This window comes from Lygodium microphyllum, chromosome 26 (genome assembly GCF_053477565.2).
Source record: "Lygodium microphyllum isolate KBCC chromosome 26, Lygodium_microphyllum_v1.1.10, whole genome shotgun sequence".
NCBI classification, from domain to species: domain Eukaryota; kingdom Viridiplantae; phylum Streptophyta; class Polypodiopsida; order Schizaeales; family Lygodiaceae; genus Lygodium; species Lygodium microphyllum.
In genome coordinates, this window is record NC_141160.1 from 75,803,899 (window position 1) to 75,948,077 (window position 144,179).

A 144,179-nucleotide genomic window follows, 5' to 3' on the forward strand; every position below is an offset into this window, starting at 1 on the left:
CAAAGAGCACGGACGAGATCTGCTCCTGCTGTCCGAGAAGAAACCCTAGTAAAAGCGAGAAGGGATCTTTAGGTGCAAACAATGTAGAATCAGCTTGCCTTACTGCTAAAGAAAAACGAGATCAATCATGGTTAAAATGGGGCTCTGTAGAGAGCTTATAAGCTATAGATTCAAGCGCAAGGTACCATGGAAACCATTAGAGTCAAGTGAGGAGCCAAGGTAGTGAAATGGAAGAAGATTTCTTGCACAAGAGCTTCAATGGAAGCTTGAAAAGAGAGAAAGAAACATGTATGTTCCAAAAAGTAGTGAAGGTTTTACCCTTTTCCAAATGCTTGTAGCCTTCTTTTTGCTAAAAGACCTCTAAAAAGGCCTCAAAATGGACCACGACCTGCTGACAAAGTTAGCTAGAGTCCACCATTATCCATTGGATCATGCCGAGAACCTCCATCTTGACCAAGATCATGCCAAGAACCGCCTTCTTGACCAAGATTAATGATAGTTACTTCAATTCTAACCACAGTTTATTGTGCAAGTCACCCCTAGTCAACTAGACATAGAAATCCATGGTTATAACCAAGCCAAACCGTACTGTAATCAAATTGTACATGTTGTAGCCAAATTGTACATGGACAATGACCTCCCTAGCAAGGTCATAATCATGAAAATGATGGAATTAGAGCCTGCCTTGGATCAAAGCAAGGCTTTGATACCAATGTAATAAAGCTAACCTAACTAGCCTAAACTAGCCTAGCTCCATGTCCAACCATGGATAAAGAAATAGGAAATCAACAAGATAAACTGAAAATGGAAAGAGACTAACCTTCATTAACATGGCAAGCTGCCATAGCTAAAAATGGAATACAAGAAAGAAAGTTACCTAGAACAAGATGTCTTCAAATGATCAAGAGATAATGCTACATTTGGCTAGCTGCCATTTTATAGGTAAACCCTAGCTAATCCCTAGTTAATCTTAATTAAGGTTTCTTTACACATGTATGCCCTAATTCATAAAAGTATTTATAAAGGCCAAATAGGAGGGCAAATTTTCCTACATGACAAATTGCAAATTGTACATCACCAAAAGCTACTTGGGACTTGTTGATGAAGAATTATGGCCATGTCACTCATGCAAGAAAGACATAATTGAAGCAAAAATTCAGCCACATATCTAGGAATGGAAGGTCTATTGAAGACTATGTGAGTGAGATTAAAACCATTGCAAAGCAACTAGGCTCAATTGGAGCTGAAGTTGAGGAGGATGATTTGGTGGCCACTACCCTCCATGGTCTTGGAGAGGAATACATGCAGTTTGACACTTCCACATCAGTGCATCAGGAGTAGCCTGACTTTGGGGAACTTGTGGCACTTCTTTTGCATGAAGAAGTGAAGCTTGGACTCAATACAAGTTCTAGTGGGTCTAAGAACAACAAGGACAATGTCTTCTACTCAAATCAAAGGAGTAGAGGTGGAAGAGGAAAGTCAAACTTTAGAGGAAGAGGAGCTAGAAATGCATATGCAACTCATGGATAGCAAGGTGGTGGATGGCAAAATAGGCAACCTTAAGAAAATAGAAGTGCCTCTAATGCTCATGGAAGAGGGGGTTACTCATCTAAAGGAAGAGGTACTTGGCAGCAACCCCAAATGAGCCATGGACAACAATCGAATGCAAATAAGGATTGCCATTATTGTGGCAAATATGGGCATGTAGCTAAAGATTGCTACAAGAAGCAGAATGATCAAAGAGCAAGAGGAAGGAAACATGGTAATTATGCTACTTCTAGTGGTATGGTAGGAGGATGATAGGTTGTTTGCTATGCAACATGTGAAGAAGGGGTTGCCTACACAAGGCAAAGCAGGATGTATGGTATGTAGACTCATGTGCATCTAACCACATGATTCCTCATGGAGAGTGATTTGACACATTGGTAGAAGGTGCTCATGGATATGTTTGCACAGGGGATAATACGCAGCATGACATTAAGCATATAGGTATCGTTCCCTTGATGATGCACCGTGACAAGACAAAGAGTCTATATGATGTGTTACATGTACCTCCATTATCAAAAACTTTCTATCTAAACGACAAATGGCTGAACAGAATCTACAAGTTAGATTCAATAGAGATGAATGCTACATTGGAGAATATAGTCAAGGATGCAAACTCATTGCTAAAGGCAAAAGAAATGGCATGATGTTTACATTGGATACAAAAATTCTAGCCTTAAATACTGCTACATATTCACATGACAATGTTATAATAAGGGACATTGAGATATGGCATAAAAAGATTGGTCACGTAAATGTTCAAAAGCTGAAAAATATGCAGCATAAGCAAGTTGTACTTGGACTTCCTAAGTTCAAGCATGTGGAATTGGGACATGTATGTCAATCATGTCAATTTGGGAAGCAATCAAGGCTTCCATTTATGAAGCATGTAAGCACCACTACTAGACCATTACAAATTGTACATTTTGATGTATGGGGACCCTCACAGAATGCATCTCTTGGGGGATCATGCTACTATGTGTCATTCATAGATAACTATAGTAGGTACACATGGTTGTATGTACTGAAGCACAAGAGTGGTGTCATGGATGCTTTTCAGGACTTCAAGAGACATGTGGAGAAAGAATTGGCTTGTTACATCTCATGCTTAAGATCTGATAGTGGTGGAGAATATGTCTCCAAAGACTTTGATCACTTCTTGGCAGCCCATGGGATAAAGAGGCAATTGACATGCAAGTACACACCACAACAAAATGGTGTGGCAGAAATGAAAGACATGGTGATCATGAAATCAGCTAGAGCCATGTTGAATGAGAAGAGCCTACCAAATGCATATTGGGAAAAGGTTGTAATGACTATTGTGTATATCATGAATCGTACACCAATAGCAAGGATACATGAGGTGCCTCCTCATGAGAGGCTTTATGCAATAAAGCCTAACATTAGCCATCTTAAGGTCTTTGGATGTTTGGCATATGTACATGTTCCAGATGAGAAGAGGAAGAAGCTTGATCCAAAGGTAGAAAAGGCCATATCTATTGGGTATGTACAAGATATGAAGGCTTACAAATGCTATAATCCTTCTACTCGTGAGATATTGGTCTCAAGAGATGTAGTATTTGATGAACTAAACTCATGGCATGAGAAGAAGACCATATTAATGGATGATAATGATGTTTTTCAGGAGACTTATGTACATGCAGGTACAAATGAGAGTGCAGAAATTGTTGGGCCTTCTAAAGATGCTACTACATTAGTTAGTCCTTGGACATGTAGATTCAGGACTTCAGCATCTTTATCCATTGACATAGATATGTCAATGAGGGGAGAAATGTGGATAAAGGCAAAGGTAAACTTGATGATATTACATGGACACTCACTTCTGGTTATGATTCACTTGGCAGCACTGATAGCTTGGATAGTGAGTTTGGCATTCCATCAGTTGTGACTCCTAGTGTGAGACATAGGTATGTACCACCTCATGAGAGAGGAGAATCTCATACTACACCTCAATTGAGGAGATAAAAAAGACTCAAAAAGCCTTTGGATAGGCTTACATACAGTTGCTACATAATGAGACACTATGCATACATGGCAAAAGTCACTACCTTCAAGGAACCCACAAAGTTTTCTGAAGCTATTTCGGGCAATCATTGGTGTAAGGAAATGGATGAGAAATATTCAACATTAGCTAAAAATGACACTTGGGATTTGGTTGATTTACATGAAGGGAAAATACTTATTGGTTGCAAATGGGTATACAAGGTGAAGTGCAAATCATATGGCACATTGGAAAGATACAAGGCAAGACTTGTGGCAAAAGGGTATGCACAACAATATGGTCTTGATTATGAGGAGACATTCAACCTCGTTGCAAAAATGGCAACCATGAGAACAGTGATTGCATTGGCAGCATCTAGAGGATGGAGTATGTATCAGATGGATGTGAAGAATGCTTTCCTCAATGTTGATTTGGTTGAGGAAGTATATACATGGATCATCCCAAGAGCTATGTACACCCTGATTTTCCTACATGTGTGTGTAGATTGAAGAAAGCATTGTATGGATTGAAGCAAGCACCTAGAGCTTGGAATGCTAAGATAAGTGCATGCTTACAAAATCTTGGTTTTACTATGGGCAAGGTTGATCACAGCCTATTCACAAAGAAGACAAGGGCTAATTATGTGATATTAGTCATCTATGTGGATGACTTGATCATTAGAGATGATGATGCCATGTGAATTGGAGAGATCAAGGAAATGTTACATGCTGAATTTCAATTCAAATATTTGGGTGAACTGAAGTATTTCCTTGGGATTGAGGTTGTTTCTACACCTCATAGTACTTGGTTGTTGCAAAAGCAATATGAACAAGACATGTTAACCAAGTATGGTATGTTGGATTGCAAGTTTTTGAGCACTCCATTGGAGCAAAATGTTAAGCTACTTGCAGATGTTGGGCATGCGATTGAAAAGGTCACTATGTAGAGACAGATGGTGGGTAGCGCGATTTACCTTACCATTACTAGACTAGACCTTAGCTATTCAATTGGACTGATTAGCCAATTCATGTAGAAGCCTCAGAAGCCTTACTTGGATGCAGTGAGGAGGATCTTGAGATATCTGAAGGCTACATCAGATTATGGTCTATTCTATGAGCATGGTAAGCCTTTGGAGCTTACAAGATATACAGATGCTGATTGGGCAAGAACTGCCTATGATAGGAGATCTATTAGTGGATATGCATTTTCCCTTGGTAGTAGTATGGTCAGCTAGAGCAATAAGAAGCAACCTATAGTTGCACTCTCTAGTACTGAGGCAGAGTATAGAGGTGCTGCACTTGCTACATGTGAGACAGCATGGCTCATGAATCTTCTTGATGATTTGGGCATACAGGAAGTTAAGCTTGTCACACTATTGTGACAACATGAGTAATGTGCTCCTAGCCAGTAATCATGTTTATCATTCTAGGACTAAGCGCATTGAGGTACATTATCACTTTATCGGAGAAAAAGTGATTACAGGTGACATTGATCTGGTCTATGTGAGGATAGAAGACCAAGTTGCAGATATCTTTACCGAGTCATTGGGTAAAGATAAGTTTGTGCATTTCAAAGAGCTACTTGGAGTGAAGTACCACACTTGAGCTTGAGAGGGAGTGCTGAGATTCAAGCTCATGTACCTTTGGTGTGGGTTGTTTACATTAATTGAATAAGGTTTGGGTCACACACTGACTCAACCACGGTTACATCTAGTTGAATAAGGTTTGGGTCACACACTGACTCAACCACAGTTACATCTAGGTTACCTTACTTCTATATGTTTGGTTGTATGTACACACTATGTGAGTGTGTGGAAGATAATGGAATTGGATAGGGAGCATGGCTACTCCCCTTCTTGCTGACCTTTGTCCCTCTCTCTCTCTGATTTCTCTCAGCCTTCATATTTGCTTATTTTGAATGATAGTCCTTTCCTATGTGTCTGTATCTACCACAATAATGACTGTCTTTATCCCTGTCAGATTGATCATGTGACTATCAGAGCCACCGCTGCCTCTAGGTGATCTCCCCCTACCTCGAAAGGCTCCAAATCCACGTTGACCTTGTGCATTTGAACTTTGCCATGCATTTTTCTATTGTTGTCCATGCACATTCCAAGTGTCCCCTCAACCTCGAAAAGATCAACGGCCTCTGTCGCCTCATGCTGACTAGAGTAAAGTGCAATATCTCTTCCTTGAGAGGTACAGGAACTAGTGTTCAATCCAAGCTTAACTTCCTCATGCAATAATAGAGGAAGCAACTCATCCCAGTTACGAGGTTTTGCTCTCATAGATATCGATGTGTCAAATGCCTTATACTCCTTGCCTAATCCATTCAATGTAGCTGCAATCATGTCATCCTCTGACACTTTAGAACCAATAGTAACAAGCTGGTCTACTATGGTTTTTATCTCTATTGTATAAGCTTGGATGCTCCTACCATTTCTAGATATGTTATTAAACTACTACTTCAGTCGTATCTTCCTTACATGAGTGTGGGAGCTTTCGCTCAACCGCCAAGACCCACAGACCGCTTATTGTTTCAAGCATTCCAAGTCGAGTACTAATGGCTACCTCTCACATAGCCGACGCGCCATCCATATCTACGGGTGTAATGAGCTTACCTTCATGCCGTTCGAGTTACCTCCTCTCCCGCGCACTCCAGTAGCTCCACGATCCAAGTGCAAGCTTCAAGCAAGCTCCATCCTCAAGCTCCACGCTCCAAGCTCCATCACCGCGAGCAAGAGAAGAGAAGATAAGAGAAGAGAAGAAGAGAGGAGAAGATGGAGAGCTTCTCCTCCTTGGTCCCTCACCCTCACACACTCACTCCCTCACACTCTCACACTCCCTCTCTCAAGCACAAGCTCAAACAAGCAAGAACAAGAAGAAGAAGAAGAAGAGGAGAGCCACTTTTTGCCACACACAAGAATGAGCTTCTCATTCACTTTTCAACTTTATATACAAAACCCTAAATCCCTTTTGGGCGATCATCCCCTTTTTTACATGGCCGGCCGTAGCCTAGGCCCTTTTTCCCATTGTCCTTCTATCTTCCTAGCTTCCTTTCCACCGCCCGTCTACATTTACAAATTGCACGAGTGAGAGCCCGACGCTCTTTAAATTAAACCATGATGCGCTTGTGCTCTTTTACAAAAGTATTGATTCACGCTTTTTCTTGTGCGTCCTTTTCCTTTATTTAGGACTTTTCTACATTTCTTGTGCTTCCATATTTTTCTTGGCATGCCTTCGTCTTCCGTTTCTCTTTGCCTTGGCCTTTGTCTTTGTCTTTTGTTTTAGCTTTCCGTATTTTCCACCGCCTGGCACTCTTTTACAAGATTTCAAGGCGTGCCTTTGTATTTTAAAATGCACCTTTCCCCTTTTGCGTTTGCCTTGGACTTTTTAAGGTTGCCCCTGCGCTTTTGGTCTTTTCTCCTCTTCTTCCTTCAGTCGGGCTACCTTTTTTCCGCCTTTGCCCTACATCTTTTTTATTTCATTTTGCTTTCTTCGTGTTGGGGTTAACAATGAGTAACATTGCCATAATTCTTCATAAGAATATCCCAAGCATCCTTTGGGGACTGACAGCTTGTAATTTGCATAGCCATCACATCAGAAATGCATAAAGAGAACCAATGTAACACTTTGATTGCTCGTTCCAACCATATCAGTGAGCTCTTCGTTGATCATGAGTCAAATTCCATTTAGATAATTTAGGTTCTTCTTCAGCTCTCGTGCATAAATCCCAATAACCTCTGTCAATCAAGAAATTCTGCATCCTAAACTTCCACAAAGAAAAGTTTTTATTATCAAGCTTCTCTCCCACAATTTGAGTGATATTGACAGTGCCTTGAGCATTTGCCATATATGCAATTATAGTATTCAGTGCCATATACCATTTGTAAGTGCCTAACTCCATACAAACCACTCCATTTTTTATGACAGTTTCAATCCAAGAATGTGTAACAGTAATTCATAATCTCTGGGGTTAGATGCATGTACCTACAAGCTTGAGCAATAGTTCAGAATTAGGCAATAACAATGCCAAACAAACTCTTGATAGGATGTAGACAGTCAGCCCACTCCATAACCAGCAGTGAAATCAATTCAAATTTAGAGTATTTATAGCCCACAACAACCCCCATAGAGATTTCCATATACATACATGACATCATCGAGTCAATACATCCAGTTAGAGTACTCAAACAGTAGCAAACCTCTTTATGGGAACCCTGTCAAGATGTTTGCTAGTTGTATACTATATTACAATAGTAAAAACACAGCCATATTGAGGTCTATGTAGCCCCAAAATGTTGGGATTTGCAATCACATCCATGCTGCCTCTTTGTATGAAGCAAATGGGTAGAGGATATGTAGGCTACTTAAATCCCATAGGCATAGAGGGGAAAACTGCCACCTACTTTGTTCCATATAACATTGTACTTGGATGTCACTTTCATATATGATGAATGCAATGTCATTGTCTTTTTGTTCTTCAACTTAGTGTACTTGATTTGCTTGTGTTTATACTTCTAGTCAAGTCTTGATTCATGTAATGTCTAAGTACTCATGAATCTAATGTTGCTATATGACCCACCATAGTTGCCATGCTCTAGATCTATGTTTTTCACATGGTATCAGAGCACAGCTTACACCTCCATCTTTACTTTGCCCTCTTGTCTGCCATAGCAAACAATACCTAGCTCACTTGGAGCTTCTTGATCTACTCCTAGAGCCCATATTTCTTCATGCTTTCTTTTGGAGAAAAATTCCCTAACTCTGGGCGCTTCTCTATGCCACATAAAACCCCGACATTGGTGCCTTCCCAACCCAGCATTGCAAAAATTGGAGGTCCCTGCCCATTCTATTCCATATTCTAATCGTACATTTTGCACTGCCTCTGCATGCTATGATTTACTCGGTGTCCATAGGGTAACTGAAGCTCTACCCCCAAGCTTCCTTCCAATCAAGTCTTGCGCAAAATGATTACGTCCACGAGCTGCACGAGCAAAAAAACCAATCGTCACCAAAAACCTAACTCTCAATCCAACATAGCTTTTTGAGCTCAAGCTCATCTCTCACTTCAGTTTCTCTCTCCTACCACTAAAATTAACCTATTGCTACTCTGATTCACTGATCTACTCAGTGACACACATCAAGGAAGGAAAGATTGTTGAAGATTTTTGGGAGATCTTGGTGATTTTTTTTACAAGATTGAAGCACAATCAAGCATAGTGTCTCTTAACACTAATCTAGTGACTCTTGTCACTTGTGTCATCTGACACAATCAGCTTTGCCTCTGATGAAATTTGAGTTTTTGTGCTACTCTAGTATCAAATCAAGGAGGGGAAGACTCAGACTTGCAAGACCTTGAAGACCTCAAATATCTTTGAAGATTTCAAGTTCAAAGGGTATACTAGTCACCTAGTATCCCTTGATACTAATCACTTAGTGCTTCTTGGCACTTGTGCTTAACTCTTCTACTGCTAAAATCTAAAATTTTTGGAGCTGATTTGCTACTGATCTTGCAGCCTCAACATGGGCAAGGACTCACCGATAATTTTATTCAAAGGGGTCGGGTTTCACACCTAGCAAACCCACATCAAGCTCATCCTAATGAAGAAGAGTCTCTAGGGCCCATCACAAATGGCAAAGAGAAGAAGCCTCGAGATGCGGACCTTTCAATCACACGGCAAAAGAATGATGATAAGGCATAGGCCATTATCAAACTGGAATTGGATGACAACTACATCCACCATGTGGATACCTATGAAACCTCTAATGATACATGGAAGAGATTAGATACTTTGTTTGGTGCATAATCAAAGTCATCTAAGTATGGATTACTAATTGAATTTTTCAGGCTAGATATGAAATCAAACACACCTCTTGCAACTCACTTAAACTATATGGAAAGTATCTTAACTTAGCTTTTAGGAATTGATATCAAGATGGATGAATATATTTGTATTAGTGTGTTATTTAAAAGCCTGCCTCTTAACTATAATAATGTGTCAACTACATTGATACACTAGTATGTGACTTCTGCAAAAGGATCGAGCACACTGAGAAATTTTGTCATGCTAGGAATAGGTCCCAAAAGTCCTATCTAGTTGGTGTTAAAGAAGAACAAGACCATGGAGCAAAGAAAGAAGAAGAAGAAGACCACCAGGAGAAGGACAAGCCTCATCAATCCTTCTACTCCTATTCTGATAGACTTTTTTAGCCTTGTATTGCCTAGACCTAATGCTTTTGACATAATCTTGTAAACTCCTCATGTAACCTTGTACTATAGCCTCTGTACACTTTGTGAGGCCCCTGTTACAGCCTTTGGATGTCCACCGTGTTTATGGTACCCACACTTAGCCTTTTCTGCGAGCCTTTGGTGTTTACCATGTTTGTGGTATGCCCACACTTTACAGGCGGTGCTCACTAAAGCCTCTACACACTTTGTACTTTCTGGTTGTGATTGAGGAGGGGTGTTGAGATTTGCAATCACATCCATGCTACCTCTTTGTATGAAGCAGATGGGCAAAGGATATGCAGACTACTTGAATCCCATAGGCATAGAGGGGAATACTACCATCTACCCTATTCTATATAACATTGTACTTGGATGTCACTTTCATATATGATGAATGCAATGTCATTGTCTTTTTTTTATTCAGCTTAGTGTACTTGATTTTCTTGTGTTTGTACTTCCAGTCAAGTCTTGATTCTTGTAGTGTCTAAATACTCACAAATCTAGTGTTGCTCTATGAGCCACCATAGCTGCCATGCTCTAGATCCGTGTTTTTCACACAAAATAGCCCAAACTTATCCCAGAGCACTACCATAGCATCTTGGTATTAAAACAAGTCCAAATAGGCATCAATAGATGCATAAAAACCATGCCAACATGAAAACAAATCCTCCTACTATGAATGACAAATAGTAGCATGTTATAACCAATAGATATGCTTCAGTAACCAGCATTACATTAACTCAAAATAGAGAAATCATTGCTCAAACCATTTCAGATATCATCCCCGAGCAATCAAGCATCAATACTACATTATAGAGGCTTTACTGAAGCATAGACACATCAAATGCTTGCTGAATACAAAGTTTCCAACATTCTATCTGATGTACATAGCCCCCAATGGCTCAACTTAGGAAGCTCAACCCGATGCCAAGATGAAATCCATCAATGCCAAAGAGTGACCAATGCCTTTGCCAAGATTGTCAATGTGTATAAATGTCAAGAAGCCTAAAAACACCTATTGTTCTTGTAGTAAACATCCAGTTTGCACAATTCTGTGCTAAATATCTCAAAATCTGTGAACATTTTGAAAAAGTTATCTTCTGTAAAGTTGTAGACCACATCAAAATGGTTAGGGACGGGGCGATGTTTCTTCAAAATCCATTTCTATTGTAAGATATGGCTTCTACAAAAAACGGGCTGCTATAGGAACACACTGATTTGATGATTTGCTCCAAATATTGGCCTTAATGCACAAAATCCAGGGCTCCAATACAAGCAAATGATCCCCCTTTGCAAGCCTCAATAGACTCTATCAAGTTTCAACTCTAGAAACAGTGATACATACCACATCAAGTGCAAGCTATGGCTGTCAATGAACCTCCACAAGGTTCCTTCTCAAGTTGCAAGTCACAATCACCTTCTAGCTTCCAGATCCTTCAAGTATAAACTCCTATATACTACGAATTTGAGCTAACCTTGCTCTAATACCATCTCAAAGTTTTTAGAGGGTGAGAGAACAACATAGACATTGGAAACCCACACAGAGAGTAGAGTACTCTCATGTTCTTCTCTTCATTATTCATAACTCATAGACTAAAGTCTAGTCACACACACTTAATAGTCTAGTCTACTAGCTGACTATGTCACTAACTATGGTTGAGTCTTTGACTTATTTATTGAACACACATGATAGATGATGATAGCTAAGACTACAGCTATCAAGGTAGAGTCTATGTCAATGATCACGAGCTTGATTTGGGATTGAACTACCTTACTATGCAATGTGAAGTGTATGCTTATGCAAGTGCAACTAGGAGATGGATTGAACTCCGAGAAAGTTTGGGATGTTGTCCCAGACTTGAGGACCCATTTGGTGTAATTTTATTGTGCCATGAAATTCCTAGGGTGGCAATTTATTCAAGCAATCATATAATGTCCTATCCTTGATGTGCCTTGAGACTATGGGGGCAAAGTGGGCTAGGGGATTAGAAACAAAGCTAGTTAACTGAAGCCATTGAGCTTTTATTCTCTTTTATATTTGCATGTACCTTCTAAGTTGAGAACCCATAAATGTAGTGAATATATGCATGCACCTAAGCTTTTACTCTCTTTTATATTTCTTTTTTTCTCATTTACTTTTTCTTTTCTTCGCTTCTCCTTGAGTGGCGAAGGTTCTAATATAGGGTGTAGCAACTTCTAAAGGCTTCTAATGAGATATTCCTTGTTGACAGACTCATAGAGCCCAAGGGAGGGCTCTAAAACGAAGCGGCCAATACACATGACAAACTTTCTATCTATGCAATATCTTCTAATATAACTACACAATAGAAAAGTAGTAGCAATGCCTTAAGGTGCAATGGTACCATTCCCATAGATTCCATCCATGCATTGGCATCATAGAATAAGGGTGAAAGCTCCTCTTCATAGGGAATAATCAATTGTTGGAGGAACTTTGCCAATAAGTTGTAGATAATTGCAAATATTGATGAATCAGGAGTTTGAGTAGTTGTCAAATCTTCTTACAAAGTGGTTGAATGAGTGCATAAGGTCCATGATTTTGAACAAGTAGATCTTGTTAGCTTTAAGGACCAATGCATTTGGAACCTTGGGGAAGTTATATCTTCCATGCTCCTTTTCATTATAGTCATTGTCATACCTTTGATGATAGGGACAATTCAAGAGATCAACTTGCTCATTAGGGTGTAGTAAGCACACCAACATTGGTCACCTAGTTCTAGGGTGGGATAGCACCACCTTGGTTGCCCCAATCACATGTCTTTGGTTGCTTCTTGAGGCAATGGCTTCTATTGCCTTGGAGATAGCAAGCATTGTGGAAGGCTTCTAGATCCTATTAGTTGAGCCACTTTTGTGCTATAATCTCCCCCATCTTATTGAGTGACTACACTATTTGTAGGGGAAGAGGCCTCCTAAATCTTAGATTTGTTGAGACTTCAAGCTCAACTCATGTACACCAACATGACAACTAGTGTCCAATCGTCTCTAGCATTTGAGTTGTAGTCAATAAGTCTTAACTCTGGTAGAGTTAGTCAGCGTGAGTAATCATCAGGTCACTTAGACCTCGTTCTTTCTAGTCATTCAGTATATGTGTGAAATACATGGAATAATGAAGAATATGGGAGTTCAATGCTCCATGTTGCCTCATCTCTCTCTCCCTATCTTTTGACATGGTATCAAAGCCATGGAGCTATGGATCCCTAGAGTGTGAGAGCCTGTGGTGAGGTTGCCGGAGAAGCTGGAACTCGAAGATTGAAGTAAGCCTTCAGTGTTGGCAACCATAACTCTCATCTGGAAGGTATGTACCTTAGCTAAAGTCTCTACAACTAACAAAGCTTGTGGAAGGTGGTTCAAAGCATTAATTGCATGTAATGGAGCCTATCATTGAGCCTCCTAATGCTTAGCATTAGCAAATCTGAAAACAAATGAGCTGCCAACAAAAACGTGGACCTACTAGTTGTGCCTATTGCTCCAGGGTGGTTGGACTGTCAATGAACAGTAATGCTTAATTGAATGCCAAGACCATGTGAAGCATGCATAAGGGATTGATGATAGGTATGAGAGCTTATTCATAAGCTCATTGCTAATCAAAATAGTAGTAGATCTGAAAAAAAACACATGGCGTGGATGCAAAAATGTGACTGCTAAAATGTGCCTGGTTTATGGAGGCTTGAGCACCAAGTATGGCAAAATACCATCACAGATGTGATGCTTGAAGTATTGGGGAATATAATCAAGCATTAGAACTTGCATTAGCAAGCACTCATATTTAGCATAAGCAATAGATATAAAAACGTGATATGTCCGTTTGTGCCTACTTTCTTGAAGCACAGAAGTTAGCAAGGGCATACCATCAATTTTTTGACGCCTGCTGCAAGGCAAAGCATGTATGTGGTGCTGCCTCACGAGAGGCAAAGCCCAAAGTGCACCGCAGTTGAGGAGGTCTGAAAGGGTTAGAAAACCATTTGATAGGCTAACATATAGTTGGGTATTCATCCAAACATTATGCATATATGACCAAAGTGTCAGGCTACACAGAGCCTATGAAGTTGAGTGAGGTAGTTACAGATGAGAATCAGTGTGCTGCCATGAATGAGGAATACATAGCATTGGCTCAAAATGAGACATGAGAATTGGTCTATCTGCTTGAAGGCAAAGAACTTATTGGGGCTACAAATGGGTTTATAAAGTGAAATGCAAGTCACATGGTTTGTTGGAAAGGTATAAAGCCCTCAACTAGATGCAAAGGGATATGCACAGCAGTACGGCCTAGATTATGAGGAGACTTTCAGCCTGGTTGCCAAGATGGCAAACGAATAGTCATTGCCTTATTGGCTTCTAAGGGCTGGAAATTATGGTAGATGGATGTCAAAAATGCATTCTTGAATGGTGACTTGCTTAAAGAGGTGTATATGGAGTAGCCTAAGGGTTATGTATACCCTGACTATCCGACATATGTGCGTAAGCTGAAAAAGGCATTGTATGGGCTGAAACATGCACTGAGAGCATGGAATGCTCATATAAGCACTTATTTGCAGCAGCTTGGTTTTCAGATAGGTCATACAGATCACAGCCTATTTACAAAGAAGATAGAGCATGGTTATGTTTTTCTAGTAGTTTATGTCGATGATTTGATCATCATTAGGGATGATGATCATGGGATTGCTAAAATTAAAGCAATGTTATAGGCTGAATTCAGAGTCAAGGATCTTGGTGAGTTGAAGTACTTTCTCAGGATTGAGATTGTGTTTACACCTCAAGGTATGTGACTATTGCAAAAACAGTATGCTCATGATATGTTGCTGAAATATGGCATGATGGAGTGTAAAGCCATGGAAACACCATTGGATCAGAATGTCAATCTTGTAGTTGATGTTGGGACTGAGATCGAGAATGTCACTATGTATGGTGGGCAGCCTGATTTACCTTATTATTACCCATCTTGACTTGAGTTATATAGTGGGGCTGATTAGATAGTTTATGCTGAAACCTCGTAAGCCACACTTAGATTCAATCATGAAGATTATGTGGTATGTGAAGGGTATTATTAATTATGGGTTGTTTTATAAGAATTGGAAAATCATTTGACTTGACAAGTTATACGAATGCTGATTGGGCTAGTTGTGTCTATGACAGGGGGTCAACTAGTGGTTATGCTTCAGTTTGGGCAACAATATGATTAGCTGGAGTAGTAAGAAGCAACCCACCATTTCTTTATCTAGTATAGAGGCAGAATACAAGGGTGCAGCCTTAGCAGCATGCAAAGCAGTTTGGCTTGTGAAATTGCTACATGATTTGGGTATCCAGTTGGACAGCAAAGTCACATTGCATTGTGACAATCTTAGTAGTGTGATGCTAGCTAGCAACCCCGCCAAGTATAGCAGATATCTTTACCAAATCACTTGGTAAAGAGAAATGTGTTTGTTTCAAGGAGCTACTTGGAGTGCAAAAACTAGTTTGATCTTGAGGGGGAGTGTTGAGACTTCAAGCTCAACTCATGTACACTAACATGGCAGCTAGTGTCCAATTGCCTCTAGCATGTGAGTCGTAGTTAATAAGTCAAGTACACTTAACTATGGTAGAGTTAGTCAGTGTGAGTAGTCATCGGGTAACTTAGACCTAGTCCTTTCTAGTCATTCAGTATGTGTGTGAAGTACATGGAATAATAAAGAATATGGGAGTTCACTGCTCCATATTGCCTCATCTCTCTCTCCCTATCTTTTGACAAGATTTTGTCGTAAACCTTGAAATCAAAGGTCATTGCAATATTTTGGGCATTTCCTTTCTAGCAAAGATACATCACTTTTTGGTTTTGTGCCTTTAAGATCCTGATTATATTTTCATAAGCCTCCTCTTGCTAGGTGTCTTGTTGTTCTATTGCTCCATCCACATGATAGTAGTTTGAGGGATTTGGCATTTTTCTAAAGGGTGTCATGATGGATGGTGGCTCCATAGCCATTTCAAGTTGGGGCTAAAGCTCTTCACTTGATTATGGGAAGGGGCCAATCCATAGACCCATGGCTTTGTGGTTGTGGTCACCACATTTTGCCTACTGAATGTGAACTTTGAGTCTCCCTTAGCAGGTTCATAGGTTATTGACTTAAATTTTCTTTTGAAATATACTTTCTCTATAGGAATGATGGCTAGACCTAATTGTGCTTTCATATCTTCCACATAATCAACAACATGGACTTTTGTAGTTGTGCCTACAACCTCATGAAAAAAAAAATGTTGTAATGTAATGATATGTTTGCATACAAACACCTACTCTCTACAACAGCTTTCTCAAAAGAGGGTATTGGCAACAAGGTTTGAGGCCATATAGTGGAGCATGTTGACGTTAGCCCAATCTACCTCTTTCTCTATTCTAGCTACAACCCCTATGAGGCTCGTAGCTTGTAGCCACATGAGTGCCAAGTTGAGTTGTGCTTGGGTTTGTTGGTTATCTATGAGTTTGTTATGTAAGGGATGTTACTCTTGCTTTTTCTTGTTCCACTTGTACTTTGAACACTATTGGCTAGACTTTGGTCTCTTGTTCCTATTTTGTTGTTCCAAGATTATGCAAGCAAGAATTCACCTCTTCCAATATGTCATTCTTCTTTTTCAATTCCTTAGTTTTCTCCTCTGATTCTTTCCCCAATCAAGTTAATACTTAGATAGGTCAAAGTTTGAGACTCAAATAGATAGGTAGACAACCCCTCTATCTCTCAATGATGTGCTAGCTTAGTTAGATAGGTAGATAGGTAGATAGACCAAGACTCTACCACTCAATGGTGGCCTTGAGTAGTCATAGTATCCACTGCCAACCACTAATTTATCTTCATTTGAAGATCTTAAAGAAATTAAACATGAAGCACATCCAATCTCATGCGAGTAATTAATGTATCTGAATGCATAACAATACTCACATAGATCACAAAGTTGATTTTTCTAAAAACTCTTCCACAATTTAAATATTTGACATGCTAGAGAAAACATTGTGAGACTTTTACATAAGTCAAGGGAATTAACTATTCATCCTAGCACAAAAATGTATCAATGGTATGAATTTGTATTAAGATCTTATTGGAATACACATATAATTGATCCACATGTACATTAGGCTTGGGACCTCTTCTTTGGCTTAGTTAGCAATCATGTACCTTCAAATGTAGTTTACCAATCATATGCATATATTACAGAATAAAGGCGGCCAAGATATGATGCTCCATTACTTTTATTTTAAAAATCCCACAATGGGATGGTACCACCAATGAGTTCTTCATTGAAAATAATGACTAATTAATGTGGCTTTTGTTGAGAGTGAAGAGAAAAGGACCTTCAAATTTTTGGAAAAGGAAATGGCTTTGTAAAATTTATTCTATCACTCTATTGAGAGTCAGGTTCCCTCTTGGCAAATTATAATAGTCACATGGCACTTTGAGGTTATAATTTGTGTTAGTCAAATTTTTGGTTGAAACCAAGGTCTAGAAGCCTAGAGTAGGAGCCATTTACCAGTTAAAAGGCAACAAAAAGGAGAAGATGCCCAAGGGGGATGGGGAAACCCAAACCCTAAATTTTATTTGTAAATTGGATCAAAAGTAATGGAAGAAGCTAGTAATGTGTGTGCAAACTTTTCTCTCTTAATTTCTTACAACCTATTTGCCTTGAGAGTGAGAGTGAAGGAGAGGGAGTGCGAGAGCTTGTGAAAGTGTGAGTAACATAAGTGTGAAGCTCTTTGCATGCTATCTTCATCTTCTTCAACCCATTTCATGGGGTAAGTGCCTTCATTAGTGAGAGCATGTGAGTTAAGAGTGCAAGGGAGTAAGGGGTGTGAAATGAAAATCCATCTTCTTCTCTTCACCTCCTTGAGCTCATTGCGGGTACCTCATCTCCAAAGTCATGATGACAAGGAAGCAAGGATGAAGGTGAAGGATTATGCACTTGGATTGAGGTAATACAATAACTACAATGAGGTAAGTATAGGCAAGTGCGTTCTCCCATCGTTGGTATGGATCCGTTGTGTGAGTAGATTGGGTGAGAAATTTTTATGGATTTCGTGTTTCTTGAACCTCTTGAAAAATTAAAGCATGTCCAAGGGTCCCAACATCAAGCTCATAGAGCATGAAATTTTGATTCCATTGTTGGGACTAAGGACACTTCGAGGACCAAGTCATTCATACATAACAAACCATGGAATAGGATATGGTACTTGCATGCGATGTTTGAAACATGGGAAGTATATAGGTCATAGTGTTAGGTTCTATGTTTTAAAAATGTTATTCATGCTATTTGATATAAATAATGAGTGAGGTAGAAAAATAGTTAAACATGATTATGGAGGATATGAATGTGCTTAGAAAAGGACATAACAGAGAAAATTGGACACCAAAAAAATCAATAGATAGAGATGGAATTATATCTAGTTCATCATCTCAAGAATCACCACACCCTATTGTTCAACTTGATATATATGCTTCTCATCACTACCATCATTATCAATAGTAGTAGTAGCGCAATCATCATCGTCAGTAGCAAAACAATTACGCCCTTCTCGTGGTTGCCTATCATGGCTATCTTGTTGATCATGCATGTGCATCATGCCACCTTGCCCTGTTGGTCATGCCATCAAGTATTCCACATGATCATCAACAATACAATCATCATCATATTCTTCTTCACTTGCAATGCTAGGACTATCAAAATCTCCATAATCTCCATCATCATCTTCATCATCAACAAGATCATCGGCATCATGCTACCCAATTATATCATGCCACTCTACATCACACCCCCTTGTTGTAGTGCTTGCATGCTACTTGGGAAATCGTCATTGTAATCATCATCATAATTAGCATCAACACCCTCTTAGAGCCTACAAAATTGTAGCAACACATGCAGTATCATCTTCAACATTGTAGCAACATATGCATTATCATCTTCATCGTTTGTAGATGCAACAATAACATAACCCTCATTATCAAGGATAGCAATATCATTATGACTTGTTTGTTTTTTTCTACATATATTGACCTGGAATTCTCTTCATCATACTCAACATCGAAATTAGAGTTATCTTCTATAGCACTTGCAGCATGATTATCATCATCATCATCATCATAACCAAGAGCAGAAAAAGCATAAACATTTTTTGCATAAACATCGTGATTGTTTGCAATATCTCCCTCACCATCAACATCATCATATGTTGCTTCTCCACCTTTCCCACTACAACCAACATCTTCCTTATTATCCCTTATTCCCTCTTCTTTCCCTTTTTTCTCTCTAAATCCTTCTTGCTTCATCCACCATACTTGCAACACCATTGGACAAGAGAGAGAATGGCCAATAGAAGCCATTAAAAAGGAAGGAAAATGCCAATAGAAGGAGTTGAGCTACCACAAGCAAAGGCTAAGACAAAGCTTCAATTAGCCATCAGTGATCAAGGGGTAAGAATCTATTAAAGAGCTTATGTAGAGCAATTAATCTATTGGTTATATTTTCTTAACAAGGGGATAACTCTACATTAAAGAAATAAAGGGTGGGGGGAGGTTGCCTAACACCCTAGCTTTCTAACACCCACCCTATTTCATAAGGAGGGGTGGAGAGAGAAGTTTGTTGGGTTATGCATTAAATTTGTTGGCTATCTGTGGATCCACATCCGTACATAGTGCATAATGCATAGTGCATTGATGCACATGCACATGCATAGATGCACACATCACCCACTACATGCACAAGGATACATTACATCTTCTTTCCTCTTTCCTTTGTTTGCTTAACACCTGCCCTGTTCTCACAAGGTGTGAAAAAGGGGAAGAAGGAGAAAGGAAAGTAGCATCTACAAGTGTTTAACCTTGTGCATAGTGCATAATGCACATGTACTCATGCACAACATAGAATATGCATATGTACTGCACCTCTACATACACCATGCACATTAACACCTTGCAATTAGTGTAGCATCTCTCATGTACTTGTTAGGTTTCTCCTATATTTTTCTCTCTTTTTCATGGGGTCGCCATTTTTGCAAGGGGGAATAAGGGAAAGAAGAAGGAAGGAATGAGGTGCCTCACAATGCACCCATATCAATGCGCAATGCATAATGCATAATGCACATAGATTAGTGCATAATGCACATGTGCATAGCACACCCACACTAGAATATATCACCAATCTTACTAAGCACACAAAGTATTGTATCATATTAATTCACACAGGTGCACATGCACAACCCAACATCTACACATTAGTGTGCTCATCATGTCTCCTCTTTTCTCTTTTCTTTTGACCAACACCCGCCCTATTTGCAAGGGGGGATTGGATGAGTAGGAGAAAGAGAGAATGAGGCACCCTTAGTGCTTTGTGTACCATCCTATAATCTTGCACTTAGCCACTTGCACAAGGATTCCATCCCAATGCACACACCCATTCACCAAACCCACCATAGTGTACTTCATCCCAACATAGTACAATTGCACACATCCATCTACACATAATTCACTACAAATAGATCACTGCATACCCTATACCCAATGCACAAGCCCACTATTGCATTCACTACCACATCATTCATTGGTGCACTAGTGCACCCATTGGCACATAGTGCACATTGCTTACACTAGTGCATATGTACCAGTGTATATGTGCACTAGTACACCCATACACAAGTGACTACTAGTGCATGTTCTTACTTCCACCTAGGTCACTTGTAGTACAATACACCCATACTCTACCCTGTTAGGACATTATCTTGCTTGCATAGCACCCCTATGCATAAGCCCCTACTCAGTGCATAGTGCACAATGGAGAGTGCATGTGCTTTAACGCACACCACCCTAGTGCACGAAAAATGAATGCATGCTTACATACCTATTAGTTGCACCTTTTTCTCTCTCACTTTGACTATCACAATGGCCTCTTCATCTACCTCGTGTGTGAATAGGAGGTGGACATTGAGGACAAATGTGACAAATTGACTAATGATAAAGAAGACAATGTCACAGACATCAGCTTAATCAGCTATGACACTAATGGCCAAACGATGGAGTAGATCTCAACTGACCTAAGGCCTTCACAAATAGAAAATTTTCTCACTAATGTCAGTGTACTCAGACTTATATTAGAACTCGAATGGCTAAAGCACCTAGAGGTGTTAGATTATTGAGCAAATGGGAAATTTAGAACTAGTTCCCACTTCTAAAAAACTCTTGGTTAATAAGAAAAAATTCATAGTCTTTAATGCTTCACAAATAGAGAATACCAACTCAAAAATAGATAGGAGCAATGATTCAGATCCTAAAATACTACCATTATTTGGTCCCCCGATACCAAAATAAAACTTATGATTCATCTCAAGCATAAACACTTTAAAAATGTTGTTGTGAAAACGAGTCAAAAACTAAGAGCTAGACAAAGCCACACGATCTTTCAAAATGATTTATGCAATGCAAAAAATAAGATCAAGTCATTGTGTTGCTTGGTGCAAAGAGGGAATGGAAAACCAACAAACCCATTTGAGGGCTTGATGAAGGTTAAAAATGTCAACCTTGTTGAGCCAAGGGAAACCCTAAACCAGTCTACATAGTTGAGGACCTCAACGTAGAAGACAAACAATGACTAGTTGATCTACTCAAGGAATATCGTGATGTGTTTGTTTGGAATTACTCTAACCTCAAGGGTATACCACCTTAGGTATTGACATATACTATTCCATTGAGACTGAAAACCAAGCCCATTAAACAATGACCCTACCCCATGACTCCTTGCTATGGATACCACATGCAAGAAAAGTTTGACAAACTACAAAAAGCGAGATTCATTTACGAGATCAAGCAAACAAACTAGGTATCTCCCATTGTCGTGGTGCTCAAGAAGAACAAAAAAAACCTAATAGGCATTAATTACAAGAAATTAAATGCTTTAACCAAATGAGACAATTATCCATTGCTATACATGGACCACATGATTGAATGTGTGGTAAGAAAGGAAGCTTATACTTTTGGATGGTTTTTTGAGCTATAAATAAGTGCAAATGCATTTGGATGATTGGCCGAAGACTGCAATCACCATCAAATAGGGGGCATTTGCCTACATTCTCATGCCTTTTGGCTTTATGAATGCACCCACCAATTTGTAAAGACTTATATGAATTATTTTCTAGGATATCTTAAGATATTGGCTTGGAGTATTTGTGAACAACCTCTATGTCCACTCTAGCTAAGGAAGAACACCTCGAAAAGCTTTGACTAGTCTTTGAGCAATGGTACCAAAAGACACAAAATGTACCGAAGTCTACCAAATGCTTCAAATACCAGAGAGCTCAAAATGTAGCAAAGAGGACTAGAACTACAAAACATACCAAAAAGAGCCCTTTAGTACCAAAAATATCCCAAGAGAGTACCAAGAAGCACCAAATGTACCAAAAACCACCAAACATACCAAAGAGCTCCAAATGTACCAAAGAGGACTAGAACTATGAAAATATACCAACAAAATTTTTCAAAAAGCACCTTAGCACCAAAAATATTTAGAGATAGTATAAAAAAAGCATCAAATGCACTAGAGACTCAAAAAGGACCTTAGCATCATAGAGTACCATAAAAAGCATTAAATGTACCCTATAGTTTCAAATATACTAAATGTACTAGATTTACCTAATGTACTAAAGAGAACCAAATGTATCAAAGAGGACTAGAACAACCCAAAACTTTGAGAATCTCTACTGGCAGTGGTTTGTTAGAGAGCTCTACTAAGGGTTTTCATGTAGCAACAATCCTACACTAAGAGGACAAACTAAGACAAAGTGCATTGAGTGTACTTGTTTAAACTTAAGCTCTTTTTTGAGCTATTGTATGTTTTCACTGACCTTGAGGCATTGCATCGTTTATTGGCTCACTCCAAAATCATCTTCCACCTCCTTTACCTCTATATCATCACACAAAATTTGCTACCAGAGCTCTTGGAGCATGCTTTGTACACTTCAATGTCATCCTTTATGTGCTTTGCCATTCAATCCCTTGTACCTTAGTAATGCCTCCTTCTTTGGATCAAAGGCTTCAGCTCTAATGGCCTATTATATGTACCCTTGGTCTTGCAAGGCATCCTCTCCACCAATGATCCCATATTAGCAATGTAATCACAAACTAGCCTTGCATACCCAATCCCCATCTTTGTACAAATGTTACTAGTAGACTATGTAAAGTGAGGCTTCCTCTCAAGAGAGATACCAACTTGGGAGGTACCATTCAACCTTCTCCATGTCTCAATCTTTCGTTCCAATCCCCTTGACATGCTCCTGCAATCTAAATTACACGTTCCCCAAACTTCACTCATGCCACTTTTTTGTCTTTGGGTGCTTCTCTAAAATCTCCCTTTCTTGGGGTAGTCCTCATAGCAACAAGCAAACTAGGTGCAAAGCATCAAGAATAGATCTTCTGGACATAGCAATAGGGCCTAGAGTCACATTGAGAAGTTAATGGCTACTAGAGGACATGTATTGTATCTAGTGCAGGGAGCTACACATGTCTACTATGCACTCTCAATCGATCTCCCTCAAAGGGACACAATTCATATGCAGGAGAGGACACTTCACAGCAATTCAACTCCACTCAACTCCACACCCCATCATAATTATACCATACATACACATCTTGTTTCACATAACTTGGGTCATAATATTTTATGATCACATTAATATCTTTAGAATTTTAACTTTTCTCATCAAAGGAATTCCCTCCAAAATCCAAATCAAGAAATAATGAAAGCACCAACCAAGCAGAAAACAAAATTTGTCCATTTTTTGTACCACCAAACTATGCTTTGAGCCTCATGTGGGTCAACAAGCATGGGAAGTTAAAGTGCAAAAAGTAGTGTGGGAGCTTTGGAATGGTGGTGTGAGGAGATTAGAAGAGACAAGGCTTAATCCATAGTAGTGAAACAAGATCTACATAAAAGATTAGATAAAACATGATAAGCTTATAGGAAGTTTTTGGTTGCATCTGAAGATCAAGTGCAAGACCTCCAAACTTAGTTTAAATAAAATTACTCAAGCCTACAAGAGAAATAATTTGGGCTTTGATAGAAAGATGAAGCACTAAAAGTCAAGGAGGAAGACATAGAAAATTTGAGCAAGCAAATACTTGACATGAACCAATAATGGATAGAGAATTCCCTTGAGTTAAACTAAGAAAGAGCTAAAATAAAATTACATTAAAAGTAGACAATAAAGCATTAGTAGGGCGCAAGGCCAGTGGAAATTCGCATGTGCAAGATTACATGAAGTAATCATTGCTAGCTTGATAGGAGGTATTGTCCAAGTGGAGAGTGAAACACAAAGATTATATGAAACAATCCTAATGAAGCTATCCAATGATGTAGGTGCATCACTATTCAATGAAAGTTAGTAAAGAGTGCAATTGGAAGCTTACAAGTTTATGATGGCTAAGTAGTAGGAGCTATTTAGAGAAGTAGCATTAATGGCAAGTACACCACATACGAAGATGACCCTAAAGGATTCAAGGCTCAACTAGAATTGATCTCAAATGCCTTGGGGAGTATGGAGAAGATGAAGAAGATCGCTTACCTTTCCCATCACTCTAGAGTCACCCATAGTCATGACAGCCCCTATTGACATGCAAGAACTACCTGTATTTGACACAAGGTAGTCAAAAGAGTACTCTATAGAAGAAGAGGAATACTCGAAGTAGAAGGATGCCTATACAACTATGATACAAATATGGAGAGCTTAGTCGTAAAAGTAAGTTAACATAACACCCCATTCTTCCCAAGCTTCTACCACAAGAAGAGGAAGAGAACCGAGAAGAGACTATACAAAGATACGAAGAGAAGCAAGAATTCAGCACTTTTACGGTGTTTGATTTCAAAGTTAATGAAGAAAAAAACTTCAAAAGGCCACTTTCCTTGCACATAATACTGCTACTTGTACACACAACTGAAGACATTACAATAAAGTGGCTAGATCCCTTGGACATCACAATCTATAAAAAATCCTACAAAGCACAAAGGAGTAGGGGAGTATACCAAAAATTGAAGCCCAAAGAATTCTAACCGAGTCTGTTAGAATGGCGCTATCCTATATTGGAAAATAACAAGAGGGCTTGGGAAGCCTTTTGATATTCACAAGAAGAAGAATGAACAAATCCACTCTATTTTTCCTACCCATGGCATCAAAGCTAGGAATACCAAAAGAGCAAACATGGTAGGTACAACTTCCTAAATATTCCCAAAATTTTTGTGAAATAATTTACCAAATGCTCTGACCTCTTCTTCAACTACCTTAGACTCCTCATCTTATTTTTGCAACAACCAATGACAACCTATGAAGATAGGTGATCATCTCTATTTTTTGATATAAATGTGAACACTGATTGAGTGGCGACGGTCTATCTTCACCTTCAAGCCCTCCTACTACCAAAATTTTGTACTCGGTTATTGGAAGACATGGTGTGGACAATAGATTTTCCATATACACACATCCCTACTACCTAGAGTCATCATGACAAGGTTGAGAGAATTAGTTAAGGAATATCTTCTCAACAAGGGATGTCTTTAGTGTATACTCAAGCTACTCCTTGAATGACATGTCCTCTCTCATTTAGTCACTTGTATTTGGTTCACGTATTGTATTTTTTAAAAGAGTAAGAAAACGAAACAACACATTGCACTCTCACTGCATCAATGGCAACACCCTAGACCACTCTTGCACATCACAACCTCAAGGCACATCAAGGATAGGATAATCCAAGCATGCTTGGATGACTTGTCACCCTGATAATAACACAACATTGCAACCTCTTACCAATTGGTTTCTCAAGCATGGGACAAACATTCCAAGTTTTACTTGGAATTCAACCCAACTCCCAATTGCACTTGCATGCACAAAAACCAATGTTGCACAAGTAAGGTAGACACAACATGTAGGTAGAGCACAAGTGACTGGTAGGTATGATGGATCCCTCAAGACCCATCAATGTTAGTGTCCCATTACCATCATGATCCCTCAAACATTTGCCAACCATGGAGCCCTTGGACCCATAAATATTGGAAGCACTTATCTAGGAGAGGGGTTAATGTTAATGATAAAGAGAAAATAACCTACAAATTTTTGGAAAAAGAAATGGATTTGAAATTTTATATTTTTTTGTTGAGATTTTGGCTTCCTCTTGTGTACATTTTAATAATTACATGGCATTTTGAGGTTGTAGTTTGTATTAGTCAATTATTTTTTACTAAGATTAACATCTAAAATCATGGAATAGAAGCCATGATAGGTCAAAATGCCATAAAAGGATATCTAAGGGACATGGGGAAACCCTAACCCAAAAATTTCTCTATATATAGGAGGAAAACTAATGGAAGAAGCTATTCATGTGTGTGCAAACTTTTCTCTCTTGATTTCTTGCGACCTGTTTGCCTTGAGAGTGAGAGTGAAGGAGAGGGAGTGTAAGAGATTGTGAGAGAGTGAGGAACATGGAGTGTAAAGCCCTTTGCATGTTTTCTTCTTCTTCTTCATCCCATTTCATGGTGAGAACTTTTGTGAGTGAGAGTTTGTGAGTTGAGAGTGCACGAGGGTGAGGGGCAAAAAATGAGAAGCCATCTTCTTCTCTTCATGTTCTTGAGCTCATTATGGGTACCTCCTCTTCATCATGGTGACAATGAAGTAAGGTTGAAGGTGAAGGAGTGTGCAGTTGGATTAGGAATAAGGCGAGCCAATACAATGACTACAAAATGAGGTAAGTCTAGGTAAGCACATTCTCCCATCATTGGTATGGATCTATCATGTGAGTAGGCTATGTGAGACTAGTCGTGGATTTCGTGTACATCAAACCTATTGAGACAATAAAATTGTGTCAAAATGTCCCAACATCAAGATCATAGAGCGTGTTAGTTTTTTATTACCATAGGTTAAGAAGTTCAGGAATAGAAAGTCTATTCGAGTCATCGAAAGTGGGGTTAATCATTGTTACCTAAGGTTCTCTCAAGGTATCTCTAAACATTGGAGACTAATACCCTTGATGAATGGAATGTATAAATCTTCCAAATGACTCAATCAATAGGCATCAAAATAAGGTGTATTTGGATAATGGTTATGCTAAAGCATCCACACAAGAAGTGGCTATCATTTATCTTAACCTTGAGAAAGATTTTGATTTTACCACAAGTAGCCTTACATGCATACTATGGGATTTTGACCTTGAATGGTGTAATTAGCATGCATCATTAGTTGTGGTTTAGAGTCATGTATTGGGAGGGAAGAATAAGCAATCCATACTTACTCATTCAATTAGGCATGGTTGTTCTTGAGTCCACTAACCTTTGCAATTGCCAAGCATCCAATGTTGACTATGTAGTCTCACATGGCTCTAAATGGAGAATCTTGGGTCTTGAATTGCCATTAGGACAATAGTTCATGGGCCGATGATTTGTTTATAGTCTCAAAGGCTAATCAACATAATTTAGAAAGGAAAAATGGATACATGATCTTTATTTTCTATTGCCTCAGATTTACATGTTAACATGCTAAGACTTTCTTTGATCCATTGAACTAAGCAATATCTCCATTCCTTAGTTCGGCAAGGGGTTTCTTCCAAGCGGTCACCATATTCTCTCCACTAGAAATCGATGTCAATACCCATCAATTGCATCTTGCTTTGGGTCACAAACAAACCTATCTATTGGACATGAGGTCTTTTCATATTCGTCTTAAGGTTGCTTGGTCCATTATGCTTTTGATGTTGTCATGTCTTGTATAGTTACTCCCAAGGACTTGCAAAGCACTAACAAAGGTCACACAACCCATGTGTTTCATGCTTTGGAAAAAGAACAACCAACAAGAGAAGTTTGACTTGGATAGCTTGGATTCACATGTGTGCTCTAATTTAAAAAATAAATAATTTGGGGGGGGGGGGGGCATTCTTAACATAATATTCATTATACATTTTCTACATGATACCAAGTCGAATGTAAAGGTGAGGAACCTTAAGTGGATATTGCGAAGATATTCTTCATAGGAAGAAATGGATTCAAGATTTTTGGTGGCATATTGCAATGTTGATTAGAAACTTCAACTCTCACGGTCTATGTCATTCATTAAGTTTATTAAGTTGTGGCAATAAGTTCTGCAAATGGCTTCTTAGAAATCACCAAAAAAACATCAAGATGCCACCTCATTATAGTTGGAAATCCTAGGATCCTACAAAGTGATTGGATAGCAATATATTCATCTCATGTAGAGGCAATTCAATAGCATGGCAAGACTTGGCATTATTAACCTCTCCAATTTGTTGCTTTCCAGAAGAAACAAGCTCCTATCTTTTTGTTCACAGTGTCACATTTTCCAAATTTCACGAATGTATAGAGCTATTTAGGAGCAACTCCAAGGTAGTTTGATGTGGTTTTTGGTTATCCCACACTTGGATCCCATGGATTGGGTACTTACAAGTCACTTTGATGCTAACACAACTTCACCCAATAACATGCATCATAAGGTGATATAACAAATAAAAGGGTAGACAAAAAGGCCAACAAAGCATGGCATTTACATAGGTCAATCTATATGGTGGAAGGCATTAATCTTTCATAGCTACCATGCTCTATTACCATAGGTCAACCTTATGGTGGTAGGCAATAATCTTTTGTGGCTAGCACTCTCTTTTACCATTCAAAACTTTATCAAGATGCACCCATTCAAGATAGAATATAGATGGAACATGCTTCTTATGCACTTTCTATTGACTAGATTCCCATCATCATAGATTTATTAGATGCTCAATAGTGTGTTGCATTTGGTCCTTTCTTTTAGTCGTTTGGGTCTAGGTAGCTAGTAGGGGAATTATCACATGGAATTTGGACTAGGTAGCTAGTGCATGCGTTATCACATGGAGTTCGGTCTAGACAGCTAGTGGGTGCATTATCACATGGAGTTTGGCCTTTGTATGACGTTTGTTGCTAGTCATTCATCACATTTCAAGTTGGACTATGTGAAATACCTTTGTTTTCCATGCTAGTAGAGGAGTGAAAGGATACATTCAATGCTTGCGAGGCATTCTACTTTGGCAAGTGTACCTATATGATACTATTAGCATTTTAACCAAGGAGCATGCTAATCCTTGGATTATGAATTTTTCCTTAAGTCCCTTTTGGTTCTAAGCCCTTGATCCTTATAGTGACGGGAACCCTTCATCTTCACATGTTCACTAGTAAAAATGTTAATGTTGGTTCAAAAAACCTCTAGTTATCTTCTTTTTTGTAATTAGTTAATCACCCTATATATATATATATATAAGGATACATAAGTTTATCAAGTCCCATGTACCTCCATGATATTACTAGTCTTTATCCATGTACATTAGGCTTTATCACTCATGATTGTATCATCTAGGACTCTCTTTTAGCTTTTAGCTCTATATCTCTTAGCTCTCACTTATTGTTTATTTACACTTATATTTTCTTGTATAGTTGTATCATCACCTAGATGGTTGTAACTCATAGTCTCATAGGTCGCTTTGGCCTCTTGTAGATGTTAATAATCTCTCTCTCTCTCTCTCTCTCTCTCTCTCTCTCTCTCTCTCTCTCTCTCTCTCTCTCTCTCTCTCTCTCTCTATGTATGAGTGGTTTGTTATGGGAATCACTATGTAAATAAGATGATATTATACTTATTTATTTGTGTATTCTCGTTGTCTACTTCTCATATAATCAAGACTTATTTACAAGTAACCATTGTGTGTGACATTGGCAAGAAACTATATTGTGTTAAGTAGATTATTAGGTAAAATTAGGCGAGCCAATATTTTTCAAGAATTATTGAGTATAAATAATATTTAAGTGAATCTATATAGTAAGGATAATATATAATAATATGTATTTACACATGATATTAAATATAAATATAAATATAAGTATATATAATATTGTGTGTTGTTACAATGATTACTTTATTTGTGAATTATAAGTTAATTAAGCTTCTTTTGTGGTAAATTGAACTAGATTTCTTTAGTATTATCAATTTATTTGACTCAATCTCTTTAATATAAATAACAGTAGAGTATTGGATTTAAGATATCTTTATGGAATGCTTTGCTATTCTCTTTATGTGGTCTATTTTTTGAAAGCTTTCCTAGTTTTCTTTATAAACACAATAGGATTGCATGCAAAATAGAAGAACAGGGAAAAAATTCGATTTAATTGTTTCTTCCGCATCTAGACTGAAAATTGAGAGCTCTCATGTCATCTTGGGGCTACAACAAGCTACATAAACCTCTTAATAGACAAAACTTTGTATTTTGATTTATATTTGTATTTTCTTTGCAATTAGATATATGATATGGATGTAAAAAACTATGTTGATGATCAATATTCCACAATGGAGGATAAAAAACCATGGATTTTTTTTTGTAGGGGAGGTTGGGCCCTATTGTGTATTTTCTCTTGTTCTTTTTGAATTTATTCAATTTCTTTTATAATTAATAAAGTTATCTATATCTAAGATTTAAGATGCTAGATTAGCCACGTAGTCCACTTTGCAACATTGTCAACACATGGATTGAGGTCAATGACATTTGGATGGACTAAGTTGAATAGCTTGATCAATCAATGTCCCTCGCATAGGTGTAGACTATAGTTGTGTTGGGGATTCCTTAATGCTTCTCCCAGATTTGATTGAGACTCATACTAGTATCTTGAAGCTCCCTCAGTCTCCTCATAAAGAAATCCATAAGTTGCTCCTAGATAGGTCCTCGATGCACTAGAGCTCTAATCCTGAGAAAAGTCTCTCTAAGTTGTCGTATCTCAAGTAGAACAAGGCCAAGACATCATCGATCAATGTAATCCATGACTCTCAATAGCCCAAATCCATCTCTAAAGAGACAAGGAAAGCAATCTTTAATCTCATAGTAGAATGGGTAGTAGCAAATATAGTGCTCCTCTATTTTTGGCTCCAATTGACATATTTGGCATACATGTTCCTTCAATGGGGACATGGATCTATATTTGATAGTCTTAATCTCCAACTGGTGTGAAAAGTTGTGCAATTCACTACAAGATATAGGTCTTATATCGACGTTAAAAGTGATGGAAATGTTCATAAAGAAATTTGCCCCCTTCGTCCGCAAAAAACGTCGTTATTGGCAACGCCATAGAACTGTCGGTATTAGCGTCATTATCAACGACGCTGATACCGACACTGATAATGACGTTTTGCGATGCTAATAGTGACTCATGCAATAAATTTGCAACGCTAATAGTGATGATAATAGGAAAAAAATAATTGTGGCAAGGCAGCAAGTTGCCCTGCCACATATAGCACTATGTGCTTTATTTGGGCCATACAAAATAGTTTCAATAATATGTATAATGCTCGTGTAAATAAAGGCAAAGTGTACTTAAATCATAACATTGATACATGAAATAAATACATGATCGCGTAATGAAAGCGACCGGTATAATCATGGCAAGATACTACTTCTACATAGAAAATGTCTACACAGATTACGTGACCAAAAAAGAAAAGTATGTGAGCCCCAGGGATCCAAGGGCGAGCTATAGATCCTCGCCATCCAAAACCTCGTTCCGCCGCAAAGGAGCATCTAACAGACTATGCAAAAAAGGAAATAACTACACAGCAGTCCACCATACAATAATGCATTTTAATTAAACTTAGTAACTACAAATAAGAAAGATGAGTGACTTATAGGGCTACTGCGTCCATACAATCAGTCAATTAATGCAGTAAGACCGTGCCTCTCTGCATATTGAGTCTGAAGGCCGATGGGATCACGGTTTGTAATGGAGTGCTGCAAAGAAAACAAAATATAACTGTTAAAAACACGATTGTCAGTACAAAGGATATTGCAAAAAAATAAGCAAGCAGAACAAAAGAAAAACTTACAAAGTCCTCTCTCTCTCGTTCCTTCTTTCCTTTTCTCTCTTCCTCTCCCTCTCTCATTTTCTCTCCCTCTCTCATTTCCTCTCTTTCTCTCTCAATACACATGATTTTTAACAAAAACAAGTAAAAGAAAAGGAGAAAAAACAAAAACAAAGCAAGAGGGAACAATGCACTCACTGCAAAGGCTCGAGGATGGATTCGGCGGCTCCTCTTCGTGATGGCAGCTCCTCTTCACCCTTCATACACTTCCTCCTCTTCTTCGCAAATGGCGGTAGCGGCGGTGAGAAGCTTTCCTTCTCCCTCTTTCTCTCTTTCTCTCCCTCTCCCTCTCAAATACAAGATGGAGTTCGCTCTCCCTTTCGCTCTCTCTTTCGTTCGTTCGCGCAAAATAACGTGCTTGGGTCTCGGTCCATGTTTTTTTGTCTGAGTACCGTCTCTATTTGCGCTGCTACGCACATAGCGACGCCACTAATTTGCGTCGGAAAGTGCCGTCGCTATGCCTTCGTATCCTTGTAGTGATTGGTCAATAGCACGTCTAATCCCATGAGAAATGTGGGTATCAATGTATCTTGGGTGAACAATAAAGGCATCATTAATGCCAGGAGGCATATTTCACAGTGGATTCCGTGAGGTTTTACGGTGGATTCCGTAAACTTTGTTGACCGGGGCTCATACACAAAGTGGATTCTTTGTGCGAGAAGTCGATTGGGACGCTTATCCTTTTTGGGCGTTTCATTAATTTAGTGTGTACATGGGTGATTCCGCAAAATACATATTAAATTAATAAACGTTTATGAGTTTAGAGTGCACACTCGTGATAAATTAAGGTTAGGATTGATTTCTAACTAGTTGATTTATTTATGTAGCTGAAGACTGCTAGGTATTCACTTTTGTCGGTTTAATTGTATTATTTTACTAACGATTGTGAATGCTTCAGTTGATGTGTAGAGACAGCAGTAGTGGCGGAGGAAAGCATTGGAGGATAGCATGTATTCAAGTTATCACTTATATTTTGATGGGCGCATACCTTAGGCATGGCGCCTATATTTTGTCGTGCCTATTTATTAAGGCGTTGGATATTTATTATTTTGTATGTGCATGGGCGCACGATTATGATATTTGTATTTGGACATTGTATTGGGTATGCCTGACTATTTGGGCGCCCGTCCATTAGCTTTATTTCTATTTTGTGCTAAAGCAAACTCAAAAGCCAAAAGCGTGCTATTTTGTAATTTGGGCTATTATTTGAGCTTGAAGATGATTAATACAAAAAAATACATGCTTTGTGGAGCGCTCACACAAGGCATAGGGGGAGATTGCACCCAATTGGTCTCTGGTTCATGTCGTGCATGCTTTCTACCTTGAGTTTTGTGCAAAAAGTAGAGTTCTTTTATTCTTGGGGACCTTTCAGCGTTCACTATGCGAGCATACATCATCCGATCTGTGCACCAATCATCTCTGGTATGGAGATGCTCTTAGTAGAAAATCATGCTTTGTTCCCAACTCATGTATTAGTGCTAACCATGCCCTCCTCATATTCAATTGAGTGAGGTCCACTCTCATGATGCTGCAGATCTCTACATGGCTTAGAGTTAAAGATGATGCATTAAGGGAGTATTGAAAGGAGGATAGTTTATCCATGCTAAAGCAATATAGCTCAAATTAGGCTGACATTCATGCATACCAACATGAGGTATCCCATTCTCTAACAAGCTATCAAAGCCAAATGTGTATATTTGGATTTGGGTAGATTCCATAGGTTGTGTATGAATGAGAGTGATTTGGTGAGGGCCTCTACTACAAACAATGTAGTCTTGAACTTATTTATGATGATCTCATGTGGGACAGAGGCTTTGCACCTAATCATCCTCGATATCATGGATATTGGGGGCCTCTCCATTGATATTTGTCCATCATAAGTGTGACTTGATCAGTTGTAGTGATTGAGATTTGACTCCTTTGGCCTCTCTCACCCTACACAATCATTGACTTCTTCACCTCTTTCCACTACCACCCTGTCTCTTCTCCTTTCAAATATTTAATTGTTGTGCTTTGGCCTCATCCGAAGTTCCAATCCCTGCACACACATCCTAAGATTGTAAGAAATAAACATGAATAATTCAAACTTTCAATTAAAAAAAGAAGAGAAGATATAAATGTTGGAATATGCCACAAGGAATGTATCTAAGGTTTGGACTCACACACCCATTACTCTTATTATTTTGAAAATGTTGCATGGACTCCTAACTATGATATAGGGCAATTTCGTCATTCAAGGTGTTTGAACATGTGTGGATATAAATGTGAGAAGAAAGAAGGAAAACAACGTTTTTTACCTGGTAGGAAGGATCCCAAGATGCGCTTTAACGCATTAAACCCTTGTGAATTCAAACTTCAAAATATTGAGAGAGAGAGAGAGAGAGAGAGAGAGAGAGAGAGATTTAGATTTTGCATGCTTTCGTGTCATGTCACCTTATTTCACATGCAGTTCTTGAACTAATCGACTATGGCGTCTTCCTCAACTCCGGATCAAAGTGTGCGGGTAGCGCTTGCCCTAGCCATTGTGAAGGCCCGCCACAAGCAGACAGCAGCTCTCCAACACTGGAAGAAGAAGGTACCATCTGCACTTCCTTTTCTGCATATTAATGACTTTATGAAAATGTAAAAGAATGCAGCAGGGAGCTTTGGTAAGCTAATACACCCTGAGAAATGCCATGATTCGCAAAAGGACGGCTGCATTAAGATATGTTAACAAAAGGAGCGCTCCATTAAGATATGGTTGAATGTTGAACATCACAAATGGTGAATCTGCGTCTGTTAGGCCGGCTTGTTACTGACCGTCCCGTCACTGTAAGCGAGCCTTGCCCTTTGAATGCATTTTCTGAGTCTGGTTTGCTAAAATGCACTGCAAAGTAACGATCTCAATATGCATTCGTAGTGTATACTTTAAGGAGGCAATACTGGACATGGTTTGCTTAAGTTCAGTCTAAAGTGAAACCCTCAATTTACACGTTTATGGTATATTCTATGGAGATAATGCCGCACAGCTAACACTTCGCAATCACACACCCTGATCAAGCAGCCCTTTACGCACCTGCGTTTTACCTTCTTTCTATGTCTTGTGGAAGTGTGCCGTATCGTATTGAAAAAGGTGTCTCATGAAAGGATGTTCTTCATGTTTTAATTATCAAACTGCACGCAAACTATAAGCTTTTGGCACACCATTTCTTAAATATCATCCGAGTATTATTCAAATTGCTGCAGATCACAAGTGGTAAATTTCAAAGGCTAAGCTTCTTTGAGTTTAACTACCATGCTGTTTGGATTATTCTTGAATATCCCATAACTCTTCAAAATTCAACAGGGCCAGTACATTCCCCTAGCATTTTCTTCTACAATTCAGGCGATAATACCGATTGATATAAGATTTATAACTTTTCAGTGTGCATAGAATTTGTGTGTGCAGAACTAAGGTATGGCATTGGCTTTCAAGAGGGCCAGATCAAAGCCATTTGAGCTCCCAGGAGTGCAAGGGTTTTTGAAGTGGCATAGGGATGGGAAAGTTGTTTACCATTTTCAGTTGCATCATGAAGCTTTGGATTGTCCATTTCAGAATTGTTACTTCGCTAGTGGCTACATGTAACTCTGCTAGTAATAAGAAACTATCTTCAGTCTAGAGAGGCTACTATTTTTCAGCCATCTTCTTAAGATGCCTTCTCATTGAAGACCAAGTTAGAACAAGGTATTTGAGCCTAATCAAGGAAAGAGTGTTCGGTGGCATTGTAGGTGTCATTGCAGGGGGACATAGTGGCATTTCAAGATTAGACCAAGTTTTTTGGACATGAATGGGTAAAGTTGGAAGGATGGCATCATGTGGGTTAACCTAAATATTTAGAAGATACATTTTTGGATGTGAATGGTAAAGATTAGAAGCATTGCATGAGTGGGCCTTACCTAATTAATCAGTTTGCTGGGATGCTTATGTGATTAAAATGTCACTCTGGCACTCTGCCTTCCAAATGGAAGGTCAGAGTGCTCTCTTTTCCAGTGCTTGCAAGCCACAAGGCCTTCGGGCAGTAGCAAGGTGACTAATTCAGCAGTATATTTTCCTGTATGGTGTTTCACGGCATTCTTCAATGATTTTGATAAAGCTTTTGACTCTGTAAAACCGGTTGTGCCATATTAAAGTCCTTCAGATATCTATCTGTGGTGAGAGTTGGTGACTCTGTGGGGAGTTTGCAGTCATGTATGTGGTGAGGCCTGGTGACTTTAATGGGTAATTGTCCTCCCTTTCTCCAAGAAAATATTATTCTATTTGTTAAAAGGCACTGATAGGATATGAAGGTCCTTATAGACTCTAGAGTACTAAAAAGAAGCTAGTCAAGTCTGCCAAAGAGCACCCCCTAGGTCGGCTGCTCTGAGGGAAGCATCCTTGTACCAAACGTATGAGAATTTGTTTTTAGTAAAGGAGGGAAGTTGCACATTATTGAATCTGTCCTTTATCATGGAAAGAAGAGTTTGGATTTCTAACTAGTAGAAAAACTGTCTCTACCTCATCCTCTCCATGTCACTTCGAGTTTCCGTCAATAATCTTGCAAGGAATGATTGATGTCATGTTGTTGATGATCTTTCATGTTTGGCTTGGTGTGGCTGTACCAATCATCAGATCTCTAGCAACTCTTTGCATGGCTAATTTTCATTCCTAGAGCTTGTTCAGTAGTGGATGACCTGGGAAATACTATTCAAGTTGGATAATCTTTCCCTTGACATCTAAAAGTACCATCTTTACAGCTCTCTGCCAACTCTTCTTTTATCACGTGATGGAATTGTTTATCCTAAGTGTTGACATAGCTCTTCCTCTGATTGATACAGGAAAAGGTGGGCTTTGATAAAGAGACCCTTTTCACAAGTTTGCTTCTGACTACTTAAAAAGTCAAAATGCTGTCAGCAGATACATAGTATACTCATCCTCATTCCTAATGGGAAAAGTAGTGCCATTAAAGAACTTCACTAACTCCAGATGTTTATATCAGGCCTAAAAAGTTCTCCATCATTCACTTCACAAGCCCTAATTTGTTGATGATTGCTAAACCTTTCTTAAGAGCTCCTTTACTCAAAAAATAGGAACTCATTTTGTGATTAATTTTGTTGATGATTCTTCTTGTTGATAAGCATTCACCATGCATGGGGTTTGTTTGATGCAAACAATCTTGGAACTAATTTTTGAAGTTGTTTATGAAAGAGCTATCTTGCATCAATAATGTTATCTTGGGGCATGGAAAAGGAGCTGCAACCCTTAGAGAGTCATTCATTTCATGGCTAGACTGAATGCCATGATTTATTATTCTCTGACAGGCAAAAGTACGGAAGGCAGAGATCCATGAGCTTCAGAAAGAACTGCAGATAGCACAATGTGGAAAGTGGAGTTTCAAATGCAATGGAAATTCTTTAGTAGACTGATACTTCACAGTTTTCTATTGGACCAAGCGGTCTTCTCATCCATCAGTGACTTGCTGCAGAATTTGGCATTTCAGAGATATTACCCCCTTTTGCAACATGCAAATGCAGCTTTTTCCAGAATTGTGAAACAGCGATTGAAGCTAACATAACTGATGTCGAAATGGATGACATCAATGGAATGCTCTTTCGCCAATTTCTTAGGAATGGTAGTAGTGCTTAGCAAAATAATAAGTGGTTGCCAAATTTTAGAAGTTTTTGGAACTCTAGACCAGCAAAACTTGTTGGTGTTCTTTTACTACTTGTTGATTGTTTTGTGCAGTCAAGAGATGGAAGAGTGCAAAGGAAAATCAGAAAAAAAGTGTGGTAAGCCTTTTGTGATATCATCATTTAGTATGGCCTGAGTTGATAAAGCAAAAGAAAATAGTTATACTGCAGTGGATGCAGTTGATAAATACAGTTTTCTTTACCTTGTATGTATTTAATCATCTTTCTAGCTGCAACATAAACTTTCGTGTTCATAATTCTACTTTTATAGGCAGGTTCTTACTTGTTGGAAGAAACTAGGGTCATAAACTTCTAAAGGAAGGACTTGAAGAGAGACACAATAGCTGGTAGAGTGTTTAACTGTTAGAGAAGAATAAAATTACCCAATGGATTTCAGCCAGAAGTCTAATTTTTGCAAAAGCCATGGTGATTAGTGATTTTATGTTTATGGTTTACTTTTCCTCTTAGCAGCTGGAATGGCAGGCTGCCAAGTCTTCAAACGAGCAAACCCAACCTTGCTATATTAGATATCTCTTCAGGATGATGACGTTCTTTGAGAGTCAAATTTTAAACAAGATTGCATATTACTCTTTCTATCACCAGTTTTCACAATACCAAACAAGGCCACATGTACTATCACAAGTTTTTACAAAATGTTATTGTCAAGTTGCTCCAAAACGCAGCCTGCATGTGCCTATGATCCCAAGAGAAATGGATACTCTCCTAGATTTTTTGTAAAAGCCTGGTTGTGCCAAGTGCTTGCAACATGAAAGGATATCAAGGGATTCAACATGACCTGCTCATGTTTGTGAAGCCCTTAAAGGACCAGACTTTACCTGTCATCAGCCATCTCTATGTTATTAAAGCAGGCTCTGACAATTTAGTTCACATTTAGTCAGGACTGAAGTGAGCTCCTTCAAAAGTCACCATGCCCTTGGCCATGGGAGGGGAGATATTCACGAGACTCAACTTTAAGTGCCAACAGAAACACACACCCATCAGCTGTCCTTGGCACAATGGTACCATGATCAAAAACATGTTGAATAATGGCAGCCTACATATCAGTGAGCATCTTTGAAATGACATGAATGTGAGTAAGCTGAGTCTTGCAAGGTAGGATTGAGAAATGGGCCCTTGTATTTTCTTGAGAACATAGTCCAGAAGAGGGGGCCCATGAGACCCCAAGCACAATGTGTGTAGATACTGATAATATGGTTACAGATCTTGATATGATAAAAGGGTGGCTGCTGACAGCCTATTTCTCCAGGTCTGTTTTGGAATAAGGATCACCAATAGTGCTTCCACATGCTGAACAGCTGAAATGAACCTGTCCTTTTGCTGCTGCTATGAGGAAAGTCCATTGGCATGAGATTAGGAAAAAACCATTGTATCAAAGGCTGCTAGGGACCATTAAATGCTTGAATTCATTGTTGCCATTTGAAAAATGTTACAACTTTCTTTCTGACCTCGTCTGTAATGTAGAGCTTCAACTTGGCAAGTTTTCTGGCTTAAGCATCCCAATCATCTTATGCAACCCCCCTAAAGCCACCTCTACATTGTTGAAGTCACATTCATCAATCCACAAAACCATGTATTGAGACAATGGAGCTATGCATTGCCAAAAGTCAAAATGATTGTCGTAACACAGATCAGTGTTCTGACATATGTAGCTCTGCACTGCACAAGGTTTCCATGAATGATTATGTAACACACTATGTAACCTACTCCCCACATGTCATAGGTCATGAATATGCTAAAGGGACTTCATAGAACACATTGTGTCAATGAACACTAAGGAACAAGGCTGAGAACCAAGAAAAGAGGACTGAGAAGTTGCAGGTCATGAATCTGCTCAAGGGACTTGATGGAACACATGCTAACATGTGAAAACCAAGAAAAGAGGACTGAGAAGTTGCAGCATGCACGACATATGGAATACCTCTTGGGAGTGCATGTCTCATCCAAGAAGTTGCTTGATTGTATATCAGATTGCATTGCTGATAAATTTGTCTGTTGGAAATAATAGGCATGACCATTTCATGGGCATCTCAAGGTTGCTCAAATGATCATACTGCCCATGATTTCCTATTACTTGCCCTTGTTGCCATGGTTAAAAAAGAGCTTGCATGTGATCATGCAGACCATCCACCTCATCTTATGGAAAAAGGACTCTACACATCTAATTATCACTTGGATTTCATGGAATCATATCTGTACTTTATAAGAATAGGAGAAGCAGCTTTAGATGTGGAAGCCAACATGAAAACTCTGTGATGGTCTTTATTCAAAGACACATGCGTTGGCCAGCAGCCTTGGTTTCTAATATCTGTAGGACAAAGTGAGCATTTTGCATGGTAATTGAATCTGGCCTTCCTTATTGTAGAAGGGTGGCGGAACCCTAAAATGCATTGATTTACAACAAATTTACAATAAACGATAATTTCATAAACCAAATCATAAATAGAAAAATTGAACACTTTACCACTTTGGGCTAGATTGCCCCCAAGAAATAGAGCTAACACTCGATTGACCCCAAAATGTTGGCACCCCTTATAGTATTTCTTTTCACATTAATTCCAAAACACTTGTTGTACAACTAAGAATTGAATTCCCCTTGATTTAAAGCACATTGCAGAACCTTCAAGATTCTTATAATGTTCCATATTCTTACATAACATAACATAAGACTCACAAAGAATCTCAAAAACATTGCCAGATTATCATGTGACATGTCCATTTCTCATGAGCTCAACTCATCTGGCAAAACCAAACCATAGCTTAGCGTAACCAAGTATGAACCATGGCTAAAACATCAGTGGCATAATAACATATGCTGTTGTCCATGGAACTAGATGTAAACCATTGAAAATTGAGCATAATCTGATCATAAACTGATCACTTGCTGTTTTGAGAACTGATCACAAGCTGCTGCAAATGTGACCCCCAAATTGATCACAAACTCATTGCAAAAACTGACTAGTAATCAGTGCAAAAACTGATGTACAACTGATCCAAAAAGTGACCATAAACGGCTCTCAAGCTGATCAAAAACTAAGCTGAATACCATTGAATATTAATGATCATATGCTGAAAACCAACATTCGATAATCAGCCCCTGATGATCATTAACTGGTGCTACACCAAGCATAACCGATGCCATTCCAAGCGTAATTGATTACACCCCGAGCATAACGGATGCAAATGTACAGTTTCAGAGCTGTAGTGTAAACCATACCGATCTGCATACCAAACATAGTCACTAGTACACTGAATAGTGATAACCTGGCAAACATACTGTTTAGCTACAGTACCCTGAATGTATGCTGAATACATCCGAGATCCACTACATATGAGAGCTGTCCATAACTGGAGGAGTGGAAGTGCTACCTCCCCCTTGAGCATCAGGCAATACTCTGGGCTCTGCTGAACCTGACGGAGCCCGAACTAAAGTCAGCTCTAACTGAAAGGCATCTAGGTCAAGTTGCAATAATTGAGAATGGTCTACCAAGTCATCCTCTTCCATCCATTTGGCATCCATTGGTGAATAATTCTGAAAATTCACCAAGTACCTCTTGGAAATTTTACCTTTGACCTTTTTTCCCTTGTGTGCCAAAATTTGCTTAGGTACCAAAATCTCATCTAGCTCCTCAACCTCAAGCTGAATTTCAGGAGAGATATCCTTTGGCACATCTCCATGAAAAGGTCTAAGCAAGCTCACATGAAAGGCATTGTGTATCCGTCAATGTGGAGGTAATTTTAGCCGATATGCCACATCGCTGATCTTCTCCAACACCTGGAAGGGCCCATAGTATCTCATAATCAACTTCGAATACAGTCTTTCTCTTCCTTTCATCTTTTTTATCCTTGCCTTCTCAAAACGCAGCAATACAAAATCACCCTCTGCAAATTGCAAAGCACGTCTGTAGTGATCAGCTGCCCTCTTTTGCTTATCCTATGATCTTTGAAGTGCATACTTAACCTTTTGATAAGCTATATCCATGCTTTCCACAGAGCGATCAAACTCAAAGATTGTATCTGTTGTGTGTAAAATAGGGGGTACTTTCTTACCACCTTCTACCACCTCAAATGGAGCTTTGCCCGTAGAACTATGTATAGTTAACCCTAGGTCTACCCCGCAAGGGAAGCATCCTGCCATTACCCACGGAGGACCGACCTGAAGGTTCCTAATTGACCTAACAGTCACCTGTTCAACAACTAACTCACATTTGGAGGTGTCCTTCGAGAGGCTTCTTATTCGGAAGGAGCAACTGCCATTACCCTTGGTTCATGGAGTACAATACTTTTTTCCAGTAGCAAGCTAAGGATTTATAAAATCCCTTGCAGTGCTCTGGCACAACCACCATACCTTTCCCCTAAGATAATTTACAGTTTTGGTTTTGAGACCAAACCCTAAGTAAGTCAGCGAATCGCCCCTTTCTAGAGTTTCTTCCTAGTGTTTGTTTTTGGGGAAACCTCTTGGCTAAACGAGACCACCTTGCCATAGGACTGGATTTGTCGGGAATCCATCCACCCGCTTCCCTCTATGGAAGTTCTTAGTTACCTAATTACCTACCACATTACGTGAAATATATACAAATTAGCTTCATTAATTAAAATCCTTTTATACATAGTTGTTCGTTTACGTAAACACTATGGAATTTGCTTCCTCATACTGACTATCTATCTATAGATTGAAGGATGATGAGAATTTCAGCGTGGTATCCATATTCTCAAACAAGTCCTTCCAAAATAAACTGGTCATCCGGGGGTCTCGATCACTAATGATCAACTCTGGCATACCATGATACTTAAAGATGTGATGTAAAAACAATTATGCCATATGATCCGCCTTTATTTTCTTCCTCACCGGAATGAAATGGGCTTGTTTGCTAAACCTGCAAATGATAGCCCATATCCCATCATTCCTTGTAGGTGTCTTAGGAAGCTCAAAAATAAAGTCCATTGCAATGCTCTACCAAGGCCTATTTGGAATAGGCAACGGCTGCAACAAACCCGACATCTTTTGCCTATCATGCTTTACCTTCTGGCATACGATGCATGTCTTAAGAAATTGTTCTACATCATACCTCAAAGCTGGCCAACAAAAGAAATGCTCCATTGCCTTGACCGTGGCATCAATACCTCTATGTCCTGCATATGAAGGAGCATGACTTTTAGTGATAATTCTAAGCCTTAACTGCTTTGTGACACACAGTCGTCCATGCATCATCAGAAATCTATCTCTTATACAAAGTGTCCATGCCTTTGGCCATTGCAAAGCGGATTATAACATTAGCAAAGTTCGAATCAGCAACATATTGTTCTTTTATGGCATCCAACTCAGTGTGATAAACCATATTGACAGTCGACAACTGAGGTTTACGTGACAGTGCATCATTTTTCCCACTCTTTCTCTGCGATATGTTCCTCTTTCCAGCCCTATTTTTCAGATCTTCCCCGATTTTCAGCTTTATTTTCAGATTTACCATTTTTCTCAACCTTTACCTCTGTGACATGTGACTTGGCATCATCATCATGGAATCCTGCATCCTTCCACGCAGCAATGTGTCGGCTATAGTAGCATTTTCTATAAGCTGAGACATGTTGGAAACAGTGGACTTAATGCAAAAATCCTTGATTCCTTTGGCAAACCACAAATATACTTCTCCACCTGCTCATGGAGGGGTACTGTGCGATAAGAAGTAACGGGCAACAATGCATCCCAAAACTTCTTATTATACTAATCCAAGTTTTTGCAATCTTTGGAATTCAACTAATTCCAAGCTGTCATAATGTCTACTTCAAAGGTACTTTTCAACCAATTTGAAGCAAACATTTACTTGAACTGGACCCAAGTGGCAGGTGACTTCCCTTGAATAAGGAGTGTAGACCACCATTGCAATGCATTTCCCGTTAAAAATGTGGCTACCTTGTGTATCCTAGATGCCTTTGTGAAGTTGCCTCCAGAATAGGCTGCATCAAACTGCTGAATAAAAACAAGTGCTTTCAGCCTATCTTGTGCACCACTGAAAGGCTCAAACTTCACGCTTTTGCCACCTTCATCATAGTCCTTCAACGGACCTATGAGAGTCAAGTTATCATAAATGGGCTGCTGCAAAAAGGGTGCATTGGCTGTATTTGCATGAAAACCAACACTATCTGAAGCACCTACATGACCAACACCAAATCCTTGTGCTCCAACGGTCCCTTGGGGTGCCGATACATATCCATATGGTCCGCTTTGTTCCCCAAGCATCATACTTATGCTGCCATACATGGGATTAAGCATTCCAGTTGCATTACCCGGATACATTGGGTGTTGTAAGCCATGCATTGGCTGCTGCATACCATAGGGATTTATGCCATACATTCCCGTATGCGGTGCCTGTCCAAGCATAGCATGAAAAATGGTAACACTACCAAAGTATCCTTGCTGTCCCATGTTTGCATGTGCTTGATTGCCTTGCTGCCCATGTTCCCATGGATTGGCACTACCAAGTTGGCCATGCATTTGCACTTGCTCATCAAGCATTTTGGGCTCTTCTAAAGAAGACTTAGGCATTTGCTTCGGTTCTTGTGGTTGTCTCGAAGTTGTAGAAGGTGTCTTTTTCTCTTTGCCTTTGCTGTCCTTCTTTGGGGCATTCAAGAATCGAGTAAGTTGGGGATCCCTTGCCAATTCAGCAAAAAGGTTTGCTACTGTACGCGTTCGATCCTTGAAGCTATCACCAAATTCTTCAACCCCTTGTTGGTCATCAACCTCTTTATGCATTGAAGTGCCAACATTTGGGTCATTTCCCACATTTTGAGCATGCTGTCCATGTTGAGAACCATGTCCAACATCAGTCATTGCATTTCCCCCTTTACTACATGATTGACCAAGGAGTGATGCATCCTCTCCACTTGATCCCATATCACCATGTGAAGACATGCTTGCTGTAATTCACTGCTGAGAACAATTTCAGCAATAATGCAATAGTCCCAAGTTGCAATCAAGTACCATGGGCCCACCAATTCAAAGGATTTGATGGCATCCCGGCAATGGAACCTTGTATCCATCCTCCCTTCCGTGGATGGGTAGTAAACCCTTGATTACAACTTAAGTACAACAGCAAACAATAAATGCAAATCTGAAAATACAAATTTACCTACTGATCTTGGACAATGCACACCCGATTGGCCCCAAAATTGGCGCTCCTTTTGGTATTTCTTTAGCTTTATTGAAGAAAAAGTTGACTTACAATGGGATTCTCCCAATCTCTTTCGGTATTTCAACTCCCCTTGATGTCCAAACTAACCAGCAAGTCTTCAATCTATTTTGCCCCTTGATTCGGACACTCAATTGGCCTTCATCCACTTCATAGACGATGGAAATGCCCCCAATTCAATGGCTGGCTAGTCCTCCACCTGAATTCAGCTGAAATTCACCTTCAGCCTTGTTGGATCCAAGTCTTGGAGCTTCCAATTTTTGGCATGCTTCCCAAGGCTGTTGCTAAGCCCTAATTTCTGCTGTAAATTAGGGTTTACAGTAGAGAAATTTGCAATTTCTCAGCCTTTAAGGGTCCAAATGCTGAGATCTTTGGAGCAAGGCTGTGAATGGTTGGGAGATGAGAGAGAAAGATGTAGAGAGAAAATTCAGAGTTTTGTCGCGAAGAATGACTGAAAATCAGTCAAGTGTAGCTGCTGCCCTACCAGGACAGTATGTAGATGCAAAGGACTGAAGAAAATCAGCCATTTACTGCTGTTGCCCTGTCTCAACAGCCTATAGATGCTTTCTCGTGTTGTTGATTGGTCTTATTTTTCCCTTGGTTGCCTGAGAAGATCCTCCAATGGCTGCAAATTAGACCAGCAGCCTCCCCTACCTTTCTCTTGCAGGCTGAATTTATAGAAATGTCTCTCTCCAGCCTCTAAAGACGTTTTTTAGTCTTGCATGGGCATTTTTCACAAGTGGCAGCCTTCTCAAATAGTTTTTCTAGCATTTTTCATAATTAAATATTAATTTTCAGCCTTAAAATACTGAAAATTAATCTAATAATTATTTCGGTGCCCTGAAAAATAATATGACTGGCCAATAATTAAATTGGCTAGGCAAATTCCATTTCCGAGTGTTTTTGCGCCATCTTTGACCATCAAATTGGGTTAGGTACCATTAAACGCCAGTTCTTTAGTATCACCAACTGACATTTATGGCCAAATGGATGACCTAGGCCAACAATTGGCACCATATACCACCAAGTACTGGTGCAGCATAACTTATAACAAACTTTTACCTTTGATATCCCATGATTTCCTTGAGTCTCGGGCTTGTAAATTTACTCTAACCCAAGTTACACCTCACGTGTGCAACGTTTACTTAACCATGTGGTTAAAAATTAATCCACATGTTAAGTGAGGTTTCAAAAATACATGTCCTCATGACAACACCACTCATTGGAAAGCTTCGGTTGCATATATAAGTATATATGAACAACGAAGAGTTTTTAATTGCTCCACTTGAGGGTTGAGATGTATTGCTTGGTATGCCATGGTGTCATCGTATGCATGTAATGATTGATTCTCGTGCAAAAGAGATCACTATTCAACATAAGGAAAAGATACTCACACTTGATGTAAAGTTGAACAGTAAATTTGTCTCTATTGTATTTGCAACTGCCATTTCTAAAGTAATGAAAAATCATCTTTCAACGTATTTGGCTTTTACTAAGGATAAAGATGATACTGAGAATGTTGGAAACATGTCTAAGTTAGAGAAGGATCGCATGTCATTTCTGAAAATGTATGTTGATTGCTTCTCTTAGTCACTTCCAGGGCAGCTACTGCTTGAAAGGCTAGAAGATCATGGCATAGATCTTATCCCTGGAGGTAGCCACCATACAAAGTCAATGCATCCCAATAGGAGGAGATTATGAGTTAGGTGAATAAGCTATTAGAAAAAGGGGTTGATTCAGCCCAGCTCATCTTCTTTTTGTTCTCTAGTGCTTTTGGTGTAGAAAAAGGATGGTTCATGGCATATGTGCATTGATTATTGTGCTTTGAACAAGATCATGATAAATAATCTTTTCGATTCCTCGGATCGATGATGTTATGGATAGATTGGAAGGGCAACCATATTCAGCCGTATAGATTTGAAAAGTGGGTATCATCAGATATGCATTAGATCGAAAGATGTACCTAAGACAACTTTTAGGACATCTTTTGGATCGTATGAGTTTTTTGTTATACCTTTTGGACGTACGAATGCTCTTGCCAGTTTTTATCGGATGATGCATCGCATCTTCAAGCCACATGAGGATTTATGGGCACTTTTTTTTATGACATGATTGTCTATTCAAAGAATGAGACAGAGCATAGAAGATATTTGGACATTGTGTTCAATGAATTGTGTGAGCATAGGTTGGTTATCAATGACAAGAAAAGTGAATTCTTCTTGCATGAAATCCACTTTTTGGGACATATTGTATCGGCTGAGGGTATTCACATGGACCCTGCAAAGGTTGAGGTAATACGATTATGACCACCTTTGAGAAATATACATGAGATCCACAGCTTCTTGGATTTATGTTCTTACTATAGGAAGTATGTATGTGGATTTGCTGAAATTGCATCTCCATTGCATGCTTTGCAAAAGAAGGATGTGCCATTTAGATGGACAGCAATGGAAATTTCAGCATTTGAAAAGTTGAAGGAAAAAATGACTTCAGATCCTGAGCTTGTGTTGCCCGCCGATCTAAGAAAGTCATTCGTAGTTCAATGTGATGCATGTGGTGATAGCATTGCTATTGTTATTATGCAGGACGACTGAGTTGTGGCTTACGAGAGCCGAATTCTCCATGGTGTAGAAAAGAATTTGCAGGTCTATGAGAAAGATCTTTTGGTTGTAATTCATGCACTGTCTATATGGAAACATTATTTGTTAGAGACTGATTTTACAATGCATACAGACCATCAAACTTTGAGGTACTTTCTAACGTAGACAAAGTTGTCAGAGAAGCATATGAGATGGGCAAATTTTCTCTCTATATTTCACTTTCAGATTGTACATATTGATGGTAAAAAGAATATTGTGGTTGATATACTATCACGTAAGCCAAAAATTTCAGCCGTCAGTATAGTTTATCACACTGAGTTGGATGCCACGAAAGAGCAATATATTGTTGATTTGGACTTTGTTAAATGCTTATGATCATCTTTGCAAATGCGAAAGGCATGAACACTTTGTACTAAGAGATGGGTTTCTGATGATGTATGGATGACTGTGTGTCACAAATCAGTTAAGACCCACAGTTATCACTGAAAGTCATGCTTCTTCATATGCAAGACACAGAGGTATTGATGCTATGGTGAAGGTAGTGGAGCATTTTTTTTATTGGCCAGCTTTGAGGCATGATGTAGAACAATTTGTTAAGACATGCATCATATGTCAAAAGGTAAAGCATAATAGGCAAAAGATGTTGGGTTTGTTGCAGCCCTTGGCTATTCTAGATAGGCCTTGGTAGAGCATTGCAATAGACTTTATTTTTGAGCTTCCTAAGATACCTATAGGGAATGATGGGATAATGCAGGTTTAGCAAACAAGTCCATTTTATTCCGGTGAGGAAGAAAATAAAGACTGATCATATGGTACGATTGTTTTTGCAGCACATCTTTGAGTATCATGGTATGCCAGAGTCAATCATTAGTGATCGAAACCGTTGGATGACTAGTTTATTTTGGAAGGGGTTGTTTGAGAATATGGGTACCACATTGAAATTCTCATTTTCCTTCCATCCGCAGACAGATGGTCAGTCTGATGAAGCAAATTCCGCGGTGTTAGATCTTTTGAGGTGCTATGTTTCAAGCCGCAAGACATAGTGGGAGCAGTATTTGCCCTTGGTTGAGTTTGCTTACAACAACACAGTGCATAGTACCTCGGACAAAGCTCCATTTGAGGTGGTTGAGGGTAGTAAGAAGGTACTACCTATTGTGAAAACTAAGAATAAGATCGTTGAGGCTGATCGTTATGTGGAAAACTTTGGATATAGCCTATGCAAATATAAAATATGCACTTCAGAGAAAGGTTGCCATGAGGATATGTATTTTTGAAACCTCACTTAATATGTGGATTAATTTTTAATCACATGGTTAAGTAAATGTTGCACATGTCAGGTATAACTGGGGTTAGAGTAAATTTATGAGCCTAAGACCCGAGAAAATCATGGGATATCAAAGGAAAAAGTTGTTATAAGTTATGTGCACAGGTATTTAGTGGTATTTGGTGTTAGTTGTTGGCCTAGGTCATTCATTTGGCCATAAGTGTTAGTTGGTGACACTAGAGAAGCGGTGTCTAATGGTACCTAATGCCAATCTGATTGTCAAAGATGGTGCAAAGACACTTGAGAATGAAAGTTGCCTTTCCAATTTAATTATTGGCCCGTCAGATTATTTTTTTGGACACCAAAATAATTATTAGATTAAATTTTTGTATTTAAAGATTGAAAATTAATATTTAATCATCAATAATGCTGAAAAAAATCATTTGGGAAGGTTGTCACTTGTCAAAAATGCCCATGTAAGATTGAAAAATGTCTCAGAGGTTGGAGAGAGGCATTTTAGTGCATTGAGCTTGCAAGAGAGAGGAAGGAGATGTTGTTAGTCTGATTTGCAGCCATTGGAGGATCTTCTGAGGCAGCTAGGGGCAGGAGAAGACCAATGAATAGTAGATAACAATATCTACAGGCTGTTGCGATAGGGGAACAACAATAAATGATTGATTTTTTTTAGTTCTTTGCATTTACAAGCTGTTGAGATAGGGCAACAACAATAAATGACTAATTTTCTTCAGTTCTTTGCGAAGAAAGTTTGAATTTTCTCTGTCCTCAGCATTCTCTTTTATATCCTAGCCTTCTACAGTCTTGCGCTAAAGATTACAACATTGAGATCACCAGAGGTTGAGAAATTTCAGATTTCTTTGCTGTAAACCCTAATTTGCAGCATAAATTAGGGTTCAGCAACAACCTTGGGAAGTGTGTTAGAAATTGGAAGCTCCAAGACTTGGATTCAATAGGACTGAAGCTGTTTCAGTCAGATTCAAGTGGATGGACCGGCAAATAAATGAATTTGGGGCATTTTCCATCTCCGTCAAAGCGTGTGAAAGCCAAGTGACTGTCCGAATCAAGGGGCAAATCAGATTGAAGACTTGTTGGTCATTTTGGACAGTAAGGAGAGTTGGAATATCGAAAGGGCTTGAGAGAATCCCATTGTACATCAACTTTTTTTTCAATTAAGTTAAAAAAATATTGAAAGGGGTGATAGTTTTGGGGCCAACAAGGTGCCCATTGTCCAAGATTGTAAGTTATTTTGCATTTCTCAGTTTTGTAATAAATGTTACTGCTGTAACTAAGTTTTAATCAAGGAATCACCACACATCCACGAAGGGAAGGTTGGTTTTAGAATCATTGTTACACATGCCATTCTTGTGTTTGGTATATGAATTCCATTTTTCGAGCACATCTCTGAGTTCTCTTCTTTTGCAATGTTCTGTTTTCTTTCTCTTCCGTCTTGTGTTCAGTAGTGTCTATGCTTTCATTGCTGCACCACTTTTGACGTGGTATCAGATTGTAGGATCTAGGTTCTTGCTGCAATTTTTCTGTTGATTATAGGTCTTTCTTCCCCTTATTGATTAGGTGACCTATTGCGGATCATTTTCAACCTATCAAAGGTCCATTGTTGCTTGCGTTTTCAAACCATCACCTTGCGTTTTTAGTCTATGCTTAGATTCCAATCTACAATCGACAGTTGGTTGCATTAAATGCTCAATTAGTTTGTGTTTTTGGTTTTTTGTTGCTAATTGTTGCTAGGTGAGTGTCTATATAGGCGTTTTTGCTATTTTTAGAAGTTTTTGATTGGTTTTTCTTCACTTCGCAGCAATTGGCCTTCATTTTTTATCAGATTTTTAGCTACACTGCATGTGAACTCTCATTCTGTGATGTCTTTGTCATTTGACCGGTTGTATTCTCTCTCTATATACCTTCTATTATCTATCTTCTCTACTTATCCTCTTCAAATGGCTCTTGAATTTCTATGGATGATAAGCTACATGGACTTGATAGTCTTACATGGAGTGCTGTGATGAAAGCTTGGTTTGTGCAGAAGCGGATTTGGTATATTGTATATGGAGCTATTCCTTGGTCTCAGTGTCCTTTTTCTCTTCCCGAAGATTTTGATAAGAACCACCATGAGGAAGTTGTGCTTACATGGGATTCGAACAATGCACGTGCGTATTCTATACCGCTTCAGTGTATTTGTAAAGAAGTTCTACTAGTAGTTACCTCTTGCAGGACATCTCTCGGAATATGGTCAAAGCTTCATATGTTGTATGAGGTACCTTCCACCATGCATGCAATGATCCTTTATGGACAACTTTAGTAGATGAAGTTTGAGCTGAAGGACACGATTCAGTCATTTTGGCTTCGTATTACACAGGTACAAGGCCAGCTTCGACACATACATTCAATGCTTCCAGAGGTTCATATCGTGGGAAAGGCACTTTACAAGCTCTCCTCGGAGTTTGATGGAGTGGCGGATGCTTTAAGGGTGCAGATATCATCTATACTTGTAAGCTTTTACAGAGGAGGCTTCCATCTCATTATTATGGAGGTTTTAGTGAGGCCTTTATAGCTTCAGAGAGGGGTGATAGGAAGAAGTTGAAGGCCTAGTGTTATCACTATGGTAAGAAGGGATACTTGCGGAAGGACTATAAGGAGTTTACAGCCTTATGGAAGAAGAAAAAAAAGAAGAAGAAGTGGGATCCGGACTCCTTTGACGAGTCATCGTCTTCCTCAGACTTCGACTTTGATCCTCCGGCCAAGGGGATGTCCAAGGTGCAGAAGAGATTTATTTTCTCAGGTCCAGGGAAGGGCTTGATTGCTCCTTTCTTTGCTGCTTTCTAGTCCACGTGATGTCGTCATCCCTCACGACTCTCCAGTGCCAGAGAGGGAGTGTAAGAGGGTGGTCAGATGGAGTAGTGACACCTCATTTATACAGGTATACAGGTGCACAAGTTTTAGAGAGGGATGTCCTTGATGCATCGACCAAAGTCTAGTAGGTTGAAACGTTAAAGAGTTGGGATTGACATCTAGGTTCATGATGGGTTGGTGTTTGATAGAGAGCAGGCTTGGCTCCTAGTCTTGAGCTTCTACAAGGGGACACTTTGGCGGTTTCACCAAAGGTGTTGGTCACATATGTTCAACGGCATTTTTGAAAGGATGGTCTTGTATGCTATTACGAGACATTGAGGATGGACATAGAGACATGCTAGGGTTCTTTTCTATTTTTAAAAGTTGGTATGATCAGCATCATCATCAGGTTTTCTTCGAGGTACCTTGGTGGTGGCTTGATCATCCATTGCTTGGGTATCCATGGTTCTAGTCTAGTGATTCTTTGTTGTATGGAGTATGATTAGCCTCTATCATTATATCCTTGTATTGTATCAAATCACCCATGAATTGAGAGAGGGTGTTAGTAGTCCAAATAGCTCATGTGTGAGTCTAATCTATGTAGACATGGCTAGGTTATTTAGGCATTTTATTGTGGTCATTCTATGCTTATTTGGGGTATTTTATGCTGGCCAACCAGCATTAAATGTTAGCCAACCTGCCTCTATTTTGACATTATTTTCTCCTTCATATATCCAGCTCTCTCCTCATTCAGATTATCATCACCTACAGGTTTTGTGGAGAGAGCGTTGGTGCTAGTGCCTAGGAGCCAGAGACTCATTGTTGTACATGTCATTCTCATGTTTGATGTATGGATTCCATTTTTTGAGCACATCTCCAAGCTTTCTTCTTTTGTAATATTCTTTTGTTTTCTTTCTTTTTTGTCTTGTGTTCGATAGTTTATTTCAGCACTTGTCTATCCTTCCATTGCTGCAACACTTCTGACATACATATGATGGTTATGTTGCTTGCCATTATGTGTATATGGCAAAGGTTATAAAATCAATTGAGTCCACTTGTTTTGAGGAAGCTATGGGTCATGTGCATTGGGAGAAAGCCATGGTGAAGAAATGGCTATATTGGAAACAAATCAAACCTGGGATTTGTACTGTTTTTTGAGGGAAAGAAAGCTATAGGTTGTATAGGTGGGTTTACAAAGTAAAACATAATGTAGATGGAAGTGTGGCCAGGTATAAAGAAAGACTAGTTGCCAAAGGTTATGTAGAGACTTATGGGAGTGATTATGAGGAGACATTTGCTCCAATGGCAAAGATGGCAACTGTAAGAGCTATCATTGTAGTGGCTGCAACAAAATGTCAGGTTTTGCATCAAATGGATGTAAAGAATGCATTCTTGCATGGTGAGTTGCAAGAGGAAGTGTACTGGAGTAGCCATAGGGTTATGAGAGCATGGTCCACCCTAATTATGTGTGTAGGCTACGGATAGCCTTGTATGGGCTAAAACAGGCACTGAGAGTATGGCATGACAAGATAGCACAACATCTTGTCTCCATTGGTTTTCATGTTGGAAATGCAGATAACTTGCTTTATGGTTGTCAGAGTGATAGGGTCATTGTTATGATTACCTTGTATGTGCATGATTTAATTGTTGGGGGTGATAATGTGCAAGAGGTGGAGCATGTGAAGCATAGTTTCTAGAAATGGCATTTTGGGGCTGCCGAAATGAGACTGCCATTTCTGGCCGTTTTTGTTTCCCGTAAGTGCCATTTCTGTTAGGTCTCGGAAAGAACGGGCAGGGTAAAACCTCCTTTTCAGGCTACATTTTCATTTTTGCCTGCACATTTCTCCTCCTGCCTGATCATTTTCACCTGCTACTCTTGCACGAACTGCTGCAAATCTGTCCCAAGCCCCCCAACTGCTACATACCAGCCCGTGGTCACCTCAGCAACGCTGAAAGCTTTCTTCTCGAAAGATAAGCTTCAATTGTGAACATTCAGCCTGTTTTCCTGCAGATTTCAGAGCTGAATTTCTCAATTTTCAGCCAAGCTATATTAAATTTTTTGTCTTGCCAATCGTATGCACACTATTTCAGCCTTGTATACCATTTGTTTGTGATCATTCAGCCTGTTTTGCTGCAGATTTCAGACCTGAATTCCTGCAATTCTCAGCTAAGATATAATAAATTTTTAATCTTGCTAGCCATTCACACACTATTTTAGGCTTATGTGTTGTCTTGAGCCACCTTGGCTAGTAGATGCCACCTATCATTTTGGAGCTGCTGCCTGCTATCATAGCTGCCACCCATTGTAGGAGTTGTTGTTGTCAGCTGTCCTAGCCCGTCAACTGCCACATCACTATCATCACAACAATCTGCTGCCTGCATTTCTACTCAGCAGGCCATGTTTTTGCTGTTTTGGAGGTTGACTGCTGATGTCATCATCACCCATCAAAATGCTGCGTTTGTGGACTCCATTTTCAGACTGCAGACATTGTGGTTTCTGCCCAGAGTCTCCACTGACATCTTGCTGCTAGGAGGACTGCATTTACTCTCTGTCTACTGCTGCCCACATCATCAGCTTAAACCATGGATTGCTGCTGTTTCATTTTCTTGGCATCTCTAACACTACTCTCAACTCAACTCTGACTGGGTCCTTGAGACACGTATCATCTTCATCTCTATACATCCTCATCTTCATTTGAGCATTCAATGGATTGTGTTTATTGTGCTGTCATACATTTGTGTTTCTGTATGCTTCCCTGTGTTCCTTTACAGACATGGTATTGACCTTCAGGTTGTTTCCATCAAAGAGACTCTTTCTAGGATCTGGACAGGACTAGTCATACTCTTGCAGACATGGGAGAGATTGCAGGGTGACTCTGAGCAATTAGGAGGAGGAGAAGGAGATTGCAGGGTGACTCTGAGCAATTAGGAGGAGGAGATGCTCTTATGCAGATCCCGGACTTTGGCACTTTCTTCACTTAGCAGCTCACATGGTCTGGTGTTATCACCCATTAGATTGGTTGTTCATTCAACCATTGTATTTAAGATATACTTACCACCCCCTTAACAGGCTTTCTTGTACTTTGTATTTTTTCTCCAAGGTGTCATTAATAGAACTTTCTTCTGATTGGGAACTTGAGTTGGGAATAGCTCAATGTAAAACTTGGATGGGAAATAAGTTGGACTGGATTGAGCTATTTTATGCATGATCATTGTAGAGCTGATGAACTTGAGAGCCTGTAGCACCGTCTTTCAGATTGCTGCCTTTCAGCTCTTCACACATGAAACTTGTTGAGGCAGTTGTAAACTGATAGACTCCCTCTCTTGTTTCCATCCATGCCTTACTATGCCTCACTATCATGTCAGCGAACTTCAATTACAAGTGTACTTAAATTCATTTTCTTTGACTTGTTGGATAAAAACTGGTTGCATAGCTCGAGGAATACATGGGTTCTGAAGCCATGCATGCCCTCTTATAACATATATAAAAATCATTTTTACAATGCCTTGAGTTCTAAAATGAGAAAGATAACATTTGAGTGTAATATTAGCATGGTAGTTTGCACATGGGATAACTTCTGTTTCCTTCTACAAATAAGAGATATGATGGCTTCCTTTTCTCATGAGCAGTGGAGCATAACCTCAGAATTGAATACGACAAACAGTCTTTCCATAGCTTGTGAATTTATGATTGAGCTGGTTGGAAAGTTGAAGAGAGTAAGTGTCTATTGGTCAGAATATTGAGGTAATCTTTATAGAGCACCCTTTGTTTAGAACTGATCTTTCCTAAACAATCAGGGTGTGAAGGATGGATACTTGGCTCCATATGTTCATCAGGCCACTGACTTCATAAAAGGTAACTTCATTAAAAGACTTGATTATTTAGTCTGTTTGGATTATTAAATGATCATATCCTTAAGCCAAAAGGAACTGGAAGCTCCAACAGGAGAGCCTTTTCTCTCTTTCCACCTATTTTGGTTATGAGGTGAATTTAGACATGCAGTGTACGGGATATTGTTGTCATCACCAGCATCAATCACTGATATATATGAAATTCTGAATAACAGAGAGAATGAAAAGAAACATAATCTGCTCATCAAATTGATATCTTGTTTATGCTTATGCTGGGCCCTGTTAAGTTCTAGGGCTTGCTAATGGACATTCTGCCATGTATAAAGCTTAGTTATATTTCAAAGAAAGAAATGACACAGCACATCAGCTAGCTGATTACATGCTGGAGAAATGAAGAGTGCGATTAAATGTATTGTACATAACTGGCAAGATGAATATATGATTATTACTAACCGACAAAGCTCTCCCACATCTTTACATTTGATGTACTTAAGTTAGCATCTCCAGGAGTTCCTTAATCCAAACCAGATGACAGACGACACTATCAGTGCCAAAAAGGAGTTTGAACAATTACTGTGTCTTATCACCCATGACCAATTAGACAGCATAGTAGAAGACACATGGATGAGTGCCAGCAACAAGGATTTTGAGATAATGAGATTATCCCAAATGTGCAGAGTAGAGTATTCTGATGAGAGATCAAGAATGTAATATCGCATCATCAATCCACCTAGCCTTGTTCATAGAGGATAAAAGATGAGAACTCAAATGGTATGGACCATACATCTTGAGAATAAGAAACATTGATGGAAATTGCAAAATAACTGACTAGACCCTCTTCAACAGGCTTTTGTCTGGATGTATATTCTACAAGGAAAACAATAATAGCTTCTATGTGCCACTTTACCTGCAGCTTAGCTGCTGAAGAGGAGTCTTGTCTGCTGAAGAACAGTAGAAGCTGGTGAGATGCACGGATTGCTTCTATCTTGGATCTCTGCCTCTACTACTGCCATCAGTACTTAACTTGGAATCGCTTCTGTCTGCCCTCACCATCACCTCTTCTCTTTTCTTGTACCATTGCTTAACCTGTAGATCCTCCTTCAAATCGTCCTCATCTCTTGCAGCCTGTGTCTTCTGCAATGTATCCCTGTTCGACAGCTTTGCCTAAGCTGAAGTGACAACATCTTGCCTTGTAACCAAACCCATCTTTTGCTTGCTCATCCAAACCCCTTCTATTGTTCTCACCTGCTGGTGGTCTACCAAAACAACCACCCTTTCCTCCCATTTTCTGTATTTTCAGGTTTTTAAAATTTCCAAGTGACATCTGCTCTGTTAGAATAATAATAAGTCTGATTCCTCAAGTGAGAACACCAATAAAGATTGTAAGAGACAGTGGACTGTGGACAGCATATCTAAGTGTTGGCAATATATGTCCTCCAGCTGATAGGAATCATAGAGAGAATGCATAGAGAACATTGGTATACAGTAAAATGCCTCAGAGGGTCTGTGCATGGAAAATCGCATGGTTGTAAGCTCTTCAAACAATCCAGAGAGCCATTATCTAGCCTGTGCTAAAAACTAGGCAGATATTGGAGAAGTAGGTAAAATTGTCCATATGCAGGAAGTCTGGAGAATTTTTGACTGACAAAATTTTCTCTTAAAAGTGCAAGTGTGCTGATCCAACAATAGACAAGAAGTTGAAGCACTTAAAGTGCAGAAGTTTCAGCTTGCATCTTGAGCATTTCTGGCTGGATAACTGGATTGCTTCTATTTTGACCTTGCCTAGTCCATATGCATTCCTTGCTGGTATGTTGTGCTTGGATTTCACCTGTTTATACCATTAGGAGTCCCCAACCCAAGCTTTTCTTGTGAAGATATACTGGGGTTTGGATTGAGACGACATAGAATGCACGAACACAACTAAAACACAATAACTTAGACAAAGATGCAAAAATGCATATTAGGGTAGAAGAGAATCTGATGAAACTGAGTAAATGCTGAATGTAAATGAATGTACATGCATAATGCTCAAAGGAAGCAGTCCAACAGCTGATGACTCTTGTTGGAGTGGGCTGAGGGAGGTGTCAGAGTGTGTTGTTCACTCAAGATGGATGTTGAGCGCAATAATCACCAGTTGGAGCAGAGACTGATGAAGAAAAGTGCTGAAAACACAAAAACGGCTGTTGTAGATGAAAATGCAGATCAAGCTGATGCCAAAACTCAAAAATGCAGTAGCTGGAGTAGGTATGATGCTGTGGCAGCTCGTGTGGTCTGATCAACAGTTTCCTGTAGTGAACTGGCAGTGATGATGAGGAGAGTCTGAATCAGGAAACACTGCCTGCAGTAATGATGGTGGCAGGCAGCAGGTATGACCAGCAGGCTGGGTGGCACCAAGATGATGGAAACACTGATGAAGAAGTCCTCTAGCAGTTGGCAACAGCAGGTTGGCCTGCTTGGACAGCAAATTGCAGCAGCTTGGATGAAGACAACAGCTGTTGTAATGTGTCAGATAGTGCTGAAGTAGTCATAGAGGGTGAAAATGATGATGATGGAGAATGATAGCAGCTGGGGACTCACTGAGTGCCGTGTGGGGGGTGCAAATAGGATACAAGTGAGCTAGCGACTCTCTATTATAGAGATGGAACTGACCACAGTTTAGACTTTTGTTTATAGGACACTGAAACACATTTCTGCATTTGAGTTTTGGGGCTATTTAATGAGCTTACTCAGGTTTAATGTTAGTGGACATTTTTGGCTTAACATCTCCTTTCATACCCAAAATGGGAACTAAGAGGGACCACCAAGCAAAGCTCACCCCTTTAACCCCAAAGCAGCAAGGGTATTGATCAATGGATCCATGTGGGACGCCCAAGAACATACTAAGGCCATAGAGGTGATGGTAATCTTCCCTCGGGAGCCAAGAGGACCACCCTAGAGGGCCCAAGGCATTGAACAAAGGGTGTCAATCGGTTGCCCAATGGCCTATCGGGACCTACAAAGGTGATGCATTAACCATTCTAAGCATTTTTCTTTGTTTCATTTTTGCTTGTTTGTTTTTTTAAAAATAAATAAATAAAAAGGTTTGTGCCCATTGAGAAAAGGGGTAGTTGAGTTTTTTGTTTTGTTGAGTTTGTGCCCCTTGGGGAAAAGGGATCTTTGCCTCATAAATCACAAAATCAAGAGCATGACATAGCCACCTACAAGGGTATTAGTGAAGAAGTATGAAGAGGTATGTAGGTGGAGAATCTGAAGTGTGCAGGGTGCTTGTGAGTGATCTACACAATGAGATGGATAGAGTGATGTGACATAATGAGAATGCTTATGCAACAACATGCCACTTGTTTTTTTCCAATAAAAGAAAATTCTATGAATAACGCCTCAGCAAATTACTTGAGGTAAAATACAAAGTACAAGGAACTCTGTGAAGAGTAACTAAGTACATCACAAATACAATGGTTGTGTGAACAACCAATTGGGTGGGTTGTAATTCCAATCGGGTGAGAATTGTGCCAGAAATTGGAAGCTCCAAGACTTGGATTGAGCAGGGCTAAAGCTGTTTTTAGCCTATTCAGTGGAAGGACCAGCAAATAATTGAATTTGGGGCATTTTCCATCTCTATCAAAGCGGATGAAGGCCAATTGATTGCCCGAATCAAGGGGCAAATCAGATTAAAGACTTGTTGGTGATTATGAACAGCAAGGGGAGTTGGAATATTGAAAGGGATTGGGAGAATCCCATTGTAAATCAAATTCTTCTTCAATAAAGCTAAAGAAATACCGAAAGGGGCGCCAATTTTGGGGCCAATCGGGTGTGCATTGTCCAAGATCAGAAGGTAAATTTGTATTTTCAGATTTGCATTAAGTGTTTGATATTGTAATTAAGTTGTAATTAGGGATTTACCACCCATCCACAGAAGGAAGGCTAGTTACATGGTTTTGTTTTCGGGACACTAGTCAATGCCTTGATTTGGTGGGCCCGAGGCACATGATTGCAAGCCAAAGCTTTGTGCTACTGTTGATTTTTACTCTCAGCTGAGAAATTACAGCAATATGTCTTTGTACAGTGAGATGGACTCAAGCAATGATGATGCCTCTCAGTATGAACGTTCACATGGGAATGAAGGAAATGCAATGCTTGACCTTGGACAAGGCTCAGATTATGGACAGCAAGCTGAAAATGTTGCTGTTGGGCAAGATGCACGGCCTTCAGGGCATAAGGAGGCTGATGACCAGCAAAGTGAAGAGGAATTTGATGACCAGTTCAAGAATCGGATGAGGACAGTAGCAAATCTCTTTGCTAAATTGGCAAAGGATCCTCAATTTACCCGATTTTTGAATGCTCTAAAGAAGGACAGCAAAGGCAAGAAGAAGACGTCTTCTACACCTTCGGGACAACAAGATGCAGCGAAGATAATGCCAAACCCTTCATTTGAAGCTCCCAAAGATGCTAATGAAATAAAACAGTTGGTACCTACGGGGCAAGGAATGCAAATGCAAGGCCATCACGGAAGTGCCAATCCAATGGATTTTGGATAGCCAGGTGTGCATGCTATGATGGGGCAGCCAGGATATTTTGGTGGAAGCATGATTTTTCATGCTATGGTTGGACGAGGACCGCATACGGGAATGTATGGCACAAATCCCAATGGTATGCAGCAATCAATGCATGGTGTGCAAGGCCCAATGTATTTGCGTATGACTGGAAATATGCAAAACCCTATGTATGGCAGCGTTGGCTTGATGCTTGGGGCACAAAGTAGCATGTTTGGTATTGCATCTGCACCCCCGAATGCTTATGGGGCTCAAGGAATGAATGTTGGTCATGCAAATGCTTCGTTTGGCATTGGTTTTGATGTAAATTCAGCAAATGCACCCTTTTTGCAGCAGCTAGTATATGACAACTTGACACTCAAAGGGCAAAAGACTATGATGAGGGTGGAAAAGGAGTGAAGTTTGAGTCCTTTAGCGGTGTACAAGATAGGCTGAAAGCTTTGATTTTCATTCAGCAGTTTGATGCAACCTATTCAGGGGGAAACTTCACAGAGTTCTCAAAGATTTGAAAGGCAGCCAGTTTCTTGAAAGGGAACGCATTACAATGGTGGTCCACTCTTTTGATGCAAGGTAGAGCATTGTCAACATGGGTACAATTGAAGCAAATGTTTGCATCGAATTGGTTGACAAGTACCTTTGAGGTGGACATCATGACAGCTTTGAATAAGCTGGATGCTAAGGAATGTAAGAATTTGGAGCAATATAATAAGAAGTTTTGGGATGCATTGCTGCCTATTACTTCTTATTGCCCCGTACGCCTTCATGAGCAAGTGAAAAAATATGTTTGTGGGATGCCCAAAGGAATCAGGGATTTTTGCATTGAATCCACCGTGTCTAGCATGTCTCAGCTTATAGAGACTGCTGCTATGGCCGATGCTTTGTTGCATAGGAAGGATTCGGGCTTCTTAGAGAGTGGGGAGAAGTCGAAGAAAAAGGTATTCAAGTCTGAGAAAAGAGGCAGACCTAAAAATCAGCTTGAAAAGAGGCCAAAACAACAATGAAAGGGCTCGAAAACATTTGCATAACGTAGGGAATTGATAGCTGCAAATAAATGTTTTATTTGTGAGCAGGAGGTTCACATTGCAAGGGACCGTCTCAATAGATAGCAAGCTGCAAAATCAGAAAATTAGGGAGATTCTAAAGGAAAGAAGCCCAAAACATCAGTGGGATTGGTGCTTGATGTTGTTAGTGATTAGTCCAATGATAATGCTATTGAGTTGTGCAAAGCATGGGGCAAAATTAGGGATTAGCATGCATTGATTTTCATTGATAATGGTACATGAGCCAACTTCATCTCTGTTGACATGGCTACCCGTCTAGGCATCAGAGAGGATGAGATGGGACCCATGGGGAAGTTGGAATGGCATGTAAAGGCCATGTAGAGCTTGTCACACCGCTCATTGGAAAGCTTTGGTTGCACATACAAGGATATATGGACAGTGAAGAGTTCTTCATTGCTTCACTTGAGGGTTGTGATGTATTGCTTGGTATGCTATGGTGTCACCGTATGCATGTAGTGATTGATTCTCATGCAAAAAAGATTACTATTCAGCATAAGGGAAAGGTATTCAGGATTGTATGAGTTTCTTGTTATGCCTTTTGGACTTAAGAATGCTCCTGTCACTTTTAATTGGATGATGGATCGTATCTTCAGGCCACATAGAGGATTTGTGGGCACTTTCTTTAATGATATAATTGTCTATTCAAGGAACGAGACGGAGCATAAAAAACACTTGGATATTGTATTCAATGAATTGTGTGACCATAGGTTGGATATGTTGAGATATCGAGCTCCACTTGTGATATGCCAGGGTGACCGTTGTGCATTTATGTCACCGACTTGTCATTTGTAGATGCGGTTGGTACACCGCCCATGAATAATAGCTAAATGACAGCTATCCTTATCTACTCTAGTTCGTGGCTCAGTTAGTATGCCACCTTAGTTAGTTGTCTTTGGTTTGAGACCCATATATAGGGTTCTTCTATTTCTTTGTAAGAGAGTTCTTTTTGGCTTACACAAACTAAGAAGAGGAAAACTGTTTTCAGCCTCCACCCTTGTGTGTATTCTCCCATTGTGCAAGCAAGAAAGCTACAAGTGAGACTCCTTCCTTCTCTCCCACAATCTTGACATGGTATCAGAGCCTTGTTCGTGGTAAGGAGCTCAAGAAAGCAAGCCAAGCTCGCGGTGTTCTGGTAAGAGGAGCAGTGTTGCTTTCATTTTCTGTTTTGGAAGCAGATCTCTGCAGCAGGTAGCACAGCCGGAAATTGCAAGAGTGCATTGTCTCAGGTTGAGACGCCCTTCGCGGTAAAGCAAGAGGGTAGTATATGCTGCGGGAGCAGGCTTTAGCCCTTGGCGACCTTGTTTTTTTGATTTGAGGCCATTTCGGGGCCTGTTTTGGAGACGGAAGTTTTTTGCACGCACTCAGGAAAAGGCCTAGTTTTATGCTGTGCGACCACTGTTTTACAGGTCGGTGAAAAGTTACTATAGAAATTGTATCGTATGCTTGTGTGCAGAGACATTGGGAGTTACAGAATCATCCTTGGTTCCTGTTTGTGCAAAATCGTCACTAGGAAGTGACTGTGTGGTCAAATACCACTTTCGCCAGTTTTGCAGATTTGCCCTTGTGAGGGTGAAGCTGTGTTTTTTGCAGTGACAGAATTTTTTGCAGTATTCTGTAATGGCGTCTGATTCTCTTTCACAGATTGTAACTGAAAAGCTTGACAAGAACAACTTCCAAGCATGGAAGTTTAGAATGACGAATTTCCTTATGGGAAAAGAATATTGGGAATTTGTTGCAGGAAATGAAGAAGAACCAGTTCTTCCTGATGTTTCCAATCAACAGCAAATGCAGGCATTCAAAGCATGGCATGAGAGAGCCATGAAAGTTATGTACTGGCTGTCTATCAGTATTTCAGACTCTATGATTGTGCATATTCAGGATGCAAGTACGCCAAAGGAGGCATGGGATACTTTGTCAAAAATGTATAGCACAAATACATAAGCCAGGAAAATGCAGCTCAAGCAAGAGTTGCATAATGTGCAAAGAGAAAGTATGAGCATCAATGACTACCACATGAAGGTAAAGAAGATTGCAGATGCACTTGCTTCCATTGGGTCACCAGTGGAAGATGATGATTTAGTTTCTGTGACCTTGAATGGTCTAGGAAAGGATTATGCACAGTTTCGGACATCCATTTCAGTTCGTGAAAGATTTCCTGATTTTGAGGAGTTGATTGCTCTTCTAATTTCTGAGGAACAAAGAAATGGTGGTGTATTTTCTTCAGGAGGAACTTCAAAAGAAACTGTCTTCTACTCAAATGCTGGAAGAGGTAGAGGCAGAGGTAGAGGAGGCCGATTTGGAGGCCGTGGTAGAAATCAGAATATGCAGTAAACTCAAGAAAACCAGTCCTATGGAGGAGGACGTGGTAACTCTAGAGGTAGGGGGAGCCAAAGAGGTCGTGGTGGATGGCAAAGAGGTCAAAATGCAAACAGTAATGTTGAATGCTACTACTGTGGTAAAATGGGTCATATGGCTAAAGACTGCTATAAAAAGCAGAATGACATCATGAATGGAAAATCGCAACAAGGAAATTATGCATCTTCTAGTAGACAGGGTGATGACAGAAATAAGCATTTGTTTATGGTGCAGCACATGAACAATTCTGTGACAAGTGCAGAAGAAAGCAACGATATATGATATGTTAACTCAGGTGCATCAAACCACATGACAGGTCATGCAGAATGGATGGAGGATGTAAGAAAAATGGAAAAACCAGGATTTGTGGAGACTGGTGATGATACTGCACATCCTATTGTGCAGATTGAAAAAATTCATTTGTCTATGCAGAATGGAAAAAAGAAATACTTGTCAGATGTATTTTATGTCCCGAATATCACCAAGAATCTGGTTTCTGTTGGTCAAATGGTTGAGCAGGGCTTGCAGGTCAGATTTAATCCTCATGGATGCTTTGTTGAGGATATGAAAAATAAAGGTCGCTTGATAGCAAAAGGAAAGAAGAAGGGCAGAATGTTTACGTTGGATGCAGACATGCCTGAATTGAGTGCAGCAATGTTTGCACATGGGACCGGTGTAGTTGCAGATATTGATATCTGGCATAAACGCATTGGTCATGTTAATGTACAGCGATTTAAATCAATGCAGGCCCAAAATATTGTTGCAGGATTGCCAAAATTCAAGGTTGCAGAAATGCATAAGGTATGTGAAGCCTGTCAGTTTGGAAAACAGGCAAGGAAACCATTTCCTAGACATGTTCAAGAGAGTGAGAAGCCATTGGAATTAATCCACTCTGATGTGTGGACTACTAAAGCTGCATCTCTTGGAGACTGTCATTATTTTGTCACTTTTATTGATGACTATAGCAGAAAAGTTTGGGTGTATTTTATGAAAAAGAAAAGTGAAGTTTTTGGGTATTTCAAAACTCTTAAAGCTATGGTTGAAAAAGAAACAGGCCTGCAAATAAAATGCTTAAGGTCAGATGGAGGGGGAGAGTACCTCTCAAATGAGTTTGCAAGGTTCCTGCAGGAGCATGGCATAAAGCAACAATATTCATGCAGTCATACCCCACAACAAAATGGAATTGCAGAAAGGAAAAATAGGCATATTGGAGAGGTATCTCATGCTATGCTCGACGAAAAAGACTTGCCAGATTTTTACTGGGCTGAAGCAGTTGCTACAACAGTCTACATAATGAACAGGACTCCCACTGCAGCAATACATGGGATGACTCCAGAGGAGAGGTATACTGGTAGGAAACTAGATATTTCTCATTTGAAAATTTTTGGTTGCATTGCCTATGTTCATGTGCCAGATGAGTTGACATCCAAGTTGGATCCAAAAGCTGAGAAGTGCATCTTTATTGGTTACTCTCTGCAGCAAAAAGGGTATAGATGCTATAACCCTTCTACTCGTAAGTTTACAGTGAGCAGAGATGTTGTTTTTGATGAGATGAGTAGCTGGTATAAACTAGTAAATGTGATTGATGATGTAGATGTACAAAATGGTAATGTTGCACAGAATTCACAGTAGCAGTCACAAAATATTAGTGGACCTGGAGCGTTCTCTAGCAGTGGTTCACATTCTTCGCCATGGACAGGTAGATTGAGATCAGGAGAATCTTCTCAAAGCAATGCAGATAGTGGTATGCAGATATCACGAAAATGAAAAGAGAAGGTTGATCAGCCCATGTTTGATGTGAATGCAGGTCACTCTTATGTGGATGGTGAATCCAGTGACTCAGAACAGAGCATTGATGATGAGTTGGGTATTCCTTCTATTGTTACACCTCGAGTAAGGAAGACCAGGGATGTTTTGAGAGTACCTGGGAGTGAACCTATTTTGCGCAAGTCTACGAGAGCTAGGTATCCTGTGGATAGGCTGAAATATGATGGATTTACAGCCATTCACTATGCATATATGGTCAAAGTGATACAGGAACCAGAACCCACTTTTTTTGAGTAAGCCATGGGAAAAGAAAAATGGGAGAAAGCCATGGATGAAGAAATGGATATCTTGGAAGCAAATGCTATATGGGAATTGGTACCTTTGCCTAAAGGTAAAAATGCAATTGGCTGTAAGTGGGTTTATAAGGTGAAGCACAATGCAGATGGTTCTGTGAACAGATACAAGGCAAGATTAGTAGTTAAGGGGTATGCACAAACATATGGCATTGATTATGAAGAAACATTCAATCCGGTTGCAAGGATGGCAACCGTAAGAGCAGTCATTGCTATGGCTGCATCAAAGGGATGGTCTTTATATCAGATGGATGTACAGAATGCCTTCTTGCATGGTGATTTGCAAGAAGAGATCTATATGGAGCAGCCACCAGGTTATGTACATGCTATTCATCCCGAGTTTATTTGCGGTTGAAGAAAGCTTTGTATGGCTTGAAGCAAGCACCTAGAGCATGGTCTGACAAGATAGGACAGTATCTTGTCACTATTGGCTTTCAGATTTCCAAGGCAGATTTCTCACTTTATGTGAGAAAAACAGAGAAAGGTATTATGCTACTTGTCATTTATGTTGATGATTTGATTATGACAGGGGACAGTGATGAAGATATCTTTCATGTGAAAATGCTATTGAAGCAGAAGTTTGAGATGAAGGATTTGGGAGAGCTGCGTTATTTCTTGGGCATTGAGGTGATTAGATCACCAAGTGGGATACAGCTCTTGTAGAGGCAGTATGGATTGGACATGCTGTCCAAATATGGGATGACAGGCTGTAAGCCTATTTCAGTTCCTTTGGAGCAGAATGTGAAGCTGAGCACAGATGCAGGTGAGCTTCTGGAAGACCCTACTATGTATAGACGCATAGTAGGAAGCTTGATTTATATGACTATTACCAGGCCAGATTTGAGCTATGCTGTTGGATTGGTAAGTCAGTTTATGCAGGCTCCAAGGAAACCGCATTTGGATGCGGCTAGACGCATACTCAGGTATGTGAAGTCCACATTGCAGTATGTACTATTTTATGAGACTGGGGTTCAGATACAGCTGCATGGATACACTGATGCTGATTGGACTGGTAGTATTTGTGATAGACGATCTACCAGTGGATATGTGTTCTCTTTTGGGAGTGCTGCAGTCACTTGGAGTAGCAAGAAACAGCCTATAGTTGCCTTGTCGAGCAAAGAGGCTGAGTACAGGGGTGTAGCAATGGCTGCATGTGAGGTAGCTTGGTTGCATAAGCTACTTTATGATATGCATCAGCCTACAGATGGGCCAGTTGTCATTTATTGTGACAACATGAGCAGTATACACTTGGCAAATAACCCAGTCTATCATGCTAGAACAAAGCACATTGAGGTGCATTATCACTGTGCGGAAGAGGGTTTTACTAGGTCTTATTGATCTAGTTTATGTCAGCACAGAGGATCATGTAGCTGATATATTCACGAAGGCATTGGGCGCAAAGAAGCTGCGCAAGTTCAGAGACCTGCTTGGTGTGCAGGAATTGGGATTGAGCTCGAGGGGGAGTGTTGAGATATCGAGCTCCACTCGTGATATGCCAGGGTGACCGTTGTGCATTTATGTCACCGACTTGTCATTTGTAGATGCGGTTGGTACACCGCCCATGAATAATAGCTAAATGACAGCTATCCTTATCTACTCTAGTTCGTGGCTCAGTTAGTATGCCACCTTAGTTAGTTGTCTTTGGTTTGAGACCCATATATAGGGTTCTTCTATTTCTTTGTAAGAGAGTTCTTTTTGGCTTACACAAACTAAGAAGAGGAAAACTGTTTTCAGCCTCCACCCTTGTGTGTATTCCCCCATTGTGCAAGCAAGAAAGCTACAAGTGAGACTCCTTCCTTCTCTCCCACAATCTTGACAGGATATTGTATTCAATGAACTGTGTGACCATAGGTTGGTTATCAATGACAAGAAAAGTGAATTCTTCTTGCATGAAATCCACTTTTTGGGGCATATTGTATCGGTTGATGATATTTGCATGGACCCTACAAAGGTTGAAGCAATACGATCATGGCCACCTTTGAGGAATGTGCATGAGATCCACAGCTTCTTGGATTTATGTTCTTACTACAGGAAGTATGTACGCGGGTTTGTTGAAATTGGATTTCCATTGCATGCGCTGCAGAAGAAGGATGTGCCATTTAGATGGACAATAGTGGAAATTTCAACATTTGAAAAGTTGAAGGAAAAGATGGCTTCAGATCCTGTGCTTGTGTTGCCCAATCTAAGGAATTTATATATAGTTCAATGTGATGGATGTGGTAACAACATTGGGGTTGATCTTATGCAGGATGACTGAGTTGTGGCTTATGAGAGCCGAATTCTCCACGATGCAGAAAAGAATTTGCAGGTCTATGAGAAAGAGCTCTTGGCTGTAATTTATGCAATGTCTACGAGGAAACATTATTTGTCGGGGCCTGATTTTACAGTGCAGACAGACCATCAAAATTTGAGGTACTTTCTGACGCAGACAAAGTTGTTAGAGAAGCATATGAGATGGGCAAATTTTCTCTCTATGTTTCATTTTCAGATTGTACATATTGATGGTAAAAAGAATGTTGTGGCTCATGCACTGTCACGTAAGTCACAAATTTCAGTTGTCACCATGGTTTATCACACTAAGTTAGATGCCATGAAAGAGGAATATGTTGCTGATTTGGACTTTGCTAATGTTTATGATCAGCTTTGCAATGGCCAAAGGCATTAAAAATTTGTGCTAAGAGATGGATTTCTGATGATGCATGGACGACTATGTGTCACAAAGCAGTTAAGGCCTAGAGTTATCATTGAAAGTCATGTTCCTTTGTATGCAAGACACAGAGGTATTGATGCCATGGTCAAGGCAGTGGAGCATTTCTTTTATTGGCGAGCTTTGAGGCATGATGTAGAACAGTTTGTTAAGACATGCATCGTATGTCAGAAGGTAAAGCATGATAGACAAAAGATGTCGGGTTTATTGCAGCCCTTACCTATTTTAGATAGTCCTTGGCAGAGCATTGTAATGGACTTTACTTTTTGAGCTTTCTAAGACACCTATAGGGAATGATGGGATATGGACTATCATTTGCAGGTTTAGCAAACAAGCCCATTTCATTCCGGTGAGGAAAAAAATAAAGGTTGATCATATGGCACGATTGTTTTTACAGCACATCTTTAAGTATCATGGTATGCCAGAATCGATCATTAGTGATCGAGACCCCTTGATGACCAGTTAATTTTGGAAGGGCTTGTTTGAGAATATGGGTAGCACGCTGAAATTCTCATTATCCTTCCATCCACAGACAGATGATCAGTTTGAGGAAGCAAATTTCACAGTGTTAGATCTTTTGAGGTGCTATGTTTCAGACCAAAGGCATAGTGGGAGCAATATTTGCCCTTGGTTGAGTTTGCTTACAACAACATAGTGCATAGTTCTAGAGGCAAAGCTCCATTTGAAGTGGTTGAGGGTGGCAAGAAAGTACCACCTATTCTGCAAACAAAGGATAAAATCTTTGAGGCTGATCGTTGTGTGGAAAACTTGGATGAGCCTATGCAAAGATAAAATGTGCACTTCAGAGATCACAAGAAAAGAAAAAGAGAGCAGTTGATCGCCAAAGACGTGCTTTGCATTTTGCAGATGGTGATTATGTATTGCTGCATTTTGAAAAGACAAGGTTGAAAAAGATGAAAGCAAGAGAAAGATTGTATCCGAAGTTGAGTATGAGATACTATGGGCCCTTCCAGGTGTTGGAGAAGATCAGCGCTGTGGCATATCGGCTGAAATTACCTCCACATTGGTGGATACACAATGCCTTTCATGTCAGTTTGTTGAGGCCTTTTCATGGTGATGTGCTAGAGTATATGTCTGTTGAAATTCAGCTTGAGGTTGAGGAGCTAGATAAGATTTTGATATTTGAATAGATTTTGACACATAAGGAAAGAAAGATTAAAGGTAAAGTTTCTTGGAGATACTTGGTGAAGTTTCAGAACTATTCACCAATGGATGCCAAACGGATGGAAGAGGATGACTTGGCAGACCATGCTCAGTTGTTGCAGTTTTACCTAGATGCCTTTCAGTTAGATCCGGGCTTCGTCAAGTTCAGCAGAGCAAGGGTCCAGAGTATTGCCTGATGCTAAAGAGGGAGGTAGCACTTCCCCTCCAGTTATGGACAGCTCTCGTATGTAGTGTATCTCGGATGTATTCAACATGCATCCAAGGTATTGTGCTGACAGTATGCTTTCCATTAGGTTACTACTTAGTGTACTAGTCACTATGAGATTTATGTAGATGAGTATGAGTTTCACCCGGTTACTGGGACTATACTTTTGCATCAGCTTATGATCAATTTAGCATGAATTTTACCTCAATTTTGAGACAAAAATTCTAATCAGTTTCAGCTCAAATTTTTATCAGCTTGAGAACCGTTTATGATCACTTTTTGGATTAGTTGTGCATCAGTTTTTGCAGTGATTGCTAGTCAGTTTTTGCAATGAGTTTGTAATCAAATTGGGGTCACATTTGCAGCAGTTTATGATTAGTTCTCAGATCAGCAGGTGATCAGTTTATTATCAGATTATGCTCAGTTTTCAATGGTTACATCTAGTTCCATGGACAACAACATATGTTATGATGTGATTGATGTTTTAGCCATGGTTTATGCTTGGTTTTCGCTATACTATGGTTTGGTTTTGCCAGATGAGTTGAGCTCATGAAAAATGGACGTGTCACATGATAATCTGGCAATGTTTTTGAGATTCTTTGTGAGTCTTATGCTATGCTATGTTGATTGATAATTTTCAGCGTATGTTGGGCATAAGAATGGTTGAATAGCAGTGCACAATGTTATGGTGACTATGATGCCCTATGAAAATTCCAGTGTAGTACTTTTCTTTTGATTCATTTGGCAGTGCAATCGAGGACAATTGCAAGGATTTCAAGGGGAAGGGTTGTTATGAGAATATATATTTTTGAAATCTCACTTAATATGTGGATTGATTTTTAATCACATGATTAAGTAAATGTTGCACATGTGAGGTGCAACTGGGGTTAAAGTAAATTTATGAGCCGGGGACCCGAAGAAATCACAGGATGTCAAAGGAAAAAGTTGCTATAAGCTATGTCGCATAGGTACTTGGTGGTATCTGGTGCCAGATGTTGGTGTAGATCATCCATTTGGCCATAAGTGTCACCTTATTGGCAACACTAGAGAGGTGGCGTTTAATGGTATCTAACATCAATTTCATGGTCAAAGATGGCGTAGAGACACTCGGGAATGGAAGTTTCCTAGCCAATTTAATTATTGGCCAGTTAGATTATTTTTCAGGGCATCGAAATAATTATTAGATTAATTTTCAATATTTAAAAATTGAAAATTAATATTTAATTATGGAAAGTTGCTGGAAAAACCATTTGGAAAGGTTGCCACTTGTCAAAAATACCCATGCAAGATTGAAAAATGTCTTTAGAGGTTGGAGAGTCATTTTTATAAATTCAGCCTGCAAGAGAGAGGAAGAAGAGGTGGCTGGTCTGATTTGCAGCCATTGGAGGACCTTCTGAGGTTGCCAAGGGTAAGAGAAGGCCAATCAATTGCAGGAGACAACATCTCAGGCTGTTGAGACAGGGAAACAGTAGTAAATGTCTGATTTTCTTCTGTTCTTTGTATCTACAAGCTGTTGTGGTAGGGCAACAGTTGCATTTGACTGATTTTTAGTCATTCTTCACGACAAAACTCTGCATTTTCTCTCTCTACAGCTTTTCCTCTCATCTCCTAACCATTTCATAGCCTTGCTTTGAAGATCTCAGCATTTGGACCCTTGGAGGCTGAGAAATTTCAGATTTCTCTGTTATAAACCCTAATATGCAGCAAAAATTAGGGTTTAGTAGCAGCCTCGAGAATCGTGCCAGAAATTGAAAGCTCCAAGACTTGGATTGGACAGGGCTGAAGCTGTTTTTTGCCTATTCAAGTGGAGGGACTAGCAAATAATTGAATTTGGGGCATTTTCCATCTCCATTAAAGTAGGTGAAGGCCAATTGATTGCCCGAATCAAAGGGCAAATCAGATTAAAGACTTACTGGTGATTATGAACAGCAAGGGGAGTTGGAATATTGAAAGGGATTTGGAGAATCCCATTGTAAATCAACTTCTTCTTCAATAAAGCTAAAGAAATACTGAAAGGGGCATCAATTTTGGGGCCAATTGGGTGCGCATTGTCCAAGATTAGTAGATAAATTTGTATTTTCAGATTTGCATTAACTATTTGCTGCTGTAATTAAGTTGTAATCAGGGATTTACCACCCATCCACAGACAGAAGACTGGTTACATCTACTCTCTTGGATCTTACTGTAATCTCTGTAGAGGTCTCCTCTCGTAAGCCCAATATCTCCATCCATCAACTAGATAGGTGGCTAGGTCTTTTCCATTTGCCACTTCCTCTCGAAGTGAGCCACTATTCTCATCCTTTGTTTGGAGCATTGAAGGAATGCTGCCTAGTTGAGGTCCTCTCGCTGGAGATGGCCATCCTTTTGAACCATAAAGTAAATGTCGTGTCTCTATTAGTCCCAAAGACTACTAGAAAAATGTCCCCTCTAGAGAAGAGACCGATCCAAGTCTAAGAGGTGTTTGTATTTGTTCGCCAGTCTGGTGGAACTTCCTCCGTCACAGTCTCAATCATAACTCTAGCTCCGTTGAGTCCTTGTAGTCTTTGTCTTTGAGACTCTTGTGGTAGCTCCTGGAATGTAAATCAACCTCCCACTGATACAGCAACCTGTAAAGAAAATTTCCCCCCATTATAAGTATGTCCTTTATCCAAGAGCACGGCCAAAGTCTAATCTCAAGAGGTGATTGAAGAGAAGAGGCTTCTTTCTCTTTTCTTCTGCTGTAGTGGGGGGTAGCTAGTGAAGCCTTGGTAATATAGATCTCCAGGATCTGATAATAGCAGCTGCGAATTTGACCTCAAAGCTTCTCCCTAGGTCCATGGTCCTAATCTCCTAAAAAACCTGGTGGATGCTAGGCTGCCATGGTCCTTTGTGTACAAGTGTCATAGCATGTAGTCTCCATATCAAAAGTTTCTTCCAAGGAAGCAAACTCCTAACAATGAGCTTAGCCATCAAGGCTTTGCTCTGGCTATCTGGGTCTATGATCCCTAACCCTCCCTTGGATCTAGGATGTATGATCACATCCCAAGCATCCTTTGCCTTGGTTGGGGCTCCCATCTCCTCCGGACCAAATGAAGTTTTTGATAAGGCGCTTCACTTGGCTGATGCATGACTTGGAGAATGCCTAATAGGAAGTGTTATACCACATAGTCACAAGAAGGACCTAGTTGGCGACCACTACTCTCCTTGCTAGTGAGTCTTGTTGAGCTCCAATAAAGAAGCTTTTGTCTTATGCTCCAGAGAAGAGGTGCTACTTGCTGCTCTGAGGTAATGTCAATTCCCCACATAGCATCCAAGATATCTCATTGCGGTCCCGTAGGGAACCCACATGAAATCCTCATGTAGTTGCCACTCTGGCTATCAGTGTCACATACCCAAAATCCACAGGACTTGTGCCAATTAATTAAGGCACTTGTGGCTCTACAAAATATCTCCATGGCTGATATAAGGATCCTAAAGTTACTCTCATCCCCGACCAGATAGACTGTTGTGTCATTTGCAAACTCCACCATCCAGAAGCTTCTCAAACTCAAGGATGGGTAACCTGATGCCTTTGATACCTGTACATCCGTCTCTCAAGAAGGAGCTCATGGCCTCTACTACAAATAAGAACAGGAAGGGGACTAGTGGGCAGCCTTGTCTTATTGATCTTTGAATGCTGAATCTATCTCCTCGTGCCCCATCGGTTATAACCTGATTATGAGCTGAGGTGTAAAGGGCCGCTATTCCCCTGACCCACAGTTATGGGAATTCCATCCTCAACATCGTACCCTTTAAGAACTCCTAGTCAATGTGATCGTATGCTTTCGCAAAGTCCAGAAGTAGCAGGATAAGGTATTGATGCCTAGATCAAGCCAAAGCTGTGGACTCCCAGAAAGCGAAGATGTTGTGCTCTTGGACAAAACCTGTTTTTGTGGGCTGGATGATATCTGGCATTAGTGGGGCTAACCTGAGAGACTGATTGCCTTTGCAGGGATCTTACATGTTTTTGTAAATTTAAGTACGTTTTAACTTATCATAATCTATGTAACGGACTAGCTTATCCCTCATTAAGAAATTGTAGAATTAATAGCTTAATAAGTAATCCTTCTTTTATATACTAAACCTCGTTATCTCCGTTCAGCCATCCATCGCGATTACTGTTTATGGCTGCATCCTCGATTTGTTGTGGGCGGCTGGTTCTTCGGTTTGAATGGGTTCAGGATTAACCTCTGCTTGCGCTTCAATATCGTGTTGAGTTCCCTTGGCAGCAGCTACTTCTTCTCGTTGGGGAGCTCTTTGAGTGTGATCTCGCTAAGTATCTCGATGTCTCTTGGGAGCCATGGAAGAAGTTGATGGATTCAAGCAGCACTCTCGTGTAGGTGTTCAGAGAGAGAGAGAGAGCTCCACTATGTGATGTCCAATCTATCTCCACTTCCTTTGGGAATGAGGTGTATCGATCCCTCGGAAAGTCTTTCCAGTATGACCCCTGATGCCATGATGTCTTAGAAATCTGAGATGAGGCCTACACGAGTGAGATTTCAATAGCTAAAGAAAAGGACTTATCTAGTCTGTCTTCTCTTGGACACTTGCTTGAGGGCAATTCCAGAAGACATAAACAGGCCATCTGTGAAGAAGAGTGTGGAGGCACTGCTGGGGTTTGTGCTGAGGAAACATAGAGTGTACGGCTGTTGGGTTTGACTCATGTCTACACTCACGAGGGAGTGTCAGTGATCTTTAGTAGGACACTAGGGCACTTTTTACTCTCTCTACAATAGGGTTTTACCCCCAAATTTATTTCTTTTATTTATGTGCCTATGTTACACAATTTGGGCACTTATCATGTTTTACTCTCTTTAGGTGTGAACATCCTCTTAGAACCCTAAGGTTTAAGGGTTGTACTTTATACTTGCACCTTAGACTTTAGACTATTGCATTGGGTGTCATGCTCTCACACTCTTCACTGTCAACTCTACTCTCTGCTGAGCTTCGATCAATCCTTTATCTCACAATTAGTATCAGAGCAGAGCTTCAGCTCAGCTGACCTTTCGGCCATCGTCAGCAGCTCCTTGGCCATCATCAGCAGCTCCACCACCACCAGCAGTAGGTCAGCTCCCAGGCAGTGCCTTTGCCTGTGCTGCCACCACCAGGTAGACCAGATGAGCGCCGTTGCCCCAGGTGCCGCCAGTCCAACTCTCTGTGCTCCTTCCTGCACCACCCTGCCAGCCCTGCACCGCCACTTGAGCCAGATGCCGCTGCCAGTCTGACTGTGCTCGCCTGTTGCCTGCGCGACCTATGTCTCCAATCAGGCGCTTGCCAGCCCACGTCAGTGCTAGCAGAAAACGCCCCGTCTGTTCTCCACCTGCGCCTCTGCTTCCTGGCTCGCCAGCGCCAACTGCCGCCACCAGTGAGTCCCTGATGCAGCTTGGTCTGCACCGCCACCAGTTGAAGGTCTGCTGGCCTCCACTGCCAGAGCGACCAGCTGAGCCGCCAGCTCAGCCACCCATATCAGAGGTAACAAAAGGCAAAATTTATCAAATTTTTATTCAAATTTAATTCTATGGAAGGGGCTTTTGCCCAGATAGGCAATCTCTGTTCCAAAACGTGTTTGGGACACAATTATTGTAGATATTTTGTGAATTTTGGGTCAGACATTTGGGGCTTTTTTTGTCAACTCAGAGATTGGCAATTGTACCTCTGTGACAGTCTGAAGAAATAGACTGAACTCATGCATTTTGGGACAAGAAATTTTGGGGCTTCTACATTTTCAGTGCTGCTGAGCATTTATTGCACCTTGGACATTGTGCATTTCAGGCAGTTGTTGACAGAGATTGGCCATTGTACCTCTGTGACAGTCTGAAGACTGAACTCATGCATTTTGGGACAATAATTTTTGGGGCTTCTACATTTTCAGTGCTGCTGAGCATTTATTGCACCTTGGACACTGTGCATTTCAGGCAGTTGTTGACAGAGTGTGATTAAATTTGCTAATTACAGCAAAGTACGTGCTGTAATTTTTGGAAATTCTCATTTCCAGGTTGGTCCAACTTGAGATATTGCTCTTTTGCTCTATGATGAGTGATATTTATCATGGAAAATCACGGAGGTGATGTATTTACATATGTATCCAAGGAATGGATGGCAACGACTATTCCCTCTGGTCCTTAATGATGAAGAATGTGTTGATTGCAAAAAATCTTTGGGATTATGTTAGTGGTGAAGAAGTTAGGCACAGAGTTGTGGCTCCTGCTATTCTTCCTCCAGGAAGACATAGACAACGGGAAACTTAGCTTGTTCAGCCCGCTCCAGCTTAGCTACTTCCCTAGAGATCAGCAGTACAAAAGGCATGGGATACAAGGGATGTAGAGGCTTTGTCGCTGATTGTATTGGCAGTTCAACGGTCTATCATCCCTCACATTCGGTTTGCAACTTCTTCACGAGAAGCATGGTTGACCTTAGAGTAGATGTTTGGTGGAAAGAACAAGACACACATATTTTTCTTGAAGAAAGAGCTTGAGACTGTGAAGATGGATAAGGGTGATTTTATGTAGGATCTTCTAAATAAAATTCAGGACTTGTGTGAGCAGCTTATGAATGTAGATGAGTATTACTCAGATGCGCAATTGATATCTATTACCTTGAATTCATTGCCGCCCTCGTATTTGGCTTTTCATGCTGCCTTGAACCTCACCATGAGGATTTTCCCACAGCCACTTACTTTTCTTCAGTTGGTTAGTTTGCTCTTAGAGGAAGAGTAAACAAGAAAGAAAAGTGGTGTGGATGTCATAGCCTTTGAGCAGGCTTTTATGGCAAGGCAGAAGGGCAAGGGTAACTAAACTAAAAATGCTCTATAGAGCTCTGGGACTTCATGCACTTCATAGGGCAGCAAGAAATAGGGGGGCACGTAAGCACAAGAAGGGCAAGTGCCACTATTGCCAAAAGCCAATACACTACATTGAATGTAGAAAGCGCATAGCCAAGGAGGAGTTAGGGATGTTTGTTTTTGATGCACCTTCTATTGCCACTGAGTCCACGTCCTTTGTTGCAAAAAGGGGCTATTATTTTTACACATGGAGTTATGACTCTTCTTGGGTTGATAGAGCATTTAGCTCTACTGAGGATGGGAGTACATGGTTTTTGACAGTGGTGCTTCTAGGCACATTACATCTCACAGAAATTTGTTCGCTTCTGTTATTGTAGCCTCGATTGGCAAGTTTGTACATTGTGCCAATAATGCATCATAACCTGTTAGAGGCATTGGGGAGATTGTGTTGACAACCATTGATGGCTCTATTCTCTGCTTGCAGGATACCTTGTTTGTGCCAAGCATAAAGAAGAATTTGTCATCTACTTTTCTTTGGCAAGGTGTGGTTTGCAAGTTACCTTTGATGATGATAGATGTATGGTCAGAGATAAGAAACACATGACTTTGGTTTTGACTGGCACTCTATGTCATGGGTTATATGAGTTGGATGCTTTTTCACTTGATCAGTCAGTCTATCTAGCTATATCACAGGTGGAGTTATGCCATGCTCGTATGGGTCATGTAAACTATGGTAGCTTGATGCTTATGCAGTGTACACAAATACTTGATGGTTTGCCTCTCTTGGAGAGACCTCCTGAGCATATATGCGAGGGATGTATTTTGGGAAAAATGCATCGTTTTTGGTTTTCCCGTTATGTTGCTTCTAGGGCAATTGCCAGATTATAGATTGTGCACTTAGATGTATGTGGCCCTATGCAGACAAAGTCATTGGGTGGTTGTTACTATTTTGTCACTTTCATTGATGACTTCACTCGTTTTGCTATGTCTACTCTTTGGTGAAAAAGTCAGAAGTGTATGATGCATTTTTGGCTTTTGTAGCACTTGCTGAAAATCAATTTGACTGCTGGGTAAAGACTCTTTGTTTGGAGTCTTGAATAGGTGCCTCACCAAGGCATTAAAGAATGTCACACATTTTGAGGCTTGGAAAAATTGGAAACCTTTTGTTGGACATTTTCGTACTTTTAGTTGTCTTGCATATGTACACATTCCCAAGGTACTTAGGAAGAAGCTGGATAAAAAGGATTACATTAGTGAGAGCAAAGGATATAGATTATATGATTCTGTCTCTAAAAAGATATTTGTCAGCAGGGATGTGGTTTTCGATGAAAAATCAGAATTATCCCTTATTGGTTTTGACACATATCAAGCTGCCAATGATGTATTTGAAGGGTTGCTGCCCATTTCTTTTGGTGATATAGCTAGAGATTCAGCAAGTAAACTTAATGTTCAGTCAGCTGCTCCATTGGGTAATGCAGAAAATCAGCCCATGGCTGATCTGAATATTCAGCAAGGTGTTGAATTTGAAATTCAGCAAGAGCTTGTACACAGTCAGGAGGCTAGGTAGATGGTATTCATAGACTATGAAAGATAGTCATTTGGATGCTCCTATTGTTGGTCATACTAGAAGGCAAGCTTGTATGCACGATGATGCACATACCATGGAGTTTGTTATGGCAGCAGATACACTTGATGATGAGGAGCATGAATGTTTTGAGGATACACAACATAGTGTGCATTGGATGGCAGCAATGCAAGCTGAGTTTGATTCCATAAAAAAGAATCAAACATGGGATTTAGTGTCCTTGCATGTTGGGAAGAAAGCCATTGGTACAAAGTGGGTCTATAAGCTGAAAAGGAATGTAGATGGATCCATTGACAAATATAAGGCCAGGCTTGTGGCCAAGGGCTATGCACAGAATAAAGGCATTGACTATGAGGAGACATTTACTCCTACATCCTGCATGACTACCATTAGGTCTATGGTTACTTTGGTTGGCCATTATGAATGGATTGTGCATCAACTTGATATAAAAACTGCATTTTTACATGGTGAACTTCAAGAAGAAGTGTATATACAACAGTCCATTGGTTTTCCAGTTAAGGGATGTGAACACTTGGTTTGCAAGCTAAAATGGCTTTATATGGTTTGAAGCAAGCTCCTCGAGCTTGGTATGCAAAGATTGATGCCTTTTTACTCAGCTAAGGGTTCATAAATAGCTCATCAGAGTCTACCCTTTACATATGTAAAGAGGGGGGATCCTTGCTGGTTATATGTCTACTATATGTTGATGATCTTTTGCTTACAGGGACACATGTTGATCAGATTTCAACATTCAAACAAAATTTGCAACAAACTTTTGAGATGTCAGATTTGGGGCCTTTGTACTATTACTTGGGCATTCAATTCATTCATGATGCTAGAGACATTGGATTGTCACAATCAAGATACATTGGTAAACTTCTTGAGAGGTTTGGCTTACAAGATTGCAAGTTAGTTTATACACCAATGAAACCTGGACTGAAGTTGTCATTACATGATGATAGTGACTTGTTTGATATCCATACATATGCTCCAACAATTGGATGTCTTATTTGCTTATACAACACAAGGCCAGACATACAGTTTGCAGTTTTAGCCCCAAGCAAATATATGCATTAGCCATTCATGTCACATTGGCAAATTGGCAAGTGTGTTTTCCGTCACTTACAAGGTAGTAGGAATCTTGGATTGTTTTATACCAAGGGGGGACCACTGCACTTACATGCTTACAGTGATTTTGATTGGACTGGTGATTATGATTCTTGTCACTCCACTGGTGGCAATTGTTTCTTTCTTGGCTCATCTTGCATCTCTTGGCTTAGCAAGAAATAATCCACTGTTGCCACATTGTCATGTGGAACTGAATACAAGGCAGCTTTCACTACTACACGTGAATGCGTATGGCTTAGACGCTTGTTAGCTGATTTGGATGCATATGTCATGGAGCCTCCTCCTTTGTTTACTAACAGTCAGAGTGCCATTGCAGTGGCACAGAACCTAGTGTTTCATGCATGCACGAAACACATTGAGATCCATTATCACTTTGTTAGAGAGGGGCTACATGCAGGTGATATCAACCTTGTTTATTGTCCTATCACCAGTAATTGGCAGACATCTTCACCAAAGTTCTTCCTTGTGACAAATTTGAAGCATTTTGCAATGCTTTAAATTTGATCTTCTTTGGTGGACAACCCTTGTATCTTGATCACTCTTCACTCCAGGGGGGTTTGTTGGATTTGACTCACCTCCATGCTCATAGGGGAGTGTTGGTAATCTTCAGTAGGACACTGGGACACTTTTTACTCTCCGTACGAGAGGTTTTTTTCCTTGGACTTATTTATTTTATTTTATGTGCCCATGTTATACAGTTTGGGCACTTATCGTGTTTTACACTCTTTGGGTGTGAACACCTCTTACAATCCTAAGGCTTAAGGGTTGTATTGTACTTATACATTACACTTCAGACTATTGCATTGGGTGTCGTACTCTCACACTCTTCAATCACTATAATTGCATTCTCAGTTGAGCTTTGATCCGTCCTTCATCTCACAATGACCATGACAGAAGCACAACAAGACAAACACAGTCACAAAAAGCAAAACTCAAAACTTAAACATAGAAACTCAGTTCCCCCCACCCTCCAAGTTGCTCCCTCCCTTGCAGCAACTTTCCCCCTCAGGTAGCATTGCGACGTGATTGGTAGTTTCCTCAGAAGGGCCGTGCAATGGAAACCTTTGGTAAGACGCCGGCGCGCTCAGGGAGTGCCCCCCAGTCAAACACCTTGCGTATCGTCCTCTCTGAGGAGCAGCTCTTAGCCGTCCGAGCTAAGGAGCTGGAGCTAAAGGAAACAACGATTTATGGTCAGGTAGTAGGACATTCCCTAGCCAAGGCCCAACTTCGGGACTGGCTTCACTCCATGCTGCGCATTGGCATAGCGCAGATGATGGAGGCGGTCCTAATGGGCCAAGGGATTTTCATGGTCAGGCTCAGCTCTGCAGATGTAGCTCGCGAGTTGCTTGCCAGTTCACCATATGCGTCTACGAAGAGGGTCATATACATGGTCCCTTGGTATAGTGGCTTTACTGTGGAGGCATTTGCACTCCACAACAGGTTTCTTTGGAACCCAGTCACCCTTCTTTTTCCCGGCCTGGCGATAGAGTATCGCCAGTTGGTGGAAGACTTTGGATAGCTCTTTGATACTATCCTTCCCGCGTCCTTTGCGGATGCAGTGACAGCTTGCAGGAGTCCCAAATATACGGGTGGCAGTGAAAGAGGTCAAGAATATCCCACAGTTCTTAGAGATTGAGGCGGGTGGGCACTCCTTTGGGCAGCAGGTCATTGTGACGGAACAACAAGGACAATGCTTGCATTGCCACGACTTTGGGCATCAGGCAACAGGTTGCACACGTTTCGGAGACAAGGTGGCTCCGTCGACAGGCCCGCAGGTGGATGCTGAGGGCTTCACACAGGTCTAGAGACGACAGAGAGGGAGACGGCGGGGGGGGGGGCAGCCAGCGTCTCAGGCCCAGCCTTAACAGCAGGGAGCAGGTGGGCGTGCGACGCCCCCTCGGCAGAGCACTCCACAGCCCGCCTCACCCGGCAGGACCGCAGCCCCCCACATCCACCACCCACGCCACAGACTACCTCTCCTGAGTCCCCACAGTCCCCACACCCACCTCCCTCCACATCCCATGCCCCCCCTGCCCCCCTCCCCCCTCTCCTCCCACACCCGCCATGTACCTTCATCCATCCCTCGATCATCCTCCCGCCACCACCCCTTGTATCGAGCACCCCGCTTGATCCGCACTTGGTTCAAGCGATTTCCCCTAGATCCACCCCCCCTCCTCCCACAGGAGGTGATGAGCCATACACGCCTACATCCTCTTCGCACCAGCAGTCCTTCCCCTTCCATACAGCCACCAGCTCATCTACCCTTGCTGCCCGTCACACTTTCCCGATATAGGCATACCTGTTGCCACAGGAGTTTTTCCGTAGTGGCCCATGGTCCTACTTGAGAGTTGCGAAGCACGGAGAGTTCCCACTACCTCTATAGGTAGGGATCTTCGTGGTTCATAAGTCAAGGAGGGGCAAGGTCCATCTACTAGCACCACCGGATGGACTAAACTACGCATTTTTTCTTCAGTCCTCTCACTCAGTGGAGTGGGCGACGACACAGATAGAGGAAGAGTTGAAGAGTCAGGTGGCGGACCACACCTCCCAGTGGATGGGAGAAGGACTAGCATTGTTTGCACAGCAGTGGCTTGGTTGCATGATGGATATTAATTGGTGGGCTGGTGCCGAGGTCCCTCACCTGAGTATTATCTTTCGAGCCCCTCCAGAGTGGAGAGCTCCGAGGGATGTGATTGAGTGACACTTGGCACAGGTGGCCCGTTTCTACCAGTGTATAGAGTCTCGACTCTCAGCATGGCTGATAGATGTATTGATAGTACCACTTGGAACTTCTATCACTCCTATGGTTCGGCCGAGGGCTACCATGGGGGATTGGAGTTCGCCGTCTAGACCGGCTGCAAAGCGTACCTGCATGCCTCATAGCTCCTCTTCTTCATCAGTGGCCTCCACACTGAATAGATGCCTATTCGGTTAGTCACAAGTTTTCCCATGAGCTTATACCTTGCATCTTGCAATGTGAATAGCCTCCACTACAGTGGGGCACGTGGTTCCGGGAAATTGATTGTTCGGCAGGAGTTGCAGCCTGTTCTTGTCGGATGGATCGACATCTTACTTCTACAGGAGCACAAGCTCACCCCCACCCAGGCCCAGTTGGTAGGGAAGGTACTCCCAAGTAGCTCGCACACTTACTGGGAGCACGCTATAGGTGCCCACGGCAGGAGTGGAGGCGTATGCACCTCTATTGGTCCGAGTCTTACCGCTTGTATATGAGACCACAGGACGAAAGTGGTAGGGAGGGTGCTATGGATCAGATTGGATATTGGGGACTCGTGCCTTGGAGTCCTTAATATCTATGTCCCTACGGAAGTTAGGGCATGCAGCAGGTTCTGGGTAGAGATCGCGGAAGGACTCCGAGAGGTGGACTCCTGGATTATTGGAGGAGACTTCAACAACCTGGAGGCTTTGGAGGACCAGTAGGGCAAAGGGAGAAACTACCATGGCATGGCTGGGGAGGAGCAGGAGGCATGGGAGGTCTTTCTACTGGCAGTAGGAGCACATGATGCCTGGAGAGACCCTGCCTTCCACAAGAGGGAGACGTCATTGGACTTCTCTTGGTGATACAGGTGGCTAGGTGGAGTCCTGTTGGAGCGGTTGGACAGGTTTTATGTGGGAGAGTGGGAAGGCTCTCGGGGAGGCTAGAATGGACAGTTGGTGGACACCACGTTGTTCGATCATTGCCCGGTTCTCTTGACAGTAGATACCCCCCAGCATTTGCCCTAGATACACGATTTTCTCGGATTCCTGACTCGATCTATAGGAGGGAGGAGGTGACGAGACAGATAGAGCAGATTTGGACCAAAGAGTGGAGCAGGAGGGGCCAGATCACAGAGGAGGTTGCAGAGGCCCTAGTTGAGTCGAGCAGAATCTGCCAAGAGGCAGCCATACAGGCCAGGTAGCAGAGCTGGGAGAAGGAGAGAGCACTCCGGTGAGACCTTGCAGCCACGCAGAGATTATTACAGGAGGCACCAGGGGATGCCACTCTCCACGCACAAGAGGTGCGTGCGCGAGCAGCCATTGCTAGCCTAGAGGACAGGCGCTGAGTTCTGTTTCCGCACCTCAGCAGCTTTCTGGGCGCGGAAGGGGGACACGATGTGTAGGGAGTTTTTCAAGGTGCACCAGCCTCGCACCTCAAGAGAGCAGATACGCAGCCTTCGAGATCAGTATGGGAGGACCCATTGTAGCCCAGACGAGGTGATGGAGATTGCCACTGACTAGTATAGTCGCCTCTTCCAGCAGGAGACAACCTTAGCGAGAGGACAGCGATGTAGACAGCATGTTTGGGATAACATCTCGTCCCTCATCACAGAGGAGATGGGACGCTCCCTCTTAGCCCCCTTCACAGAGAAGGAACTAGAGGAGGCTTTCCATACACAGGATGGGCAGAAATGTCCGAGAGAGGATGTTCCCTCTAAGGCTTTTTTCACTACCTTCTGGGAAGTGGTGAAGGACCCCCTATTGATGGCCTTTCAGGAGATTTTCACTTCAGGACAGATGCCAAGGAGTCTTTCGGCATGCCTTATCAGTCTTCTCCCCAAAGGGGGAGACCGGTTGGAGCTTAACCAGTGGAGACTGATCACCTTATTGTCAGTGGCCTGTAAGGTGCTGGCAAAGATGATTGGTAGGCGACTACACCCCTTGCTTCCACACATCATCCATGACACATAGACAGTCTTTGTCCAGGATAGGAGCATCCTGGACAATGTATTCACCTTCTTTGAGGCGATAGAGTGGGCCCAGCACAGTGGGCAGAGACTGGCCGTACTACTCTTGGATTTTGAGAAAGCCTATGACATGGTGGAGTGGGATTTCCTAGAGGGCACCATGGTGAGGTTGGGTTTCCCCTAGGCTTGGATTTTCGGGGTCTCTGCACTTTACAGATCGGCCACCGGCAGGGTTCTCATAGGAGGGAGACGAGGGGAGGAGTTTCGGCTGGAGAGATCGGTCCGACAGGGCTGCCCCCTAGCCTTGTACCTGTTCCTTCTCATTACAGAGGCGATGTCTCACTTCCTCAGGTCACGTGTGAGCGGATTACGTTGCCTCCGACTTCCAGTAAGAGAGGAGACCAAGTTGTTAGACTTAGAGTATACAGATGATACAACACTCTACATAGAGGACGACGAGTTGGTGGTGGAGAGAGAGAGGTTGGCTCTTGAGGTGTTCTGTTCTGCAGCGGGAGCAAAAATCAAGAGGCGAAAGCCGGTTGGTTTCCTCACAGACCCGGACTCTAGCACGGAGTGGGGCGTCCACCTGGGATTTAGATGGGTGAGCAGAGGACAGACTGTCCGGTACCTAGGGTTCCAGGTGGGACTCGACATCACTCTTGCCCAGGAGCTTCTTCCAGTCCTCGATTCTATTCAGGGGAAGCTGACCTACTGGAGCACGGCTTGCCTCTCACTAGCCGGCCGAGCCCTGGTGGTTAACCAAGTCCTCCTAGCGACGGCCTCGTAGATCGCCTCGCGTTGGTGCTTCTCCTCCTCTTGCATAATGTAGCTTTGCCGCCTAGTGTGGAATTTCCTTTGGTTCGAGTCAGACGGCTCCAGGGATTCTAGGGCCAAGGTGGCATGGGCGACCATCATACGACATCGGTCAGAGGGAGCGCTAAGATCATAGACCCAGAGTATTAGAGTATGGCCCTCCTGGGCAAGCTAGTTGTATGCGGCCTCACACCGGGAGGGCAAACCTGGAAGGTCCTATTGCGGAAGGGTCTTCAGGACTATAGACCGAGGCTTGGCGGTGAGTGGAGGCTATCCCTGAGATGGATCTTCATGTCATCCCAGATCACTCCCCCCAGATCACCCTTCCTACGCAGCTTGCTGCAGCCTCCGTAAGGCCCTAATCCCATAGCCCCCAGGCTGCCAGGAGGAGATAGAATGTTAGCCGGTGATTTGGAACCCCCAGGTCAGGGACCCGAAAAGGGGCACAGATTGGCGAGCGCCCCCACATCCAGTGGGCTGTTGAGCTAAAATATGCATTACTTGCTGATTAGCCTCTTAAACAGCCCCAAAACACACTAAAAATGCTCTTTTAGAGTAAAACCCTAAAACAGGGAGCGGTTTTCAGTGGAAACCCTAAAATAGGGAGCGGTTTGGAAAAGTTTAGTGGAAACCCTAATTTTTGGGGCGCCCTTCCACATCTATAAATAGATAGGCTGCCCCCATTCAGCAATCATCCTTGTTTTGCAGGTTACACCAGCCCACACAGCCTCTGCTGCTGTTGGCGCCCAGTTTCCAGCCTGCAGCCCGCCTCCATCTGCTGTCTGGCCATCATCGATTGCAGCCACATCATCTTCAGCCTGTCCATTGCTGTAGGCGACAGCTCTTAGCTGCTGGCGATTGCTCCAAACTGTCCCTGACTGTTGTTCAGTCTGCTGTCCATCATCTCCAGGGTTAGCCAGCCTGCGTTTTCAGCATTGTAGGCCTTGACACTCTTAGACACTGTTTCAGCCTGCTGTTTACAGCAGATTGTGCACAGTTTCCAGCCCCCGATCGGTGGTGCACTGCTGTGTTTACCAATTTCCAGCCTCCAAATTGCTGTGTTTTGGTGACTAGCCTGCTGCCATTCACTATTCAGCACTCCTATACTCTGACTAGTGGTCACAGACTTGGGATCCATCTTCGGTGGACGTCACACTCCGACATTGCTCTGCCCTTGAGCACACTGTACACTCTTACATTCATTTACAACATTCATTCACTTTAGAGTTGTGTTCTCTCTCTCCCTTCTTCTGTTTGTGTTTGAGTTTTAAGTTTTGCGTTTAGGGTTTGAGTTTTGAGTTTTGTGTTTAGGGTTTGAGCTTTGCACTCTGTGTTTGTGTATGTGTCTTTGTGTTTTTGTCGTGGTCATATACTTTGTGTGTCCTCAATGCAAACCTTAGCAGTCTTCTTAACATGGGTTGGTTGGGAGGTTGTACCATCAGGACATGGCGGGAGGTGTACAGGATGGCGGACGAGGAGGTGCTACAGCAAGTATCAGGCTACCATCGAGGAGTGGAGCTGAGGAGAAGGGAGATATACGTAGGAATATCTCAGGAGTGGCTTGCTCCCTCGATATGAGAGCCGATAGAGCCCGGGGAGGTATGGGCCGCTAGGTTTTCACCAACAGGCATCCCCTTACAGGTGGTAGGAAGAGTGGGTGGTGCTCCACCTCGGACCTTTTTCACAGTGCAGGAGGGGGGGCATCTGGCTCTTGACAGAGAGCACCAAGACCAGGGGATAGCTGTCCTTTCATGCAAGAGGATCTGGGTGGTTGGCCTTCAGGGGAAGACATGGCAGCTGGACCCTTTGGTCTTTTGGCAGGAGGTCAGGGAGTGGCGCCTCTGGTTTTGGAAAGGAAGGCCACTTGATGAGCTGGAGTGGGATCCGGGAGAGTGGCTTTGGCCGGCCACTGTGGTCGCCAAGAAGCCACTGAGGTTCCTAGAGTACACCGCCAGGATTGACAAACACGTACTGATGCAGGAGGATATGGATTGGGCGCTGTCACGTAGCAGGCATTGGGCGGAGCACAGCATCACGGAGTCGTTCAGACAGACCTTTTGGCGCCGCCAATGGGATAGCTAGAGGCCGAGGAGGGTATCGTCTTTTTTATGGCTGGTGGCACATGGAGGCTTGGCGGTGGGAAGCTGGCTTACCCAGATGCAGAAGGAGGGGGTTTGCAAGCGCTGCACACAGTAGTCTATGGAAACCCCAAAGCATTGCCTTTGGTCGTGTGTGGCGGCACAACTCGTGTGGAGAGGAGTATGCCGCATCCTTCGCTGCATAGCACCCAGCCTTGGATGTATCTTTTGGGGAGCTTTCTACTAGCAGGCGGTCAGTCAGGGCCGTTACCTTCTATATGAAGTCGGGATGCAGGATACGAAATTCATTATCGAGGCAGGGCCGTGCGCAGTGGTGGGTTTAGAGGCTCTATCCATCTGCCAAGTACTGGAGCCCACGGTAGACTGCTCTGAGTTATGGGAAATCATAGGGAGTCTTGCTGGTTGGCAAATCTGGAAGGCGCGGTGTCAGGTAGCTTTCGGCGGAGAGAGACTTTCAGTACAAGCGACCTTAGCAGAGCTCTGGATCTCCATCATCCACTCCCTTCGAGGCCGATGGGATCAGGTGTAGGGCGAGTCCAAGGTTCGTTAGGAGCTCCGATGTCATTTCATGCGTACTTGGGGCGGCCAAGATGTGTTCTTCGTGATGCAGGCAGGCAGCCCTAGATGGCGATACCCCCCCTCCATGGCTTCTTGCCCCTATCCCCCCTAGACTGCCTTGAGAGGCTTGTATATATGATGTATCTGTGACTTTCATCAGCTCTAGCTTGGTCTGTTGAGCATGAGTACTCCGTTGTAATCAGTTTTTTTAAGAAATATAATCAGCCACATGTTACAGGGAAAAAAAAACACGGAAATTCAAACACAAATAGAACAAGGGATAGAAGGAACACAACTCTGAAGTTAATGAATGCTGTAAATGAATGTAAGATTATACAGTGTGTCCAAGGGCAGAGTATTGTGTTGGAGAGTGATGTCCATTGGAGACGGATCCCAAGTGCTATGACCACTAGTCGGAGTGACAGAGTGAGAGAAACACTAAACGTTGATCACCAGAGAGTGAGGAGACTGAGGTGACTGCAGAGGATGATGCTTGATGATGTGGGTGAAGCGGAAAAACATAGCAGTAGAATGCCATAATGAAATGCCACAGTAGAATGCCGTAGTAAATTGCGGCAATAAAACGTAGCAATAGAAAGCGGTAGTAGAATGCCACAATAAAATGTGGTAGTAGAATGCCACAATAAAATGTGGTAGTAGAACGAGGCGATGGCTGTAGTTGTGAAGGTTGGACCGCCATGTGGTGGGAGACTGATGCCCGAGATTTGCACACAAGGGTGAGAAACCTGCATGAAAGAGATGAGACCGATGGGGGCAGCCTATCTATTTATAGATGAGGATGGATCCTCCCAAAATTAGGGTTTCATTGAATCTCTCAAACTGCTTTCCATTTTAAGGCTTTCATTAAATCGAGCTTATGTTGGGGTTGTTTGAGTGGCTAATCAGCATGCAATGCATTTCTTAGCTCAATACCCGCTCTCAGGCCCAAAATAGGGTGAGAAAGGAAGGCCAACTCATTTTGTCCAAGGCGTTCCACCCCAAAGTAGCCATGGCATTGGACAAAGAGTGCACCGTGGTTGCCTAGTGGCCTACCAACACTACAGAGGCGATGGTTATCTTACCAAGGGAGTCCAAATAGTCACCTTAGAGAGGATAGGGCATCGGAAAAAGGGTGCTCGTTGGCTACCTAGTGGCCTATCAAGCCCTACTACAGAGGCGGATGGAACTACAATAAACTGCGATTTTTGGTTTGGTGCTTTTTTTTTGGGTTTAAGTAAGAGATGGGTTGCGGTCAATTGAGGAGAAGATGAGAGAATGAGAAGGGATGGTTAGGTTCAACCCATCACAAAATAGACAAGTTACCCATCCACTTGAGGAGGCCGATGATGAGGGAATGGTGATGAAGTAATGGGGGGTTGGTATACAAACTGCCAGTGGAAACAATGTAGGATCCATCTAGTGGTGCTCTCCACTAGATGGATCCTACATTGTTTCCATCATGCTTTGAAATGCTCATGCAGTAGGTGCCACTTGGACAGTGTCCCTCATGGGGAAATTATTCACTTGCCTGCGAGCGCCCTAGTAGAAAGATGATGAAATCATGCAATGCAAGGGAGGGGAGAATGTTGAAGACAAGTGTCGAAACTTGTAGAATACCAAGAAGGTTAGGAATCCCCTCTCAACCTGGAATGGCGACGTTGAAGGAGGAAGAGGAGCCAAATGTCGGTCTTCATGTGGTGTTGAGAACCATGATGAGAAGAAGCATCCCGACTGGAAGAGTGAGATAGGAGTCACTGCCATGATAGCATTAAGAGAGATGCTATACAATCCGCCTCGGGAGGGAAAGCCTCCATGTTGGTAGAAGAGAAAAACTCCTAGCAAGATGAAACCATGAATGGAGTGGTGCGCATCCCATGTCTTCGAGTTCCAACTCCCAGTGTGGTAGAGGTGGATATGGAATGTAAGCTGAGGTTCTGAAATGAGTGTGATATAGCTTCAAGAGAGGAGGTTGGGATGGGAGGGAGAGAAGAAGAGTAATTGACTTGCTCAAATGAAATAGAAGCTATAGGTATACCTGATGATAAATGTTTGCTTCTTGAGCCCCCTCTATTAAGATTTACATACACTTGACCATCCAGATCATGCACACCGAAAGGCGAAATAGGAGAGGGTTTTGATTCGAACGACTCAAAAGGGTCGTACAAACCTAACACAGGGCCTGGCCAAGATGATGAAGATGGATTGCCAGTCGTACCAAATGTCATATTCTGGCCCTTCTTGAAGTGTTGTCCTTCGAAGCGTGGTATGTTCCATGAGAGTATCCTCATGGAGTAGGTCTCAGCCTCTCAGACTAGCGTGGCTTTGCTGCCCACATGTGTCTCTGCTGTCTCCTAGCATAATCCCGGATAGTGTCCCTCGTGGAAACATTGTTCACCTACCCAAGCAATGAGCCGCACTGAAGGAATGTTGATGTCAAGGACAAGAAGAAAATGTCGAAACTTGAAGATAACAAATGAAGGGAAGAAACCCCTCCTCAACCATACATGTCAATGTTGAAGGAAATGTAGTCTAATGTCGGTCTTTGTGTGGTGTGAGAACCATATGAAGTAGGATGAAGGAGAAGCACCCGAGTTGGAAGAGCTAGGGAGTAGCAACCACAGTAATAGCCACAAGAGATTCTTGAAGATCTGCCTCAGGATTTGAAGCCTTCATGTTGATAGAAGAATAAGACTCAAAGAAAGATGAAACCATAAGGAAACAACTAACACTCTGAGTCTTCAGCCCAGTGAGAACCGGTGCAAACATGCCATATTAGTTTTTAACTAAAATACAAATCCCAACATGTAAGTACTAGAAGAGACTAGAATTTGCACACAAGTGCTTTATATTGAGATGCTATTGTACTAAGAAAACAAAAATAAAGTAAAGCAAATGTAAGATTAAGGTGTAACAAAATATTAAAAGTGAGTAACTAAATAAATGCAGTGGAAGATAATTGAAAGACCTACAGGTAAATAGCCTAAAGATAGGTTGGCCAATGGATCCAATTGGGTAGCCTAATGAGCTAAGAGTAAAAGTAGGGCTAGACTAGCCTAAAGATATGCTAGCCTAGTGTACCCTAAGGGACCTAGAAGGTGCCAGCCTAAGGGTATGGCCACCATCATGCACATCCATTAGCAAGTCTCTACTAGGGAAAAATGTGGCAAGGGGGAGAAAATAATCTAACTATTGCTATGTTAGAAGCCCTAGTAAGAGTGGTGAGATGACCTTGTGTTGTGAAATCTAATGTGCTTCATGTGACACTAGTCACCTAGACCTACACATGTCGTAAAAGGTGTGGGTGGAGGAGGTTGTCCATTGGCCACATGTCGAGTAGTGCACCATTGAGGTGGGTGAATACTAGGAGGAACAAGAGCAATAGGTATAGGTGCTAGAGGAGTACCCCCTCTCAACTGCCATAGGGCGAGTACCACCTATGGGTGCAATTGCGGTCGTCGTGGAGTAGATCTAGGTGGAAGACCTTGGGCATTGTTATGACATGTCATCTATGTGATGTGAGTGCCGATAGTGAGTGAAATCCTATTCTTTTTAGGCAAGTGTTGCCAAATGGGTTTGTCTTTGTTTAGTCTAAAGAAGGGGTGTCACCCTTTTTAGGACCAGCCTTCTTTGCTTAAGAGTTCTTGCCCTCTTTGGATTTCCTCTTCTTCGAAGAGGATAGTAGAGCCCAACTTTGGAGTGGATGATATGAGGTCTTTTTGTGGATAGAAGAGTTGGCATTTGAAATCATAAATGGTTGGGCAACAAAACGACTTGCTGCATGAAGTGGAAATATTCAGGAGGCAGCTTGTTTAAAACCAATGTGATGTGATCACCATCTAACTCCGATGAGCAGGTGGTTGTGAACTTAATGAGTAACTTCCTATACTTGGCTATCTTGACCTTTAGATCATGTCATTTCTTAATGCAGAGATCATGTAGCTCGTGATCAAGATTGATACGTCAGGTTGATCTCTTGCCATATAATAGTTAACGAGATAGTTGCAACAATCAGATGATCGGGGAAAGTGTTGGAGCTATGAGTGAAACTGGAGTAGTAACCCTAGCACCAACTCAAAATTCAGTATAGCATTGTGAGATTTTCATTGATGGATAGCCTCGAGACTACTAGGTCGCAAAGACCTTGAGGCTCAAGCACCTACTGCATTAGATTTGATCACATCATAAAATTTGAGCCATTGAAATGAGTTTGCTAAAAGTGTTATTGGCAGTGATAATTGGAGTGTCCATGCCGAGTAGTGAGTAGGGTGGGGATCGGAGTACACTTGGGGATGTATCCCAAAGTGCCCACCATTCACTGGAGATGGGTGCGTAGTGGATCCATATGTGTGATTGGGCTGACTAGGCATAGGTATGGTCACTGTATGAGTAGCCCAAGGTGGATGGATAGGTGCATGATAGTGGATCCATATATGTGATTGGGCTGACTAGGCATAGGCATGGTCATTGTATGAGTAGTCCAAGGTGGAGGATAGGTGCGTGATAAAGAGAGAATGGGAATCCTTATGTTTGAGTGGCCATGAAATGTACAAGGGCACACCACTAGAAGAGGATGGATATTCGTCCATTTGAGTATCCATGGATACATGTCCAAAGGAAATGACAGGATACCCAACACCACATCCCTAGTTAGGTAGGCGTGCTTACTTGCGGGTACAACTACGGCATGTATGGGGGGCATTCCTAATACTAGAGTACTAGGGGTGCAAAATGGCAACCACTTTGGATAGCTAACATGTAGAACTGCAAAATAAAAGAATTAGGAGCAGAAACATAAGATTCAAATCCTATTGTAAGTGACATTGATGGAATTGACCCTAATGTGGATGATTCATGTATTGAGTCTAATCCTAAGCTTTTGAAAGAAAAAGAGATAGAACCCAAATTATCATGTGAAGTGGGAGGGATGGAAGGAAGTCACTCCTGATTCACACCAACGATACGCTCAAATGAAATAGAAGGTAATGTAACCAGTATATCTAAAAACGTACATTTTCTTTTAGATCCTCCTCTATCGACATTAGTATATTGATATTGGTCTTGGCCTTCATGGTAACTTACAATTGGATCTTGTACAAGAAAAGGAGCAGTACAGAGAGGATTCGGTTCATACAAATCAAAATGATTACACAAACTGGTCATTGGGCCTGGTTGTGATGAAGAAGAGGGGTTGCCAATGATCGTGAATGTGGTATGTCCTTCTTGAGTGGAGAGCTGGCTAGCCTCACCATCAAACTTTTACCGATGTGTAACTCCTAACGAAGAGCAAATTGTAGACAAAGAAGTGTAGTTGGGATATTTGCTATGCATGAATTCTTTGAACTCTATGTCCATCATCAGTAGAACATCTACCAAGGTGGATGAAGATGAGGGAGCGGATGTGTTGTTCTCCTCCCTAAGAGCATAATGTCACCTCGGGACCTCCCATGAAGGAGAAGTGTCAGAAGACACAATGGCTTCCTTGGAGTAAGGTGTCTTAGCCATTGTGAGTTGGTTATGTGTGCTTGTGTATCTCGCAAGTGTTGAATGAAATCATATGTCGAGACAACTTTTAGCATCATTGAGTGAATTAGAACCGCTCGTGAGCTGATAATTTTTCCAGATCTGCAATATTTTTTCTGGTAAATGTAAAGAAAGCTGTGATTAAGAACAAACCAAGCCTCTGTGATAGCCATAGGCTACTCTTCAATAGAGCACGGGCTTTGATACCATGTGAAGATATGCTAGGGTTTGCAGTGAAAAAACATAGAATATTAGAAAACATAACTAAAACACGATAGCTCTAACAAAAGCACAAAAATGCAAAATAGTGTAGAAGAGAATCTACTGAATCTGAATGAATGCTGAATGTGAATGGATGTATTTACACAATGCTCAAAGGCAAAAGAAGTCAAACAGCCAATGGATCTCATTGAAGGGGGTCTGAGGGAGGTGCTGGAGTGTGTCGTCGACTGGAGATGGATCTTGAGTGCAGTAATGACCAGTTGGAGCAAGGGTTGATAAAGTGCAGAAAATGCAAAAACGACCCACTATAGATGAAACACAGTTCAAGCTGATGCCAAAAACTCAAAGATGTAGGAGTTGGAGACTTGCACCTTTTTTAGCTTAACATTCCTCATCTATGTTTCTGCTCCTAGATAGTTGTGAGCTTGTTTTGCATTTCCTTCCTATAATTTCTTCAATCCCTTCTGCATGTCAGTAGCTGCCATAGATTTCAGCATCATTTAGCCCTCTTGTTGTGTGCGTGTGTGTGTGCATGTATATCATGCATACTCTAATGGGTTCTCCCTTGTGTGACTAGAGGGCACCTCCTTTGTCACCATTTTCTTGCTGATACCTTCAAACTCCATTAAGTTACTTCTTTAAGAATTTCATCAATAATCTCTTAACTTGATAATCTAGGATGTTTAATTGGTTGTTTCTTTCCAAACAAAAGCTTCAAAAGTTTGTGAAGCTTTTGAGCAGATTCCAACACTCTTACGGGCTGTTCCTTTCATGAATTTCATTTGATAGTGGGGTAGTCCCTTTTGGCATGAGCTCTAACTCACTCTTGCTTTGCCTCGACCTTGTTTTGAGCTTAACAAGATTGGTTTGATGAGATGACAATCCGACTCTTTGCCTTTGTGATCAGGTCTCCCCTTTGTCTTCATATCATCCTTTCAACCTGAGCCTTGATGGTCTTTGCCAATAACCAATTCTTTAGTACCAATTGGGAGTGCAAGGGCTTAGGTGGTGTCCCCATTCAAATCCTTCACTCCCAATGGTCCCCCATTTCACATGTGATAGCCGCACTAGGGTACCTTGGAGTTTTTCGATTCCCAACCCTTCTATTTGGTCACCTTGCCCCCTTTCTACTCATGTCCATCGGCACCCAATGTTTTGTAACCTGCTAGGGTGATACCAATACTTGCAGATGTGATTTTATCTTCCCTATGCATCACAGCACAGTCCTTTTTAGTTAGTGGGACATGTTGAGTCACCAAAAGTAAGCCATGCAGTATCCTTAATTTACATTCATTAATACCTGCTTTATTCCCTTGCAATAGACTTCTATAGTTATATAATTTTTGGTATGGAAGTCCCTTACACGGCTGCTTTATACTTTGTATTTTCCCTTGGGATATATTGAATGGAGGGGGATGTATTAATGGAAATTTTCTCTTCCCTGAAAGAAGAATATAAAATTTTCTCCTATAGCAGCCCCAAAAAGTGCTAAAAGCAACTATAAAAAATAAAATGCATTGTTTTTGAAATCCCCTATGAAGGGCATCCCACTTGATCCTTGATCATTCCATACTTTTGCTTCTTCCAGTTATCAGTTTTACTACCATCACCCACCTACCTCTCTTACTGTCCATACCCCCTCCACGAGCTGTTGCCCTGTTGCATCATCCATTGAGATAAACCCGGGTGCTGTTGTCCTGTTCAGGAGGTGATCACCAGGTGCCATGAGATCCGCCCAGCCTGTCTACTGTTTGCCCTGGTAGTGTCTGTGTTTTGCTGTCACCTCTTGCCATTGAACTGACCAGCATTCAGGAGGTCTGCCAAGCCTGCTAGTGCAGTTGCCTAGTTATCAGCCATCTTTGCCAGCTTCTGCCACATCATTATGACTGTTATGCAATGTGTCCTTTGCTCTCACAGCCGGTGTTCTCACATTCAGGAGGCCAGCCTTCTGTCATTATCATCACATCATCTTCCTGTGGAACTCCCATCTCAGCCAGTACACCTGCATTTTTACTTCCCAAAGTCTCCTATGGCATCCTGCTACTTAGTGGACTGCGTTTGGCTCCCTCCACTGCTGCCCATGACATCATCGTCATCATTGGTGGATTGCTGATGCATTGTTTCAAGATCTGTCTCGAGCATAACACTCCCGCAGCAGTTCACAGCACCTCTGACACTGCTCTCACCTCACCTCTTTGAGACACTGGGGTTTGAGGCCCCACATTGTATCGTTACACATTTACATTTGTTTATTCTGATACCCAACAAGGAAGTACTTGCAGACTTTTCACTCATAAAAGTTCACCTTCCACCAAGTTGCCCCAGATGCAGATGATATTTAGAGGCTCAGAGACATGGCATTTAAGCAATTTTTCTTAATAGAAGAATCTTTCTATTGGAAATGAAAACTGTACCCTATACTCCTATGGGGGAGACTGCTTCAGCTTCTGCCACGTACATTGTTGTATATTCCAAATGAATAGCTTTTTGGCAATTAAATTCTCATATTTTAGTAATATTATTCATGGTGATTTTTGAAAAAATGTTCTACTGTGTTTGCTTAGAATTCCTTAGTTCAACACTTCATGGATTGAATGATTATAATGTTCATCGAATTTGTGCATGAAGACTCATTATTTATGTAAAAAGTTCTTTTTCTGTAGTCAGGTAAGAGAAATGGGAAAGTCTTCTTGATTCATGTTTGTATGAAATACTCATCTTGATGACATGAACTACAAAGTCATGTTAATTCATTGATGGGCATGCACTTTTTCCTCCCAGGTACTGTTTGTCACCATTTGGAGGGTCAAGTTCATGAAAAGGTTGCTGTGGACAGAATCGTTGTGAGCTTAGCCTCCCAAATGGTGGAAAAAGTTCTGGCCTTTTGTGCCGAACCCAGTAATATTTCTCCCCTTTCTCTAATTCATTGTTGTACTCTAGTTTTTGAAAGTATCTTCGTTGAGCCGAACTCTGATTGGAACACAAAAGGAAGTTAACCTTGAAGCACTAAGTTTTAACAGTGTTCTATGTTTCTTGCATCTGTGCTCGTTGAAGTTTTCAATACATTAGAGGTTTGACATTCGGGCTTGGGAACAATAGAGCTCTACTCGCCCTTTTCTTCGCTGATCAGTAATTGAGATGAGGTTCATGTATTGGGTCAAGGAAACTTTGCCTTTTATTGTTAGCAATTTTTTATGCTTACGGCAGCCAAGACTTTAGACTTACATCATCTGCCATAATAGCCTAAACCACAACACAAATATGCAGGATCAAAAGATGCGAAACTTTCAGTTGCTTGCAAAGAGATGCTTAAACACAGACCAAGCCCCGTGGCTCAACACACTTGAAAAAGCTGGCTGAATAAAGACTGCCACTTTGATAAGAAATGAAAGGGCAGCTTCTGAGTAAATGTGCTAGTACTTTGCATGGTGCTATATTGTCCACTTCATGCATACAGGGACGCAGCATGCACTGAATATAAGTGCTTTTTGTTGTCATGTCTTGAAATTCCAGTGGTAATAGTACATTAAGTATTCGAACAAGGCATTGTTCAATGCTATTCTGCCAATGCTGGTCGTTTGTTATTTTATAGACATGGCACACTCGGAAGATGACATGGTGGACTGTCAGTCTTGGATCTCACAAATTTTAAGCTCGCTTGGGACTATTCCCTTTATTGGACAGAGAGTACTTAATGTTGCCTCTGAGCAGATTAACATAGTTTTGGAACGCCTACTATTGGCAGACCCCTTCGACAGCCACACTACTCAACTATATCGTAATTTGAGTTATGTGTAAGTGCTTTCGATGGTTGTGTCTCCAACTGCATGGGTATTGACTCAAGCTTTTCTTGATTGTAGTTGTTGGAAAAAGAATGTGATGTGGCTGACCTTGATTACTGCTTTGGAGGATAAACAGGCTGCAGATTGTGGAAAAATTAATCCTGCATCACTCATCTCTTTGGGTGAACCATGAAAGCTTTGATGCAAGTAAGTTGCCCAAAAGAACTACAGTCACTAGCATGACTCTTTGAAACTGGAGTAGTAAGTCCCTCTGATGTGTGTGTAGGGCTTCTTGATGAGTGGGTTCATGGCTTGATCAAAATGAGCAAGACTTGTGGAATTTGGAGCCCTTGCAATTCTCTACCGCTTACATACATTGAGAGGATCACTGCGCAGATGATCAAACAACTCCACCGTCTCTCCAACATGGACAAACTGAACAACAGCCACTCAGCCCTTACATTTGTACAGTCAACAAGCTAAGGGGCCTTTGCTGCTCTTATGTGTCATCTCCATTGGTTCAAAGTGTTACTTCCCAAGATCTGGAAATTGTGATCGCATCTCTCGGTAGAATGTCTCTGAAGCTTCCCCTGTATATTACATATTGTTGATGCGGCTTTTCTTGTCGATTCCAGGGATTGCTACATGCCATAAGTCTCATATATAAATTTTCCAGGGATTTAGCAATAATGATTTATAACATTTGAACAAGGTGTGACTGTTTTTTTTCTGACCATTCTGGTGATACGTTGACGTGCACGCATATCTAGCATTGATTAGTATCCTTGTGTATTGATATAGGTTTTACACACACAGTCTCTCTCTCTCTCTCTCTCTCTCTCTCTCTCTCTCTCTCTCATGGGGATAAGCAAGACCCCATTTTATGTAGTAGAAAAGAGACATCTACTACTCAAGTACTTGCAATGGGGTAGTATATCCATTCTGTGAAGAGGCCTTTGATAAAGAAGTCTCATATATAAAACTTTCTCATGGTAGGGGAGCTTAGATCTCTACATTTGAAGTAATTGAACATACCACTTAGCTTTATTATCTCCAAGATTAAGTTTTGTTTACTTTCTTAGTAATTCATCTCTTGTTTTCAACTATCATATGATAAACTCGATTGATTGATCATTTCAAAAATTATGTTGCACACACAAAAGGCTAGTTTAATCATATCTGTTCCAAATCAACCTGTAACCCTAAGCAACTTGGAAGTCTTCACAAGTACGGTGCAAAGAATAAACCCCAGATTAATTCAATCTCACCATCATGTTAAAGTGATCACGTTTCATGCCCTTATCAAGCCAATCAAGCAACTTGGCTTTGACGAATACTTTCAACTTGTGATCAATTAGCTTCCTTTTTAGAGTTGGGGGGATGCTAGAGGGTGGAGTGAAGGATCTCTTATCAAAAAGTAATCAAGTATGAGAGAAGAAAAGATCATAAAAAAGTAGTCAAGTATGAGAGAATGAAAGATTGTGATGTTTTAACTACTTATTGAATTCAAGATAACCATGAAGAGTCCTAGATTCTAGTGCAGCTATGTGAGATATCAATTTTCTCAATAAAAGCCATAGAGATGTCTATCCAAGAATGATGTTACTCGCATAATAAATGTAAGGGCCATCTCCAAAGCTATCATTTGAATTTTGACATTCAACAAGGTAGTATTGCACAAACATTGTCATGGTAATGTATTCCTAGACAACCAATACTTGATCCAAATGATTTCTTTACTTTTTCCATTGCAAAAAATGGATTACACCAATTCTTGCGATGACGTGCGTCCAAGGAAGCAAATATAAGAAATAAAATGTTATACTTATCAAAATCATGTGTAACTTTGAGGCATGTATGTAGAGGCTAACCTTGAGATTTCTAATACATAAAATTAAGTGTGTGAAGACATCTTAGTGAATAGTGCTTGAGGAGCAACATCCACCCCAATGGGATACCCACGTGTCGAGTAATCTCTCCTTTAGAAACAATTTGAACCTTCAAATTTAAAGCATGAAATTTGAGGCTTGAGGCTAGACCAAATGGTGGCCATTGCTCTTTTTGGATTAGATGAATCATTTGCAAGAGATTGCTCTAGAAGCTTAGCCCAACTTAGAATAACTAGACCAATGTTTCACCTTTAAATGTGATCTTATCCAATGGGGAGAATATCAAATAATTCATTAGTGCAAATAGTGAAGGACTAAGGGGGCATTCCTATAGCACAGAAAGTGTGAGATGTATCTCTTCAATTACTTTTTTGTTAAACAATATGTGTGTTAATAAGAGAAGCCATTTGTGGGCCCAAATCCATGGAAGTATAGTTATTGAAGAAAGGACTAATTAACATCATCGAATACTTTTTCAATATCTATTTGAATCATAACTACCTCTTAACCACAAGGTTTGGTATAATCTATTCCCATTTGAACACTTAAAATATTATGTATAATATTTTGTACCTTAATGAAACTATACTATAGTGAGAGAATCTACTCTAAATATTTATACTTTAGAAATATTTAATAAATCATGTTAACAATGATCTTGGAGAAGATTTTAGATAGTGATCCCATATTAAAAAGAGATCTCCACTATTGCAAAGATTGAAAGAGAGAAACCTTTGTTAACAATCACAATACTATAATTCTCTATCAAATGGCATTTGGCATGTTTTCAAGATTGTTGGCAAAGTTGAGCGAGCATGTCCTTAAGCTTATTAATCACTTGAAAATAGTTCATTTAGTAGGTCATTCCATTTGACGCTTTTTTTGCCTAAAAGATGGGACACGGTATCCTCTACCTTCTCTTTAGTGATATCAACCATAAAATATGCCCATTCCAGCTTTACCTAGTTTTATCCCATGTTCGTAACATAATGATGAGTAGCTTGAACAACATTAGTGAGAAGTTCATGTGAATCCAATGAGCTTTTATAGTAATCCAAGCACATTTCGATGGTAGTTTGAGGCTTTATAACCATAACCCCTTGAATAGCTATTATACAATCTTTTCACTTGCATGTTTCTCATAGAGATGAGCAAAAAATCCACGAGTCTACTAAATTTTATCATGTAGTGTGTTTAAATGGGCCAACATTTTATATTTTGCATATTGCTCATCTTGAAGAGCTTGGACTCAACCACATGAAGAGTTGAACTCAACCACTCAATATAAGTGACCAAGTCGTCAAAATTATCCCTAGCTTGTTGCAAGGTCAACAAATATCTTGAGAATTATTGGTGTTGCAATTCAATTGTAACAATATTCTTGAGAACATTTGCACATTTTATTAAAAAGTCAACCATGTATGCATATCCTCATAAAGGACCCATTTGCTAACCAAAACTCAATTGTAGCATATACTCCAAAAATTGATCATGCAGTATGATCTAACAAAAATGACTAATTGAATTGCAAAGGCAAACAAACCAAGATGTCCTTGAAAGTATCCATCCATTGATGGATCTTTTCTAACACCAAAGGGTGATGATTTGAAAGAACATGTCATATCTCTACCCACATTGAAGAGGAAGGAAAGAGTCACTTTAGAAGACATGGATCTTATTCAATCTAGCCCAAGTATTGGGATGCTGAAGAGAGTATGTAAATGGAAAGGGTGGAGGCAAGACCACATCTTGTTTTAATGAAGAAGTTGCCAAAGCATCCCAAGCCTAGCGCTTGGGACTAGACATCATTGAATGAGACCAAGTTGTTTGATAAAAGCTTGGAAGTATTGAATCACAAACCTTGAACAAGCCAAGTAACAATCTAGGCCCTCCCAAAGTCAACAATTATCCTGATATACATTGGATGCATATAATCCTACTAACCATAAAACAACCTTGTCCTCATATATACTCTCCACTATTAAGAATCTCCATGATATACATTGGATGCATATAATCCGGCTAACCATAGAATGACCTTGTCCTCATATATACTCTCCAATATTAAGAATCTCCCCATGAAACATCCCAATGAACTAGTGATGGTTTCAATGAAGAACATATAGCCAACATAACCACAAAAAAGATGGCATATGTTAGCTATATGTTGACTATCATGTTAAATGCTTAAGAAAAAAAAATATAATGTTGGACTCTTAAGATTACATATAGTCAACATATCATCTTGATTTCTTTTGAAGCCATGGAAGGAAGACTAATGAAAACATTGACTAGAAACTAGTATACAACAATATATGAATGTACATTGCATGGTGCTTTATATGTGGGTCAATTGAATAAGGAAAGGTTCCTTTATTCTATCAAACATGCCTATAACAACCTAATTCCAATGTCTTGCTCTTCTTAATCAAGGTTATCCTCGTTAACTTTGTCTTGTATTAAGTGTCTTGTTTTTTTGTTTTTGTGTGTGTGTGTGTGTGTGGGGGGGGGGGGGGGGGTGGCATGTGGGTTAAAGGGACATAAGATGTCTACATATTTATAAGAATATGGAGGCAAATAAGGAGTCTATACATCCTTTAAAATAGGTAGAAATAGGGGATTTTAGAACTTTTTACTATGCAATTGCTATAGTACTTCATGTGAAATCTAACCCACAATATAGGTCATGGAATGAGTAATTTACAATCAACGTTTATATTAGGTGAAGTTGCTAGTTCAATGTCTAGCAATGAGGTGAACTATGGGAAAGTTTTAATGGTTTTAATGATTAACAGTCAAGTTAAAGTATTTCAATGTTGGAGCTATGCAAAGCAGGAGGTGTTCTTTGTAGCATGCTAATGAGGGGATCCAAACTATGCCTATTCAAATATTAATATAAAGAAATGCAAAACAAAAGTATTATCTCTATGCCCTTGAATCAATATTTCCAAAGAATAAAGATGAAAACAATCAAGAATGGCTTATAACTCAAAAGGTACAACTTCCATTTTAATGTGGCTAGACTAGCCACCTACTCAGGTCATGCTATGTCATTATTAGCACTTCTATAATTCTAAATGGAATGATTTGGAGCTGCCTAGAGAACACCAAAGAAATGGGGTAATTATTACAAGAAAATTTATATTGTCATACCAACAAGCTTTTTCTTCATGCTGTCCACAAAGTCAATGCCCCATTTCTCAAATGGACTTCATTAGGGGAGTTTTGAGGTCTCGAAAATGCCCTGTAAGAGATCCTAGAGAGAGAAAATAATTTACAAAATAAAATCATTTTATAGAATTTTTAAAAGGTTTATATTTTGGTAAGTTAAAATATCAAAATTCGTTAATAAATCATTGTCGTGATATTCTCATGGTCACATCAAACCTAGAAATCTAGGTCGCCATAAAGTTGGCAAGGTTGTCATAATGAAGATCTTACCTCTCCTCATTAAAGTGAAAAGTAATATTCAATTTGAATTTTGGTGGATACTCGATTGCCTCCCTCCATCGTTTCTCCATCGTTTCTCTCTTCTTTTTTTCTTCTCCTTATTAGTCTCTTCTTTGTTTTCGTTCTTGCTTCTAATCATATCCTTAGCTATGGATCAATCACCCAATGATATCTGTAACTCAGCTATGGATCAATCATCTAATGATCTCTGTAGCTCTCATAAAAGACCTCTCTATCATCTTCATATTGAGTTGGACAGTGAGTATGAACCGATAAGAAAGAGAACAAAATCTATCACGGTTACAGAGTCTATGAAACATATACTGAGGTTTGAAGGAAAGAAGAATATTGATCTTTGGTTAGATGGAAAGCTATATCCCAAAGATACTAGCAGAAATAGCACTCCTCCTTTTTATAATAGCTTGTCATTAATGAGGTTTATTGGTGATGGCTACAATGGATTTTTAGGTTATACACTTAATCTTGTTGCAGAAAAGGATATCCTTGGACTAGAGAATCATCTTTTGATGAAACATAATATAGAGTTGTTGCAGAAGCTAGAGGATTGTCAACAAAAAATTCATTCATTGGAAAAGCGTATCAAAGCTTATCAACAAAAGCAAACTTTATTAGGCCTTCGAAATCGACAAAGAGCTCTTAAAAATATTGAGAATCTCAAACAAGGAGGAGGAGGCTGTGGTAAAAGAATCCAAGCAGCAAGGTATATTTTTTTTCACTTGAAAAATCTTAAATATGGCTTTATTTAAACTACTTGCATTGATTTGTGATGTTAATTTTGCTTAGATCTCTTCTACAACCAAATGCAAGTGAAAGAGATTCTTTAAAAGCAACTCAGTTTTATTATCATCTTCTTCCTTCAGTGGTTTCAAAGGATATTTTGGAGAAGAAGAAATTTAAAAAGGCAAAGAAACAATGCTTGGAGTCATTTGTGAAGGATCATTCTTTGGATTCTGAGTCAGTACAGAAGACACTGGATAGTATTGGTATCAGTCGAGATGCTTATATGCAACTTTTCCAACTTTTACAATCAAATATGACGCAAGGACAGGTACACAATTGCATACTTCCGAAACCATTTGTGGTTAGGACTATCAGACAGAGAGTTAATAACAAAGTGATGGAGATTCTAGGTGAGCCTTTTCATATCAAGGCTAGCTTCAAGGCCAAGAAAAAGGAGGTTACATTCAATGAATTTAACAATATTTTCCTTGACTTGCCCACCCTACAATGCTTAATGATCAAATTTTATGACTTGTCAGTAGCTGAGGCACAGGGAGTGGCTAGATTTGTGATTAAACTTGATGAAAGTGAGATTCTGAAATGTAAAAAATTGGAGAGAATCTCTATCACCTTGATGAATAGAGCACTTTCGTCAAGTCATTGCAATCACTCAACATCATTTAGTGTTCAATCTGAATATAACATCTGGTGGCTAGGAGCATTTGAGGTAGATACTGAGAATTTTGATATACTATATTGGGTTTTTCATCAAACATCAATACCTAATGTTATTCAAAGGCAACAAGCAGGAGAAGAGCTATTTGTTGAAGGATTAGGGAACTACAGGATTGAGTGGCACATAGCTGGTGACCTAAAGACACTCAAATGTATGTATAATGTATCAAAGGGAGCTAACTCGAGATCTCCTTGCTTATACTGCATGTCACCAGTTGTAGAGTTAAACTCAAGCAATTGGAATAGAGCTCCCTCTAGGCACAATAAGGATCCACAGTTTAAACCAGTCTTGGACATTCCTTTAGCGAATGCCCATATTTGTACACTTCATGCACTTTGCAGGATAATCGAAAAGCTTGTTCATCTCTATATAGGATTTGCATGGAAGTTGAAGCCATTATCAACTAGAACAGATGCTATAACAAAGGTTGAAAAAGTTCTCTCTGCAATTGGTCTGCATGGTGGCAATGTTGTTATTGAACCAGATCTTCAAAAGTCTAAGGATGGTAATTGTGTCCCAAAAAAACCATCTATTGGTGGAGTGAAGGCTAGAAGGTTTCTAGGCTTTCATGGGAGACTTGGCAAGATAAACTCGAGAAATGGTGGCTCAACTATTAAATTTAATCAGTGGAAATCCCTACATAATGCAGTTAAGGATCACACTAATAATGGACAAGCTCGAAATAGAAAAGCTAAAGTTTGGGAAACACTAGACAAAGTGTTTTTTTATTGTGATAAGACTGAATGGAATGACGATGATCTCAAAGACTTTAAAAACCAATTGAACCTTTTCAAAAAGGCGATGACAGAAGCTTGGGGTGATCAACACTTTACTCACTATATGGTAAGAAGTTTGTATATGTTTGTTTCTTCATTGTCGAACTCATATAATGTTTTTTAATAACTTTCCTTATTTGTTGACTATGCAGCATATTCTATACAACCATGCTTCATACTTTATTAAACAATATGGATCTCTATCTATCTGGTCAACCCAAGGTATGGAAAAATCACATTATCAAGCAAGAACAAAATATTTCAGACATACAAGACATGGAGGTGGAAGACACAAAGCCAACAGTTTATTATAGGTCTTTCAATGGTTCTATCGACAAATTTGGCATAAATTCAAGCTTAAAGATACAACCACATCAAGCAATACATCATCTTTAGCAAGGACTATACAAATTGTTACCCAAAGAAGAAAAGATAGATATTTAAATTCTTGCGCAAAGCAAAGATTTACAGAATGGTTACAAACCAAACAAAGAGTTGGGAAAAGATGGGTTTCAAGAAACCCTTAATCTTTGGCATCTTCTAGTCTGATTGTGTTGCAGAAGAGTCCTTAGTTTCAGGCACCTCAACAGGGCCTTATGTGGAGTCCTTGGTTTCAGGTAGCTCGACAGGGCCTCTAGAGGAATCTTTTGTTTCATCCCACTCAATAAGACCTCTGTATTTCAAAAACTCTTGTTTCCGATAGCCTGGAAGAAGCTTCAAATTCTTACTATCTCCTACATAAGAGAGCAAATAGGAGCCAAGAACTCCAAAATATCCAGCTCTAGATCCACTGTATCCAGGCATAAAGCCAAAAACTCTTATGGCTTCTTCCTTCTCCACCAAAATGATCTTGTCCAAACCTCTGCTGAAAACTTGAGATCCAATAACCTTTGAGATAGCTCTCAAAGCCATCATTGGTAGACTTGGAGAGCTTGACAATCTACTATGATATATTACAATTGTTTGATTGTTTAAGTTTCCAATATAATGGCCAAGGCTTTGATTTTTTCCAAGCTTCATTGGCCTAGAGCCCTTGGCCCTTCCAAGAAAGTTGTCCAGATCTTCAATCTCAATCTATAGAACAAACCACAACAGTACAAGATATAAGATATTTATCTATAATGCATAATAAAGTCTAACATAAACTCAATGGGTAACTTCGAATTATATTTCATACCTTAGGGTGTTCATCTTCTTCAAGAAGACTATCATCATAAAGATTTATTGAACTCTTGGGCTTCTCATCTGATGGAGACTTCAATCTCTCTTCATACCCTACATCATCAATATGAAGTTTCTTCTGGACCTGCAAGAACTCTTCTTCTGTAGGTAGCCCCCCCTTTTCGTATTCTATGATCTGATTAATACATGTATGTAAGGCTATAGAGCTATCTTGGAAATTCTCTCCCTCAACATCAAGACTTGCTAGTGGTTCTTGTTCATAACCTATAAAATTCATGTCATTTTTGCCCCAACCTGCAAGGATTGCTCAGCAATAATCTTCTCTAAGATCAAAAAGATGTTGAATATCATTTAGCAACATATATCTCTTCTTGTTGATAAGATAAGTGGGAAATGTTGGAACACAGGCAAGAGGACCTTCTTCATTAACCTGTGCACTTGGCTCAATCTCCTTTTCTTCCACCATTGTGATATTGTCACTCTTGAATAAACCTACATCAAAACCTTGGACAAGTTGATTCTCAACATCTTCTTGGAACATCTCCTCCTTCTCTTCGACCTCCTTATCCATACTTGCAATATCCTCTAGCTTTCTCTGTTGGTCTATATCTGGAGAAGAATTTTCCATGTACTGAAGATACACAATAAATCCAACGTCCTTGTGGATTAGAAGGCATTGGTGTTGGTACCTGTGGAAAGGGCAACATGTTTCTTTCTTTCTGAATTCCTCATCAATGAGGTTGAACCTGCCGAGCAAAGTTGACCTGGATGTATTGGTGGCTCCCATGACATCACTATAATGAACAAATCCATTGACTTCCAAACCTTGCACATGTCTATCATAAAAACATATGTACTCCTTAAGTTTATCATCAAGATCCTCCAATAACTCCTTCAAATCAAAAGGAACATTGAAAATTTCCCTGATATAGCAAAACTTGGAAGAATTTCCAGTGATGTGTAAAAAATCAAAGAGCCTATCATCAGATGTCTCAATTATCTCCTCCTCATCCATTCCTTCCAGAGATAGCTTCCTCTTTGTCATTTTGACCAGAAAAATATTTATCCCTGAAAAAAAAAAGCAGAAAAGAACCAATATCCAATAAAACAAGATGATATCATGGAAAGAGGCCCCAACATTGATTTTCCAAGACAAAAAAATCAAAACAGGAGAATTTTTTTAGTTGACCGGTGAAACGCGAAAATTCAAGTGTGAAAGGCAAATGCCTGTGAAGGAATTGTGTTTCATCGGACACTAGCTTGAAGACAAAAATTATTCTAAAATGTGGCCGGTGAAACGCGATACTAAGAAAAATATCATCAATAGAGACATTTTCTCGCGTTTTACTTGTAAAAAATTGCAAATGAAGAAAAGAAACATGAACAATAAATAAATTCTATGGAAACACACAAATTGATGATATAATCATTTTTGGAAAAGCTATGCTGCTTTTGAAAGATAGAAAGCACATAACATTTTTAATTGTTTAAGTGTTATAAAATATTCTTTCTATATTAATCAAATTTATTTTGTTAAAATGCTTGTAATAAAAAAAATTGTTACCTATCAAAGATTGTTGAACTGCTCTTCACACAGGATGCAAGGACCTTGAAGGGAAGTCGAGACGAAATTTTGGCAGAGAAGAAGACAATGTCGGAGAAATGGGTTTGAAATGCTTTTATATCGACCGTTAAGCATGTGGTGATAGTTCCAACGAAAAAGTTTGTGTAATAATGGAAAAATACGTGTACACGTGTCTGACTTAACACAGCGTAATAAACTCCTCAGAAGACGTGCGCATTCTCTTTTTCCAAAAATACGTTACACGTGTGTTAAATAACCCTTTTCCAAGTAAATAAAAAATTCCGATAAGCGAGAGTACGTCACACGTGTGTTATTAACACTTTGCGAAGAATGTTAAGTCCATGCAAATTCACCGCCTTCAGCTTTCATCGCATTTCATCGCTACTCCATCTTTGTTTTTGGTGTTCCTTCCAGTCTCCAAGCATTTCCTTCTAATATCCAAGCATTTCACTGCTTCTCCAACAAAGCAAACCTTCAAGCATATTGTCATCTTTAGGCTGAGATTGTGAAGAACAAGCTAAAAAGAAGGTATGGTTTCTGCATCTTGCTTTTCAATAACAAGCTCCATTCAATGCATTGTTTTAATATTTTTCCTTAATCCTTTATGTTATTATTAGCTCATGACCACTACAAAAGAATTTTTTCCACAGTGAAAGCATTCCTTAATATTGTGGATATTTAAGGAAATCTTACTGTGATCTGCATGAGCTATCTGAAATCCATGCTACTGTTAATAATTACTTATCTGAGCATTCCATGCTCTCGGTGCCTATTTCTTTCCTCCCTATGGATATTTTAAGTAATCTTAAAAGATTTCCTTGGATCAAAGCTCTTTTTTCTTGGTTTTGTCAATTTTTATGCTATTCATGAGCTGTCCGGTGAAACGCGAAAATAAGGTACTTCAAGCAGGTTTCCTGGCTTAAATTCGCGTTTCATTGGACACAATGGACAACAAGTCCGGTGAAACACGAAAAGAAGCAGCTGCAAGGAGACGCCTTGCTTGACACTCGCGTTTCACATTGTCAATTTTTATGCTATTCATGAGCTGTCTGGTGAAACGCGAAAATAAGGTACCTCAAGCAGGTTTCCTGGCTTAAATTCGCGTTTCATTGGACACAATGGACAACAAGTCTGGTGAAACGCGAAAAGAAGCAGCTGCAAGGAGATGCCTTGCTTGACACTCGCGTTTCACTAGACAGCTCGAGAAAAATTCAGTTGATACGAGAAAACGCCATGCAGCATAGATAACTCTTGTCTGGGACTTGCGTTTTGCTTTACATGCTGGAGAAGAAGTAACATATGTTTTTTTGGCAGATGGCTAGGACTAAGTCAACAGCAAGAAAAGAGAAGATTGATCCGAGGGATTTAGCATCAAAGATTCATTAGTCTTCAAAGCCTCAGAAGCTCTCTAGAAAGTCAAAGCCAAGGAGAAGGTTTTCTCAAAATGTCAGGTGTCTAAGGGAGATTAGGAAGGCAGTAAATGCTCTTGACAATGCAATTCCAAAGTTGTCTTTTCAGAGGCTTGTCAGGGAAATTTGTGACAGATATAGTTTGGATAGTTTTAGATGGACAAGAACAGCTCTTAATTGTATACAAGAAGCCACAGAGGATTTTCTAATTGAGTTTTTCCAAGATGCCTACATTTGTGCTGCTCATGCTCATAGGTTCACACTCATGGACAAGGACATGGTAATTCTTAGGAGGCTAAGATATAGATTTTCAAAGGTCCTTGAGCCAATTCCCCTCATTGATATGAAGACATTTAATATCCTTAATGTGCCCCCAACTAGAAGAAAGAAAGATGATTCTGGTGTCAGGGTTGAGGATGTCACCCATGAGAAGGATACAAGGCAACATGAAAAAGAGGAGAAGGCTAAAGAGGAATAAGCAGATAAATGGAGAGAGTATAGGAAGCAAAGGGTTGAAGAAAGGGAAATAGAGCAACTAGAGTCCTTTGAAAATGAGATACCCACCCTTCTTGAAGCAACTAATCCAAAAGGATTCATTGTGTTTTGTTTCTTACCTGGTGACTTAGGCAAAAGAACTGAGGTTCTCTCCTTTGATGCTGGATGTGTTCAGACTCTTAAGGATAAAAGAAGAGAAGTAAATGACAGTCTTATTATTGCTGGCCTAAGGTATGTCCATCCATAATTACTTATACTTTTTGATATTTTTATAGCAATAAGATTTTTCTTGTTTATACTCACTATTTCTATGCCTTTTCTAGGTGTATAATGCATGAGTTTTCTTTGGATATACAACAAAAAATTGAGGTTTTTGATCCATCTATCTCATTCTTTATGAGGAATGAGCTTGATGCAAGTTTTATTGAGCACTGGCTCAATTTGATTGACTTCGATACTTTGGAGCTGCTTATAATTCCATATAATGAAAAGTAAGTGATTCAATATTCTATTAACGTTTTTGAGATTTTATCCTACTAATTTGTTGAGATATGATTGCTTTTAGTTCTCATTGGAGCTTGATTGCAATAGACCTTGTGGATAAGCAATGCTTTTTAATCAACTCTATGAAAGGAAGCCATGGAAATGCTAAATTGTAAGTTATATTATCCAAGGGCTCCTTGATATTTCAATTCTTTTTTTTGTAAGTACTCTAAATTTCAACATATTTTATATACAGAGGTGCCAAAAGATTAATTGCAGAGCTAGAGAAAAGACCCCCTATGCCATCTGATTTGCTTGCAACAATGCAATATAGACAAGTTGCGGTAAGTTATTCATTAAAATAATTGAAACATGAGTTTATTCTATGAACTACCATTCGTCCTCTTTATAGTTTTACTTTGTGTTGGTGGTTGCAGTGTCCCCATCAGGATGATAGCCATTCTTGTGGCTGGAGGGTGATTGCAAATGCTAGAAGAATGGTTAACTTTGTTTATCTTAATGATGATAAACATGTAAAGGTAATATGAAAGATGCTAAACTTTAAGATAGATATTAATTGCAAATAGTCCATTGATGATAAAAATATAGTCTATTGTAAGAACAATAATGAACTAAAACTCTTTTTTCTATAAATGTGTGACAGTTTTCGAAGGATTGCTATACATCTGAGCATATTTGGTACATCAGAGCAAAGCTCTTGAAGTATATGATGGTCAATTGTATACAACCAACAACAGAGATTGGTGGGGATTTGCACCATGAAGGAGATGCGGTGCCTATAACCACGGAAGGCAAATCCACAGCTTCAACACCTTCTATACCCAAGACATCAAAGAAAGGCAAAAGGACTCCTAGAAAGGATAGTTCTCCAAAAAAGAAATAGCTTTGCCATATCGCCTTGTAGGCCTTCATATATAGAAATTTGCCCTTCAGCCCTTGTATATCTCATAGAGATGGCAGATAGACATCTGCTACAAAATTTGTACATGTATTTTATATTGATAGTAAAGATATCTTTTCTTGAATGTCATTGCAGTGTATTTTATTTTCTCTCCTTTTCGATATCTGCAAAAAATAAATTACAAATGTTTGTTAGTTAGAAAGTGAGATCTTGATATACATCTAAGTAGATATAATATGATGTGAAAACTTACTCGTTTCTTGTCAAGTTGGAATACAAAGGAGCATGGTAGTTCAATGTCTTCATTTTGTAAATCCATCCTCACTTGATGTAGCGTACATGATTTTCTGATCTTTAAGATTGCAATAATATCCTCGTTGAACCAAATATCAAGATCCACAATAGGATCCTTGCTGAAGTCATTAAGATTCTGGTCTAAAGCAACTAGACTACTACCAACAAAATGCCATCGACTATAGTAAAAGCTAAGGATAAAATTTTGAGTAGCAATCATATATTTACAAGGTATAGAGTCTTGATCTATCTTACATATAATTTTTCCTTCTGTCCTTGTATCCCATCCTTCATCAACAAATTGTATGATATGATCATATGTTAGTCTCTTCACTGAAAGCATGGTTTTTGTTATTCTTATCTCCATATTAGAGAAGAAATCAATAAATATATTAATAGGCATAAATAAAGTAACTTTGCTTAGCCTACTTGAGATATTAGATTTTAGTGCTTTCTGGATCTCAGAAAATATCTTACATCTATAGCCCTCACTAGTAGCTGGACTTGGCAAAGGCCACTCAAAGCTTGAAAAATCTGGCAAAGGAAGGAGTTTTATTGATCCCCATTGGCAACACCGCATAGGAATAACATAAGAATGGTCATAAAAGAATATTCCATTCTCTGCAAGCTCTGTCTTCTTTCTACCTCTATACATTTCTTCTCCAATTGAACCATGTATAACATCAATAACATCAATAATAGATTCCACTGGTTGCCATTCCTCAAGATTAGAGGGATAGACATCTACAAGACAAACAAATATTATAATGGAAAAACCTAAACCATGTTTAAGAAAGGAAAAACTTTAAGAATCAAATTCTTACAATTTGGTCTATGCATTGGAAGCTTTGAAGATCCAAGTTTCAAACACAGCTCTCTATGCATGAACACATGTTGCACTAGTACCTATTTGATACTATTCTTATTTGCTCCAAGCTTAAAATCTCGGATTCTGCCCTTCCAAGCAGAGATAAACGAGCTCTCATGTCTTTGCCTTTTTCCACGTTTTGCTTGAATTTTTGTATCCATGGTAGAAGAGAGAGAGAGAGAGAGAGAGAGAGAGAGAGAGAGAGAGAGAGAGAGAGAGAGAGAGAGAGAGAGAGAGAGAGAGGACTAGGCTATCATAACGGAGGGAAAAACAATAGAGGAATAAAAGAAAGGAGGGAAAAAACTGAGCGCCATGCTTTTCACCAATTTGAATTTCGATTACATTAGTTATTATCATTAATCTAGAAACATCATTAAATAAAAGTAGCCGAGACTCTATGCCATTAATGCAAAATATGTCATAATCACGAATATAAGAGACTAAAAATACATAATAAAAATACAAATTCGTAATATTATCATATTTATATATTTTGGTAAAATTATTTTTTAATTTTTTTAAATTAGAAGTTCCGTTACGGAGGCTTTGCTCTTATTGGTCTAGAGCACTCTCTCTCCACATCCTAAAAGGCATTTTCGAGACCTCAAAACTCCCCTAATGAGGGGAAGGATAGGCCATAGTGGCATGGCACTAGTTTTGGTAGGCTTTCCCATTCGTTTTGGCAAGCATCACAATGCTTGTAGTAGTCATAGGCATCTTTGTAGAGAGTTGGCCACCACTATTCTATGAGTAGACCTTTCCTAGATGTTGCTTCTCTCGGAAAGTGTCCACCACATGGCTTGTCATGGCATGCCTTCAGTATGATCCCTATTGTGTCCCCTATAACACATCTCTATATCACCTCATATTTTTCTTTCTTATATTGTGTACTACCTAATAGAGCGTAGGGGGCTGATTCCAATAGAAGCTTCTTCTTTACTTTTCTAGAGATACTAGGGGGTATTATTGTGTAGCCAAGAGGTTGGCAATGTCTGCATACCAGGGGGTCATAGTCTCTACTAGAAACATACAAGTATTAGGAAGGTTTGGATTATCTTGCACATCTTCTTCGCTCTGAGGGATTCGTGATAGATGATCAAATAGGATATGGAAACAAATAGGCTTTGTTACCACTTCCAAATCAAACTTCTGGAATAGTAGTAACAATCTCATCATTTTTCCTTTCACGTCAGCCTTGTTCATTAGGAAGGCCAGTGCCTCATGATTCATATAGAACTTGAAGTGGGTTGATAGTAAGTAGTGCCAAAACTTCTCTAAGGAAAATACCATTGCCAAGCACTCTAACTCTGTCATCTTATAGTTTCACTCTCTATCAATGACTTTATGACTTGCATGATAGATGGATTGATCTAGCTTCACAAAACTGTGAGTGCTATCACCATCTAAAAGAATAAAAATATGTTTCCCATTTATGCTCTCTTGTATTTGTTGCAGTGTACTTGGGACTCCTAAAGCACATCCATGCATCCATAGAGATAGAGCATATGGAAGTGTGAGGTGCCTTTTTAGCAAAGGACTATGCCTAAGCCTTCGGCTGATGCATCAGTATGCACATGAAACTCCTTTGTCTAGTTAGGAGGTTGCAAGATGGGTGCTTTAATGAGACATTGCTTTGAGGTGTTAAAGGCTTATTCACAATCATCTATCCAAATGAACTCTACATCTTTTCTCAAGTGTATATGTAGAGGGACTATCTTTGTTGCAAAGTGGGCAATGAATCATATGTAGTAACCCACATGACCAAGATATCCTCGCAATTGCTTTAGATTGGCGGGTGTATTTAGGGCAATAATCTTTTCAATCTTTGCACGACATGTTGCTATCCCTTATGTAAAAACAATGTGGCCCAACAAAACTCTCGAGGAGACTCCAAAGATACATTTGTCGGGGTTGAGGAAAATTCCATATTCTCAACATCATTCAAAGTGCTGCTCCAAGTGTCCCCAATGCTAGAAAAGCAAACTGAAAATACAAAAATCATCTAGATATACCTCAATGAAAACATGTAGGTGATTTTTGAATGCAGCCATCATGACTCATTGGAAGAGTAGGGGCATTGCGTAGTCCAAACAACATCACCTTGTAAGCATAGGTCCCCTACTCAGTAGTGAAGGTTGTCTTGGATTGGTCCTCTTCTACTATCTGGACTTGTTGTATCCATTGAAACCATCTAGTGAGGAATAGAGCTCATGTCCCGCCATTGTGTCCAATAGTTGCTCTATGAAAGGAATATGAAAATGATCATTCTTTGTCTTACAATTTAGCTTTAGAAATTTCACACAGATTTGTAGCTTCCCATTCTTCTTTGGTATAAACATAATGGGGAAAACCCATTCACTATTGGCCACTAGATAAATGAACTCAGCTTCTAAGAGCTTTAATAACTTTGCTTTTACCAAGGTTGAGTAATTTGGATTCATGCATCTGTGATGTTATTGTACTGGCTTAGCATTAGGCTCTAAGTCGATATAGGGCTGACATATAATGGGATCAATCTCTTTCATAAGACCATAGAAACACATCCAAGTTCTCCTTCAATAGGTCATGCACGACCAATAGCTCCTCTTTTGGAAGGCTACTACCAACTTTTAGGTGATGTTTAGTGACATATGTGTCTACATAAGTTAATTTATTTTCACCTTCCACTTATTGAATGAAGGTCCCATAGATTGCTTCTAGATATAGATCCGACTACCCACTTTTAGATTATGTTTAGTGCCATATGTATCCATATAAGTTAATTGCTTCATTGGAACTAGCTTCTTTGATCTTAAGTGTGGACTCATCACACTCTTTGGAACACTAAAATGGTATTAGGATTGTTTTTGGTTTGGATTGTGGGACACTCACTTCTTGACTTAAAGACTCATCTTTTGAGAATGCATCCAGGAATGTCACACAATAGCAACTATCTACATTTTGTTTGAGTTGCAAGACTAGTGCTTAGGGTATATTTTCATCATCCTTCCTTGAGAAGGGTAGATTAGGGCAACAAGAACCACTACTAAAGGAAGGCTTATTTTGCTTGATCCACTTCTTATAACTCTTTTTCATATGATGAGATTTATTTATCAATCCGAAGGGTATAATAAAATCCTATCCACTAGCATGGGATCTTCAATTTCTGTGTTCTTCGAGACTTTCTCCTCATTTGTATCCTCTTCTTATTGAATAGATTCTTCCACTTTTCTTTCATAATCCTCCTCTTCACTTTCATCATCATCTTCTTAGGACTTTGTCTTTGCCTTTGTAAGGGCTATGTAAGAGAAGAATAAGTTATTTGGTTCATCTTCTACTTCTATCTTTGGTTCTACTACGGCCATAAAATAGGGAGAGCAGTACATCCATGTCTCTGTCTCACTATTAGAGTTAATTTTTGAAGTTATTCCTGGTTTAGACATGAGGTATTCTCCCATTGATAAAGACTTTGCTTCTTTTAAGAGTTGGCTCACAATGCCCACTATCAGGGACTATGCCTCTATTTTCTTTGGGAAAATTTGTTTAACAGCATCTTCTTCGGCTAAGGTTCTATCATTTTCTTCAGTAGGAGAGTCAAAAGGATACTTCTATGGAGGTGAAACCATGTCCTTTCTATGTACCATCATAGAGCTTCAACACCACTTTGTTGGGTCCCTTGCCTAGGATTAGGGTTTCTTTGAACCAATCAGTCCTTGCTCTCACTTCAAACAACCATGGTCTTCCCAACAATAGAGGGTAAGATTTCCCATAAGAGTTTGGATTCACCACTAGGTAAGTGAGCCAATAATCTCTTCAGCCAAGGTGGTTTTGATATAGGAAAGGATACCTAAGGGCTTGATTTTGCTCTGATCTACTAGTCTAATAAGCCACTGAGTAGGCTGCATGCCTTGTAGACCTAGATCTTTCATCGTCACATCTGTCATAATATTCACATAAGAACCTCCATCTATCAATTTACTTCCAATGAAGTATCCTTCTATCTAGATGCTAGTCTCTAGTGTGCTAGGATCTAGGAAGGCATTGGCCATGTCTACTTCTTTGATAGGCCTAGGGCCTTATTAGTTTTGATAGCACTTGCTAGGTTATCAATTCTTAGACACGTCTTTACGTGAGGATGCTTTTGAATTTATTTTTGCAACTAGGAGATATCATCAAAATTTGTTGAAATGCCAAATTAGAGTGGAAGGTATGTAAGTCCTTTACCAAGTCATACTCTTTTATGAGGTCCACTAGCTTCTCTAGCCAACTGGGGAAGGGGGCAACACCCACTTTGATTTCTTCTTTATCTTCAAAGAGTAGCTTCATTACCACTTTTTCTATCACTAGAGATACATCCACCTCTTCTATCTCTCCTGAACCTCTAGTCTTTTCTCTTGGACTATCTCTCTGTCCTTCTATGGTACTAGAGTTCTCTGCACTGTACTATCCTTCTCTATATTGCTCTTTGGCTTTGTTGGAAGCTTGAATGTTACAATTTTAGTAGGGGGATTGTTTTCTTTTGGGACTAATGGTTCTCTTTTCTTGGCATGCATAATTGTAGCTACCTCCACAATGGACCTTCTCCTTTGCTTTAACTGCATAAGAATTTGTAGTCCATGGACCTTCTAGGGTTTAGACAGTGTGGGGAGATATGAGCTTTCTCTCCATATATATAACATTCCACTTCCGATCTCTATCCACCACTAGATTGACTTCCTCTGTAACTTTGGGCAGGGAACCTCTTGGGACCAATATTAGGACCAAAATCTCTAGGTTTTGGTCCAATGCCTTGTATTTTCATCTTGGGTTCGAGTAGGGTGACCTTGCTTTTTCATCTTTTTTGCTTTTGTCATGCATCTCCTTTAGAGATCAGATGTCCTCTATGTAGTTCTTTCTTAGGTTATAAGAACAAAAGGCTCTTGGAATGGTTTTCTTTTAGATACATTCCATGGCTAAATGTCTCGCTTGATGGAACTTTCCACTCGAAGTGTTTGATCTCATGACATCTCTTCTTGCTCTTATAGTGTTTGATAGACTGGCAGTATTCATTTTTAGTTTCTATAACTATTTTGAGATTTGCAATTGAATTGGACAAGTAATCCTTCAAATTTTCTTCTCTTGAAGCACTTGGAGTAGGATTTGGGATGTCTTTGTAATTAACCCATTAAGTGTTTGGGTTCATGCAAAGGGTCCTCTGCTCTAATTTTGGTTCAAAGCTCATGTTTTTATTATTGGCTATTGATTCCAATTGGTAGGTTTCCTTTGTTGCTGTTGATTTTCCATTGGGAAAATAGCTTGAGACCAGTTGAGGCATTGTCTGTGGCCATTGTGGATTCGGTGCATTGTACCAAGGCACTATTGGTATTTTTGAATAGAGATAATGAACAATCCTTAGGACCCCTCATTTACACATCATAGATAACTTTGCTTCAACTTTGTCATATAGTCTTACACCTTTCACTGCACCTTGTAGGTTAATTGGTCTTCTCAACTCCACAAACTTATGGACTTTTGGTTGTAGGCCTCTAAGAAAAACTCCCTTCTACATGCCTTCATTTAAGTTATGGTTGGCCCATCTCTTTAGTATGGATTCCATTCTAGAGACATATGCTTTAACCCATTCTCTAGAGGACTCGCTCAAATTCATGAGCTCCTCACGCATCCACCTTTCAAAACTTTTGTGCCTAAATTTGGTAAGAAAGGCCACCTGGTCCCATATGTTGAAAGTTCATGTTGCTTGTCTCTCATATCGTTAAAATACCACACCTTTGAAAGTGGCTGGAAATATTTCCAATCAATGCTCTTAGGTTCTAGCATTGTTGGCCACACACACTATAATAAATTTTGCTACATGAAGATTGGGGTCTTTATTATGCTCTCCCTTGAAAATTGACAATGAAACTACATTTGCTAGCCTGTCATCATCAATATTTCCATGATCAATCTGGCTAGAAAGGGGACCTTGATTTTCGATTGGGACTTTTGTAAAGAGTGTTGCAAGGGTGTCAAAGGAAGCTTCTTCTGGTAGCTTGTTCTAGACTTTGATATTTTCCTTCTCTCTTCTCACGTACTTCTTGATTTGATCTAGTGCTCGCCTCTTTATCACATCATTCATTAGGGAGTTGGCTCCACCTAGTTTGTTGGTACTTCATAGAAGAGAAATAGAAGGGTTTTAATCTCTAGAAGAATCTCTCGCCAACATTTGTTCTACTTTCTTCTCATGATCTCTAAATTCCACTTCTATACCACTACAGAGAGGGTGGTACTCAGATTTAAAGGTATCAAAATTCATTCTTTTGAGAATAGCCATGGCGCCATCCTCATGGTAACACTAGCTTCTAAGGTTTTCAATGGTGTATATTGTGAAGAAGACTCTATCCAAAAGCTTTCAATGGGTTACCAATTGGACATATCAAAGCACCAGGCGTTCCACATGTCTTGCTATTAAGCATCCATGAATAAGTCCCAGCTCCTTTTCTTCTTATTCATATGAACCTCCACTGACCATGACTCCTAAAGCTTTTTCACAATCTCCTACTTTATCATATTTGAAAAATCCTAATGAAAGCCAAATCTTCCATTGATATTCATTCCCTCTATTTTAGATTCTTCAATTTTTAGGGAGATAGTTGGCTAGGCTAGCTAGAATGATACAACTCTTTGTAGCTTCAAAAGATAGTGGGAACGGTTTGTTTGCAGAGAGTTTGCATCAAGATGGTGATGTGTTTCTGTCAATGAGGGATGAATTTCTTGTAAAAAGTGGCTTTGGAAATGAAAATGTCCAAATCTTCAAGGGTAGTAGGAATTCTACACTCTTTCATTGCTTTTCTTTCTCTTTACCAATGCCAATGCTTCCATTTTCTACCTCCGTATGTACTTGTTGATGGTAGTCTTCCTTGGTTGCACACCAAAAACATGGAGCTCTCTAAAGAACACCAAAGAAATTGGGTAATTATAGCAAAAAAATCTATCTTGTTACACCAAAAGATTGTTCGTCATGATTCAATAAACCACAGGAAGAAAAAGAACACTAAGAATATGAATTCTCTACTTAATATCATATGTAAGTTCTCCCATGGTTTTATCACAACAAAACTTATCATATCCTTCATATTCTTTATAGAAACCAACAAAGAACCAAAGGAACACAAAGAAATGCTCAATCTTGAATGGAATTGATCATATAATATTCATATTGCATAGTCTTTATAGTCTTTCTCTCAATCTCTCTTATACAGATAGAAGGTTTCTTCATAAAAATTAGCTATCTCCCATACATAATCTCTTACATATTCTCTCTCCCAATAGTACATGAGAATGACAAATAATAACTCTCAATAATCCTCTCTTGGTCATGGATACATCTCCCAAGAGGTATGCTTGATATGAAGAGGCACCATAGCCATTATTGTGGCCCTTTAGAGCTCATCAGTATCACTATCACTTCAATCTTCACTTCAAGTCTTCAACAACTACATAATTCAAGCTTATATTCTTCCAATTCTAATATTGGAAAACATCTCCAAGCTAAAAATTCATCCAACAAGACATATATAGATGCAAATAGAAGATGACAAAAGGCATATAGAAGCTTAACAATACACTACAGAACATCAATAGAAAGCATAAAAACCATATAGCCCATACTAAAACCAATCCAATCCATCCCAAAAACCATCCAACATACACTGAATTATTCTTCAAACCACTCATCTACTATCTCAACCTCTCAAATAGAAAGAAAACAAATCAAAATAAAGGTAAAAATGGACCTAATAACACCAAACAGACACACCTCAAAACTAATCAGAACATCATAAATCAACCAAAAACCATCACAAGCTTCTCAAGCCTACTCAACCCAATCCAAAACATTGCAAAACACCTCCAAACTCATAAAAAACCAATCAATCAACCACAAAATCAACCATTTAGTACCAAAGAATAAGAAGAAAAAACAACCCAAAGAAAAGTTAGTTCATCCCTTAACATGATTGAGTTTTGAAAATGTTAACATGGTTGCATGTTCTACATTGGAAAAAAAATATTATTTTAGTACCATAGTGTATATTAATTCACATATTATTGTGTACATGTCACAATACTGTTTATACACTTAATAAATGGAACATCATTAAATAGAAACAAGGTTCTTCTTAATGGCACTATCCAAGCAAAGGGTTTGGATAGGAAGGAAACAATATAATAATTAGTTTGCAACATGAATGTGTGTGTGTGAAACATGAATGTGTGTGTGTGTGTGTGTGTGTGTGTGTGTGTGTGTGAAGATTCATTTCTATCTTAGTTTGTGTATTTCTAGAACGTTTAAAATGGATACACATATGTGGGAAATTCCAGGAAGATAAGTTGCATGTGGATCAAACATGACCAAAGTTTCATCAGATACAAACCCAGGTACATCAGTAAAGTGATAAACTGAATTAAAGCCCAGACCAAACCGTCCGACTGTATGGGGCTTTTGAAGCTTATTGTCTTGTCCGATATGTGAAATGGCATGTAAATCACTTGTAGTAAATACAAGGCTGGTCCTTGCCAATCTCACATCTCAACAATGTGTTTTAACCTCATGTTGACCAAATGCTTCAGCTACTCCATGTAAGGTCACATTTAACGAATCTGAACTTTGTGCAAGTAGCAGTCTGTCTGCTACCTCACTGGAAATATTTGCATGTACAAATTTTTTTCTCAAAGAGACCATGCTAAAAGGCAGGATATCATGGGTTGGCTCTGCTAATAGCCAAGGAGCATCATCATAGACAAGATCTGTTGAAGGCTGTAGAAATACCATCAATATCTGGAACAAAGAGTGATATGTTTACCTTAGAAAAGGGGATGTGCTAGATAGCCACATACATATGAGAGAGAGAGAGAGAGAGAGAGAGAGAGAGAGAGAGAGAGAGAGAGAGAGAGAGAGAGAGAGAGAGAGAGAGAGAGAGAGAGAGAGAGAGAGAGAGAGAGAGAGAGAGAGAGAGAGAGAGAGAGAGAGAGAGAGAGAGAGAGAGAGAGAGATGTGCAAATGTAATATAGAAAAATAAAAAAATTCCTTAGCTATTTACACATATTTTTGTGAGAATAAGTTCCCAATTATCAAGAATGGATTAACGTAGTATTCTATGCCCATTGCAAAAAGGGAATCATGTGATCTAACCAATATCCACCATAAGATTGTATTGGTATGCACAAAGATTGACACCAAATTACATTGTAGCAAAAGTGAAGCATACTTGATAACTATTTCATAATTACAAATGATAGGCATATAAAACTTTATTAACATATTGAAAGCCAAGGGATATACTGAGAAGGTGGTAATAGCATATCTCTTTTCTGAAATATAATAATAATGAAACTAATCGTAAAGCATTTAAAAAACCATAATAATGGTCAAATCAAGAACCTGTGATAGATTTTGTTTCCCATGCTTCACAAGAAGCATATGAAAATACATCCATCATTATACTACTTTGTGAATAAAAAACCTTACTTCTTCTCTAATTTGTTCTCAACTATTTATTCTTTACTCGAATTTCATTTATTATGGCATGTAATTTTGGATAATATTAGAGAATAAGAGATTATTAAGGATTGAAGAGTACAAGAGAGGTAAGGTCTTGAACACAAAAAAGGAGCAATATCTACATTAGAAGTAGCTTCGACTAATCAAGAATTGGTATTGTTGTATCAACAATTTATAAATTAGGAATTCATCCACAAACCTTCATCAAAGGTAATTTAGTTAGTACAGACTACACCCTAAGAAGTAAAAAATAACAATTATTCATGATTCTTATGAGCTTTAAAGATGCTTTGTGTGCCTTAGTTACAAGCACTTTTGATAATTTAACAATGGTTAAACTACAATTACAACCACAAAATTGTAGACTACAACCAAAAAGAACCAGGTTTATGCCTGCAAATGCTTTGTGAGCATAATTTGATAAATTTTTATGCTTTGAGCTACACTATGCATTATAATTATAAAGTTTAGAAACCAACCAAAAGGATCAAGTTTTTAATTAGGATACTAGTTGTTACAAAACTGTTTAAATTAAATGGCCGTAAAGCCATATATGTCAGTTAGAAAGTATTTAAATAAAGCTATCAGGTTACCCACTTCCTACTTGTTTTCTACAACTATGGCCTTTAGTTATCCAGTTTTCTCTAATTCCTAGTGCTTCTTCTACTATGTTGAGCAAGAGTGTGATGTTGTGGGTTAGTCTTTAACTATTAGTTTGGTCCTAATAGTTCCAATTTCTGTATAGGTTGTTATGACTCCTAACATGGGATGTTTCGAAATGGCCCACACATTGGTTGTCCAAAGAGCTTTAGGCCACATCGCTCCATCAATCTCTTTGTTCATGCATTGTTATCTATTATCATGCTAATATAGCTTATAATTTTGAGCTTCATATCTCTATAACACTAGAGTTGTGGGTTCAATTCAAACATCTCTTCCCTGCCCATAGTAAACTAACACTCCCCTAGGAAGAGAGCACGAGATATTTTCTCTTGTAGCTATAAGCAAATGTAGTGGCTTGCAATGTCTACTTTGAGTCAACATCCTTTATGGTCCCCAGTCCAATTGATTCCTCACAACTTCCCACCAGGAGATCCTAATTCCATGAGCTACATCTAATCCACATTACCACTTCTTGCTTGGCCTCCAATGTGCAAAACAACTCTGATTTCCATAGTGATCTCCCAACAACCTCAACCTCCAAACTAAGCTCCAACAATAGCCACTACTCTCCTCACAAGATTCCATAATTGTTCTCACATTCCTCATATTTGGTGTAAGCTAAAGCATGCTCCTTTTGATAAAGAGTGCCATGGTGGGACTAGACATTAGGAGAAATATTGACTCTCTTTTTTGCCCCTTAAGGAGAGAATAAACAAAAATAGGCCTAACCAATGAGAGAGTTGGGATCCCAAATTCATGTAACATGAATCTTTTAGCTATATCTTGACCCAAACCTTTCCTCAATAATAAATAAGGGAGAATATGGGGAATACAAGGCTGTCACTTTCTGACTCGAATTTTCATTTTCTCATTTTTTAAAGTTTGACTTTTTATATCTCCCCTTTTCAGTTTCCCCCTCTTTCTTAGGCAGAACTCAAATTTATCATTTTTCTTTTCCTGCTTCTTCTTTCCTGACAAAATTTTATAGTCTCATTGTTGCTTGTTGTATCTATAACCCTGTGAAATTTCATTTCCTCTACGCAAACACAGAGTGAGTTTCACATGTTTTATGAGAGCAGAGCTTATTCTACAAAATCCCTGAGATTTTCCTAACAAATGTTTATAGGTACATTGTTATCTTCCATGGATGTTCTATGGTAAAGTTTTATCTCGTTTGGACAAAACTTGTGTAAGTTATGTGCACACTCTCACATGAACTTTTTTTTGTTTTGGTACTCTAGGAGTCTCTCATAGTCAAGAACAATGATCTTTTAAACACTCAACTTCTTCTTGAACATCTTTGGGTTTCTCTACAAACAAAGTTATAGGTCTGTTATCTTGTTTTGTTGTTGCTCCATGGTTAAATTTCATCTCATTTGGACAAAATCTATGCAACCTATATGCATATTGAGCTTTCCTTTGTTTTTGTACTCCAAGAATCTCCCACAATGAAGAACAATGATTTTCTAAAAACTCAACTTCTCCAACATATTTGGGCTTCTCTCCAAAGAGAGCCACATATATATTGTCATTTTTTCTATTTCTCCATGGTTAAATTTCAACTCATTTGGACAAAACCTATGTAAGTTATATGCATGCTTTGACCTGAGATTTCTTTTGTTTTTGTACTCTAGGAATCTTGCAGAGCGAAGGAACAATTATCTTGTAATAACTCAACTTCTTATTCAACATCTCTAGGCTCCTTTGTGAAAAGAATTAGAGGTACAAATGTCATTTTTAAAAAACTAATCCCAGGCCTCCATCTCAACAAGAGACAACTATTGTCAAAAAATCAACTTCTTTTCTAACAACCTTAGGGTTGAGGGCTACAAAGTTTCTCAGGTACATTGCTCTCTATAGTGATTAAATGTAGAATTTTGTTTTAGTTGTAAGTATTTTTAATGAATTATTATCGTTGACATCTAGTTTTAGGATTGATGGAAAGTAATATCTAGTAGATTTAAATATTAAATTTTTAATATTAATATATTCTTGTATTTAGAAATTGAAAATTAAAATATTATGAATAATAAAATATTTTGTTAGTTTTTGATATTGTTAGGATAATTTTTTTTAGATTTTAAAACGATGAGATAGCATGAGATAGCATCATTACTACAGTCTCATAGCATTGCATAATATTAGAATTACATATGTGAAATGATAAAGAGATGCTTGTGCATGAAAATATTGCTATACTAATGATTTCATATATGGATAAATTCACTTATATATAATAATAAATGCACATAAAAACTTAATGATAGGTAACTTTTGTATTTGGTTAATACAGATGCCTTCATAGAGAAAAAACATGAGTAACATACTTGCAATGGAGATCTTTAACATGATGGTCACTCCCACACGTTTGGTTGATGCACACAAGGCTTGTGGCAATTCCTTTCACGAGACAATTGGCATGCACTATAAGATACAGGCCTCATATCGACATTCGAAGTGACGAAAATGTTCATTAAAAAAACGTCTGTATTAGCAACGCCATAGAACAGTCATTATTATCATTGCTATATGTGTTGCTATTTGCTTTGCTATCAGCATCACATATAGCAACGCATATATGCGACGCTAACTACGACGCGTGTACTAAATTTGTGACGGTAATAGTGACAGCTACATGAAAACAAAAATTTGTGGTAGGGTAACTTACTACCTTGCCACAAATAGCAATATGTGCTTTATTTGGGCCATACAAAAGAGTTATAGTAAAGTGTACAATGCTCGTCAAAATGAAGGCAAAGTGTACTTGAAACCATAAGATTGATACATAAAATAAATACAAGATTGCGTAATGAAAGTGACGGTACAATCATGGCAAGATACAAAGGATGGTAGTAACATAGTGCATAGAAAATACCTACCTAAATCACATGACCAAAAAAGAAGAGAATGTGCGCTCCATGGATCCAAGGGCAAGCTATAGATCCTCACCATCCAAAAGCTTGTCCCACCGCAAAGGAGGATCGAACGAACTCTACAAAACAAGAAACAACTACACATCAATCCACCATACAATAATGCATTTTAATTAAAATTAGTAACTACAATCAAGAAAGATGAGTGACTTACTAGGCCGCGACGTCCATACAATCAGTAAATCAATGCAGTGAGACCATGTCTCTTTGCACGCATATCGAGTCTCTAGACCGGTGGGATCACAGTTTGTAATGGAGTGCTGCAAAGAAAATAAAATACAATTGTTAGAAACACGATTGTCAGTATAAGGGATATTGCAAAAAAATAAGCAAGCAGAACAAAAGAAAAACCTACAAAGTCGTCAAGATAAGTCCTATGGCCACCATTCCCAAGATGATGGACCACTCCTACCTCCAGTCGTGCCCTTGCCGCCTCGCGTTGCTGTCTTCAATGTCCTGGAGAATCTGTAGTCTCCTCCTTGAGTTGGCACCAATTATCTGCGTCTAGCCACTCGAGCTTTGAGGCCCCACTCTTAAGTGCCCCTGAGTCGGCACCAATTATTTGCGTCTAGCCACTCGGGCTTTGAGGCCCCACTCTTAAGTGCCTTGCATGCGTCTAATCGTCTATGTGACATGTACGCATGTATGCACTCCATCATCTAGTATGTGGAAAACCTATCTGTTGCAGTGGGTACCGAAAACTCCTCATGCAAGGATGCTACTATGTAGTCATTGCTCCCCTTCGGTATATTCTTCCAATGATCCAAGATGTTGTGTCGAAAAACTTATTGGCATAACTCTCTCATATGATCCATCATCCTCCTCCCCTCATCATTCATGATGATGGTTCATGTCCTATCATCTACAAGGTATCCATACCTCTCTAGGGTATGCCTAAGATGTGTCCTCTCCCACTTGCGACCACGCTCCTGGGCATATCCAAGAGACCCCTGTACATCTGGTGTACCTACAGGGGTAGTAGCTCTCAGAGTAGCATCCATAAGGGTGCCACCTGCAAAGGATAATTGAGTAAAAGCTGGAGTGATTGGAGTAGACGTCCCCACAGGTCTGACAAATCCCATAGGTGATGCAACTCCAGCAGAACGATGAGACGGAGACACTGCATTGGTACAACAACCACCTGAGCTACGCTCCCTCGAACCTATATCAGAGCAAGGAGTAGCATCTATATTCGTGAGCAACCAACCGTAGGCTCACTGTATCCATGTCTCCGCAACATCCGCCAGAACTACTCTCTCTATCTGGCTCAAGTCTGGAGCATTAACCTCGTCTACTGAAAATTGAAGCATCAGAGCGCACCGAAGTAGATCTAATAGAACGACCTGATGGTGTCCGAGCCAGCTCTAGTCCGCCATATCTCTGAATTGAGCCATTTGATCTGGAGACATACGTGTGAAGATCTCCTATAGCTCCTTGTTGCTCATCCCTCGACTCAACGTGCGGATCCAAATATCCACAAAGGTCATATACATAGACAAAAATTGATGTGAGCATAATCAATATAAATCAAGCAAAGCATGGTAATATAAATCTTCAAAAAATGATCTTACCTAAAACACATCTTATGTGCCCTTATTAGTGATTCGTCAACGAATTGAGTAGGTGGATGCTTCAAGTATGAAGTACCCTATGGTCCCATGTCAATCTCCTGACACAACTCCGCATACATTGAAAGGTCGATACATAAGTCACCACAAAAGGATGATTTGACCACGTTCTCAAGGAATTCTTGGACTCCTGTATTTTCATCATTGTTACCTAATTTTGGCTCCTCTGCATGCTCTAAGCTTTCGGTAGCCCTCCACCCATTGCAATATCACCCCTCTATGTGCATAATGTCCTTATCTACGTTGGGAACATTACTTTGATCATATACTCTTGCACTTCAAGGAGCTGGTACAACATACCACCATCGAGGTTGTCGAGGGTTTGGATAGAAAATTACTTGTTCAAAATCACGTACAAGAGAGATTTAACTTTTGTGACATATATCATGTTGTAATAAAATTTAAAAAAACATGAGTTCATGCACCCGTTCACAATGGGCTGGCAATACAAACGTGTCGCGCAAATCTGCCCATATTTTTTCGGAATCTATTTCAAGAAATCCAAATGAACCTCATCGAATTGTTGCCCCAACTCCTTCAAGTACCACTTTGAACCATTGCATATCGAATAGAATCATGGAGAAGCTATGGTAATCCACCATGATAATGCTTTGCAATTTTTCAAAATACTCTATCTCATCTATAATGGTGTTTTGATCTGTTGCTCATTGTCCTCTCTCTTGCTTGCTCGAACTTTTCCATGATACCACATTCTATTGTGGAGCACATTTTGTCGATATGCTCCACGTAGAGATGTCGTCCGTGTGACCACGCCACATTGAATATTTTGTAATGTACATTGAAACAGAAAATTATTTGTCGCATATAAAATCTAGATAAGACAAACTCTAAACACGTCGTCACCTTTGGACTACATCTCCTCGAGAATTTCCACTCCTCAGTTGAGACCTCCGTTCCTTCACCAGATGCTGCAGTCAAAGCTCCATGCAACCATCGCATTGACATAAACTACGGCATCTCCTCCATGACCTCGGGATATCGAATGGATCGATGGCGTGTACTACGTCAAAATTCAGATCGTACTTCTTTTCTATCTTTCTTGGCTTGCTCGTACCTAGCGAGCCACGTCTCCATGGAGACATGGTGCTACATTTTTTGTCAGTCTATCATCGTCTTTCAGCGACCATAGCATACTGTTGTTTGAATCCATTGTTGGTAGCCACTATGAAATATGCACTAATGCCTCAAACACCAACCAACCTTTAGCCATGCTACCTTCTGGCCGAGTTTGTTGTCGCACAAAGCCTTTCAGGGTTTTCATGAAGCCCACCAAGAAGAACATCCATCGCGTATGGACAGGTCTAGTAATCTCCACTTCATCTACAAGATGCATCAGAAGGTGGGTTTGTATCGTGAGCATGCTAGTGGGTACGTATTTCTCAAAGAGACAGATTATCTCCATTGCTTCCCGTCTTGTGGATTCAATAGAGGATGTCCTGATCTCCTTTTGTGAGATCCATTTCACTAAATTTGACAACCCGCATATTTCTAGAGTAAGGCATCCTGCGATTATGATCGGTAGTACAAACTGCCACAAATGAAGAAGCATTACGAACAGTGACTACACTCCAAATAGCAAAATACGCAGGCCACTTACAATCCACTTGTAGTACAAACCTGACATATCTTATGCCAATCATGGTATTTTAGCCCTGATAATTGGTCCTCTTTAGAAAATACGGACCTGAGAGAATACATCATACTCGTCGGAGTGCAGATAGACTTGATAATTTGCTTCACAAGGTGCTCTTTTTTAGTGAACAAAACCCAAGGAGCACGAGGTAGCTGCAAGCAACCAATAGCACTCGACCTACGGGCCAAAGCACCTCCATCTTACCTACCTCCTTCAAATCCATTCATGCCCCTGCAGTGTCTCTCTTTCATGTGATAGTAAACTGCCCACATTCTTAAAAATATGCATGGGATCCAACAAGTGGTCGATTTGTAAGTGGATCCAATACGGCAACTCATAGAAAACTGAGAATCAATGCATTCGGTTTGGATGTGACTCCGTGTGGGCCATTTTTTGCTTGTCATACCAACTTTGGGCGTTCATTCGTGCTAGAGGTCATCTAATAAAACCTTCCCTTAGTTCATGACACTCCGGCAAGATAGCAGTGTGTCCTTGATATACCATCTTCTTCATGGTTTGTGATCTTTGGGAGTCTAACTGTGACCCACACAATGGACATGCATGATAACCTAAGGTAACCAGACTTGTCCCAACACCTTTATCTAGTGAATACAAACTTGAACAAGCTATGATAGATATTACCAACAAGAACGGAAGCCTACTTACCTGAGCACTTCCCAAATCCTAGAAAGTCATGCATGGTCCACATGAGAATGGCTTGAATATTGGTGGACCGTCGACCATCGCGCTTACTCATATCTTCCACGGTAACCCCCTCCTCCCACAAAATCTTAAGCTCACCGACTAATGGACGAAGATGCATGTCCATATTCTTGACTTTCTAGCGGCTGGGAACGTGCAAGCTAAGGATGAGCTGTCCTTTCTTTGTAGAAAGCCATGGAGGGATGCTGTAGTTAACAAGAACTATAGGCCACACATTGTAAGAAGTTGAGCGTAGACCGAATGGGTTCACGCTATCCATAGCAAGACCGAGTCGAAGATTCATTGGCTCTTGGGAAAATCTTAGAAAGGTAAAGTCAATGTGGCTCCATGCGCGTGAATATACTGATATTTGTTGGATCTCATCTGTGGATCTATTCTGCACATGCCATGTTGTCAAGCTTGCCATATCGGACGTATGAAACATGTGATGTATACGGGAGATAAGCGAATAGTGTCTAAGAACTTTTTGAGGGATGGTTTGCCCTTGCAAGTCATGTCGATACCTTTGAGTACCACACTTTGGACATGTCTCCATAGTCTTGTATTCTCCTCAAAATAGTACGCAATCGTTGATACATGCATGGATGTTGTTGTAGTCCATGTCAACCTTTCGTAAAACATGTCGCACATCATCATGAGACTCAGGCATGGTATTTGGAAGTGGTAATATATGATACTTTAGTAACTTGAAAAAATATCATAAAACACCTTAAAAAAGCACAATTGTTTTTTATGATGGTGGCAAAAAGAAATCAACGAAGTGTACGTAGAAGGTACCTGAATAACTCGGTCACACTCACATCGCTCCACCCGTATTTTGCTTGCACACTTAGGAGTGCAAGCAGTGTCTTCAGGTGAGATACTCAGCACCCATCATATAATGATATGGATGCTTCCTTTCTAAGCAAATCAGATGTCTCGATATCCATGGGCATCATTGCATTGATCATTGCCTCCATCTCACGCTCCAAGATTGTAGGATTGTCTGGAAGGCTGCCTTTCTCCTTTGGTATTGACGGCATAGATTGGGTAGTACCTTCCAAGTTGTGGATTGGCTCAAGCACTCCATCCATCGCATGCCCACAAACTCTTCTAACTAGCCGCAAAGGGTGCATTCCTCCTTGGGATGAGGCATCACCTCCCTGTAATAAATTTTACGGACACATCCAATGTTTTTGTATATGATATTCAATTAGTTTGTGAATACAATGCATGATTGATATAACTTTTCTTATCGTTTGCTCAAAATTTGAGATCACTCGATGAATGATCTCTGATTGAAACTTGCCGAAGCATCGTACATGTTCCATAGACAATCGACGTTTTCATCTAATTACCAACTTACATTGAGAGTAAAGACATGGGACGTGCTGATTAAGATACGCTCGCGATCTTGAACATCACGGCCTTCATCGTTTTTCATTTGGTCTACGTTACGATAAACATTTTATTTTTGTTATCATTTTTTTTCTTAAATTGTTTGAGAAGGGATTTCTTCTCTTGTAGCTCAACAAAACTAATGTATGTAAAGTCTCCACCCACCTACGGATGGGCCTACAGTATGTAAAGTCTAATATACTATCCATGGGGACGAGGGAGTAGCTACTCTATGTCAGAGTGTTTCCCGTCCCGTGGTATTGCACCAGACCTCGGTACCTTTTTTCCTTTGTGTGCGACTCGATATGTAAAGTGTAGAAGGAGGTAGCACAAATCATGTCAATAAAATCATCCTTTCACCGCCAAGTCTAATATCTCTTTCGCTTTACCAGGCCTGGATACACAAGCCTTCCATGCCTTTCCGAAGCATCGAACACACCACCACCACCACCACCACCACTCACCTTCCCAAAGTGTCGAACACACCCAAGGTACACCTTTAACAAAACTACTACTATTACTACTACTACTACTATAAAAAAAGAACTACTACTACCACTACCACTACCATAAATAAGAAAATAAGAAATTAAAGAACTACTACAAACTACTACTATTACTACTACTACTACTACAAACAAGAAGAAAAGAAGAAATTAAAGAACTACTACTACTACCACCACCACCACCACCACCACCACAAGAAAAGAAGAAATTTCTACTACAAGAAAAGAAGAAATTAAAGAACTACCACTACCACTACCACTACAAACAAGAAAAGAAGAAAATAAAGAACTACTACTACTAATACTACAAAAAAAGAACTACTACTACCACTACCATAAACAAGAAAATAAGAAAGTAAAGAACTACTACAAACTACTACTATTACTACTACTACTACAAACAAGAAGAAAAGAAGAAACACTACTACTACTATTACTACTACTACTACTACTACTACTACTACCACTACCACTACCACTACCACTACCACTACCACTACCACTACCACTACCACTACCACCACCACCACCACCACCACCACCACCACCACAAGAAAAGAAGAAATTGCTACTACAAGAAAAGAAGAAATTAAAGAACTACGACTACGATACCACTACAAACAAGAAAAGAAGAAATTAAAGAACTACGACTACCATACCACTACAAACAAGAAAAGAAGAAAATAAAGAACTACTAATACTACTACTACTACTACAAATAAGAAAAGAAGAAATTAAAGAACAAGATCTTACTCTCTCTTTGTTTTTTATCCATTCATTCTCCTCTCTTCCTCCCTCTCTCTCTCTTTCTCTCTTTTTTTATTATGTTTCATGTTTATTCCCTCCCTCTCGTGTTCCTTCTTTCTTTTTCTCTCTTCCTCTCTCTCTTTCTCTCTCTCATTTCTTCTCTTTCTCTCTTAGTACACATCATTTTTTTAAAAAACAAGCAAAAGAAAAGGAGAAAAAAAGAAAAACAAACCAAGAGGGAGCAATTCACTCACCGCAAAGGTCTGAGGATGCATTTGGTGGCTCCTCTTTGCGACGACGGCTCCTCTTTGCCCTTCGTGCACTTCCTCCTCTTTTCGCAAATGGCAGCAGTGGTGGTGAGAGCTCCCCTTCTCCCTTTCTTCTTTCTCTCCTTGTCCCTCTCTAACGTACAATGCAGTTCGCTCTCTCTTTTGCTCCCTCTTCGCTTTTTTGCACAAAATGTCGCACTCAGGTTTTGGCCCACTTTTTTTCGTCTGACTACCGTCGCTGTTTGCGACGAAAATAGCGATGCCGCTAATTTGCATTGAAAATGGCCATTGCTGTTCTCCTATATCCTTGTAGTGATGTTTATTGGAATTTCCTTTAGATTAATAACGTGATTCCCATGCACTCTGTGCTCCAAGGTTCTTGTTAGAAACTTAGATAATCCAATTATTTCATGTCTAATGATGTGTCAAATGATATATAATTGCTCAAGTATGGATTGCCTTGCAATGACTTTGGAGTGATTATGATTGCTTGCAAAGTTTATACCCTATGTGAGTGAAATGCTATGTCGTCACAACCACAATCTCTACACTAAGGATTCTTGCTTGGTGTTGGAAAGAGTTGGTTCCTCAGAACCAAGATCATGATTCAATGGTCAATTAGCTAGGCCCCCTAGAGCCTTCATTCATAGATTGGCTCAAATGTCAAAGCAATCCAAGTTAGCATGAATGCCTTTAATTCATGCAATCTCATGAAACTTGAAAGGGTTTAGCATGGCACATCCCTATAATGAGGGTTCTTGGTCTTGCAATATCTAAAGTGCACAAATCCAATGATACTCAACCTCTTTTAATGCAATGTGGCTAGTCCTATAGAGTTCTACTTGCAAAGTGCTTTTACATAAGATAGTTATGAGGTGTAGCACAGAGCTTGATACACTCTCAAGTATCCTTAAAAAATTTTTGAGTGCCTTTACTTCAAGCGTTGGCATCCTAATATTGAAGTTAGGAGATTCTTATATCTATTGGATTGATAGGCTTCAAGTTCAAGTTCTCTAATGAGTGCTAATCTTGATGAGAGCAAGTTGACCTACCATAGGCAGGACTAGTATATGCCCAATCGGGATGTCTAGGGGTTGAGTGAGGGTTTGATGTGTGCCATGTGTAAAAGATAGCTCAATTCCATCTAGGATCTCCTAATCTATCTAATTTGCCAATGCCATCTTCATTGTCAACTTTGAGACTTGATCTCAATGCCTTGAATACTCTTATTGGAAAGTAGATCCCCTTTCCCTCCTCTTCAAAGTCTATCAAGTCTATTAGGTTACATGGTTATCCATTCATGAATTCTTCTTATTGTTCTAGTCCTTTATAGGTTACTAAGTAGGTCAAGGGGAGAGAGAGAGAGAGAGAGAGAGAGAGAGAGAGAGAGAGAGAGAGAGAGAGAGAGAGAGAGAGAGAGAGAGAGAGAGAGAGAGAGAGAGAGAGAGAGAGAGAGAGAGAGAGAGAGAGAGAGAGAGAGAGAGAGAGAGAGAGAGAGAGAGAGAGAGAGAGAGAGAGAGAGAGAGAGAGAGAGAGAGAGAGAGTTGGCTACTTGTAGTTGAGGGAAGAATATGGTTTGGCCCATCAGCAGAGGTGTGACAAATTTTGATAACTTTGCATAAACACTTGCTTGGCATGGCTTCTTTACTAGTAGCTGATATCTCCTATTCAATTGCACACTAATTTTTCATTGCCAATGTTCCTAAATTTTGATTGATGCTCGGTCTTCAAACTTGGTACCTTGCCATGGTTACCAAGTTATTGGGAGGTTGGTGGCTAGCTATCTATTGTTGAGTGGTAGTTCTCATTGGAATTTCATTATCCTCAATGTCCTTGTCCATGTGCTTTTCTACTTTAACCTAGAGAGACTATAGGTAAGTCCTCTTGATACAACTCAAGATATGTGGTACACTCACTTCTTAAGGTAAAACCCTATGACTCTTTGTTGGTGTGTGGGATAAGGAGTGCATGTGCATGCCAATAGAGCAATGAATTTATCAATTGCTAGGTTGTGAGGTTTGTTTACCGCAGCACAGAGGAGTGGGAAATGGGAAAAAGGAAATAGCAAAAGGCGCAGGACAAAAGGAAGAAAAAGGCGCCTTAACCGGTAACTAGACCCTGAAAAAATTAAAAGCACAGGCACGACCCTCAGGAAGTCTTAGAGTTTCCCAAGGAAAGTAAAAGAGTAAAAAGCGCACCATTAAGTGTGAAAGCGCTCCTGAATCCTTGTAAAAGAGCGCCAGGCTCACTCCTGTGCAAATTGTATGCATTAGTTGGGAATAGGATAGATAAGAACGGTGGGAAATGAGAAATGGGCCTAGGCTAATGGCCGGCCATGTAAAAAAGGGGATCTTGGAGAAGAAGCTCTCCATCTTCTCTCTTCATCTTCCCCTCCTCTCTTCTCTTCTCTTGTCTCGTGCGTGGCTATGGAGGATGAAGCTCATGGGAGAGGGATTGAGGTTGCTTGAGCTTGCCTCAAGGATCGTGGAGCTACCGGTGTGCAAGAAAGAGGAGGGTACTCGATCGAGCATCAAGGTAAGCTCACTACACCCGTAAGGTAGGCATTGCGCGTCGGCTATGTGAGAGGTAGCCATGGCCGCTTGGTTCGAAACACTTGAGCAATAAGTGGTCCGTAGGTCTCGGGGTAGAGCTTGTAGCTCCCCTTCATTTTGGTCCATTGCCGGGACAGACGGAATCGAGCCTTGAGCACTGCCTGCATCAAATCAAGCTTAGAAGTAGGGTTTGCAGCCCGAACCGGTGCTCGAGATAGCTAGGAGATTTAGGAGGTTTTAATCCGTGAAACAAGTGTTTTGGTTTGTTGGAAGCATTAGTGTAGGACTACCATTCTGCATCTCTATTTTGCATTTTGGCTGCACTAGATTAAGGTTAGATTAGGTTAAGAAAAGAGAAAACAGAAGGTTTTGGTTGCTGCTGGAAATAGGAAAACAGGGGACCAGATTCAAATTTCTGGGTAAAACAGGGAAAAAGGAACTGGCTTTAAGGTTTTACAGTGCTAGGAAAGGACCTTAAGAGGCTTGGGAGGCCAGGGCAAACCTCATTTCACTGGTTAGCTTTGTGAGAGAGAGAGAGAGAGAGAGAGAGAGAGAGAGAGAGAGAGAGAGAGAGAGAGAGAGAGAGAGAGAGAGAGAGAGAGAGAGAGAGAGAGAGAGAGAGAGAGAGAGAGAGAGAGAGAGAGAGAGAGAGAGAGAGAGAGAGAGAGAGAGAGAGAGAGAGAGAGAGAGAGAGAGAGAGAGAGCTTCTGGTTGCCAGGAAGAGGGAGGGCTATCATGATTCTGGGTGCCATCGATTTGTGCTACTCCAGGTGAGTCTGGTGCTTCTTAGTAGTTTCCTAATCATATCTAGAAAGTCTCTTGTGATTGTGTGTAGCAGGCGTCAAGTGGGATCGAAACGCGTCGAAATCGCGCCTACTACCAGACGCAGTCGGACCAGGTCTCAGTGGTCCGATTCCCAGAATGGGACCACCCGAGTCCTGGAGTCGGACCGTCCGATTCCAAGAATCGGACCGTCCAACTACTAGAGTCGGACCAGCCCTGTCCCATTCCCATAATCGGACAGTCCGATTACTAGAGTCGGACCAGCCCTGTTTGATTCCCAGAATCGGATAGTCCGATCGGACGTGCCACATGGCACTTGGACCGCCCATCATAGTCGAACCATTAGACTTTAGGAATCGGACCAGCCCTGTCATACTGCTGAACTTGGACCACTCTGTCCAACTGCAAGAATCGGACCGTCCGACTACTAGAGTCGGACCAACCCTGTCCGATTCCCAGAATCGGACCATCCTGCCAGAAGGAAAAATAAGGATCTTTAGTTGAGCTTGCCACAGACCTGACCCCCAGGACACAACCCTGAACACCCCCAAGACCTAGTTTGACCATTAGAACCTCAGAGACCAATCGAACTTAGAGCAGAATAGAAAACGCAGCACAGACCTTCAGAAAGACCATAGATAGCCGGGAACCGAGCTTAGAACTCAAATCAGGCTAAGAATGTGGAGAGAAACAAAGTGGAGTTCGCATTAAACGCTTTCTACATCAGCACTTTACTCTTGTGTTCCACTAAGTTTGCACTGCAAGAAAAGAGAAAAGCATGTTTTCGCACCAAGCACCACGAAAGCACTAAGCATAACGTGTGAATAAGGATTGCAGCTGCTTTCAAATAACAAGGAACACATCAGGATATCTAATAACATTAAGCAACCCACTAGTAGGAGAAGACCCCAAGACTTAGACAGGTGCCTTAGTGCCCTACTAGTAGGACCTGGAGAAGACATGAAGACACAGAAAGCAACAATATAGAGGATTGGACGCTGCCAGAGCTGCTTGGATTTATTGACAACCTCATGGAGCTGGAAGCAAAAACAATGTTGGGATCAAGAGGCGAACGAGGAGAAGACCAATTAGACTTAGGAGAATTTCCAACCTCAGTCCAGGAACTGGTCCACAACTATGATCTACTCACTAGGACCGTGATCCAGGGCAGACCTGTAGAGGAAGTGGTAGCAAACCTAGAAGAAGAGAGAAGAGCAATCAAGAGAGCACTAGAAGGCATAATTGCATACAACCATGAGCAAAGGGCTAGAAGGCTACAGCAAGACGTAGATATGTACGAGACTAGACGAGTGCTAGACCTAGCTGGAGCGGCCAAATCTGGACCGAATGTAGAGAGGGAACGGGCAGCAGAGAGGCTGACATGGAATTGAGCGAACTGGTAGCAAAGCGACTCTTGGACAATACGTCCGTTGAACAGAGCGCTATTGCCCTAGCCACCGCGCTACTATCGGGATTGGGAGTCACGCAAGGGGCTAAAGGGTAGGCTAGAATCCCCATCGTAGCAAAACAACTAGGTAGATATGAACCTAGCAGTGACCCGTACAGCTTCATGGAGCAGTTTGAGCAAGTATGTGAGGCAAACGGTCTTACTAACCTTGTGCAGCGAGCTCAAGCTTTCGGCCTGTGCTTAGGCGATAAGGGGAGGACCTAGTATTCTAGTCTAGATGACGCAGAACGTACGAACTTTGTTCACCTTAAGGGCCTCTTCATCAAGAGGTTTTCGAAGGCAGGGTATTCGGATAACCTCATCGTTAGGTTGATGAATATCAGTCAAGGGAGAAGAAAGGCGTTAGGGATTACGTCACTCAGGTGCGTAGCCTCTATAAGAGAATCCCTACCAATGAGCGACCTACCGAGAGGGCAGTGTCTACAGTGTTCATGAACGGGTTTCGGAGTGAGGAGCTCTACAAGGCTTTGGCCAACAACTCCACCTTGCAACGAGACGTGCTAGCTAGAGTTTTCGAGGAGGCAATACACGTAGATGATCAACTCAGGGAACGCAGCATGAGGACTACCAACCGAGAGAGTGTAAGCCAGAGGGACCCTGAGAGATCAACTACTTCGGGGGAAAAAGCAACTACTAGTGTGCAGGATAAGGGAAAGAGTGTAGACCACGACCAGGGGATGGCAGAAATGAGAATGGAGATTGCATGGTTGCAAGAGCTGGTAAGGAAGCCTGTGAGATCGCATGTACAATGTATATACTGCGGCGGCAATCACCTCCCAGTTGAGTGCCAAGATCCTAGATCTCGGCCGTGCTCAAATTGCGGTAGATTCGGGCATGATGTAGTGCATTGCAGAATGCCGAGGAGATTCCCATACGCGCAGTAGTACAACCCTCCATACTTAGGTAATAGACCACCCAATTTCTTTGGGAGGGGAGCCCAGTTAGCTCTCCCAGCACCGACTGACTCAAGACCCTTCCGTACCTAGGCTGGAGATGAACCCAACTGGTATACCCAAACCACCAGGGCCTTTTGTAACCCACCCATCTAGCGATGCTCCTGTTCACTTTGTGGAGGAGCCTAATGAGGAAGAAACATATGACAACCCGTACATATCCTATGACGAGGAGGGCAACCCACTCCTGATGGACTATCGGCCGGTGCCGGTGATGGCTTTAGGAAGAGGAAGAGGCAGAGGCTTTGGAGGGCCAAGCCAAGATCCAGTCACATGCTGGACTTGTGGCCACCCAGGCTACATTTCATCACGCTGCCCAGAACGAGAACAAGCTAACAAGGACAAAGCAGATCTCCAATGCACAGAGTGTGGAATCACACATCTGTTTCCTGACTGTCCTAGGTGGAAGCCATCAACCAGCTCTGCCAACATGCCATCGGTGCCTTTGGGGATTTTTGGAGTGGAAACCTTTGACAGTGAGGATACACCCATCCCACTACATGTTATGACGCGAGCTCAAACAAAACAGGCAGGCATCTCTTTGCCAGGGCCAAGTAACCTTGATGCAACCTCAATAGGAAAGAAAAGCTGGAGGTGACGGAAAAAGAGAACCGATGCAAAGATAACTCTTAAAAATGAGTAAGTGACTACGTTAGTAACGGGAAAGAGGGTCACAGACGCAGAGGTGGAGACCTCAGCTCCTAAGACAACCGAGCTAGGGGGTGCCAAGGTAGGGGAATATCCCCATCCCAAACGGCAGCTCGAGGCTATAGCTAAGGTCAAGGAGTGGGTCAAGGACGCCCAAAAGCACCTCAAGGATGCTGAACCCATATTAGAAAATCCTATTGACGATTTCTCCAGCTTGAGCACACCAGTCTCACCTTCAAAACCACCAACTGCGAGCATACCTATACCACTGGGGGCAACTCAGCAGCAAGGCCAAGGGGAAACTTGCCAGGGCAGACAGAACGCATGGCCTAGAAACGCTAGCCTCAAGGGAAGACAAGAGCCCAGTAGCCTCCTCACAACCTTGTTGTCTACTCCAGTAACTCTAAGCTTGGAAGACCTGCTTAGGCAGAATCATTCCTTATGGCAGGAGTTAAAAGACTTGATGGAGGGACACACAAGACTTGCGGGTGCTGATCTGCAAGATCATGATGCGGTTACACAGATCCCAAGTCTAACTCTACACTCAACTCCTAAGTCTTTGCACAACAATGCTTTTTGGGAAGGCACTGAAATGCATGCAGTTTTACCCATCCTAGCCTTAGGAGATATGACGCGAAAAGGAATTGTAGACACAGGCGCAGGTGTTAGTGTACTAAGCCATGCAGTCTTAGAGGCATGGGGAAACCCTCCTGTAGAGACTGCCAGGTTTAACGTCACGTTAGCAAATGGAATGAAGGTAAGACCATTCGGGGTCTTAAAGAATTGGCCAATAAAGATTGCCGGTGTGCAATTTTCCGTAAACTTCATTTTCATGAAGGGGGTGGATTACGACATACTATTAGGCCGACCTTGGATGAGGAATGCGTGTGTCATTGAGGACTGGGGCAATGGTTTGATTTTCCTAGGGAACAGAACTAGTGCAGTAAGGGTAGAGATGGACACTTGGAAGACGACCCCTGTTGACCTAGATGCCATCTCAGCTATGTTGAAAGGCAATGCTCAAATGACCAAACCCTATGGATCTAAATATATTCCCTGCCTTGAGGATGAGAGGGATTGGATGCACGTTTTGGCAACCATTGACCTACCATTCTCGGATGAGGAAGAACTATATCGGCAGGCTGCTAAAGCCGCAACCATGCCAATTGAGGAGCCAATTGTGCCACTCTGCATGATGGCAGGAAGCTCACTCAACCCAGGCAAACTAGCCTTGTTCCATATCCCCAACAACAAACTAGAGCTTCAGGAAATCGTAGAGTATCTGACCAATAAACTGGAAGGCAACTTGGCTGCTAACTTAAAACCTTTACGTGATCTATTAGCTAAGCTAGAATGGAAATGGACCAAGGTCCACGACCTGAATTTGTTATATAACTGGGCTTTAGTTACTGATGACAAGGAGACTGGAGAGGAAAGCTTAGGTGATGATGAGCAGTCAGAAGGACAGGACTTTGATGACGAGGAGTATGAGGACTGTTGCTCTACGGGAGAGGAGAATGAAGAAGAGATAGATACAATAGAGTACGACACAGAAGGAAAAGCGATAGAACAAATCAGGACAGACTCGAGGCCTAGGAGAGGAAGGACCAATTAGAACGAAAAAGGATTAATGCGAATGGAGTGTGGTAGATCCTGTCTAGAATACATAGGAGCCGTGGATTACGAGCAAGTCGGAGTGGCACGACCATGGGTAATCCCAGTGCTCAAGACGGATGCACCTACTGAACTACGACCCCCTAGGGAAACACCTTCCTCAAGTGAGGGATGCGAGTTTAACTCAGAGTCAGAAGTCAGCACTGAGAGTGATCTTGAGATACCACAACATTCTAAAGTCAAATGCACCAAGGGAGACTTGCCAGTCCACCTAAGGTGCAGGAGGCTAAAGAAGGAGGCCAAGAGGCAAGCAAAGGACTCAGAAGCAGAAAGGCAAAAGAAATCGCAGGATCTACCCAAACGGTTTACAAAATTTAAAAAGGGTGACAGAGTGGTGATTCTGCTAGGTGCGAAAAGACAAGGCCAAACTAATGAACCGATCGAGGGACCCGCCAAAGTCAAGGAAGTTAACTTGGCTGGGGAAGGTGAAAAGCCAAGACATGTATTCATTGCAGATGACTTGACGGAGGATGAGGAGACCAAATTTATTGCACTCTTGCAAGAGTACATTGACGTATTTGCCTGGACATTGGATGAACTTAAGGGAGTCGACCCTAGGGTTGTGACTCATAATATCCCAATGGTCCCTGATGCAGTGCCAACGAAACAACGACCTTACCCCATGAATCCCAAACACACCCATGCAGTAAAAGAGGAGATTGATAAACTCATGAGGGCAGGATTCATATATGAGATCGAGCACACGGACTAGGTATCACCTATCGTGATTGTCATGAAGAAAAATGGAAAAATCCGAGTGTGCGTGAACTACAAGAAAGTGAATGCCACTACAAAGAGGGATAACTATCCTTTACCTTACACCGAGCACATGCTTGAGAGGGTAGCAGGTAAAGAAGCCTACAGTTTTTTGGATGGTTTCTCGAGCTATAATCAAGTGCAAGTGCACCCAGACGATAGGCACAAGATTGCCTTTGCCATGGAATGGGGTGTATTCGCCTACATTGTCATACCTTTTGGGCTGATGAATGCACCTGCGACTTTTCAATGCCTAATGTGCACTATCTTTAAGGACATTCTTAGGCGCGAACTGGAAGTGTTTGTAGACGACTTATGCGTACACTCTAGTTGGGCCGAACACTTAGAGAAATTGAGAGCTATCTTTGAAAGGTGTAGGTTGTACCACCTCTCGTTGAACCCCTTAAAGTGCCAGTTCTGGTTGAAACACGGATGCATCTTAGGGCAAGTGTCAAGGAACAACATTGCCACTAACTTTTCTAAAGTCAGAGTCATTGTTGACTTACCGCCACCCGATAACTGCAAGGGAGTTCAGTGCTTCTTAGTACACACTGGATATTATCGAGGCTTTGTACTAAATTATGCACTAATTGCTAGACCATTGTACAAGCTGTTGATAGTGTTCGAGTGGACTGAGGAATGCCAGCGCGCATGTGAGGAGTTGAAAAAGGCTCTTACTACTGCACCAATCTTACGAGCCCCAGACTGGAACATAATGTTTTATGTACACATAGACGCCTCTAAGTTTGCTATTCGAGCCATGCTATGCCAACCTGGTGAACATAACTTAGATTACTCGGTGAGTTTTGCCAGCAGGCAGCTCACAGAGACTGAGATGAACTATTCCACGACAGAAAGGGAGGGGTTGGCCATGGTATTTGTGGTAAAGAAATTTAGGCATTACCTGTTGGCCACTCCCTTTGTCTTCTTTGTTGACCATCAAGCCTTGCTATATCTTGTGAACAAGCCTTGCACTACGGGACGCATAGCTAGATGGTTACTCCTTGTACTGGGGTTTGACTTCTCTGTGGTTGTACGCAAAGGAAAGCAGCATTACATGGCTGACCACATGTCCCGCATACCCACAGGAGAAGCCGCTGGACAAGGCATACTTGACGATTTACCGGATGCTCATCTCTTTAACCTGTCTAGCGAGAGAGAATTGTTTAAAGCTGATCTAACGCCGTATTGGGCCGATGTCATAGTGCAAGTGCTAGAGAGCGGACTACCTGAGAGACCCATTGAGAAGGCCAAGCTGAGAAGACTTATCCTGAAAATTCAGCCATACCAACTGATAGCCGGCCAACTCTACAGGTTGGGACAAGATGGTCTATTGCGCAGATGCGTATGTGAGCATGAGATGCACGATACATTGAAAGAAGCACATGGCGAATTGCTGGAGGACACTTTAGGCGGGACACAACAGCCTGAAAGGTGCTACAATCCCAACTATGGTGGCCCACCCTTTTTCGCGATGCAGCTAAATTCATAAAGCACTGCGATGAGTGCCAAAGAACCAAAGTGCTTGTGCGGAAAGACAAGATGAAGTTGACCCCTGTCATAGCCCGACAACCCTTTGAAAAATGGGGCATCGATTTTATTGGACCTATCAGTCCTGCGGCACAATATTCCCAAGCTTGCTACATCATAGTGGCAACCGATTATCTAACGAAGTGGGCAGAGGTACGAGCCATGAGGAAGAATGATGCTAGAACCACTGCAAAGTTCTTGTGGGAGTAGGTCATTTTACGGTTTGGCTGTCCAATCGAACTTGTAAGCGACCAAGGCACGCACTTCATTAATGAGGTGATTTCCTACCTGCTCTCTACCTTCCTAATAATTCATCGAAAGTCCTCTCCCTATTACCCTCAGGCTAATGGCCAAGCCGAATCCACGAATAAAATCTTAGTCAATGTGCTTACAAAGGTAGTGTCTACTTCAAGAAGTGACTAGGACAACAAGCTAATGGCGGCCTTGTGGGCCTATCTCACAGATTATAAAACGACTGTAGGACAGACGCCTTTTAGGCTGACGTACGGAACTGAAGCCATTTTACCCTTAGAATTCTTTATCCCTAGCTTAAGGATAGCACTCCAGGAGCGTTGGAAGGGAAGAGAGGCTTGGACCAATCGCTTAGTGGAGTTAGAGTACTTAACGGAGACCCGACTCCTCGCCGCTCACTCTCTGATTTGTGAGAAGGCTTGACAAAAGATGTGGTTTGACAAGCATGTCAAACAGCGAGACTTTGAACAAGGGGACCTTGTTCTGCTATACTCTGTAAAATGACATAAATAGAAGATGAAGCTTCGGGAGCTAGGGCCTTTCAGAGTACGCATGATTGGTAGAACAGGGAATGTTGAGTTAGAGACACTTGAAGGTGAAGAAATAGGCTTTTTTAATGGCAGCCGCATAAAGAAGTATTATCCTCCTTCCCATCCATTACATGAGCCACCCATGCTAGAACCCCCAATGAACGTTTACATGGCTACTATAACTGACCTTATAGATCAGGACGAAGAAGCAGTAGCATCGGCGTATCTACGAATCACAGTCACAGCAGGAGCGATATATTCTTTCGATGCCTTGATTGATGAAGGTGCCGACTACAACATCTTGACGCATGACCATTGGACACGCATTGGTCAACCAAAACTACAGCCCACTAATGCCAAACTCACCCCGTTTGGGGGTAATGCTTATTCACTCGTAGGGAAGTGCAAGGTAGTCATTTCTATCGAGTCTGAAAGTTTACCAGCTTTCTTCCATGTGTTGCCTAACACTAAAGGAGCCGGTAACATGTCACTATTAGGTCGTACTTTCAAGAAGCAAATGAATTGTAATGTGGATTACAACCTAAACCGCATTCATCTTGCTATAGGCAATGTGCGTATAGTGACGAATTTCAGCAAGGGCTGTCCTAACTCCTCCACCATTACGAAGCCACAGGTAGAAACCCCTACGACCACGCTTTAGCCCAAGTCTAAATAGAAGAAAACTAAGACCTCATGCCAGGCTCTTGACCCTAGGCCCAAACCCACCAAGAGTGCTCACAAGGCCAAGGAGTCCAAGCTTATATGGGTGCCAAAATGACAAAGACCACATCCGGGTAGACCACCCAAACGTGATTCTAAACGCCAAAATAATCAGCCATCACGGCCTAAGAGGTAGTCTAGATGCTATCACGTAGACACACAACCACGCCGCAATGGATCCCCAAAGATCTCTTGCGAGCACAAGGATACTACGAGGGCAACCCCTGGATTTGGGTGCCTAAAAATGGCAAGTTTAAAAGCTCATCTACAAGCAATCTCACCCCAGTGAGGGAGGCTTGCACACATGGTGCCCAGGGCATAGTCAGCAAACCATTGCCCGCTATGGCTAGTAAGCCCCAGCTCATCTATCGACCAAAGCAAATGCCACAAGCCTTAGACTTACCTAATCCAGAGACCTTAAATACCCCCATGACTGCTCACTCAGAACCCAGCACAACTCCCATGCCCCCAGAGCTTCCTACAGCACCTCAAAGTGCTTCGGAATGCAAAGCCACACCTGTGACACCAATGATGGAGTCACCACTATCTAGTCCATTTGCACCATTCCCACCAGCAGGTCTTAAACCTTCCTACGTGGTACGACCTTTCCTTTCCTTGGCTAAAGACCTTGTCGCAACTTCTGGGGATGACTTAGTAACCTGCATCAAGATGTTGGACAAAACTTTCACTACATTCGCTAGAAGTTATGAGAGGCTAGACCTAGGTCTTCTTGACAAAACACTTGCTTCGGATGTTCGTGCATTACCATGCACTTGGCAAGAATACGAACTTATGACCGGTAAATTTCCCAAAATTGATGCTGAACTGATAGCAAATGACGAAATCTCAAAGGACCAAGCTGCCCTTAGAAGACTAATCACTTCATATCGTAAGCCTCCTCGTTGTGTTCCT

At 40.7% G+C, this 144,179-nt stretch overlaps 1 protein-coding gene across 2 annotated transcripts; it reads left to right on the forward strand.

Annotated features, from left to right (window-relative positions):
- Positions 1–34,116: 34,116 nt before the first annotated feature.
- Positions 34,117–97,254, forward strand: MPS1 (multipolar spindle 1). Of its 2 annotated transcripts, XM_087668091.1 has the most exons (9): positions 34,117–34,290; positions 37,032–37,342; positions 37,456–37,499; positions 54,962–55,048; positions 55,130–55,187; positions 95,554–95,670; positions 96,365–96,566; positions 96,691–96,761; positions 96,841–97,254. In XM_087668091.1, the coding sequence occupies exons 2-9, from the start codon at positions 37,297–37,299 to the stop codon at positions 97,035–97,037; spliced, it is 822 nt and encodes a 273-aa protein (XP_087524217.1). In that variant the 5' UTR covers positions 34,117–34,290; positions 37,032–37,296; the 3' UTR covers positions 97,038–97,254. The 2 variants fall into 2 exon arrangements, with proteins under 2 accessions (XP_087524217.1, XP_087524218.1); XM_087668092.1 differs by lacking the exon at positions 37,032–37,342.
- The last annotated feature ends 46,925 nt before the right edge of the window (positions 97,255–144,179 follow it).

Excerpts from the sequence above, each read along its gene's own strand:
- MPS1 (XM_087668091.1), top strand. The coding sequence starts at position 37,297 with ATGGATGACATCAATGGAATGCTCTTTCGCCAATTTCTTAGGAATG. Across the intron at positions 55,049-55,129 it reads TGGTTGGAAAGTTGAAGAGA|GGTGTGAAGGATGGATACTT; the intron begins GTAAGTGTCTAT and ends CTAAACAATCAG. Across the intron at positions 96,567-96,690 it reads TATCGTAATTTGAGTTATGT|GCTGCAGATTGTGGAAAAAT; the intron begins GTAAGTGCTTTC and ends GAGGATAAACAG.